This window comes from Cetorhinus maximus, chromosome 12 (genome assembly GCF_964194155.1).
Source record: "Cetorhinus maximus chromosome 12, sCetMax3.hap1.1, whole genome shotgun sequence".
Taxonomy (NCBI): Eukaryota; Metazoa; Chordata; class Chondrichthyes; order Lamniformes; family Cetorhinidae; genus Cetorhinus; species Cetorhinus maximus.
In genome coordinates this window covers 94,886,469-95,030,647 of record NC_135890.1, presented here as the reverse complement: position 1 = coordinate 95,030,647, position 144,179 = coordinate 94,886,469, and the positions used below count along the sequence as shown (strand labels likewise).

General features: G+C 43.3%; 4 protein-coding genes across 7 annotated transcripts; 3 read left to right on the top strand and 1 right to left on the bottom strand.

Moving 5' to 3' along the window:
* The first annotated feature begins 36,848 nt into the window (after positions 1–36,848).
* Positions 36,849–38,104, top strand: LOC144687121 (hydroxycarboxylic acid receptor 1-like). Its single transcript, XM_078552874.1, has one exon. The coding sequence runs from the start codon at positions 36,892–36,894 to the stop codon at positions 37,963–37,965; it is 1,074 nt and encodes a 357-aa protein (XP_078409000.1). The 5' UTR covers positions 36,849–36,891; the 3' UTR covers positions 37,966–38,104.
* A 6,158-nt stretch (positions 38,105–44,262) lies between these two features.
* LOC144688004 (hydroxycarboxylic acid receptor 3-like) lies at positions 44,263–45,327 on the top strand. Its single transcript, XM_078554658.1, has one exon. It carries the CDS (start codon positions 44,263–44,265, stop codon positions 45,325–45,327), a length of 1,065 nt encoding a protein of 354 aa, XP_078410784.1.
* Positions 45,328–65,612: 20,285 nt separating this feature from the next.
* On the bottom strand, positions 65,613–89,739 carry denr (density-regulated protein). Its single transcript, XM_078554124.1, has 8 exons — positions 89,588–89,739; positions 81,804–81,909; positions 80,433–80,452; positions 71,819–71,903; positions 69,500–69,577; positions 67,789–67,905; positions 67,332–67,471; positions 65,613–65,897 (listed from the first exon to the last, which is right to left on the bottom strand). Exons 2-8 carry the CDS (start codon positions 81,898–81,900, stop codon positions 65,853–65,855), a joined length of 582 nt encoding a protein of 193 aa, XP_078410250.1. The 5' UTR covers positions 81,901–81,909; positions 89,588–89,739; the 3' UTR covers positions 65,613–65,852.
* On the top strand, positions 89,721–136,191 carry ccdc62 (coiled-coil domain containing 62). 4 transcript variants are annotated; one of them, XM_078554123.1, is made up of 16 exons: positions 89,942–90,079; positions 100,109–100,202; positions 100,340–100,380; positions 101,596–101,754; positions 106,502–106,694; positions 109,136–109,302; positions 109,413–109,514; positions 110,017–110,188; positions 113,747–113,848; positions 114,566–114,654; positions 123,409–123,509; positions 126,116–127,033; positions 127,842–128,025; positions 128,835–128,975; positions 135,058–135,120; positions 136,073–136,191. In XM_078554123.1, the coding sequence occupies exons 1-15, from the start codon at positions 90,056–90,058 to the stop codon at positions 135,073–135,075; spliced, it is 2,505 nt and encodes an 834-aa protein (XP_078410249.1). In that variant the 5' UTR covers positions 89,942–90,055; the 3' UTR covers positions 135,076–135,120; positions 136,073–136,191. The 4 variants fall into 4 exon arrangements, with proteins under 4 accessions (XP_078410247.1, XP_078410249.1, XP_078410248.1 ...); XM_078554121.1 differs by lacking the exons at positions 89,942–90,079; positions 135,058–135,120; positions 136,073–136,191 and adding exons at positions 89,721–89,834; positions 129,736–129,911 and having other exon boundaries at positions 100,109–100,196; XM_078554122.1 differs by lacking the exon at positions 136,073–136,191 and having other exon boundaries at positions 135,058–135,563.
* Positions 136,192–144,179: the final 7,988 nt, after the last annotated feature.

Below are 144,179 nucleotides of genomic sequence, written 5' to 3'. Positions count from 1 at the left end.
CCAGGTTTCTATTATAGCAATAACATCATAATTCCATTTGTCAACCTGTGCCTGTAGTTCACCAATTTTATTAGCCACACTCTGTGATCCACATACATGCACAGTAACCCTGATTTAGGCTTTTTTACTTTCCCCCTTACTCTGACCCCATACAATGACTTACTATTGCCTACTCTACTTCTATCAAACTCTCCAAGTATTCTACTTACTGCTGAAGAAAGAGATGTACACACATTGTGCCTGTTTCAGCTAAACAAAATAAGTGGCAGCCATTCATTGGTTCATTCCTCAGGGCAATGCCTTGACCAATCAGTCAAGCTGCCTGGTTTAAAATTTCAAACAATGCTTGGCAGTTAACTGTCAGTCACCATTAACTGGTGTATTCTCCATGGCAAAGCCTCTATCAATCAGAGGCCACTTGCCAACCAATCATCACTTTCTTCTCACACAGTAGAAAACCTGACATTGGAATTCTTGTGATTGTCCTGATGAGTGCAAGATAAAAAGCTTTGACAAAATGTCCTTTTTCAGTAATACTCAAATTCGGTATTACCAAATGACTATTCTATAAACCTTGGTACTACTTTCTGATATATCCTCCTTATCAGTTAATACTTCTCTACTTCCCACTGCCAGTTATTCTCCTTTGCACTTTGAATTTCCCCTCAGGTTCCCACCCCCTGCCAATCTAGTTTAAACCTCCCTGCGAGGACATTAGTCCCAGTCCTGCTAAGGTTTAACCCATCCTTCTTGTACAGGTCCTACCTGCTCAGAACTGGTCCCAATGCCTCAGAAATCCAAAGCTCTTCCCCCTACTCCATTTCCCCAGCCACGTGTTGAATTGCTCAATCTTTCTCTTCTAATGCTCACTAGCATGTGGCACTGGGAGTAATCCTGAGATTACTGGTCTTGAGGTCTTGCTTTTTAATTCCCTTCCTAACTCCCTAAAATCTGTTCTCAGGACCTCATCTCTTTTTCTTCCTATGTCATTGGTCCCATTGTGGACTACGACCTCTGGCTATTCACCCTCCCACAAAATAATCTAGGCATAGATTTAAGATTATTGGTAGAAGGACTAGAGGAGACATGAGGAAAAACTTTTTCATGCAGAGAGTGGTGGATGTCTAGAATTCACTGCATAAATCTGTGGTTGAGGCTGAAATGCTCAACTCATTTAAAAAGTACTTGGATCTGCATCTGAAGCACTGTAACCTGCAAGGCTACAGACCAGGTGCTGGAAAATGGGATTAAAATGAATGGCTAATTTCTTTTTCATCTCTTTCTGGCTGGCACAGACATGATGGGCTGAATAGCCTCTTTCTGCTCCGTAACTTACGTATGGTTCTACGGTTCTAACTTCCTGCAGCTGCCCTGTGACATCCTGGACCCTGGCACCAGGGAGGCAACATACCATCCTGGAGTCACATCTACGGCTGCAGAAACACCTGTCTGCTCCCCTAGCTATGGAGTCCCCTACCACTATAGCACTTCACTGAGTGAAGACACTCCTGCTCATCTCAGTCCTAAATAACCTGTCCCTTATTCTGAGACTGTGTCACCCCTCCGGTTCTAGACACCCCAGCCAGGGGTAACATTCTTCTTGCATCTACCCTGTTGAGCTCTGTCAGAATTTTGTCTATTCTCTCATTCTTCTAAACTCCAGAGAATAAAGGCCCAGCCTATTTAATCATTCCTCATAGGACAATCCCTCCAACCCAGGAATTAAATTAGTGAACTTTTGTCTCACTCTCTCTACAGCATGTATGTCTTTCCTTAGGTAAGGAGACCAAAACTGCATGCAATACTCCAGGGGAGATCTCACCAAGGCTCTATATAATTGCAGTAAGGCATTTTTACTCCTATACTCAAATCTTCTTGTAATAAAGGACTACATGCAATTTGCCTTCTTAATTGCTTGCTGTATCTCCATGTTAGCTTTTAGTGACTCATGTCACTCATTCATAGGCTAGCATTTATTGCCCATCCCTAGTTGCCCCTGGGAAGGTGGTGGTGAGCTGCCTTCTTGAACCGCTGCAGTCCATGTGCTGCAGGTAAACCCACAGTGCTGTTAGGGAGGGAGTTCCAGGATTTTGACCCAGAAACAGTGAAGGAACAGCGATATATTTCCAAGTCAGGATGATGAGTGGCCTGGATGGGGAATTCCAGGTGGCGGGGTTCCCATGCATTTGCTGCCCTTGTCTTTCTAGATAGTAGTGGTTGTGGGTTTGGAAGTTGCTGTCAAAGGAGCATTGGTAAGTTAAAAGCAAAAAACTGCGGATGCTGGAAATCCAAAACAAAAACAAAAATACCTGGAAAAACTCAGCAAGTCTGGCAGCATCTGCGGAGAGGAACACAGTAAACGTTTCGAGTCCGAATGACCCTTCAACAGAACTAAGTAAAAATAGAAGAGAGGTGAAATATAAGCTGGTTTGAGGGGGGATGGGACAAGTAGAGCCAGTGATAGGTGGAGATAACCAAAAGTTGTCACAGACAAAGGGAAAAGGAGGTGTTGAAGGTGGTGATATTATCTAAAGGAATGTGCTAATTAAGGGTAGAAAGCAGGACAAGTAAGGTACAGATAGCCCTAGTGGGGGTGGGGTGGGGTGAAGTAATCAAAAAAGGCTAAAAGGTAGAGATAAAACAATGGATGGAAATACATTTAAAAATAATGGGAATAGGTGTGAAAAGAAAAATCTATATAAATTATTGGGAAAAAAAGGGGGGGATCAGAAAGTGGGTGGGGATGGAGGAGAGAGTCATGATCTAAAATTGTTGAACTCAATATTCAGTCCGGAAGGCTGTAAAGTGCCTAGTCGGAAGATGAGGTGCTGTTCCTCCAGTGTGCGTTGAACTTCACTGGAACAATGCAGCAGGCCAAGGACGGACATGTGGGCATGAGAGCAGGGTGGAGTGTTGAAATGGCAAGAGACAGGGAGGTCTGGGTAATGCTTGCGACAGACCGAAGGTGTTCTGCAAAGTGGTCACCTAGTCTGCGTTTGGTCTTTCCAATGTAGAGGAAACCTCATTGGGAGCAACGAATGCAGTAGACTAAATTGAGGGAAGTGCAAGTGAAATGCTGCTTCACTTGAAAGGAGTGTTTGGGCCCTTGGATGGTGAGGAGAGAGGAAGTGAAGGGGCAGGTGTTGCACCTTCTGCGGTTGCATGGGAAGGTGCTTTGGGAGGGGGTTGAGGTGTAGGGGGTGATGGGAGGAGTGGACCAGGGTGTCCTGGAGGGAACGATCCCTGTGGAATGCCGCCAGGGGGGGTGAAGGGAAGATGTGTTTGGTGGTGGCATCATTCTGGAAAGGAATGTTTGGGCCCTTGGACGGTGAGGAGAGGGGAAGTGAAGGGGCAGGTGTTGAACCTTCTGCGGTTGCATGGTAAGGTGCCGTGGGAGGGGGTTGAGGTGTAGGGGTAAGTTGGTAATTGGCATTGGTAAGTTGATGCAGTGCATCTTGTAGATGGTACACACTGCTGCTACTGTTTGTCGGTGGCGAAGGGAGTGGATGTTGAACGTGGTAGATGGGGTGCCAATCAAGTGGGTTATTTTGTCCTGGATGATGTCAAGCTTCTTGAGTGTTGTTTCAGCTGCACTCATCCAGACAAGTGAGTAACACCCCCAGTGTTACCATTGTGCTTTATCAGAGAACTTACAATATATTACTATACAATGTTGACAGGTGATTTCCAATGACAAAATTCATTGCTCAGCAAAGGAGCTGCATTCTTGATTTCTTGTAATGATTAGGGCAAGGAAGAAAGAGAAATGGGGGATTGGGCTAGAGGAAAGAGGTTTTCCTATTGTGGGTGGCATCAGTAGCATCTTGCTATGTGGGAATCTAACTATTTGGAAGACTTTGATAGCTCGCTTCCTCTCTGCTGTGATGTCTCCATGTGAAACGTGCCTGAACAAGGCATCCAATGACACGTGTTAAACACTGACAAGCAGCTGACTGGCTGATGTGATCTCTATCTCAGGTGACTGTGCAGATATGTTAAAGTGAAGTATCATTATCACCTTCATAACCGCAGACAAGGCAGAGTCCCTGGAGGTACCAGTCAGCCATGATCTAATTGAATAGCAGAACAGCTGATGAGCTGGATGGTCCACTCTGTTTTTAAGATCCTATTGGAAAGAGGCTGAAAGCAAGTTCCAAATGTTTCTCAGATACTTTCCAGAGGAAAAATCCAGATAGCTAGATTTGTGTGTCTGTTGATCCTGTGGTGTTGCAATGTGTGGATCAGGTGTTGGCTACATGGATGCTGAGACACTGTCCTGGCTTCCTCTATTCTTCCTTCATGCCTTCATCATTGTCCTCATCAAAGTACAGGAACAATGGAGTCCCCAGAGGGAAATTCATTGTTTCACTGTACAAAGGTCTCTTTAAATCTCAGCACCTTTCACAAGGTACCCTAAATGTTCAGTTACTGCAGCTGCAAAGCAATGGAAGTGATTACCAGCCGGAGAAGTATTATAGAATTGCATGCCTTTCAGTAGCATGGTTCCTTCTGTCTGAGAGGTACCCTGCAGACTCAACACTGACACATTTATACTCCTTTGCAGCAGCAGTGAGAAGGTGGAAACACAGGGAAATCTTGTGACTTCTGGGGACCAATCTTGGGAGCACTTGCAATCACTGAGATATGAGAGGCAGAAAGTTACGGTGGCTTTTTTTAAGGTGCGTAATTTTGGCAGAGGGCTCCTCCATTATATTTTACTTGTTGGCCTGCATTAATGGGACATTTTATTAAGTTGCAGGCACCATATAGATGCAAGTTGTTGTTATACTGTACCGTCAGGAATTGGTGAGTGTTTTAAAGGCCTCAGTGGCTACTTTTGGCTTTTTCTGTGCAGTTCTTCCAACTGATTATTTCTGGTATATCTTGGTGATTGAAACTAAACCATAATACCCAAGGACCAGTCTGACCGGGACACAGTACAGAGGTAACATGACACCAAACAATGTTTTGTATTGAACCGCCCTAGTGGTATAATAAATCATTTTGCTTGTTTTGTCTATTGCTGCTCCATATTGATTTGACATATTGGGCTGAATTTTAACCACCGAGGTAGGGGGGTCGGGGGCGGGTTTGGGTGCAGACAGGGGCGTTAAAGCTGCAAAAAATGACAGCAGGCCAGAAACCCAACAAAATCCCGATTTCCAACTTTCTGGAACTCATTCTACCACCTTGGACTTTACTCACCTTGAGCTCAATTTCTCTGTTGTCAGCCTCCACTGCAACATGAAAGGAACTCATGCAGCAATAGCATGGGCCTCTACTGAGCAGCAACAGGAGTAGCCACACCAAGAACAGCAGCAGCAGGGGCCATGCCAGCAGCTGCAGCCTTTTCCGTAGCTACATGTTGCTCCACATGACAAAGGGGATGGACACAAAATTCCAGCTCAATGGAGGTGATACCGCAGCACAGGGTATACAGCAGAGGATGAGCTACCTCAACAGGCCTGGGGCAACAGTGCCTCAGGAGGTTCAGGATTTTGCTGCAAGTCATTGCTGACACCTGCAGCCTCCTGAAACAAGACCTCCTTCCAAGTGGGCCTGATACACGTTGCCTTTGGCCATGAATGTTTTGGGTTCTAATGAACTCACGAGACGTCAGTTTATATTACTTGATTAATTGAAGTCCACATGAACTCAGTTTCGGTCACAGCATTAATAGACATGTAACAAGAGTCTATCAGGCCTATCAGATTAAGCAATTAAGCAGTGGACTGCAGATTTACATGCTTGTGACACTCAGCTGGGTGTGGACGCTGACTCACATTTTTCTGAAGTGACGAATAGGAAAAGTTTTTGAATATTCTCTTCATTGCCCATATTTGGTTATATTTTAGACCACTACAGTTCACGTCTTCAATTTTATAGCTTGTATCTCGTAGGTTATTGAGTTTAGTTTTGTTGGGAATCCTTATGGAACCTTAGATTATCGAACAGATTTTTTTTTTTTTTTGTAAAAATATACTTTATTCATAAAAATCTTCAATCACATTCAAAACCATTTCAAAAACAACATTACAAGGGTACAATCCAGGTTAAACTTTTACAAAATGTATCACCAGGTGCATCAGTACAAACAATATTACAGTCCTTTACAGCCTTTCATTTTGATCTGTACAGCCCGAGGGGCTCTAAACAGTTCCCAGTCTCTCGGTGCGCTGTGGTAGAAAGGTCTTAGACAGCGACCCTTCCCCATTGCGCCTTTGCGGCAGCTGCCCCAAGCTTTAGTGCGTCCCTCAGCACGTAGTCCTGGACTTTGGATTGTGCCAGTCCGCAACAATCGGTCGGGGACAAATCTTTGTGCTGGAAGACCAACAAGTTTCGGGCAGACCAAAGCGCGTCTTTCACCGAGTTGATGATCCTCCAGCTGCAGTTGATGTTTGTCTCGGTGTGTGTCCCTGGGAACAGCCCGTAGAGCACAGAGTCCTGTGTCACAGAACTGCTCGGGATGAACCTCGACAGCAACCACTGCATCTCTCTCCAGACTTTCTTTGCAAAGGCACAATCCACAAGGAGGTGAACAACGGTCTCTTCCCCACCACAGCCACCTCGAGGGCATCGTGCGGAGGGGGTGAGACTCCTGGCGTGTAGGAAGGATCTGACGGGGAGGGCCTTTCTCACCACCAGCCAAGCTACGTCTTGGTGCTTGTTGGAAAGTTCTGGCGATGAGGCATTCTGCCAAATGACTTTGACAGTCTGCTCGGGGAACCATCCCACAGGGTCCACCCTCTCCTTATCCCTCAGGGCCTCTAGGACGTTACGTGCTGACCACTGCCTGATGGACTTGTGGTCAAAGGTGTTTTTCTGCATAAATTTTTCCACCAGGGACAGGTGGTACGGCACGGTCCAACTACTTGGAGCGTTCCGCGGCAGCGTGGCCAGACCCATCCTTCGCAACACCGGGGACAGGTAGAACCTCAGCACGTAGTGACACTTGGTGTTTGCGTACTGAGGGTCTACGCACCGCTTGATGCAGCCGCACACAAAGGTGGCCATCAGTATGAGGGCGATGTTGGGCACGTTTTTTCCCCCTTTATCTAGAGGCTTGTACATCGCGTCCCTGCAGACACGATCCATTTTCGACCTCCAGATAAAGCGGAAGATGGCTCGAGTGATCGCCATCGCGCAGGAGTGTGGAATGGGCCAGACCTGCGCCACGTACAGCAACAGCGAGAGTACCTCACACCTGATGACCAGGTTCTTACCCGCAATGGAGAGGGAGCGTCGCTCCCACATGCCCAGTTTCCTTTTCACCATAGCCACTCGCTCCTTCCAGTTTCTAACGCATGCCCCGGTCCCTCCGAACCATATCCCCAGCACCTTCAGGCCGTCAGCCCTGACAGTGAAGGGGACAAAGGATCGGTCAGCCCAGTTCCCAAAGAACATGGCCTCGCTCTTCCCACGATTTACCTTGGCTCCCGAGGCCAGTTCGAACTGGTCGCAGACGTGCATCAGTCTGCGCACCGACAGCGGATCCGAGCAGAAGACGGCGACGTCGTCCATGTACAGGGAGGCTTTTACCTGAGTGCCTCCACTGCCTGGGATCGTCACTCCTCTTATGCCCGGATCCTTCCTGATGGACTCGGCAAAGGGTTCTATGCAGCACACAAAAAGGACAGGCGAGAGAGGGCAGCCCTGCCTGACTCCAGATTTAATCGGAAAGCTATCTGTTTCCCACCCATTGATTGAGACTGCGCTACTGATGTTAGTGTAGAGCAGTTGGATCCAATTTCGAATTCCCTCCCCAAAGCCCATTTTGGAGAGCACATCCCCCATGTAGGTGTGCGATATTCTGTCAAAGGCCTTCTCCTGATCCAAGCTGATGAGGCAGGTATCCACACCCCTGTCCTGTACATAGGCAATCGTATCCCTGAGCAGCGCCAGGCTGTCAGAGATCTTCCTGCCTGGCACAGAGCAGGTCTGGTCAGGGTGAATCACCAATTCCAGAGCGGATTTGACCCGGTTGGCGATGACCTTGGACAGAATCTTATAGTCCATATTCAACAGTGAAATGGGTCGCCAATTTCTAATTTCCTCCCTTTCCCCCTTCTGCTTGTAGATGAGGGTGATGATGCCTTTCCTCATGGATTCTGACATGCTGCCGGCCAGGAGCATACTCTCGTACACTTCTAGCAGGTCTGGGCCGATCAAGTCCCACAGAGCCGAATACAACTCCGCCGGCAGGCCGTCGCTTCCGGGGGTTTTACTCTTCTCGAAGGACTCGAGGGCCTTAGTCAGTTCGTCAGGAGTTAGCGGTTTGTCTAGGCTCTCCCGCGTACTGTGGTCTAGGACCTCCGTGATAGAGGACAGGAAGGACTGGGAGGCCGTGCTGTCCGTGGGCTTCACGTCATACAGTCCGGCATAAAAGGATTTGCTGATCCTCAGAATGTCGGACCGTGATGACTTTACTGAGCCGTCTTCTTCCTTCAGGCTGCTGATCACAGAGCGCTCTCTGTGTACCTTTTGGAAGAAGAAACGTGAGCACGTCTCATCCTGCTCCACGGAGCGGACTCTGGAACGGAAGATGATCTTGGAGGCCTCCGAGGCAAAGTGCGAGGCTTGCTGGCCCTTCACCTCTTGGAGCTCCTCCTTGACATCGACCCCCATCGACCGCAGCCGGAGCAGATTCTGCATCTTTTCCTGGAGTCGGGACATTTCCCTCTGTTCCTTTCTAGCTTTCTGGGTGCCTTTGCGGATGAAAAACCTCTTGATGCTTCCCTTGATCACTTCCCACCAGTGTGTCAGGGACTCAAAGAGGGGTTTCACGGTTCTCCAACCTTTGTACTCCCTCTTGAGCTCCTCAATGTTCTCTGGGGTCAGCAGTTGCACATTTAGCTTCCATGCCCCCCTGCCCACCCTCAGGTCTTCCTCCAAGTGGCAGTCCGCCAGTAGGAGGCAGTGGTCAGAGAAGAACACCGGCTTGACGTCGGTGGATCTGACTGTGAATGCACGGGACACAAACAGGAAGTCTATCCTGGAACGAATGGACCCGTCTGGCCGCGACCAGGTGTATCTACGCTGCGCTCCGTCTGCAGGGTTGCTGAAGACGTCGTGCAGCTTGGCATCCTTAACTGTTTCCATCAGGGATCTGGACGTAGTGTCCAATCTGCTTCCGGCCCTGCTGGATCGTCCAGCCGCATCGATGATGCAGTTGAAGTCCCCGCCCAGAATGACCGGCCTGGAGGTCGCCAGCAGCAGTGGGAGCTGCTGAAAAACCTCCAGCCGCTCAGCCCCTTGTGCCGGGCCGTACACGTTTATTAACCGGAGTGGAGCGTTCTTGTACATTACGTCTGCTACCAGGAGTCGCCCGCCCACCACCTCCTTGACCTCGGAGACGGTGAAGTTGCCTCCCCGCAGCAGAATACCCAGGCCGGAGGAACGAGAGTCGTTTCCGCCCGACCAGATCGATGGCCCGTGGGACCACCATCGTGACCATTGCCTGTAGGAGCTGAGGTGCGGTATCGCACACTCCTGCAGAAACAACAGGTCAGCTTTGACCTTGGCTAGGTAGTCCAAGGTCGCAACACATCGCGTAGTAGATTTAATGCTACGCACATTTATGGATACAATCTTTAAACCCATATTAAAGCATTTATTCTCCTACCAAACCCACTGTCTCTGAGAGTCCCAGACCTTTAGTCTGCTCCTTCATACCCGTAGTGAGCTCAAATTCCTTCACTTTGGATGGGCTGAGGTAGATCTCCTTGGCCGTGTTCTGCTCCGGTGGCATCTGGAGGTTCACGTAGTGAGCGGATTTTGAGATGACCTTTGCTGGAGAAGCTTCTCCAAAACTCACCCCCTCTGGGGGGTTGCTGTTCCCGGCTTCCTGGAGCTGGGGTGCGATGATTGCCTCACTGCTCCCAGATTCCAGGGGCTGTGGTGCACTGGCCTCCTCAGGTTGCAGGCCAAGTTGGGGTGCGCTGGTCTCCTTGTTGTCTCCAATTTTCTGGAGCTCGGGTGTCTCGTCCTCCAACGCCCTGGAGCTTTGCCGCCTCTTCTGTCGGTGCCGCTCTGGCACTTCCTCATCCGAAGAGCTGCTGCCCTTGTCATCCGTGTCGGATGGGAGACGCCTCTTGCCGCTTCTCTGGGAAACGCCTTTGCTTCTTCTTCGCTCCCTCTTACTTTTCTTGTTCTTCACCGTCCGCCACTCCCCCTGCTGCTTTTCCACTGCTGCCTCCTCCTCCATTGATTCGCTGTCCTGAGGACTGGAAGGTTCAGGGGGTAGTGCTGTTGATTGGCTCTCTGTTGCCTCAATCTCTTTCTCCACCTTGTCTCTCTCTGTGTCCTCCTTTGTCCCGTTGAGCTCCCTGGGGGCCTTGGTGGTTGGAGTGACACGGAACATTTCTTCTGCTTCCCCGTGGTCGGCTTTGGCTGCCTGTGCGTAAGTACGGCAGCGTTTGGGGCAGGTCCTGTAGAGGTGACTTGCCTCGCCACACAGGTTGCAGCACTTGGCCTGTTTGCAGTCTTTTGTCTGGTGCCCTTCCTGTTTGCAGATCTTGCAGAGGGAGGCGCTGCAGTTGGCCGCCACATGGCCAGCCTTGCCGCATGAGCGACAATGCTTGGGTTGCCCAGCGTAGACCAGGTAGCCACGGTTTCCCCCGATAGCGAAACTGGAAGGAGGGTGGAAAATGGCTCCCTTACCATCGGTCTTTAGCAGATTTAACAGATCATCATCACAACCAGAGGGGTCTTATCCTTGTTAATAATTGCTTGTATTGGCTGTCATTCATTTAGAGAGTGGTCAACTACCTTTCATTGCATATTGCTGTTGAAACACTTTCCTGATAATTAGAAAGTTATGAAACTTCTGCTTTCTGTACAGATTGCTCAAGATGTTATTGTCCCTCTTCTTATCTTCATTGCAAAAGAAGCTTATCGCTGCATTTGACGTTTGTTTCTCACACTTCTGCAATGCTGTGCTCAAATCCAGTCTGGCACCTCTATGTGTCCTTCTGAAGTGTGTTTTAGGTCAATATTTTATAAACCCATTAAACACCAACAAACTGATTCAATTTAATAACCCATGCTTATATGAGTGACGGTAGAAGCAGAGATTTTTTATTCAGCAACAGCTCCAACAGTCACCAAAGGCCCTTTTGCGAAGTGTGGGTTGTCTTTAAATCTTCGGACCTGAGTGCTGGAGATTGCCTAATAGGTCTCCATATGAGTAGTCCCCCAATGGGTAGTGCAGCAGAGCAGGCAAAGACTCTCGCTACAGAAAATTACCCTTTGGAGGGCATGGTACTATGTGTGTCTGAGTTGGGCAAACTCCCAGAGACTTTCCGGGGTTTTGTCCTTTCAGGAACAATGTCCCCATACTTGTCCCAAAATGTGAGCGAGTCCGTGGTACTACTCCAGGACACAGGGGCCACTCAGCCCTTAATGTTGGAGGGAAACTTAAACCTACCCCACCGAAGTCCTCCCTGAAGACCAAAGTGCTGATCAATGGAGTAGGGGGAGAATCTGTGTTTGTACCCTTCCCTAAGGTCCACCTAATGTGTGACTTTGCCCCAGGCCCGGTCACGGTAGCAATTGTCCCCGAACTACCAGGAGCAGGAATCGATTTCCTCCTTGGAAATGATTTGACTGGCGGCAAGGAGTTAGTCAGCGAAAGAAAAGAGGCCAACGCCAACCAGCAAAAACCTGCAGGAGAGCAGAAAGCTGGTCCAGGGGGCAAGAAAGGTAAAATAGGACCCATAAACATTGAGTGAGGTCTTCTCGAATATAGTAACGCCAGAACCAGGCCAGTAAAGCTAAAAGAGACCCAGGAAAGGCCACTAGAATCTAAAATAGATTTGCAGAGTATACAAGAATTAAATATGGATCAGGAAAATCCCAGAGCCGGGAAAGAGGTAGTGAGGGAGATGCTCCATGTAGTCGAAGAGCCTGAAGGAAGGTTATTAAAACAGGAAAGGAAAAGGCTAAGGGCTTGCCTGAAGTATGGCTAGCAGAAACCTTCTTTCTGACATTAAATAGGGACAAAGGGAGTCCCCAAACAGACAAACAGATAGGAAATGAGATGCCTCACCCAACTGAAAAGCCACAAAGGCGTGTCACTGGAGCTGCACCTCCACTTGAGGATAGTGGTGTTCCAGGGCACATGGAACAAGTTAGAAGAGTGTCCCCCCCACCTCTCCAAAGCCAAAGGCCCCAAATCAAAAACCAATGATTGGTGTAGCTGACAGCTTTATGGCAAATTTAAAGTTCCCAAATTGGCTCAGAAAGGGCGAGGGTGATGCCTCACTTAATTGAAAAGCAGCTAGGAAGTACAGCAAGAGCTGAGCACCCACCAGAGGGAAGTAGTGTCCTAAAAGATGTGGAGACTGCCACCCAACTGACCAGCAGAGGGATCCCACCAAGATTGAACTGCATACCAATTTATCTTAATGCAGAGTCACAAGGTAACCTGATAGGGTTATCCACCACATTTAAAATGATCCATAACAACCCATCAGAGGACAGCACTGTAGCCCTACCTGGTATGGATGTGGGAGAGGCCCCTTCCAGAAGGTCATCTTTCTATCACCTGGGCCCAGATAGTCTGGCCCAAGCTCAAGAGCGGATTGCCAATCCGTTGCTGTGCCAACCTAAAGCACCTAGCAACAGTAACTGGAAAGTCCAGTTGTGCAAGTGCCTGAGCCAGACACTGAACCGGAATCCCCTAAAGAGGCCAAAGTCCCATTAAAACACCCCAATCTCCTGACAACCAACCTAACCACAATCCCTGGGTTTGAACAGCTGAACCCACAGGTTACCAAGATAGATAGGGAGGAGCTAAGTAGGACAGGAGCCACTCAGCCCTATGATCAAAAGATCCGACACTCACAGAGTGAGATGTTCAGCATTCCCCTGCAGATAGCCCCAAGCAGCATGAGCATTACTCATCCTCTGAGAGCTGTAGAACTCCCAGACCCTTTAGAGGACACTTAATCAGGAGTTGGACAGGCAGAGTTCTGAAACCAATGGCTTTGATTATAGCTGATCCCCTACAGAGGGAATTCAGAAGTCTAACCCTGAATGGACATTGTCAAAAGACAGATTTTGAACCTACCCAAGTCAAACTACCCATTCCACATCCAGGGACAGGACAATGTCCTTACTAATGCACTAACCCAGGTTTAAACCTCAAAAAAAAGGAAAATGCAGCAGGGAACTGCCTTTGCCCCTGCTAGCTGAGAGTTTGATGTGCCAGGGTGAATGAGAGAATGCATGTATACTTCTTTACTTCATATTCTTCCTTCATAATATCACCTAAGAAAAATGAAATATAATTAATATTTTTCTCTGAGGCCACGAGAACTGTCGGGACTAATACTGCACGCTATATTTTTAAAAATTATATATATATCCTCATGGGTAATTTCTAAAATTTTAAAACTGGACAATGACCTTTAAAAATGGCTGAAGCTGTGACTGTCTGTGATCCTGAACAAAAGGGGCTATTTGGCAGAAAGAAATTCCCTCCCCCGTTATCTCTGAAGAGACCCTAACGAACACCCTGTCAGCTGCAGAGACCAAATTCAAAGGGAGTTATACAAAGGCCATCTACATTTCATAAATCAGGCCAACCGGAGCTGATTCGTCTGCTAGGACAAAGGACACTGCAACCTCCCTTTCAGACTTAATGGGCAGAATTTTCTGAGCCTGCTGGTGGGGGGCGTGATAGGTGGCCTGAGCACACAATATGGCGCGATCATTTTCACGATGGAGGGAAGGCAGGTCACGATTGCCCGCTCAGCCCGCCAATGGCAGGCCATGTTTCCCGCCATTGGTCGTCGGGAACCTCATTGTAACACATCAGCATATCATTATCAGGCCATCCTGCCAGGGTCTTGCACTTGGCGGCCTTCTGTTTGGGTGAACTGTGTGCACAGTAACGTTCTGCAGAGCTCGTCAGGGTCGCCTGTTACATTGCGGGCTTCAGGGGCACTGGCGGGGGTCGGGTTTAAGAGCTGCCCTACCTCGGAAGTGACTTTTGAGGGTGAGGGGGAGCAGGGGGTATGTGCTGCCCTGCCTTGGAGGCGACTTGTGAGGGTGAAGGGGAGAGGGTGGCAAGCGCAGCCTTGCCTCCGAGGCGACTGGCGGCAGAGGTTGGGGGGGGTGGTGAAAGTGCAGCCCTGCCATTGAATTTAGTGCACAAGCACTCATGGTTGGAGGGTGGAGGTAGGGTGGGCAAGTGAAATGGCCATGCATTCATGAAACCTGTGGAAAGTGCCCATTCCTCTGCAACTGAGACACTTCAGGCGCAGCCACAGTGATATGATTGGGGTTAAGCTCCTAGCTTATCTGCCCACTCAAGCAACGCAGAAGCATCTAAGTGTCACTAAGCTCTCTAGAGCTCCCCCTACACTACCCCCACCCCGCCCCCCTCCCCCTCCCCCCCCCCCCCCCCCCCTCCCCCACCCCCCCAACCCCCACTCCGCCCCAGCACAGACTACAAATTCATGAACACTTTAGTGGACTGCTGAGTAGTTGGACTGCACGCGTTGTACAATCTCCTCGCTAAAGCTGGCCACGTAGCAGTCACTGCTGGAGGTGCTCACAGCCCCTTGCAATGCCAGCATCCCAGTTTGGACCAGTCTCCCCCATGGTTCAAGCTAACAGGGCAGCCTTGCAGCACACTAATCTCTGGCCATCCAAGTGGTGGCCAGCACTCTCTGGGAAGCGTTAAGGAGCCGTAACCAGGACAGGTTCTTAATACACCCATGCTAACCATGTGTCACTCTCTTTCATCCTGCAGGAGGAGTACATCAGGATCATGGAGCCTGGTGAACTAGCTGTATGCCTGATGGCCTACAGAGAGCGAAGACGATGGTGGAGAGAGCAACTGAGGCTCCTGGCTGTGCAGAGCAGGAGCAGCAGCCTCAGGAAGTAGGGGTGTCTGGAGCTCCTGCACACGCTGCCCAAGAGCCATAGCGAGCTATCACAGGCTGGTGCCTAGCGACATCCAGGGTCTATAGACGTAGCCTTTCATTCCTGCAGATGACTGAGAACCAGTGTCGCCGAAGATTGTGAATACCTAGGGAACTAGTCGCTCACATCTGCCATTTACTGCAGGATTTGGTGCCACAGGGACATGGAGGATATCCACTGCCAGTGGCTGTGAAAGTGACTGTGGTGCTCAATTTATATGGCAGTGGCTCCTTTCAGGGTTCCACAGGTGACCTTTGTGGGATCTCTCAAGTCTCCACCCACAAATGCATCCGTGAGGTCATGGATGCCATCTTTGGGATGGCACACAACTTTGTGCATTTTGCCCGGGATCAGGACAGCCTGCGCAACAGCAATTGGATTCGCACAGATCTCGGGTTTCCCTCAGGTGCAGGGTGAGATTGACTGCACTCATGTGGTGCTCAGATCTCCATCGCAACACACAGTGGACTTCATCAACCACAAGGGTTTCCATTCACTGAATGTGCAGCTGGTGTGTGACCACCAGAAACGCATCTTGCAGGTGTGCACATGGTTTCCAGGGAGTGTGCACGACGCCTACATCCTCAGTCGGTCACAAATCCCTGGAGTCTTCCAGGGTCCACGGAGGCTGCAGGGTTGGCTCCTTGGGTTACCCGCAGAGGACGTGGCTGATGACACCCATGCAGTGGCCTCAGACTGCAGCAGAGTGACGTATAATGTGGCTCATGCTGCAACTCGCAACTTGGTGGAGCAAACCATAGGGATGCTGAAGGTGAGGTTCCGGTGCCTGGACCAATCTGGTGGAGATTATCCTTAAACTTAATCACATTTTGATTTGATGTTTGTAAGTTTTCTTTAAACTTTGTCTTTGGTTTTACAGCTAACCTAACTTAGGAGCTGGGTTTACTTTACCCCTCATTTTGTTAATTTGTTTTATTTGGTTGGCTTCAAAAGAGCTAATTATCCCTAACTGTCCTAACCCTGCCGCTACATCTTGGTGCTCCCCAGACACCCTCAGCGGAGGTGGAGGCCACCTGCTGACTGTGATGCCCTGTCTGTGGTGACTTTGGTGGGCGTCCTCTGAAGGGCCGAGACTTAGAGGGCCCTGACCTGCTTTCAGGGTCCTGCTGTACGGCAGTGGCACCCCCCTCAGTCTGTGGAGCTAGAGCTGCTGAGATCACAGGAAGAGGGGAGTCGGATGGGCCGGATTCTTTCAGAGTCACCTGGATGGATGGGCCCGGAGTGTGCAACTGCGGATCCTCCTCCCTATGGGTGCTCGGGGACCCCAGGCTGACTCCTTGAGGAGCAGGGGTAGCTGGAGTGAGATCCAGCTGCCCCGTACCCCTCTCGCCGACACACTGTTGGAGGCCAACTATGGCATCAGCGATGGAGTTGAGCTGCGCAGCTGTGCAAGAATGAAGTCCTGGACCAAGGTCTCCATGGTAGCCGCCACCTTACCAGTGTTGACCTCGGTGCATTGGCATGCTGGCACTATCACCTCAGACTGAAGGCGGATGGATTCCTCCACTGTGCCTTGCAATCTGAGGAGTGCAGCGGACATCCCTTCCTGACGTTTCCGAGCTTATCTTTGCAACTCCAGCAACTGTGACATGACTGAGTCCAGTGACCTGTCATCTGACTCGGACTCAGCAAATATCTGTCCTCCAGCAGTTCTTCAAGTGCCGTTGACCTGGGAAGTCCCTGCCGCTGCCTGCAGTGGATCAGAAAGTGTGATGTGCTCACCAGATTGTGATCCCAGGGCTATTCTAAAGCTAGTTCCCACTAAAGTGTGTCCCTCTGCATTGGCAGAGGGTGAGCGCTGTGACGGGACTTCAGGGAGGCTGCCTCCAGATTTCTCTTCAGAGGTTTCTTCGGGGATTGATTGGGGGACCTAGGTCATGGGCTCTGTCGGCTGTTTTCCAGATGTGCCTGCGAAAGCAAGGGGGAGATAATCAGTGCATGGCAATGGCCTGTGAAACAGGACACATCACTCATGCATGGTTGTCTGATGGATGTTGCACTGCTGGATCCTCACTTGGTAGAACAGCGGCGACCTCACCATCAACACAGGACCGGTCCAGATTGTGGCTGGATGGCTCTGTTTTCAAAGTTCGTAAGGACCTTGATTTCGGGCATTCCGCCACCGGTCAGCAACCTCTCCCTCTTGTTGTGTGTCAGCTCGTCCCGAATGGATAGAGATGGAGAAAGTGTAAGCAGGATGCAAGCTGGGCCAGATGATAAATGTGCCTGGCCTGTGCGGGTGGTGACCGGTCCCATGGACGAGATGAGGACAATGACGATGAGTGTGGGAGAATGAATGGTGATGCTCCTTGAACTGGCAGTGAGTGAGGACGCTATGTAGGTGTGATGGGTTGTGAGTGTGTGAGTTGAAAGTGATGAAAAGAGTGACTTAGCCTGGCGGAACAGAGGAGATCATTCACCCTCTTGCGACACTGGGTGGCTGTCTTCTTCTGAAGGGCGTTGGCGCTGACCACTGCTGCCACCTCCCAAGCCAGATTGGTCACGTTGCTGCCCATCCTGCGGCCAGAGCAGGGGTACAGGACATCATGGCGGACCTCACAGCATCCAGCAGTTGCTCGAGGGATCTGTCATTAAACCGGGGCTGCAGTCTTCTTGCCTTTGAGGGCCATGTCTCCCGGGCAACAGTGGTGAGCTGGAAGCAATGAGCGCTGTGCTTGTGGCTGGACTTTAAACCTGGCGCCTGGCGTGATGCAATGGCGGGGTGATGGGTCATTTGCCCACCCGCCATGGAAACGGCGTGTTTCCTGGGAGTGCATAAATAATGAGGCGGGCTCGGGATGATACGGCGTGAAAACCCGCCATCGCTGTTGGTGGACAGGACACCAGTTTACGTGTGCGCTACTGCACTTAGTGCAAATTTGGGAAAATTCCGCCCAATGCTTGGAACATTAACAATCTCAGGGACCCAGTCAAATGCATACACACCCTTTGTCAAAGCCAGAGTGGAGAGGTGGGAGTCATGTGACATGAAGCCCTAGCTGGGGGAGCCAGTAATATTGCCTTGTGGAATTGCAAAACTCAGTCTGCCATTCTAACCATCTACAAGCAGCAGCATGGAAAAGGGGCTCTGTCCAGGTTTGAATGCCTGACCCCATCTGCACCTTTTCGATTGAAACTTCTGTACCACTGCCTACAAGACTGGTTCATCTCTGTGTGTCAATCATGATCGTGGAAGTCAACTCTATTAGAACAGTGTATTATCCAACATCAGTTCAGCCTGCCGACCTCTGTGAAGGAATATGATTCTGGACTCTGGACTCATGTGAAATAATAATTATTTTCTCTGTGGGTTTTGTCCTGTAAATCTTTCTTTCTGTATCCACCCTTTACTGTATGAGCGCACAGGGGGCTATGTAGCGACGCCCCCTCTTGTGTTTTGAGTGTGTGCAAATAAACTAACTCTCTGAGTTCATCCTATCTTGAGTTTGCTGTGGGATTATTTACAGAAAATTGAATCACTCCAAAACTGAGGGGTTGGGAAACACATGACTGCTTATAAGGGGGAAAGCAAATCAAAAACACCTTTCTGTTTATGGACGGGTGGCGAGATGGGAAATCAGGGCTATTTAAATTAACCCACCTCCTGCCTGTAACACTCCACTTCCTGTTCTCACCTTAATACAAAGAAACCTAACATAAGGTTGTGTTTTTTGGTGGCCAATATCTCAGCCCCATTATCTTGCTGTAGATGTTTCTGAGGGCAATGTCCTAGGTTCAACCATCTTCAGCTATTTCGTTAATGACCTTCTTTCCCTCATAAGGTCAGATGTGTGGATGCTTGCTGATGATCATAAAGATTTTACTTTCATTCGGCATAATTCAATAGTGAAACATGCATGCAGCAAGATCAGGAAACCATTCATGCTTAGGTTGGTAAGTAGTAAGTAACTTTCACGCCACACAAGTGCCAAGAGAATGACTATCTCTAAGAGAGAGTCTAACCATCTTCCCATGACATTCAATGGTATTACCAAAGCTGAATCCCCCACCATCAACATCCTGGGGATCAGCATTGATCAGAAACTTAACCACACTCTCCATGTAAATACTATAGTGACAAGAGCATATCAGGTATTGTGTAGAGAGTGACTCACCTCCTGACTTCGCAAAGCGTTTCCATCACCCACAAGTCAGGAGCATGATGGAATACTTTCCCCTTGCTTAGATGAGTTCAACTCCAACAACACTCAAGAAGCTTGATACCATCCAGGACAATGCTGCCTGCTTGATGGGCACTCTATTCACTACCTCAAAAATTCACTCTGCCCCCCCACTGGCACACAGTGGCAGCAGTGGGTACCATTTACAGGATGTACAGTAGCAACTAAGCAAGGCTCCTTTGATCGATGGGACCTGCCAAACCTGTGACATCTGCCACATGGAAAGACAAAAGTAACAAGCACATGAGATCACCACCATCTCTCAAGCTCCCCTCTAAGTCACACACCATCCTGACTTGGATATATATCACCGCTCCTTCATTGATGCTGGTTTAAAATCTTGGAACTCCCCACCTAATTGCTCTGTGAGAGTACCTTCACCACACAGACTGCAGCTGTTCAAGATGGCAGCTCACCACTACCTTCTTAAGGTCAACTAAAGGGCAATAAATGTGGGCCTCACTAGTGAAGCAAATATCCATAAATGGATAGAAATAACATTTTTAAGAAGTCCCATTTCTAGAAGTACTTAAGCATTCCCACAGGAAATGTGACATAGCTTTGAAGTCATTTGCTGAAAGAATAATATATTTCAAATGACTAACATAGACCTCAATACTACAGGAAAATAGAAACAAGGAAGGCAACTAAAACAGAAAAAAAATAGAGGCAGAATAAAAAAGAGGCAGGGTGTAATGTTCCTTTGTGTGCTCTGTTGAGATAAGTGGTTGAAAAGGTGATCTAAGTCCTGTGGTATATGTGATAAAAATATGTAGTCAAAACATAAGCTATACTAGAAAACTTACAATATATTTCAATAAAATATTGATTTCTGCTTTCTGTTGACAATATCCACTTACTCATGAGGAGCGGGATTCTTGATTTGTGTAGAGGTCAGAGAAAGGAAGAAAAGCCTCCAGAGCTTTCTCCTTTAAAGGTTCAACAATCCCATTTCTCATTTGCAGTTTGTTCTACAAGAGAGATGGACTCTTTCTATGGGACCAGGTCATAAACATAAAGAGCAGAATGAATACATTGCAAATAATTTTGCTTATTTTTCTGGAACAAAGAAAAGAGAAACATAATTTTAATTATTTTTCCTGTTGGTTTGATGTCTACGTATTTTGGCAATATACTTTACCTATTTTAATAATTACTTTGTCACTTTTCCATGGGTTAGAAAAATAATGTTTTTGCTTGGCTATTAATTATTATTAATTAATTAGTTACTGTTAAGAATAAATATTAATTATTAATTAAACTTTCCAATATTTTTATTATGGAATTGCAATTGACCCGTAATTACCAAGTTCTGCTACTTGAGCCTCAATCTTGATTGCAGTCCAAAAACTGGCCCAGGAATGAAGGAAATACTGCCCTTGAGATATTGCTTGGTTACCATTAAAGGATTTGGTCAATGGTTGATGTTAGTAATACCTGCTGAATTGGGAATTGCCATTGTTGGGCTGTGAGGAGGGGGAAAGGGAAATGGGAGATTGGGTTGGAGGAAGGACAGGTGTTCATTATGGTGTTTCTGGAATAGTTATTCTTTCTGCTCTATAAGGGAGTGGGATGTGTGCAAAGAATAGTTTTGCTGCTGCATGTAATTATTTGTCAGCGGACAGTAACAGTAACCTAGTATGGCATAGTTTATTAGGATTGGCCTTGGGGAATTAAAGAGGTACAATTCAGAGTCTGAATATTTTTAAGGTCGAGGTGGATAGATTCTTGGTAAGCAAGGTTAATTGGGGTAGGTGGAATGCAGATTTCAGGTTACTATCAGATCAACTATGATGTTATTAAATTGGAGAGCAGGCTCGAGGGACTGAATGGCTTACTCCTGCTCCTTGTTCATATGTATGTTCGTAAAGGAGTACTTTTTACAGCAGTCAGCTGACGGACAGATGAACAATGTGTTTGGTATCGACAAAATAACTTTTAAAGAGGAGCAAAGGATCAGTGATGGATAGGGCTATGAGTGGTGCTTTAAAAGCAACTAATACGAGGAGATCAGATGTTCACACACACAGTCTACAGGAGTGTGCTGTTCAGAGCTGAATACAATAATCCAGATTGCACCCAAGTAAAGCTTTGTATAACAGTAGTATAACTTCTTCCCTTTGTATTCCAGTCCTAGTTTGATTCTTTTACTCTTTTAATATTCAAAAGCCTTTTTAATTACCCATGCACCAGGTCTTAATGAGATGCGTATCTAGATATTTAAATTCCTTTGCACCGCCACATTTCCTAGCCTGTCACCATTAAGAAAATATTCGGATGTCTTTCCTGGATCCAAACTTTCCACATTCAATTCCATCTTTCACGGTTTAGCCTATTCAGGTATCTCACACCTCTCAGTGGTGCTGTGAACGTAGTGTTACATCAGAGATTTTGAGATAATTGAAATAATTGGTTGATGCTTTACAGGAAAAGCCTTGTAGAATTGATTGACATTTTCTTCATTCCATGTTGAGGCCTATTTTCTCTCTAAGGGGAAAAAGAGATTTTGAAGGCACTCTGGATATCACAATGTGGAATGCAACCAGGTATCAGAAAACGTTTTTACTGGAGTGAGATCTGGTGCAGGCACCAACATACCTATCATCTGAGTCTTTGATGGGACTGGCTACATCATTTAAAGAAGGATGTTAGTGTCTAAGTGCAAGGCAAGGGATATTGAAGGCTTTTATTGTGTCAGCTAGAGAGCAATCTCTTTATGGGAAGAAGTTGGTGATAGCCTCCTGCCAGTGGGCACATGTTGCTGACAACAACATCACGGGGCCCCACTCCTCTCTCACCTGGGCATCTATATTGTAATCAGGAACTTCCTTTTTAGCTTCTATGCATGGAATAGCCAATCCTTTGTAATGGCCACATCATGGAGGACACAGCAAGATGCTGCAGTTCTGCAAAGCCTTGCTGGCCGATACTACATGATGTGGGGAAATGCGTGTATGCTGGTATAGGGATAAAGACTAGAGGGAGGAGATGTAGAGTAAAACGTTAACTCTAATAATAGCTACTGAGCATGTACATAAGAAACTATGGCACAGTGATGTCACTCGCTGAGAGGAGTTGACTCTAAAGCATCTCGGAGAGTAGTTCCAGCTACGTTCTTGGTCTTATTTAACCTTTGTAAGTAGGTAGTCTGTAAGTAAATGTTTTTGAACAGGAGACCATTGCCTCCAGCGAGATCTCTTCCAGAGTTAGAAGCTAACGAATCCTGAGATCAACCCACGTTAACAGATGGTGGCAGCAGTGAATACACCCACAGAGGAACAGTAGAAAATGGTAGGAAAAGCCTCAACTGAAGCCCAGAAACAGTGCAGCTCAGCGGGTGAAGGACTTTGAGACCAACCCAGCAGCCACACCAGAGACCACCAAATAACGACAGCAGCCCAGTGACTGGCACGGCAAACAGCATGGGAAAAGACCACCTCGAATCAGGGTGAGAAATGACTACTACCTAGCCCCTATCAGAATCCTCTCAAAATACTGACGGCCCCAGGCAGGCTGAGCAATGGCATAACTGGCAAAGATGTTTCACCTGATACCGCAATGCCTCAGGTCTAGCGACTAATGAGAACAAAGATCAAGTTAGCTCTTTGTTATATGCTGTTGGGACCATAGCAAATGACATATTGGCCAAACAGGGGATGAACAAAGAGACAACCTCGTATGAGGATGTCATCGGAGCCTTCGACTCATATTTCAGCCTTTGTAAAAATATCGTTATTGAGAAGGTGAAGTTTAATCGGCACAGGCAAAAACAGGCTGAAGCGATTGACTCATTCATCAACAATTTGTGCCGCCTGGCTGAAAGTTGTGAGTATGGAACAGTAAAAGATAGCCTGAGCATTGATAGAATAGTCTTTGGCATTTTAGATGAGAATCTCTCTGACATCTTTACAATATCGGGAAGATTTAAATTTAAGCAAAGCTGTGCAACTGACCAGACAGGCCAAAGAGTGGAGGCAGAATAAGGCTTTTGTCAGAGATGTGAGGGAAATTTCCCAAAAACAGCCCAATTAAATTGTTCAGTTTGTGGGTTGTAAGACTGAAAGTTTAGCAAGGCAGCAACCAGGGAAACATCCTGAAAAGGTGCCAACCACCATTTTCCACAGTCCCTGCTGTGGCAGGAAGAAGGTCCACAGATGGGAAGAATGCCCCGTCCGAATTGTACAGTGCCATGGGTGTGGCAAGTTAGGCCACTTTAAAGTGGTCTGCCGTTCCAGGAAATCAGTGTTTACAAGACAGAAGGAGAAATCTGTTATAGGAACACCCATTCAAGAAATTCAAGACCTTGACAACCGGGAAAGCACCTTCCTAGGAGAAATAAATGAAAATGCAAACCAGTATTGGAGTGCTGACATTGGTGTAAATGGGCATCTGACCTAATTCAAGCTAGACACAGGAGCTGGTGTCTCAGTTTATCTGACAGAGTTTCAGGCTGAATAAAGGGACACTGCAACCTTCCTCTATTCAACTCCCAGGCCTGGGGTGGGGAGGTCAAGTTAAATGTTCAAGGCCAGCTAGGTATGAACTAAAATACAAAGATATAGAAATTTCTGAAACATTAAACGTTATGGAGAATCAAGAATGCTCGTTGTTAAGCAGAAAAGCCTTCTTAGCTCTGAATCTGCTTCTATAAATTGGTGTGGTCAATGCAAAAACACAAGATAATGAATTTAGAATGGAATTCCTCACATTTTTTACAGGCTTGAGTAAACTGAGAACCATGTATCACATTACACTCAAGCCATATGCTAAGCCCCTTTGTCTATTCACACCAAGGAAGGTCCCACACCTACTTCTGAAAAGAGTGAGATTGAGGGGATGCTGTGTACCCAGTATGGTACCAGTCCAAATGCCTAATGGCTCCATTTGTATTTGTGTTGATCTAATGCAACTCAGCAATATAGTTGAAAGAGAAATACATCCAATGGCATCGATGGTTTTGAATTTGGTCAAACTTGCAAAAGGCAGCATCTTCACCGAACTTGACCACAGCTGCAGGTTTTGGCAGCTGCCATCGGACCAAGAGTCGAAACTCTTAACTCCTTTTATTACACTTTTTGGATGGCACTATCTTAACCATCTGCCACCTGGCATTAGGTCAGCCCCTGAAATATTCCAAAGGGCAATGTCCAATCTACTGCAGGGCATTGATGACATTATCTGCCACATTGATGACATCTTGATCCACGGGTCAATAAAACAGGAACATGGCAAATGGGTTAGAGCTGCAAGAGGCTGGCTTGATACAAATGTGAGTTTTCTAGGCCTATAATAAAGTTCCTAGGGCACATTATACAAACAACTTGGATTACCGCAGACACACAGGAAATGAAAGCAATAAAGAAAATCCCACCGCCTAGAAATATAACAGAGCTACAAAGGTTTAAGAACATGGTCAACTAACTAGGCAATTCCATCCTCACTTAGCCCAGATACTCTTTTTGAGTTATCAACAGTCACAGATTGCAACTCTTTTCAAGTACAATCACAGTTCTTAGTTTCTGGGAGTGGGACATGAACCAACAACCTCTCTGATTTAAAGGCAAGGGTGCTATGAACTGAGCCACAGCTGACACCTCCACTTAGCCCAGATAAATGAACCCCTCAGACATCGGTTACGACAGGATCAGGTGTGGTGCTGGACTGAGCATCAGCTGCACTCATTTGAACAAATCAAAACAATGCTAAAATCCTCAGAGGTCCTAGCCCACTATGACTGTAGCAGCCAATGCGTCTGCAATAGGATTGGGAGCAGTGCTGCTCCACGTCCAAAGTAATAGCAAAAGAAAATCTGTTTAGGTCATTAACTGAGACTGAACAGCACTATGCAGTGATCGAAAAGGATGCTCTCGCAGTGACTTGGGCATTTGATAAATTTGCTGATTATCTACTGGGACTGCACTTTAAGACTGAGGCCGATCATAAGCCATTAGTCACGCTGTTGAACTCAAAAGAAATCGCAAAGGTGCCACCCAGGATTCAGCGATTCTGATTTTGACTCATGCAATGCAATGCTATTGTGGAATACGTACAGGATAAATGTCAGAACTATGGCCAATACACTGTCCAGGAGACCTGCCACTTACAGTCTTGACTACCAGAAGTTGCATGAATTTCGTATGGTCCAAAGACAAGATGAAGAATGCATCCAGATTCACGTGTACTTCCTGACGGATGGTCACGGTACATCCCAAGCAACCCTGCCTTCAGGCAAAATTTTGAACAGCAGCACCACTTCAGCATTGTAGAAGACCTCCTGGTATATGATGCAAATGTGGTGGTACCACTAGCTCTCCGCTTGGATGTCCTCCAGAAGATCTGACAAGGACATCTTGGCATAACCAAGTGTCGAGCCAGGACACAGCGGTCTGTATGGTGGCCAGGGGTTTCACACCCAATTGAACAGATGGTCTCTAGCTGTGTCACCTGTGCCATCCACGGGCAGGAGCAGAAAGAGTCCGCTCTGCCCTCCTCTTTCCTATCAAGGACTAAGGAACAACTTGACATGGATTTGTTTGACTATAAAGGGAAAATATTTCTTATACTGGTAGACTATTATTCCTCCTGGATAGAAGTGCAACAGCTACATGGCCTCACCTCTGAAGCTGTTATTACCTCCTTGAAGAAAATGTTCTCTACACATGGCATTCCAGACCTCTGACAATGGACCACAATTTGCCAATGAGTGCTTTGAATCCTTCACAGCACCCTAAGGATTTGTGCATGGCACAAGCTCCACAAAACACCCTCAGTTTAACGGAGAAGCTGAGTGAGGAGAATGCAGTATCAAAGACCTCTTGAAAAAAAATGATCGCTTTGAGCGTGCTCTGCTTGGTTATTGCTCGACACCATTATATAATGGGTTTGTCCCATTCAAGTTTCCGATGGGCTGCAGGCTAAAGACCCAACTTCCTTTCCTACCCTACACCTCGCTACCAAATGTCACCGTGGACGATAATGATCAAGCTAGGAAGGAGGAAAAAGTGAGTCAAGCTCAAACATTTAACCAGAAACATAGGGCTCAAGGCCTTCCAATTCTTGGGTGGGAAGAGACGGTATGGCTCAGAGACCAGAACCGTGTTGATACAGTAATTCAGAAGCCATAACAACTGAATTGTATCTGGTCGGGACACAGTCAGGCACCATTCAAAGGAACAGATCTGCCCTAATTTCAATGGATAGAAAACCATTAACAGCAAGGGCAGAGTACCCTGAATCTCAAGAGAGTGTCACACCTACAGAACCACGGACAAAGGAAACTAGGAGTGGCAACTTCCACTAACTGACCGCTGAACAACAGGATTCCCACCTACCTCAGAAGGAGCTCCACACTCATTCAGGAAGACTGGTGAAACCACCAAAGAGACTTTCCCTTTTATAGAAGAGACTTGGGTGGTGGGTGTAGGGGAATGTGTGTATATTAGTATGGGGATAAAGACCGGTGGGAAGATACAGGGTGAAGGGTTAACTTTAATAATAGCACGTGTGTAAGAAGCTCTGTCACAGTGACGTCACTGAGCGGAGTTGACTGTAAAGCATCTCAGAGAGTAGCTCCAACTGTGCCTTGGTCTTATTTAACCATTGTAAATAGTTAGCCTGTAAATAAATGTTTTTGAACAAAAGACCATTGCTTCCACCAAGATCTCTTCTAGAGTTAGAAGCTAACGAATCTTGAGATCAACCCATGATAACAGACTTGAATTCCTGTGATCTGGAAATTGGATTTGAGAATTCAATGGTCTAGTTTACAATGATCCTGATAGTGCCCAAGCCCTGTCCTCAGATGGTAATAATACGGCATTAACCTAGGCTGAGTCGGATACCTCAGTCTCCTATGACCAAACCTGTCACAATGCTGTATTTGAGCTATACTGGATTGACTGAGAGTAAATGGAATATGTCTATGCCTCAGGTCAAATGAATTGCATGCATAACGGGGTGGCTAATGTCACTTACTAATTGCACATTGTGAGAATGAGATTCCTTCCTGTTAATGGAAGGAGTATACAATAAATGGGAGGATACTATGAGGTGTAGAAGGAGTGAGGAACCTTGGAGTGCATTACCACAGATCCCTGAGGTAGCAAGGCAGGTCAATAAGGTGGTTAAGAAGCCATATGGAATACTTTCCTTTATTAGTTGAGGCATTGAATATAAGTGCAGAAGGTTATGTTGCAGTTTCATAAAACACGAGTCAGGCCACAACTTGAGTATTGCATGAGGTTCCGGTCACCTCATTACAGAAAGGATATAATTGCACCAGAGAAAATACAGAGGAAACTTATGAGGATGTTGCCAGGACTGGAAAATTGCAGCTATCAGGAAAGATTGGATAGGTTGGGGTAGTTCTCCTTGGAACAGAGGAGACTGGGGATAGATTTAATTGAGGCATACAAGGTTGTGAGGGGCCTGGATAGAATGGATGGGAAGGGCCTATTTACTTTAGCAGAGAGGTTAGTGACTAGGGGGTATAGATTTAAAGTGATTGGTAGAAGGATTAGCGGGGAGATAAGGAAAACAAAAATCACCCAGAGTGTAGTAGGTGTCTGGAACCCACTGCCTGAAAGGGTAGTAGAGGCAGACACCTCAACTCATTTAAAAGATGTCTGGATATGCACCTGAAGTCCCATAACCTCCAGGGCTGTGGACCAAGTGTTGGAAAACGGGATTAGGTAGGGTGGCTTGTGTTTTGGCAGGCACAGACACGATGGGCAGAGTGGCCACCTTCTTTGTCGTAAATTTTTTTTACATTTTCTGAATTTTCCAAATATCTGAAAAGGAGGAATGTGCAGGGATATGCGGAGAGGGCAAGGGAGTGGCCGTAGATGAACTGCTCCTGAGGAGAGACAGCACTGACACAACGGGCTGAATGGCCATCATCTGTGCTGTAACGATTCAATGATTCTCTGATTCTAATGAGGTGGTTAGGATTTCAGACAGGATGTTTATTTTAGTGATTTTAGTGGCACCCAGGAATCTGTGGGAATCTAGCCGCTAGGAAGAAGTTGATGGTTCACTTCCTCTCTGCTATGCTGGCTCCATAAATCTCACAAAGCACCTTTAAAAGAAAAGAATGGTTGTAGAGGAAGCCGGCTCACAACAGAAGGGAGAGGTCCTAGACTGGGAGTGGAGTGGCCCACATTAAACCCGTCACTCATTTCGAGGAGCATGCAATCGCGCTGACTGGTGAGGATGTGGACTGTGCCTGCCGTGACAAACACCGACATGAAGACCCTGTGGCACATCATCCCTCTCGCAACGCAACTGTGAATGTTCTCTCTCCTGCTTTTGACTCTGCTGACATGCACTAATGATCTCTATGTTGATTCACAGGAAGCTCTGCCAAGCGACTGACACCCTCAGCTAGCCAATCCCTCAGCTCCATCCACATCCTCACCTCCAGCCAAGAAGACACCTCCTCCATTGAAGAGCTGGAAATAAGCAGCCTAGAAGACCCACCACAGCGCTTACCCACACCCTCCACCAGCGCAGAGACACGCACCTCGGTGGGACCTAGATCTAGAATAGGCCCAGGTTCACAATCTGGTGGTCACCGCACGGACACACGTCCACAGCAGGAGGAGGCAGGTTCAGCCGAGCTCCTCGGCACTCGGAGGACTGCTGGGGAAGTGGCATCTGTAAGGTCCGAGTCAGATGGTGAACCTCTGGATTTGGCCTTCCAACTCATCCTGGGGAGTCAGCAGAAGGCGTGGGAACATCAAGCAGAGCTGTTGGAAGCCCTCAACAGTGTGGCATATGAGTCAGAGAAGTGCGTCTGCCTGCTCTCCGATGAAGTGCTGCCCACATGTGCGTGTATGGAGGTCTCCATGAGGAGGATGGTAGACACCATACAGACCCTAGTCCAGAAGAATGTGGAGATGTGTGCAGACCTGCACTCCCATCGTGAGTTCCTGCAGTGGCAGCGCAAGAGGGAAATGGGGCGCCTCAATGTCCCTCCAGTGCTCCTTCCCCTCAAGGAGTCAGGCCAGGGCCCTCGTGCACCTGAAGGGAGGAGGATTGGCAGCTGGACACCACTGGGTCATCCACTCAGGAATCTCAGAAGCTATCCACTCCCTCTGAATACCCTTTGCCTGTGAGCCCCTCAACCTCATCCTCTGTCACTGGAGAGGGAGCAGGTGACCCACAGGAGGACAACCAAAGCAAGCTAGGACACTCAAGCCCTTGGCTCTCCAGAGGACCCATGCCAAAGGCATCAGAAGCAATAGGGCCAACTATTGCACAGGCTGTGTCCACCCCTGCTGAGGATGTCAGGGCAGCACCTAGAAGTTTAAGGTGTTTAAAAGTTAAGAAATTCTGATAACCGTTGGTTGCATGGGTGAACGCAACTTGTCACTTTACAATCTGGAAATATATTCACTTTCACTGACTAATGTGTAATGGTGTCTTTCAGCTTCAGTGACAGGCTTTGCGAGTCTTCCCACTGCATCCCCCCTGTCACCAACCACCAACCCACCCCCACATCCCCCGCTCCCCCCAACTAGCATTTCAGCTACATGCAGCCGGCCCAAGAGTGATTCAGGAGCGAGAGGTTTGTGTGTGGCAGGGCCTTTTGGAACCTTGTGCGATCTCTCTCCCACACATGCGGATCCTTCAGATATCATACCCACCTCAATGTCCTGAGCATTTTCAATGCTGGGGTTCGCTTTCAGATGTCCATCTGAGCTGACCCACATCTCCGTCCACCCAATTATCACACATCCATGCAGCACCTGATCTCGCCCAAAACGACTCTTGTATCACTTTTGATTTAGCCAGCATGGTAGTGCTACAGTTTTTCTTTTGCTCCCCCATCCTTACCCCTCCCCCAGTCAGCCATTTCCTTTCTCCCACCACTGTCGACCCCCTGCCATCACTTCCACCTCCTCTCTGTGACCTACCAGCCACAACCCTTTTCTTTTTGGGACATCTAGGTCAACATGCACATTCCCTTCCTTCTTGATAATTCCACATTCACCTTCCCTACTTCTTCCTTCCCACCCCCAGGGTCTGCATCAAGCCCTCATCCTCCCACCCTACTACCTCACTCTGCCCTCAGTCATTCTCACCATTCCCTTGTACCACGCCCACCCTCAGTTCACTCCCACAAGGCAGTCACGGACTCAACGGATGTTCACCCTTACATGTTCACCTGGACATACCCCCTTAGAACAACTTCCCCCTTCCAGACTCCTTCCCCCCGGAACTCCTTACCTCCCGCAGACACTGCCTCTTAGTCCTTCGCACCCCCCACCCCGGACGACCCCAGCTGCTTAGTCCTTCCCCCTTCCCGACTCCTTCAGACACCCTTACTTCTTCCTCCAGCCTTATGTTTACCTCCACCCTTACTCCCTACCCGCACTGCACTCCTTCGTTCCCGTGGACTCCTTTCACCCCCTGGATTCCCTCCCCTCTCTGCACTCCTTCCTCCCTCCAAACTCCTTCCCTTCCACCCCCCCATACACCAACCACCCCAGTTGCTGTCTTCTCCCACGTTACCCTCTCCTCTGCCCATAGACCCACCCCCACCTCCCAACCTCAACCCCCAACACCTTCATCCCACCACCCCCAACCTCACCCCCTGACACCTTCATTCCCCCCTCCCAACCTGACTCCTCCAACACCTTTGTTCTCTCTCTCCCAACCTCATCCCCCCAACATCTCTCCCTCCCCCAGTCGATCCTAGATCTTCCTCTCCACCCTCTTGACCATCATCTGTTGTGAGCAGACCCTCAATGGTGACTTTCCACCTTCCGTGAGCTGCTTTGCAGCAGAACCATGTCCATGAGAATCCACCCAGCATGCCATGGATGTTCCTACAGGGTCCTGTTGCTGTTGGGCTCCAGATCTTCTGCTCCTCGGACATTCGCGATGTGAGCAAGGCCCTGACAGTAAGTTCTGACTTCTGCACATCACACTTGTCCAGACGCGTTCTACATTGGCATGTTTTCCTGCTGAGGTGGGCGGATGATCCAGCATTGTGGGGCGGGGGGAGGAGGGTTGATTCCAACGGGCTGGCCATATAATGATAAGCAGGTGTATTATAATGAGATAAAAACAAAAAACTACTGCGGATGCTGGAAATCCAAAACAATTGTATTATAATGAGGTTCCAGACATCCAACGGCAGGAAACGCGCCCGCCATTGACAGGCAAAGCAGACGATTGCAAGCTGGTTTCACTATGTCGTGAAATTGACTTTTGGTCTTCTCGCCACATGGTCCACTCACGCTGCCAAACACGCCCAATGCCAACGGGCACGGAAAATTCTGCCCGATGACTCTGTGGGAATTTCCTGGGAAACTTGAACTTGCAATTGGCAATAACCCTGCTCCCTGGGACCCTCCAATAAAGTCTCTGACTCTGAGTTATAATTGGAGACTTTGCACAATTCCAAGTTACTTACCCAGGAAATGTTAGGCAGAAAAATCCTAGTCTAACTATTGGGTAACTATACAACTGACACCCCAACTCCCTCCTCAACCTCCCAACTACTCTCCTCACCCTCCCTGATACCCCCTAACCCCTTGACACCCTGAACCTCCAACTATACCCCTGACCAGCAACTCCCCCACCGACCAGACTCCCCTCAATCCATCCTGACTAAACCCCACCACCCAACTACCCCCACAACCAGACCTGAACTAGCCGGCCAGACCTGACACCCTCCCTTACCCAACCCAACTAACCCCCAACCCCCCCTAGCCACTCACCCACCTTACCTTCCTCACCCACCTCAGCCTACCCTGCTGCCACACTACCCACCTGCTACCCTACCCAGCTGCCACTTACCCGCCTACCAGCCTACCATCCTACCACCACTCAGCTGCCTCCCTACCCAGCTGGAACCCTATCCACTTACCAACTTACCACACCCACCGACTTACTTAACACTCACCCGTTCACGCACCCATTCATTCACACACTCATTCACTAACACGCTGAGAAGCTTGGGGACATTTAGATGCTTACCAGAATATGGCGGCTAGTGCCATAATGAAGGATGCATGGCTTCTGTGCAGATTCTCTTCGATGCTCCTTGCAAGGATTCCTGCGCTGGGAGAGTTCTGTAGGACCCTCCAGCCTTTTCAACGCTAAGTAAGTAAGTAAGTGGGTAGTTTTCTGTCTGATCAGAGTCGTACACAGGGGGCAGAATTTTTCAGTCGGCATGTGGGGGCAGGCCCAACACGCTGATGTGTAAATTGATGCGCGATGACGTTGAGCATGCGTCCCGAGGTCACCGCATGCCATCGCGATATTTCATTCGGTGGGCACGCGCAGGAGTCAGCCCATCGAGTCTGCACTGACCTGTGAGAAACACCTGACTTACCTACCTAATCCCATTTATCAGCACTTGGCCCATAATCTTGAATGTTATGACGTGCCAAGTGCTCATCCAGGTACTTTTTAAAGGATGTGAAGAAACCCGCCTCCACCACCCTCCCAGGCAGTGCATTCCAGACCGTCACCACCCTTTGGGTAAAAACGTTTTTCCTCACATCCCCCCTAAACCTCCCATCCTTCACCTTGAACTTATGTCCCCTTGTGACTGACCCTTCAACTAAGGGGAACAGCTGCTCCCTATCCATCCTGTCCATGCCCCTCATAATCTTGTACATCTCGATCAGGTCATCCCTCAGTCTTCTCTACTCCAGCAAAAACAACCCAAGTCTATCCAACCTCTCTTCATAACTTAAATGTTTCATACCAGGCAACATCCTGGTGAATCTCCTCTGCACCCCCTCCAGTGCAATCACATCCTTCCTATAATGTGGCGACCAGAGCTGCACACAGTACTCCAGCTGTGGCCTCACCAAGGTTCTATACAACTCCAACGTGACCTTCCTACTTTTGTAATCTATGCCTCAATTGATAAAAGCAAGTGTTCCATATGCCTTTTTCACCACCCCACTAACATGCCCCTCTGCCTTCAGAGATCTATGGACACACATGCCAAGGTCCCTTTGTTTCTCAGAACTTCCTAGTGTCATGCCGTTTATTGAATACTTCCTTGTCAAATTACTTCCTCCAAAGTGTATCACCTCACACTTTTCAGGGTTAAATTCCATCTGCCACTTATCTGCCCATTTGACCATCCCGTCTCTATCTTCCTGTAGCCCAAGACACTCAACCTCTCTGTTAACTACCCGGCCAATCTTTGTGTCATCCGCAAACTTATTAATCCTACCCCCCACATAGTCATCTATGTCGTTTATATAAATGACGAATAATAGGGGACCCAGCACAGATCCCTGTGGTACGCCACTGGACACTGGCTTCCAGTCACTAAAGCATCCTTCTGTCATCACCCTCTGTCTCCTACAACTAGGCCAGTTTTGAATCCACCTTAAAAAATTACCCTGTATCCCATGTGCATTTGCCTTCTTTATAAGTCTCCCATGTGGGACCTTGAAAAGGCTTTGCTGAAATCCATATAAACTACATCAACTGCACTACCCTAATCTACACACCTGGTCAACTCCTCAAAAAATTCAATCAAATTTGTTAGGCATGACCTCCCTCTGGGAGGTTAAGGCCATTAAGAAATTAATTGAAGCATTTGTGAATGCTGCCCTCCCAACCTTAAGGTTGACCGGCAGACGAAAAGCCCAAGCGGCCTTCACGTTTTTTTGGAAACCTCATCCATGAGCGGGATGAGGTTCCCTGAAGCTTTTATTAAATAAATAATTTTCATAAATATAAAAACATGTCTCAACTCATGTGACACAGTCACATGAAAGGACATGTTTAAATACATTTTTACACCTTTTATTTAATCGTTTTAATATCGATTCAATCTCCTTGAGGCAGCTCCGTGTCTCAGAGATTAAAGCACTCTTTCGCGCGCATGTGCAAAAGAGCGCTGGCCCCGACTCTCCCCCCTCCCCCCCGCCTGCACAGGTAGCGCTGAGCGCTACCGGTCGCGTCTTACTTTGGGCAGGCCTTAATTGGCCCACCCGCTTAAAATGGTGGCGAGGAGCCGATTGTGGGCAGCAATCGGCTCTGCACCCGCACCCGCCCGCATTCAATGAGCTTGCCCGTCATATGAAAAATTCTGACCAGGGTTTCCAACTCTGATCAGAGGTTTTGGGCCATGATCTTGGTTAAGAAGACCAAGATGTAACATTGATTTTGGTGGAAACAATAAACAGCAAAGGAAAGATGTCACTGGTGGGAGCACTTTACAGGCTCTCTGTTAAGAAGATATAATAATTCTCATAATGTTATTGGAATTTATTGTAAAATAGAGTAATAGTGGGATGTGTCTATGTTTATTTGTTTATCTGTGTGAGATTTAATTGAATTAGAGGCAGCTAGTCTGGCTGCTTTGATCTAAGAAGAGCGATTACGTTTGAAATGTTACTTAGATAAACATGGGGAAGTTTAGAAACATGGATGTCAAAGGAACATTTGTATTTTGAAATAAACCAGAATAGATTGCTTTCAAAGGAGGGGGTGAAATATGTCACCTAGCCAGGTGAAGTCTAGAAACAATGGGCGGGATTTTTCGCACCCGCCTGCCTCCAGGATTTTCCAGTCCCACTGGAATGGACTCCTGGACAGGGCGCTGCCCGCGACAGGGCCGGAAAATCCCGGCCAATGTGTTTATTTGTCCTGAAGATTACTGATAAAACTTAGTGCTATGAGAGTACAGGAAGCTGTACAAAGCAGGTTCAGTAGGTTGATCCCCTTGTCTTATGGGGAAAGGTTGCGCAGGTTAAGCATATACTCATTGGAGTTAATAAGAATGAGAAGTGATCTTATTGAAACATATAAGATTCTGAGGGGCCTTAACAGATGATGAGAGGATGTTTCCCCTCAAGGGGGAATCTAGAACTGGGGGTGCCATTTCAAAATAAGGAATCATTTACCATTTACCTTGAATACATTCTAGACATAAGACTATCATTCTGAACATACGAACATTCGAATTAGGAGCAGTCGGTCATTTGAGCCTACTCCACCATTCAATAAGATTGTGGCTGATCTGATTGTGGTCTCAACTCCACGCTCCGCCTATCGCCGATAACCTTTGACTCCCTTGTTAGTCAAGAATCTATCTACCTCTGCCTCCATGGCTCACTGGGGAAGAGAGTTCCAAAGGTTCACGACCCTCTGAGAGAAAAAAATTCTTCTCATCTCTGTCTTAAATGGGAGGAGCCTTATTTTTAAACTGTGTCCCTTAGTTCTAGTCTCTTCCACAAGCGTGGTCAAGTCCCCTCAGGATCTTATGTGGTTCAATAAGATCACCTGTCATTCTGCCTTCCTGCTCTGCCGCCTATTGAGGCCCTTAAGTGGGCAATTAATGTCTAGTTAAGGGCCTCATTCTACCGTTGCTGGCATTAACTCAGTGGCGGGGGCGGGGGCGTGGGGGTGCTCACCATAGGGGAGCACAATAAGCAAACCGTGTCGGGATTGGTTGTGGGATCCCGGGCAAGTCCCTCATTCAAAGACACTCAGTATCTGATCGAGGGTCCGGCGTTGGGAAGGACAGGCCTACTGAAATCCAACCCCTGCCCTTGCTGCCATCCCCAGCAGCCCCCCCCCACCCCGCCTCCTCCTCCAACCTGTGATCCCTCCTCTCTCCATCACTCACTTGTGGCCTGGGATCCAATAACAATACTAGGCTTCGATGTAGTGGCAGCAGCAGCCAGCACCTCCCTGGGGGTACTGCCGTTCAATAAAAGTCCGGCAGTTCTCCAGTTGGGAGGACTTCCACACCCTTTGATCCTAGGGGAAGGCATGTTGCTGGCTGGTCAAGTGCCTGATTGCAGCAAGATACAAACGGCCTTCCCTAAAAGAGGTGTCACGGGGGCTGTCACCAGCTCTCCAGCCGTCGACCCAGGCCCCTGTCGCCTCCACAAGATTCCTCCCCGTTCCTCCCACCCAACCCCATGTTAAAGGCACTATGTTAATGCAAGTTGTTGTTGCTGAAGCTCACGTGGCTCAGCTCTCAAACACATTGTGCAGCTGAGGTAACAGGTCTTTCTTCACCTCTTTCAGAAGAGTTAAACCACGTGAAATTATCTTGTTGCTGTAATACGAGTTTGGAAGGGGAAAAAATTAACAGAAGTTCTTGCGGTGGGGATGGTGTATATGCAGTAGTGGCAGAAAGTTACTAACGCTTTTGCTTTGAAGGCTTCAGAGCTGTTCCTAATTCAGACATGCATCCAGCGAAACAAAAAAAAACAGCTTCCTCAGCAGGTTATATAGATATAAAACAACTTAGCTGAATAGTTTTTTGATATAGGAGATTGAAATGCAGCAGTGAGCAAAATATCTATGAAAGCAGACCAGAAGACCATTACACCATTTCCTCTTTTTTAGGAAAATGGATGAATCCAGGATTGTAAAATTCCTAGAGTTTTATACTGCAAACATTTCTAGCCAAATGTATTTTACTAGTTCTGTTGAAGAGTCATACAGACTCGAAACGTTAATTGTGTTCCTCTCCGCAGATGTTGCCAGATCTGCTGAGTTTTTCCAGGTATTTTTGTTTTTGTTTTGTATTTTACTAGGTTCGCATGGTTTGAAAAAATTAGCTGTAAGTGCATATTTAAGGTATTCTAAGAATATTTCTTGTAGGTTTATTACACAGTTTCTCTGTTATTCTGGTTTCAATACAGTCCCACCCACAATCCATGATGTAGTGTGGAAGAACTGTATATAAGGTTGTGCCTCATTGACTTAGTTAACTCATTTCTGTGGCTGTGTGACTGAGTTTACTGCAATACTGCCTACAATGGTCAACGGAAACCAGACGTGTGTTTTTGAGAAATATGTTAATTCATCCTACAATCCACCCATAATTATTATAAGTTGTATCCTTGGATTCATTGGAAATGCGATTGCTTTATGGACCTTTAGTTTTCATGTTAAATGCTGGAAACCAAACACAGTTTATTCACTGAATCTGGCGATTGCAGACACCCTGTTAATCAGCTGTTTACCATTTCGAGCAGATTACTTTGTACGGGGGCAGAACTGGATCTTTGGTGATGTTCCTTGTCGCCTGAAGGTTTTTTTGATCTCCTTAAACCGGGTTGGGAGCATCGTGTTTCTGACAGTTATGGCGATTGATCGCTATTTTAAAGTGGTCCAGCCTCACCACCGAGTGAACAAGATACGTACAAGCAGTGCAGTGAAGTTAGCAGGCATCTTGTGGATTCTGACAATGATAGCTTGTTGCCACCTTTTAGCAGAGTCTCACAGCTTCCCGCACAACAATCTGACATACTGTGAGCCCTTTGACATGTTCCAGCCTCTAATTCCTACAGCAATTTGGACCCATGTTCTTTTTATCTTTTTCATGTTTGCTTTTCCAGCTTCAGTTATCCTTTTCTCCACGACGAGCATCATCTGGAAGTTAAAGCGGATGGAAACTGAATCGAAGGGTAAATATAAGCGAGCGGTAAAGCTTGTGGTAGCTGTGGCAGCAGTTTTTGTACTTTGTTTCTTGCCCACAAACATTGCTATAATCGCTGTTTTAATTACAAAGCTAAAAGTCGCTGAAGACTGCAAGTCATATGAAATAGCTGTTCAGGCATTTTATAATACACTGTTTATGACATATCTGAACACTGTGCTGGATCCAGTTATTTACTACTTTTCAAGCTCGACATTTAAAGCTTCTTTGATGAAAGCACTTGCACCTCTTAATTTAAACTGTTTCGGATCGGCAAGTCGTCGTTCGACGCAACAAAGAGAACACAAGAGAGAAATGGTTGTGGGTCAAATTCCAGAAAAGATACCGGACCGTAATGCCTGTGATCAATCCCAATCTGACATTACATTGGCTGCAACATCTAACTGTTAATTGTCAGCTTGTGTAATTAAAGTATAGCCTGTGCATAAGTGCAAACCGTTAAAAATAAGTTGATTCTGTGACATTTTAAAATCAGTTAATCTGTTTCTAACAAATATGTGCTAAAATAAACTGCAATTATAAAAATCAAGTTATCCACATGCCAAATAGTTATTCCATTACTCTATAGAATTAAAATGATTACACAAGGTTTTCAGGTCATGCAAAGTAGTGGTCAATGTAAGGTCAGACAGCACTTGTAAGGAGACAGTTTTGTAAAACTGAGTAAGGCTCCTACAAGGTTGGGGATGTTGTCCAAGGTGACAGGAATCAGTGGGGAAAGAGAAAAGGCTTGACTTTAGTGGCGTATGGGAGGCTGGTGTTGATTTAGAAATGTCCGACTCCGCCTGGGGCCTTGCCTAACATGATGACTGCAGGTCTACGGTGATAGAGCAGGAGGGTGGGACTACTGGGCATCTCTTCCAAGGAGTCAACACAGGCAAAATGGGCCAAACAATCTCCTTTTCTGCTGCATGATTCTATGAAATTGAAGTTTCCTGCTTACGTGCTCAACTTAGGGCAACTTGGACTGAGAATCATAATATGCAGCTGCTGCCAGGGTCAGCGGAAACAAATGGAAGTGAGGGTCCGGCCTTGGAGTGTTTGAAGAATTTTGTGAGCAACGTTTTCTGCAGCAACTTTGTTTTGCCATTCTGCCTGTACCTGGGAGTGGTTTCTGACCCAATCATACCAGCAGCAGATTTTCACCCTCCACCCCCTTATCCTATCCACAAGAAGGGCTTTCCAGCTATTGATATGGCATTCCTTCTGGCTGGGTCCTTGTGTCTCATTATAATGGATTAGGAGAAGCAGCACAAGATGAAGCAAAGTGGAGTCAGGCAGTACTTAAGGATGATTTACCCCAAATATTACTCTCTTCTCATAGAACCAGCACCACGCATCTTAAGAGGGTCTTACAGAGGAGATATAAGAAGAGTGCATTTCACTTAAGAGGCGATAAAGCATCTCAGTCACTTACAGCCCATCTGACAATACAGTTCTCTTTGTAAAGTGACCTTCACAGTGTCACTGGCCCATTTCAGGTGAACCCAGTAATATCAGCTAGGCTGAGTATGGGTGAACATATGTCCATCAAGTGATTGATGACCCTGACAGGACAAATGGGGAATTCATCACCATTGGCATCTTAGCAAAGCAGCAGAGAGATAGAGCTTCTCCAGGGGCTAGGGTGCACTTGAAAACATTAGCTGCAATAATACGTTTTTTGGTCTCAGCAACATTTGAATAAGGTACGAAGTTAAGAAAAAGCAGGACGACAGAGGTAAATGGCTAGTTTCTTGGTATGATTAGTTATCTGTTACTGGTGGCCACTGTACTATTTTTGAAAACAACGTTCTTAATCGAGACGTGAGAATGATGCTATCAGTCAGAGATAATGTGCTTTCGCCTGTCAAACACATTTTAAACAATTTTCAGATGCTAGAATGTTGAAATAATTTGTTGTATTTGCTAATTTTTTCAATTACATGAAGTCCTCAGCTCCTGCTTATCTCAACTCCTGTCACGTCCATAGTGCCTTACCCAAGCTACCATTCTATACATGTGAGGTTTGACTGTGCTTGACTGCAGAGGGCACTACAGTTAAGCTGAATCCTACTCACACCTAAGAGTAACACACATGCACTCCCCATTGCAAGGGCAATGACCCAATTTCCATTTATTTTGCAAGAAACTAGACGGGGATTTTCCTCAACCAATTTGCTTGTAAAAGGCATCATAGCCAACCTTAATCTGTATAGGAACAGGATAGGCCATTCAGCCCCTCAAGCCTGTTCTGTCATTCAATTAGATCATGACTGATTTTCACTTCAACTCCATTAACTGCTTTTGATCCATATCCTTTAATATTTTTAGCTATGAAAAATCTATCACTTTCAATCCTGAAAGCTTCAAGTGATCAGCCTTTTGAAGAGAGTTCCAGGTTTCTACCATCCTTTGAGTGAAAGATGCTTCCCAACTTCACTCCTGAATGATCTGGCTCTACTTTTTAGATTATGGCCTTGATTTTCACCAAATCGGGATTACTTGGGAGCCTTTTAAAATGGTGGCTGGGGCCCCATTCTGCGATTCCAGACCCCACTCCTGGGGTTTCTGATTTTCAGGAGTGATTTTTAAGGGTGTGGGCTGGTTCAAATAAAGAGCCTGCACCCTGCACTCCCGATCTGGTCGGCTCCATTATGGAGACTGGCATGACCTAGTCCTCCACAATTTTCATGAAGTCAGGTCAGATTTTCAATGAGTCATGGTTCATGGCACCTCAGAAGTGTTGTGAACAATCATCTGCATGAGGGGTCACTTTAAAAGGTAAGCTCAAAAGATCCTCCTCATGCACTCTCATGCCAATCTCTGCCTCTCTGAACAACTCCTATGGCCCCTCATGCAACCCATGCCAAGGTATGCCCTCCAAACAACCCCTATGGTGCCTCATGCTATCCTTGCGTAGGGATGCCCTTCCTCCTAATCCCATGGCCCCTCATGCCCCCGATGCCAAGCTATGCCCCTTTGCTAATTTTTTCAATTACATGAAGTCCTCAGCTCCTGCTTTTCTCAACTCCTGTCACTTCCACAGTTGTCCATCTGAGCTGACCCACATCTCCGTCCACCCAATGATCACACATCCATGCAGCACCTGATCTCGCCCAAAACAACTCTTGTATCACTTTTGATTTAGCCAACATGGTAGTGCTACAGTTTTTCTTTTGCTCCCCCATCTTTACCCCTCCCCCAGTCACCCATTTCCTTTCTCCCACCACTGTCGACCCCCTGCCATCACTTCCACCTCCCCTCTGTGACCTACCAGCCACAACCCTTTTCTTTTTGGGATGTCTAGGTCAACATGCACATTCCCTTCCTTCTTGATAATTCCACATTCACCTCCCCTACTTCTTCCTTCCCACCCCCAGGGTCTGTGTCTGCCTCCAAGTCTCCGCCAACCACCCTCGCTGTCCCTTCTACTGATACCATCGAGCCCTCACCCTCCCACCCTACCACCTCACTCTGCCCTCAGTCATTCTCACCATTCCCTTGTACCACGCCCACCCTCAGTTCACTCCCCACAAGGCAGTCAGGGACTCAACGGATGTTCACCCTTACATGTTCACCTGGACATACCCCCTTAGAACAACTTCCCCCTTCCAGACTCCTTCCCCCCTGGAACTCCTTACCTCCCACAGACACTGCCTCTTAGTCCTTCGCCCCCCCCCACCCCGGACGACCCCAGCCACTTAGTCCTTCCCCCTTCCTGACTCCTTGAGACACCCTTACTTCTTCCTCCAGCCTTATGTTTTCCTCCACCCTTACTCCCTACCCTCACTGCACTCCTTCATTACCCTGGACTCCTTCCACCCCCTGGATGCCCTCCCTTCTCTGCACTGCTTCCCCCTCCAAACTCCTTCCCTTCCACCCCCCCATACACCAACCACCCCAGTTGCCGTCTTCTCCCACGTTACCCTCTCCTCTGCCCATAGACCCACCCCTCCTCCCAACCTCACCTCCCCAACACCTTCATTCCCCCCCCACAACCTCACCCCCTGACACCTTCATTCCCCCCTCCCAACCTGACTCCTCCAACACCTTTGTTCGCCTACTATCTCAGCAGCCACTTCTTAACTCTAGGATAAAGTCCATCAGGACCTGGAAACTTGTCAGCTTTTAGTTCTAATAAATTTCTTTGTATCCTTTCCCTGGTGATTGTAATTATTTTAAGTTCCTCCCTCCTTTCACCTCCTGACTCATAATTATTTATTACCTGTTATTTGTATCTTCTACAGTGAAGACAGATGCAAAATATCTGTTCAATTCATCCACCATTTCCTTATCTTCCATTATTAACTCCCCATTCTCATTCTCTAGAGGACCAATGTTCACTTTACCTACTCTTTTCATTTTTAAATACCTGTAGAAACCCTTACTTTCCAATTTTATATATCTAGCTAGCTTTCTCTTATTCTCTAACTTCTTTCTCCTTATTAATCTTTTAGTCATTCTTTGCTGTTCTTTATATTCTGTCCAATCTTCTGACCTGCCACTTGTCTTTGTGGAATTATTCGAACATACATACGAACATACAAACATATGAAATAGGAGCAGAAGTAGGCCATTCGGCCCCTTGAGCCTGCTCTGCCATTCATTAAGATCATTTTTATTTCAATTTGATACTATCTTTAACTTCCTTAGTTAGCCACAGGTGGTGCTTCCTTCCCTTAAGAGTCTATCTTTCTCACTGAAATGCATCTTTCCTGAGTATTCTGAAAGATCTCCTTAAATGTCTTCCAATGCATCTTTAGTGACCTATCCATTAACCTAATTTCCCAGTTCACTTTAGCCAGCTCTGTCTTCATACCCTCATAATTGCCCTTATTCAAGTTTAAAACACAAGTCTTAGATCCACTCCTCTCTCCCTCAAACTGAAGGTGAAATTCAATCATATTATGATTACAGCTAGCTAGTGAGGTCATTAATTAATCCTGTCTCATTGCACATTACCAGATCTAGTATAGTCTTCCCTCTGGTTGATGCTAGAATGTGCTGCTCCAAGACAGAAAACACTCTATGAACTCAACACACTACCTTCTTTCTGGCAAGAGATCACGTACAACTGCAATTAGAATGCTGGCACTCTGCCTGCACACCTTGGGTGGAATCTTGTGCACTTCCTCATGGCGAGTTCCCATGGTGGTGGGAACATTGACTCAGATGGGAGGGTGGCAGGTGGGGATCCCACTATCTTCCTCCCTCCACTCTGATTAATGCGTGGTGAGAAGGCCTGTGGACAGCCTTCCTGCCCTGCCGCCTATTGAGTGGGCAATTAATGTCTAGTTAAGGGCCTCATTCTACCGTTGCTGGCATTAACTCAGTGGTGGGGGCGGGGGCGGGGGGGGTGCTCACCATCGGGGAGCACAATAAGCAAACCGTGTCGGGATTGGTTGTGGGATCCTGGGCAAGTCCCTCATTCAAAGACACTCAGTATCTGATCAAGGGTCCGGCGGGAAAGAGAGGCCTACTGAAAACCAACCCCTGCTCTTGCTGCCAACTCCCTCCCCCCCGCCTCCTCCTCCAACCTGTGATCCCTCCTCCCTCCATCACTCACTTGTGGCCTGGGATCCAATGACAATACTAGGCTTCGATGTAGTGGCAGCAGCAGCCAGTACCTCCCTGAGGGTGCTGTCGTTCAATAAAAGTCTGGCAGTTCCCCAGCTGGGAGGACTTCCACACCCTAGGGGAAGGCATGTTGCTGGCTGGTCAAGTGCCTGATTGCAGCAAGATACAAACGACCTTCCCTAAAAGAGGTGTCACGGGGGCTGTCACCAGCTCTCCAGCCGGCGACGCAGGCCCCTGTCGCCTCCACAAGATTCCTCCCCGTTCCTCCCACCCAACCCCATGTTAAAGGCACTATGTTAATGCAAGTTGTTGTTGCTGAAGCTCACGTGGCTCAGCTCTCAAACACATTGTGCAGCTGAGGTAACAGGTCTTTCTTCACCTCTTTCAGAAGAGTTAAACCACGTGAAATTATCTTGTTGCTGTAATACGAGTTTGGAAGGGGAAAAAATTAACAGAAGTTCTTGCGGTGGGGATGGTGTATATGCAGTAGTGGCAGAAAGTTACTAACGCTTTTGCTTTGAAGGCTTCAGAGCTGTTCCTAATTCAGACATGCATCCAGCGAAACAAAAAAAAACAGCTTCCTCAGCAGGTTATATAGATATAAAACAACTTAGCTGAATAGTTTTTTTGATGTAGGAGATTGAAATGCAGCAGTGAGCAAAATATCTATGAAAGCAGACCAGAAGACCATTACACCATTTCCTCTTTCTTAGGAAAATGGATGAATCCAGGAATGTAAAATTCCTAGAGTTTTATACTGCAAACATTTCTAGCCAAATGTATTTTACTAGTTCTGTTGAAGAGTCATACGGACTCGAAACGTTAACTGTGTTCCTCTCCGCAGATGTTGCCAGACCTGCTGAGTTTTTCCAGGTATTTTTGTTTTTGTTTTGTATTTTACTAGGTTCGCATGGTTTGAAAAAATTAGCTGTAAGTGCATATTTAAGGTATTCTAAGAATATTTCTTGTAGGTTTATTACACAGTTTCTCTGTTATTCTGGTTTCAATACAGTCCCACCCACAATCCATGATGTAGTGTGGGAGAACTGTATATAAGGTTGTGCATCATTGACTTAGTTAACTCATTTCTGTGGCTGTGTGACTGAGTTTATTGCAATACTGCCTACAATGGTCAACGGAAACCAGACGTGTGTTTTTGAGAAAGATCTTAATTCATCCTACAATCCACCCATAATTATTGTAAGTTGTATCCTCGGATTCATTGGAAATGCGATTGCTCTATGGATCTTCAGTTTTCATATAAAATCATGGACGCCAAACACAGTTTATTCATTGAACCTGGCGATTGCAGACACCCTGTTAATCTGCTGTTTACCATTTCGAGCAGATTACTTCGTACGGGAGAAGGACTGGATCTTTGGTGATGTACCTTGTCGTCTGAAGATATTCATGATATTTCTAAACCGGACAGGGAGTGTTGCTTTCCTAACAGTTCTGGCGATCAATCGTTATTTTAAAGTGGTCCAGCCCCACCATAGATTGAACAAGATATCTACCTGCTGTACAATAAAGGTAGCAGGCATCTTGTGGATTCTGGCAGTGGCAATGTCTTTCCATTTTTTAACAAAACCTTGCACCTTCCAGTACAAGAATTCAACGTACTGTGAACTCTTCCACAAAGACGGACCATTTAGTGCTAGTGCAATTTGGACCGATATTGCTTTTACTTTTTTCAACTTTGTTTTGCCAGCTTCAATTATCCTGTTTTCCACATCCTGCGTCATCTGGAAGTTAAAGCAGATGAAAACTGATAAAAGGCGTAAATATAAACGAGCTGTAAAGCTCGTGGTAGCTGTGGCAGCAGTTTTTATAGTTTGTTTCTTTCCCACAAACATTGCTGTAGTCGCTGTTTTAATTACAAAGCATTTGAGCGCCTGCGAGTCATATGAAATTGCTGTTCAGATATTTTATAATACTCTGTGCATAACCTACCTGAACAGTGTGCTCGATCCCATTATTTACTACTTTTCAAGTTCAATCTTTAAAGATGCTTTGGAGAAAGCTCTTGTTCCTTTTCATTTAAGGTGTTTCAAGTTGGGAACAAGCCATGCAACCCCAGTAGAGGCAGAAGGCAAACGACGTGTTGAACCTCTGAGGTTGTCATCAGTCGGCAATACGTGTGATCAATTACAAACTGAGTCGACAGACATTAATGAACTTGGTACCAATTAACAGCTTGATTATGTTTGATCTGGGAAAAAAATGAATTATGTACAGCACGAAATATTTTTAAATCGAGTAGTCTGCTTTCCGCTGAACGTGCACTGAAAGAATTGATAGGCTTCATATGATAAGGCTTAAGTCAACTTCCTCCAAAGTTCCGCCTTTCTTTAAAGCATGTAAATACAGGAAAGGCTTCTCCAGGTTTTGAAGAATACATTGAGCCGTAGTGTACATAAAGCTATACAGCATTCGTCGATGTATACAAAAGAGTATGGAGACAGTTTTGTAGAACTGAGTAGGACTTGATGAGGATGGAAACATCCATTTCATTAACAAATGAAATTGGTTCTTACTATTCACTTTGTGAGAGCGATTGGTGAGGGAGAATGGAGACTGCCAGATATTACTATCCTCACAGGTTATACGAAGTCCTTGCTGAGCAACCCTGCATAAGCGTTCGATTCGCCAAAGGTACAACTGGCCATACCTGTGAGCTGCTGCAAGGAGAGCTGAAGTTACGTTCATCTGCCTGGACAGTGGCTTTGGAGATCATCACTTTCGCATAGCCACAGTGGGGGGAGGAGCATCTGCAACATCAGCCAGGAAACAGACCAGGCGTTCACTAAGTGAATGGCCCCCTTTACAGCAAAGCAGATCATTTCAAGTTTTGGAAATAGCTGAGAGGTGGTGGTTCAGTTTATCAGCCTGCTGGCTTCCCCAAGGTCCTGAGTGCAACTGATGACACCAATGTTGCATTGAGGGTGCCCAGAGAACAATGAGTCAATAAACGGGCGGGAATTCCACTCTTCAGTGTTTGACAGCAATTAGAGAATCCTCTGTGTCATGTTCCAATTGCTGAAACTCACCATGTTGGCTTCATTCTTTACTATTCAGCCCTCCATTCCTTCATCGGGGAAGAGAATCAGATCCATGGATGGCTCCTGGATGACAAAGCAAACCTTTTGTTCCCATAGCTGATGACATCAATCTGAATACTTCAACCAGCAGTTGAGGAGTGCTACAGCGAGGCACAATAGCTATAAGGCTGGTAATCAAGAGGGCCTTTAGGGGGTTGAATGTGAGCTTTTACTGCCTGGACATGTCACTAAAGGATTTGCACACCTGCTCCTCCTAATGCCGGAGCAATGTTTTTGGAAAATACTTATTTAAGTGAAAAACAAACCTTTTAGGCCACACCAACTGCCAAAGAATCCAGAACAGAGATAAGACTGAGCGGCTTCACTAGCATTGAAGAGCCACTTGTATAAGTGTGCCTAAAATATTAGGCTCTTCATTTACAAAAATAAGGACCTAATAGCTGTTCAGGTGAACACCAGGTTCATTAGGCGTTGCCATCGCTGAATTCTCTACCATCAACATCCTGGAGACACCATTTACCAGAAACATAACTGGACTAGCGACATATATACTGTGGCTACAATAATAGGTCAGAGTCTGGGAATTGTGTGTTGTGTAACTCACCAACTGACCACTCAAAGCCTTTCCACCATCTGCAAAGTCAGAAGTGTGATGGAATACTTCCCTCTTGCCTAGATGAGTGCAGCTCCAACAGTCCTCAGGGAACTCAACATTACCCTGGTTAAAGCAGCCTGCTTCATTGGCATCCCATCATCACCTTAAACATTCACTCTGTCATTACTAAAGCACAGTGACAGCAATGTGTACCACTACAAGATGCACGACAGAAACTCACCAAGGCTCCTTCGACAGCACCTTCCAAACCAGCGACTTCTACCACCTAGAAGAAAAAGGGCAGTGGATGCATGGAAACACCACTACCTGCAAGTTAAATTCCAAGTGACACACCATTTTAACTTGGAAAGATATCACTGCTCCTTCATCATCAATGAGTCAAAAGCCTGAAACTTCTTTTACCTACAACACATAGACTGCAGCAGTTCAAAAAGGTGGCTCACTACCACCTTCTCAAGGGTAATTATCGATGGGCAATAAATACTGGTTTTGCCAGCAATGCCCAGAACCCATGAATGAAAAAAAAAATCAAAATTTCGAGTTGGGAAGCATGAAGTTGTTTCCTGGAAACAGAGGCAAGGAGATCTCATTTCTACCCTCGTAACTCGTGGATAGTTGCTATTCAAGCATTTTACAATGCACAATTCATAATGTACCTAATAGTGCACTTTGCCCATTGACTTATTGCTTTTTAAGCTCAGTGTTTAAAGAGACTTTGAGAAAAACTTGTATTCTGTTCAACTGAATACATACAGATCAACAGAATGTTCAGGAACACAGCCAGAGGGAGGAGAAGCAGTCAGAAATGCAGGTCCAACAAGCTTCCAATCCATCTAACACACAGTCATAATGGCTGGAACTTTATGCTTTTGGTGGGTGTCTTACCCGCTGCCTGAAAAAGCAGCAAGACACTCACGCTGATTCTGAGGAGAAAGGCCCACTGTACCTTCTGCCCATCAGGCAGTTCAGTGAACAGTAGCGGGCTTTCCTCCAGACTGAGGATCCTGGAAGACAACCTCCCACCCGTCAAGAGCTGCTAGCCGATAGAGGCCGGCAGCTCTTGCGCTTGGCAACGCATTGGAGGAGGCTGCGGGTGCTGCTGGAACAACACCTCCACTGGAGTCCCTGGATTGAGGAGTGATCCAAGAGAAAGATAAGTTCTGTCAGTGGAGGGTGTGTGGGGCAGTGGGCGGGAATCTCGCAGAGTAGGGAGAGAAGGGTCATGGAGGTCAGCAGCAAAGGCAGGGGGCTGGCTGTCATTGGTGACCCCTCCACCCCACCCATGTTCATGCCCTCGATCATGCACAGATTAGTGCAGATCGAGGCCACCAACTCCCACCAGCTGACATGCAGGGCACCCCTCCTCCCCGCTCCACCTGACATGCAGCCAACACAGTTTTACCTGTCGCGCAGGTTGCATTTCAGAAGGCCCGTCTGAAACTCTTTCGAGTTATCAACAGTCACAGATTGCAACTCTTTTCGAGTACAATCACAGTTCTTGGTTTCGGGAGTGGGACATGAACCCACAACCCTCTGATTCAAAGGTGAGGGTGCTATGAACTGAGCCACAGCTGACACCTCAAGGCCTGTCTGAAGCTGGGCAGATTGTAGTGGAGGCAGGAAGAGGTCCTTAAGTGGTTGTTAATTGGTCACTTAAGGGACTCAAGTGGAAGTGGGGCGGGAAGTCAACTGTGGGTCTTGTTGCCCAGAACTACTTCCAATGGAGGCAGGAAGGTATCAGGAATCGGTCACCCACCTCCTTTCTCGCCTCCTGTGGGGGAAGAAAATTCTGACCTCAGAGCCTGTGGTTAAGTTGGAAAGAACCAGCAACCTACCAGCTTCCTAAATTTAAATATAACCTTCTAGAAAATGGAAATAGCACTGTGGCAGAGAATCTGACATTTCCTTTAGATTGTTTTCCTGTTTAGTAAGAATTTAGTAAGTGTATCTACAGATTTTAAAATAGCAAAACCATGGCCAGAATATAAAGCTTGTGGGGAGGGCATGTGCCTGACCCGACCAAGTGTAAAATGAGGCGCAACGACGTCAGGTGTGCGATATTTTGGTTGGTGGGTGCACGCCGACCATTGAAAGGCCAATTAAGGCCGTTAAAAAGGTAATTCAATGAAATTTTTTGCTGCCCATCCAACCTTTCGGTTGGTGGGCCGGGCAGGCGAAAAGGCCAAGCGGCCTTTGCACTTTTTAGGAAACCTCATCCATGGGCAGGACAAGATTTCCAACAGCTATTAAAAATTAAATAAAAATTAAAACATTTCGTTAATAACATCTCCCTACTCATGTGACAGAGCCACACAAGGGGACATGTTTTATAACATTTTAGAAATCTTTATTTTTAATGTTCTAAACTCTTCATCTCCCTGAGGTAGCTCTGTGACTCATGGAGCTTTTCCAGCGCACACCCACGCGCATGCACGAAGCTGTGCTATCGCCCTCCTCCCCACCACCCCCACCCCCCAGCCCCCACACACAGGCAGCGCTGATTGTTTCAGCCCGCATTTCATGCTGGGTGGGTTTTAATTGGCTTGCCAGCTTGAAATCGCGGCCTGGCCCCGATCGCAGGCGGCAGTCAGCTTCCCGACCGCCCCCGCCGGCCCCCGCCGAGCCTGCCCGACGAGGAAAAATTCCCCCCCCCAATATTCTAATTTCAGCCGTGGGCTGCTGCTCCAAAAAAATGCAGGCCGATTGCAGAGTGCTGGTTTATCAAAATAGTTTGCATTTCACAGATAGTGAGATGATAGGAAAACAGAGAGATAATCATTTAAAAGACAGAATAAATAAAAAGCTAAACAGGATGTCCTTATTTTTAAATTTCTATTGAAACAAAGGTACAACCTTGAAATCTAGCTTGTTTGAGAAAAGCAGTACTGTAACTGTTAATGAATGTATTGTGAGGGACAATACTGTTCCATTTTTAACCCTTTTTTTGTGATGCATATGATTTTTTCATAAGCTGTATAATTACATGCAGAATTGAACATACTGGTTTGTTAGTTTCTTCGTTAATACTTTTGTTCTCTCTCTGTCGACAAAGTGCAACATGTATATATATATATATATAATGATCTCAGGTCATCCTTTTTCTTCATAATTTTATATTGTTGCAAACTATAATAACGTGAATTTTCAGTATTGATTTGAAGCTTTGGACGATAGAAGTATTTTAACCTTTCTGTTTGTCACTGCTACACTCAGTTTCATAGAATATTACAATACAATTCATCCCATTGCACCTGTGAAAGGGCTGTCCAATTAACCCCACACTCCTGCTCTTTCACCAGAGCCCTCCATATTTTTCCTTTTCAAGTATACATCCAATTCCCTTTTGAGAATTACTATTGAACGTTATTCTTTGAAAAAAATATTTTCCTTAATTATGGAATAAAGCATGGGGAGCAGAATCTGCTGCAAAATCCATGTACTGTTTGCACAGGTACAGAATTTGGATTACTGGCTTTAATGACTTGAATCGGACCAAAGTCTGTTCAGACTGGGGTAAAAGTTGCACTTTGAGAATTGGAAGAACTAGAAGATGGTTCTATGGGGAATACATTAAATTTTACATTAAGGGATAATTCACTGCATTTGTTCAGCAAGTGCCACTGAAGAACAATATTACTTGCAGAATGTGACAACAGAAAACAACAGGTAGCAAAAGAATTTTGTTTCGATTTAAAAAGAAATGTTTTGTAGAATGACATAAATGTAAATTGTTATATTTGGTTTGACTTTGCTTGATGCATCCAATAATGAGTGATTATCATACACCTGCCAGATTCTAGTCAAAATTAATTTCATCTGGACTTTGTATCTTGACATGCTTACCGGCTGCAATTATTTTGTATTAATATGCAATCAATAAAAACTTAAAATATAATTGAATCTGACTCCATCTGGGTATTTTTAACTATTTCCCTTTCTGTCTATACTTATCAAGAAAAGTGCTTTCTTCCCATCGACTGCCTCGAGCACTACGGCACCACAGATGATTTATGTCGGTATGTGAGAACTATACTGCCCAACTTGAAACTGAGCAACACAGAACGGGTGATCTCAGTCAATCTTCAGCCAAGTCTCCAGTGCCACAATTACATATATAACATGATGACTGCAGGTCTACGGTGATAGAGCAGGAGGGTGGGACTACTGGGCATCTCTTCCAAGGAGTCAACACAGGCAAAATGGGCCAAACAATCTCCTTTTCTGCTGCATGATTCTATGAAATTGAAGTTTCCTGCTTACGTGCTCAACTTAGGGCAACTTGGACTGAGAATCATAATATGCAGCTGCTGCCAGGGTCAGCGGAAACAAATGGAAGTGAGGGTCCGGCCTTGGAGTGTTTGAAGAATTTTGTGAGCAACGTTTTCTGCAGCAACTTTGTTTTGCCATTCTGCCTGTACCTGGGAGTGGTTTCTGACCCAATCAGACCAGCAGCAGATTTTCACCCTCCACCCCCTTATCCTATCCACAAGAAGGGCTTTCCAGCTATTGATATGGCATTCCTTCTGGCTGGGTCCTTGTGTCTCATTATAATGGATTAGGAGAAGCAGCACAAGATGAAGCAAAGTGGAGTCAGGCAGTACTTAAGGATGATTTACCCCAAATATTACTCTCTTCTCATAGAACCAGCACCACGCATCTTAAGAGGGTCTTACAGAGGAGATATAAGAAGAGTGCATTTTACTTAAGAGGCGATAAAGCATCTCAGTCACTTACAGCCCATCTGACAATACAGTTCTCTTTGTAAAGTGACCTTCACAGTGTCACTGGCCCATTTCAGGTGAACCCAGTAATATCAGCTAGGCTGAGTACGGGTGAACATATGTCCATCAAGTGATTGATGACCCTGACAGGACAAATGGGGAATTCATCACCATTGGCATCTTAGCAAAGCAGCAGAGAGATAGAGCTTCTCCAGGGGCTAGGGTGCACTTGAAAACATTAGCTGCAATAATACGTTTTTTGGTCTCAGCAACATTTGAATAAGGTACGAAGTTAAGAAAAAGCAGGACGACAGAGGTAAATGGCTAGTTTCTTGGTATGATTAGTCATCTGTTACTGGTGGCCACTGTACTATTTTTGAAAACAACGTTCTTAATCGAGACGTGAGAATGATGCTATCAGTCAGAGATAATGTGCTTTCGCCTGTCAAACACATTTTAAACAATTTTCAGATGCTAGAATGTTGAAATAATTTGTTGTATTTGCTAATTTTTTCAATTACATGAAGTCCTCAGCTCCTGCTTATCTCAACTCCTGTCACGTCCATAGTGCCTTACCCAAGCTACCATTCTATACATGTGAGGTTTGACTGTGCTTGACTGCAGAGGGCACTACAGTTAAGCTGAATCCTACTCACACCTAAGAGTAACACACATGCACTCCCCATTGCAAGGGCAATGACCCAATTTCCATTTATTTTGCAAGAAACTAGACGGGGATTTTCCTCAACCAATTTGCTTGTAAAAGGCATCATAGCCAACCTTAATCTGTATAGGAACAGGATAGGCCATTCAGCCCCTCAAGCCTGTTCTGTCATTCAATTAGATCATGACTGATTTTCACTTCAACTCCATTAACTGCTTTTGATCCATATCCTTTAATATTTTTAGCTATGAAAAATCTATCACTTTCAATCTTGTAAGCTTCAAGTGATCAGCCTTTTGAAGAGAGTTCCAGATTTCTACCATCCTTGAGTGAAAGATGCTTCCCAACTTCATTCCTGAATGATCTGGCTCTACTTTTTAGATTATGGCCTTGATTTTCACCAAATCGGGATTACTTGGGAGCCTTTTAAAATGGTGGCTGGGGCCCCATTCTGCGATTCCAGACCCCACTCCTGGGGTTTCTGATTTTCAGGAGTGATTTTTAAGGGTGTGGGCTGGTTCAAATAAAGAGCCTGCACCCTGCACTCCCGATCTGGTCGGCTCCATTATGGAGACTGGCATGACCTAGTCCTCCACAATTTTCATGAAGTCAGGTCAGATTTTCAATGAGTCATGGTTCATGGCACCTCAGAAGTGTTGTGAACAATCATCTGCATGAGGGGTCACTTTAAAAGGTAAGCTCAAAAGATCCTCCTCATGCACCCTCATGCCAATCTCTGCCTCTCTGAACAACTCCTATGGCCCCTCATGCAACCCATGCCAAGGTATGCCCTCCAATCAAGCCCTATGGCCCCTCATGCAACCCCTGCCAAGGTATGCCCTCCAAACAACCCCTATGGCCCCTCATGCTATCCTCGCGTAGGGATGCCCTTCCACCTAATCCCACGGCCCCTCATGCCCCCGATGCCAAGCGATGCTCCTCGAACCACCCCATGACTCCCCATTCCCCCTATGTCAAGCTGTAGCACTTCCATGCCCACTGACTCACTGTATGGAACCAGCGAACCTTATAGTGACAATAGCATGTATAAAAAAGCTTTAAAAAAGTCAGTAATTCATAACTTTCCACTATGTTAAAAAAAAGTCCTTTTATTACAGGGCAATAAAAGTGTCAATCATCCAGACCCTTTAAAGTTTCGGTAGCTGAAAATGCAATCAATTGAAACTTCATAACCTTGGGCTAATGAACAATGTGCAATTGACAGCAGAGGTCAGTGAGCCAGGGCTGTCAATCAAGCAATGTTTCTCTGGGGCTCAGGTGTTTTAACAGACTAATGGATGTCTGGGCTCTCAGCCGAGAATACATAATGAAGCTTGGCTATGCCAAGCTATGCCCCTCCGCCCACACCCATGGCACCTCATGCCCCCATACATGAGGAGCCTTAGTGACTGTTCTAGGGCATAACTTGGCATGGGGGCATGAGGGGCCATAGGGGGTGGATGTGGGCACTTGATGTGGCATGGATAGGGCATAGGAGTGTATGGGGTGTGAGGGGTGAGGGCCGGAGGGCCTTTCTGTTTTTAGTTCAACTGGGGTGAAGTTGCACTGCACTGAGGCAGGCCTTTTAAAGAGCCGCTTGGCACCTGGCAGCCCCTGTGGCTGCTTCCAACCTATTTCTGGGTCGACTGGCCCAACTCCAGCCCGCATCCATCCCCCCAATAATGAAAATCCCATCCTTGCTGGTCTTTTCTCCTGAGGCAGGCGGTCAAGCTGGGAATTTGTGCGACTCCTACCCACCTCAACGATAAATACCTAGGCCTACGTCTCTGAGGTGTGGTGCCCAGATCTGAATGCAATCCTTCAGATTGAATCTGACCTAGGCTGTATACAACTGAAGTTTAACTTCATCTCCTTTGGATTCAGCTCCCTTAACATAAGGGGCCAAAATTCCTCTAACATTTTTGATTCCTTTCTGTAACTGCCCACAATCTTTTTCCGGCATTTGCAGTATTTTGTTTCCATCTTGTACAAGCTTTTAGTCATTTCTTCATGTGGGTACCTAAACTGCTTCCTCGTCTACAGTTCCTAGTTCCTCATTACTTAGAATTTATCTTTCTTGGATCTAAAGTGAACTACCTTCCTGATTCCAGCTAATTTTGCCCACAAAGTTATTCCATACATGTCCTTTAGTAACCTCCTGTTTTTCTTTGCAGTACTTAGTGTCTTCCGACTTAGTGTCTCTGGAAACTTGAATACCAAACTCTACTTCTTCCTCCAAGTCATTATTTGACCAAGGTTGCTTAATAACACAAGTAGAGCATTTGCCTTTTAGGATTAAGTGCTGCTCTTTAATTGTGTCAAATATTTCTTTGAATATCTCCCACTAATTTACTCATGCGCTTTCCAACTGGGGATACTGGAATAGGAAATCTGATTGATTTTATTGCTCAGTCGTGCGAGCAATTCTGCATGTGCTTTGGCAATATGTGCTTGCTCATTGTTTAAAAATAAGGGGTGGCCCATTTAACACAGAGCTGAGGTGAATTTTTTTCCCTCAGAGGGTCGTGAGTCTTTGGAACTCTCTCCCTGAGAAGGTGGTGGAAGCAGAGTCTTTGAATATTTTTAAGTCAGAGATTCTTGGTTAGCAAGGGGGTCATGGGTTATCAGCAGTAGATGGGATGCAGATTTCACTTTACTGTCAGATCAGCCATGATCTTATTAAATGACGGAGCAGGCTCGAGGGGCTGAATGGCCTATTCCTGCTCCTTGGTCACCACAGAGGGAGCAGCTGGCCAACAGGAGGGTAGCCAAAGCAAGCTGGGGCCCTCATTGCCTCAGATCTCCAAAGGACCCACGCCGGGATCATTGCACAGGCTGTCTCCACCCCTGCTGCGGATGTCAGGGCAGCACCTAGAAGAAGTGGTAGGCCTAGAAAAGTTAAGAATTTCTTATTACAAGTGGTTACACAGAAAGACATATTTTGTCTCTTTATAATCTGATAATATATTCACTTGCACTGAATAATGTGTAATGATGTCTTTCAGCTTCATTTACAGGCTTCGCGAGGCCTCCCTTGGAATTCCCCCCCCACAACTAGCAGGTCAGCTGCACTCAGTGTGTGTGTGTCAGACCCTTTCGGAGCCTCATGCAAGCACTCTTCCTGCATGTGGATCCTTCCTCTATCACACTCACCTCAATGTCCTGAGCATTTTCAATGCTGCCTGCCTGGGTTCTCTTTCAGTTGTCCATCTGAGCTGACCTGCATCTCCGCCCACCCACTGGTCACACTCTCATGCAGCACCTGTTCCTGCCCAACACAAGGCTCCGCTCACTTTTGAATTTGCAAGATGGTTGTAGTGAAGTATGTCTTCAGCTCCCCCCATCCTTTCCCCTCCCCCAGTCACCCATGTCCTTTCCCCCATCACTGTTGACCCCCCGGCATCACTTTCCACCTCTCCATCGTCACCCACCAACCAGAACCCTTTTCTTTTCAGGATGTCCAGATGAATGTGCATGTTCCCTATCTTCCTGAGAATCCCACCCCCATCCACAGCGACCTCCCCAACCTCCTCCTTCCCACCCTGAGGGCCTGTGTCTGCCTCTGAGTCCCCAGCAACCACCCTTGCCGTCACTTTCACCGCTACTGTCGCACCCTCAAACTTCCACCCTACCGGCTCACTCAGCCCTCTCTCATTCTCACCATTCCCTCCTAACACGCCCATCCTCATTCTGCTCCCCAGGAGGCAGTCATCAACTCCACTGACCCCTCTCTTGCACGTTCACCTGGACATTTGCCCCTTACTCCTCCCTCCACCCTTACACCTTCCTCCATCCTTACTGCTTCCTCCCTCTGGACTCTTTCCTCCCACTGGACTCCTTCCTTCCTGCGAACTCCTTCCTCCCCCACAGAATCCTGCCTCCTCTGAACTCCTTTCTCCACCCGAAGTCCTTTCCCCCTCTGAATTACTTCCCCCCTCCGAGCTCCTTCCTTTACACCCTCCTCCCTCCTTACACCTACCTCCTCAGTTTCTGCATTTTCCCCCATTGCACCCTCTCTCCCCCTCCCAATCTCACAACCCCTGATAGCATTGTTACCTTCTTTCAACCTCACCCCTCCGACACAATTGTTTCCCGCCCCCACCTCCCAACCTTTCAACCTCACCCCGCCGACCCTGGTACACCTTCCTCTCTCAGTCACAGCTGGACCTTCGTCCCCGCCCTCTCAATGATCATCTAGAGCAGACCACGGCCAAGACACTGATGTCCTGAAGCAGACACACAACGGCGACCTTCTACATTCTGTGAGCTGCTTCGTGGCAGAGCCATGTCCATCAGAATCCACCCAGCATGTGATGCACGTGTTGCTCCAGGGTCCGGTAGCTGTCGGGCTCCAGCATCTTCTGTTCCTCGGATGTCTGCGATGTGAGCAAGGCCCTGGCAGTAAGTCCCAACTCCTGCACATCACATTTGTCAAGATGTGTTCTGCACCGGTGAGTTTTCCCACCGACATGGGCGGTAAATTTGACACGGGAGGGTGATTCCCGCAAGCAGGGCTTATAATGATATGCAGATGTATTAAAATAATGTTCCAGACGTGTGGGGGTGGGAAACGGGGCCCGCCATTGACGGGCAGAGCAGATGATCGCAAACTGGTTTCATGACGGTGTGAAACCGGTTTTCGACCTTCCCTCCATGTTGTCCGCTCGCGCCCGCCGTGAAGCCTGACGCCAAAGGGCACGGAAAATTCTGCCCCAAGACTAATTAGAGGCGAATGCAAAAGCGAAATGTTGAAAATTTGAAATAAAAACAGAAAATGCCGGAAACACTCAACAGATCGTCAGCATCTGTGGCAAGAGGAAAAGAGATAATATTTCAGGTCAATGACCTTTTCTGGTTCTGATGGAAGGTCGGTCACTGACCTGAAGTGTTAACTCTGTCCTTCTTTCCAACAATGCTGCTGAAACTGCTGACTGTTTTCAGCATTTTCTGTTTTAATTAATTAGAAGCCAATTCCTGGATGTTGGTTTGGGTTGTTAGCTGCTTGTGGGGATTGCTGGTAGCTCCATAGGGAAGACACCAATTTAGCATGGTCAGAAAATGATTAGAAATGATGGGCTTTTAAAAAATACATCTTTTAAACAAGATTTTTGAGTTGAAGTGTTACTTCTGAAGTGTGGCTAGATAAATGCAAAATGTTCTTCCTGGATGCTCTAGATTGTGGCATTTGGTTGTAATGTTCAGCTACTATCTAACCCATCTGTTTTAAGGTCATCCTAAACTACTGCTCTATGTGTAAATGCAGCTAATTATAGTTGCTTGTAAATTATCGAGGGCATTTAGAAGTTAATAAATTGTTGTAGATTTTGGGTTCCAGATCACAAGGATCCAGGATAAATGAGGCTTTTTATTTCCTTTTTAATTATTTTGTATCTGTAATAATCATGGTATTTGCAGTGTGGCGAATGTGTGCTACATGCAGGTCTTTTTACATAGCACATCGTATAATAACAATGATGATGTATTATTCTGCTGTAAGGTGAAGCAGTGTTAAACCTGTAAGGTAGACAGTCTCTTTAAACCTGGCCTGAAGTCAGTCATGGGGGACGGTAAAGCACTCATAGTTCAGCAGAGCTGTTGTTGACCACGTGTATCGAGCAGAGAGCTAAGCTTGCACTGCAGTGAGAAACTTCAGAGGTATAGGTATACAGCGCATGGGGTGATGGGAGCACACCCAAGTCAAGGGGAGGGTAATCATGCACAAGCGACTCTTCAAAAGATATTGGTTGTCCATGAAGCTGTCCTGCTCATGGAGAGTGTGAGAAATGACTGCAGCCTGTATATAGTAAATTAGTCCATTTTCTCTATGGAATTATGCATGAAATTACCCCTGGTTGGAAAATAAAGCATTTATCACTTGCATGATGCACCTGTGCACTGGAAGTTAGGAGATTGAGCACAATTTTTTTGCTTAACTGGAAGGTTCCAGTTCCATGAACATTTAAAGTCACAGTTGTTGGGGAGCCAGTGACAAATCTAACCCTGTCCTAAAAGGTGTTTCCAAGCCCAGCTGCAGGATTGTGCAAAAATTCTGCCTCAGTTTCTTTGAAAAGCATAGGGCTGAATTTTACATGCCCCTGGCATGTGTGTTTCACATGGAAGGGCGGGGGGAGGGGGGGGGGGGGGGGGGGGGGTGGGTTCATGAGGGCTTGGGGGCATGTAAAATGGTGTGGGTGCATATTCCACCACCTTCCTGCCCACCCCCAAACTCTTCTCCATAATCCAAGGTGGGGTGAGGGGTGGGGGCTGTAGTAAAGGACGAGGTCACCATTGAATCATCCACCTTCAGTTCACGGATTGTAAGGTCTTGTTTGCAAGTGGAAATATAGAGACAGCGTTATGGAGTCTAGTCATAAATAATGTTTTCTGAAGTCTTAATGGGTTAATGAGTGCAAGGTCTCAGTCAATGCTAAAGGCATGTGTCACGCTATGGTTTACCATATGTATTCAGTATATACTGGACCTCAGCTCCCTGTGGTTAGCTGTAACACAGGGTGCTAACAACTTGATTCACAGCTGAACCAGAGACTTTGAAGATTATTTGTTATTTGAATAGGGGGATTTGAAGATTAGAATGTGCTTATCAGCTTCAAGTTGCAGCGGAGAAGCATCCAGCATTATAAGATCTGTAACAAAGTCTAGAGAATTCTTATGGTGTGGTGAGTAGCATCCATGCCTCTGGGCCAGAAGGTCAGAGTTCAAGTTCCAACTCAGGAATTGATGGCTGAGGAAGGTGCGTTCATAACATAGCCAAACAGGTTGAGTATCAATCTGCAAATACTTCCAATACCTGTCATTGACAAGTGGTAAGAGTGGGAGAGATTCTTGGTCAATCATGTGATGGAAAGGATGTTTCACCATCACCGTTCTTAGCTCCAGACTACAACATGGATAGCCTGTAGTCACAGCAACTTGGACTTCGTCAGTGGACTGTAACACACCACCAACAAAGTTTAGGCCATAACATCTGTGAGCACAGATGTACCTATTTTAATATATTACTAGTGGATTTCACTTGGCACTGCCCATAGTAATTCAGAGGATACATTGTTAAAGATCAGAACATCATACCATTTAATGCATCATTCTGTGTCTAAAGTGCAGCTATTTCCTTGAAAGTAATAATTGAGTCCAATATGCGTCAGGGGGGCTTTATTCCCTTTTTTAATGTACTTATTTAATGTCTCATAGTCTAATTAAATTAACAGAGACTAAAGTGAATCAGAATTTAATTGTAATTTTGCATGTTTGGTCAGGTAATCAGACAGACTTGGGAAACTATAGGCCCATTAAGTTAACATCAATAATAGAAAACATGCATCAATAAATTATTGTCATCTGACAACTTAGATAGAGGTATATTAGGAGCACTCAACAAGGCTTCAAAAAGGTCATGTCATTCTCTTATTCTTTCATAGCATGTGACTTGCTGGCTAGGCCAGCATTTGTTGCTCATTTTAATTGTCTTTGAGGTGGTGGTGGTAAGCCGGCTTCTTGAACCACTGCAGTCCATGCAGTATAGAGCGCTGTTAGGAAGGAAATTCTAGCAGTTTGACCCAGTGATAGTGAAGGAATGACGTGATATAGTTTAAAGTTAGGATGATGTGTGGCTTGGAGGGGTACGTGTAGGTGGTGGTGTTGCCATGCATCTGCTGCCTTGTCTTTCTAGGTAATAGAGTTTGTGGGTTTCAAAGATGCTGTCGAAGGAGGCTTGGTGAGTTGCTGCAGTGCATCTTGTTTATGTTACATACAAACAATAGAAATAGAAGCAGAAGTAGGCCATTCAGCTTCTTGAGCCTGCTCCGCCATTCAATAAGATTATGACTGATCTGTTTGTGTTTCGATTTCACATTCCCATCTACCCCGATAACCTTTGATTTCCTTGCCTGACAAGAGTCTATCTACCTCCGCCTTAAATATATTCAATGACCCCGCCTCCACCACCTTCTGAGGCAGAGTTCTAAAGTTGCACAACCATCTGAATGAAAAAAATTTCTCCTCATCTCTGTCCTAAAAGGTTGACCTCTAATTTTAAAACAGTGTCCCCTAGTTCTGGACTCACCCACAAGAGGAAACATCCTTTCCATGTTCCACATTGTCAAGACCATTCAGGATCTTACATATTTCAATAAAGTGAACCCCCTGCGGCGAAGAGGAGGATTGGGAAGCCTACAAAGACCAACAGAGGACAACTAAAAAAGAAATAAGGAGGGAGAAAATTAAATACGAGGGTAAACTAGCCAGTAATATAAAAGAAGATTGCTAGAGTTTTTTAGATATATAAAGGGTAAGAGAGAGGCAAAAGTGGACATTGGGCCGCTGGAAAATGACACTGGAGAAGTAGTAGTGGGGAACAAAGAAATGGCGGAGGAACTGAATAGGTACTTTGCGTCAATCTTCGCAGTGGAAGACACGAGTAACATCCCCAAAGTTCAAGAGAGTCGGGGGGCACAGGTGAGCATGGTGGCCATTACCAAAGAGAAGGTGCTAGGAATACTGGAAGGTCTGAAGGTGGATAAATCACCTGGACCAGATGGATTACACCCCAGAGTTCTGAAGGAGATAGCTGAAGAGATAGTGGAGGCATTAGTGGTGATCTTTCAGGAATCACTGGAGTCAGGGAGGTTCCCAGAGGACTGGAAAATCGCTAATGTAACCCCCCTGTTTAAGAAGGGAGTGAGGCAAAAGACAGGAAATTACAGGCCGATTAGCTTGACCTCAGTCGTTGGTAAGATTTTAGAGTCCATTTTTAAGGGTGAGATTTCAGAATACTTGAAAGTGCATGGTAAAATAGGGCAAAGTCAGCATGGTTTCATCAAGGGGAGGTCATGCCTGACAAATCAGTTAGAATTCTTTGAGGAGGTAACGAGTAGGTTAGACAAAGGAGAGCCAGTGGATGTTATCTACTTGGATTTCCAGAAGGCCTTTGACAAGGTGCCGCACAGAAGGCTGCTCAGTAAGATAAGAGTCCATGGTGTTAGAGACAAGATACTAGCATGGATAGAAGATTGGCAGTCTGGCACGAGGCAGAGAGTGGGGATAAGGGTGTCCTTCTCAGGATGGCGGCCAGTGACTAGTGGAGTTCCGCAGGGGTCAGTGTTGGGACCACAACTTTTCACTTTATACATTAATGATATAGATGAAGGAACTGAGGGCATTCTGGCTAAGTTTGCAGATGATACAAAGATAGGTGGAGGGACAGGTAGTATTGAGGAGGCGGGGAGGTTGCAGAAGGATTTGGACAGTTTAGGAGAATGGGCAAAGAAGTGGCAGATGGAATACAACGTGGGGAAGTGTGAGGTCATGCACTTTGGTGGGAAGAATAGAGGCATAGACTATACTCCTGTTTTTGAATGATGCCACTTTCAAAAACAGTTCCTCTGACATGTCTTCCTTCTTCCTTAACTGAAGTTTTCCACCCACGGTGGTTGACAGGGCCCTCAGCCGTGTCCGGCCCATCTCCCGCGCATCCGCCTTCACACCTTCTTCTCCCTCCCAGATACATGATAGGGTTCCCCTTGTCCTCACTTATCACCCCACCAGCCTTCGCATTCAAAGGATCATCCTCCGCCAACTCCAGCATGATGCTACCACCAAACACATCTTCCCTTCACCCACCCTGGTGGCATTCCATAGGGATCGTTCCCTCCGTGACACCCTGGTCCACTCCTCCATCACCCCCTGCACCTCAACCCCCTCCCACGGCACCTTCCCATGCAACCGCAGAAGATGCAACACCTGCCCCTTCACTTCCCCTCTCCTCACCATCCAAGGGCCCAAACACTCCTTTCAAGTGAAGCAGCATTTCACTTGCACTTCCCTCAGCTTAGTCTACTGCATTCATTGCTCCCAATGCGGTTTCCTCTACATTGGAGAGACCAAACGCAGACTGGGTGACCGCTTTGCAGAACACCTTCGGTCTGTCCGCAAGCATTACCCAGACCTCCCTGTCGCTTGCCATTTCAACACTCCACCCTGCTCTCATGCCCACATGTCTGCCCTTGGCTTGCTGCATTGTTCCAGTGAAGCTCAACGCAAACTGGAGGAACAGCACCTCATCTTCCGACTAGGCACTTTACAGCCTTCCGGACTGAATATTGAGTTCAACAATTTTAGATCATGAACTCTATCCTCCATCCCCAACCCCTTTCCGATTTTCCCCCTTTTTGTTTTTTCCAATAATTTATATAGATTTTTCTTTTCCCACCTATTTCCATTATTTTTAAATGTATTTCCATCCATTGTTTTATCTCTACCTTTTAGCCTTTTTCGATTCCTTCACCCCACCCCACCCCCACTAGGGCTATCTGTACCTTGCTCGTCCTTTCTACCCTTAATTAGCACATTCATTTAGATAATATCACCACCTTCAACACCTCTTTGTTCTTTTGTCTATGACATCTTTTGGTTATCTCCACCTATCACTGGCCCTCTATCCAGCTCTACAACCACCACCACCCCCCCTCCCCCCCACCTTAAACCAGCTTATATTTCACCCCTTTTCTATTTTTCCTTAGTTCTGTTGAATAGTCGTGTGGACTCAAAACGTTAACTGTGTTCCTCTCCACAGATGCGGCCAGACCTGCTGAGTTTTTCCAGGTATTTTTGTTCTTATTTCTAAATAAGGACTTGTGTCTCATCACATTTCCTTTGTCTTTGCCAATTCAAACTGGTTCCAGCCGGCTCAGGCCAATGACTGAGTTCAGGTTTCAAAAGTTGCTCAGGAGTTTCTCTGCAGCCCCTGGCCAACAAAGACCTTTCCTGCCTTTGCCTCCACCTGACATCACACCCGGAGATAAAATCTTGAGTGCTGTTGGAGCTGCACTCGTCCAGGCAAGTGGAGAGTATTTCAGCATGCCTTACAAATTTGATTGCATTTTTTAAGATGGTGGATGAGGATAGTCCACTATTGCATGTTTTTGTGACCCTTAGATTGTTGGACAAGAAGGGGTCTCATAACCTGTCGCATCATGCTGTCAGGTCCTATTCTGGTTTTTCCTGAGCCATTCTTTGTTATACAAACCACTGAGGGACTCAATGAAAACATTCTGATGGAAGGTCATTTCTCCTCTCTCCAGATACTGCCTAACCTGCTGAGAGTTTCCAGTATTTTTATTTCTTTTGTAAAATGAACCTTAATTATACTGGAGTAGTTGATTGCTCTCACACTTTCACCTGCTGTCAACAAACGCCTGTGTTTTAAAAGTCTATATGTGTTTTAACCTAAGAACCTCTTTAACACCATATTATCCAACTAGCTTACTTATTTAATAATCTACCTCTGCCTATCCTCACAGAACAGTGTCTTCTTTCCTGGAATTATTCTCTCCAATATTATTGACTCCATTCTGGGGGAAAGATAGGATTTATTAGCACATAGTTCAATCCAATTCAGTCTAAAATAGCTGTTCTGTATTTTTTGTATTAATGTTAAAACATATTTATATTCTTATCGTAGGTGTTGGGAGCACAATGTGCAAGTTTTCAGATGATACTGTCAGGACTATAGACAATGCTTAACTGCTTCAGACTGATCATGACATGCTGGGGGATTAGGTTTATGACTGGCAAATGATGTTTAACTTGGAGAAGTGTTATGCATATGGTCAGGGTGAATGCTGAATGTACATGCATCCTTCAGGGAAAAGTATTATAGTAGGTGGAAAAAGCAAGAGATCTGGGCGTTCTAGTGCATAATTTTCTTCTTTTTTCGCCTTTGCCCATTTTACTTGGCGTTGCAGTGCTGATTGGTCAGCCTTCTCCATCTCCTCGTCATTCACCCGTCTCTTCCAATCGCAAAGTCCCTCACCGCCACATCCTTTCCTCTGGTCCTAGGCCTTCCTCTTCTATTCCCGATCGTCCATTCTCCATCACTCATTTCATCTCTCTCTCTGGACCACTTTTTTGGCCGGAGCAGAAATCTTATATAAAAGGTAGGTACTGCGACGCTTTACCAGAACTAGAGTGATCTCCTGGACTATTTTTGATCACCTCAGAGTCAGAAATGATCAGATTTTCTTCCCCCCAAATTGGCCTGTGCTTTCACCTGGCTTTTTGCCTCTGACATAGTGCGAAACCTTGTCCAGCAATTGAGTACAGGATACAAGCTGAAAACTGATCATGGTGTCTTATTCTGAAAACTCCACTAATCAGCTTCTCCCCGGGTTGCTATTTATACAGCTGAAAAGTTAGCACTAAGGAGGCATGGTCAATACACGTCACTCCAAAAGGGAAAGTTAATTTGAATGTTGCAATTTCTGCTGGGTGCTGATGATAGCCAATATTTGAGCAATTACGTAAGGACAGTGAATAAAGAAAAAACACTAATGCCACAGTGTATTATCTTTGCTGCTCTTGGGAGATTTTTTTTTTTGCTATGCTACAACAGAGTCCTGCCTGTTATAATATTTCAGGACCTGCCAGTGGGAACAGTGTAGCCAATCACCTTTCCAGGCAGGGAGGAGGTGGCCGTGGGGACGGTTGACGCCGGCTAGCGAGCAGCTGGTTCACCACCGAGGACCTGAGGTAGGCTGGGCTTCAGCCAGTGAGCACAACTTGGCCTGGCTTTCCAGGGCTTTGCCCTTCCACCAACCTTGAGCTGAGCACGACCATGCTGCATGACTCACATGACAGTTACTTCAATAACTGCAACCATTTTTTGGGCTGCAGGGTGGCCTACAGCAGTCCCACCTATAGCATGATGAACTTGTCCAGGACCAACAACAAGGGATCCAGTGGGGCCACCATCACGGAAAGCAGCAGCCACACTATATGCTGATCTGGTTTCTCGACTACAGCAAACCCGATGCTTCACAGGCCTCTCTCAAAGGGAAATAATCCAAAACATATAGCAGCTAAAAAGAATGGCCAGCTTTCCGCTGCACAGAAACACCAGGGGAGACTGAAGAATTGTGATGAAACTCATCATTATAGATCTTCCAGAACAGCAGAATATTTATGTCAGACTCTCAGAAATTGAAGGTTCTTTTTGGCCCCTGTGCCATTGCTTCTAATGTGAAATGTATTTCTTCTTCCAGAAATGCCATAACCTTACAGGCAGGCACCCAATACAGAAACTGGCCATTTTCTGCCTTTCCCTAAATATCAATCTTTAGCTCCTTAGGTGACATTTTAAGGTTATTCATTGCGTTAGTGAATTTAATTGACCGTACCAATGTAATTCTAATTACTAGAGCCACTCATAAAAGAATGAACTAAGTGAAAGAGCAATTAAACTCCCACAGGACAAGAATTCTACTTAAAGAATTAATGCGTCCTTATGGCAATTGCATGTATAGACAAAATTCACATCCTTGTGCTGTCTGGTAGGTGTTACAGAACCACAATGTGGTGAATATAAAAACTCAGGTGAAAAACAAATCACAAATATAATGATCCACAAGAGATCAAAACAGATATTTTATTAAACTAGGGATCTCTTTAGTGCACACAATGTTTTTCTTAAAACATAATCCAGAAATTTCACAGGAGCTTTGGCAACCAAAGTACAAGAAAATAGCCTCAAATCCATTGAGGACATTTCACTAGAGAGGATGTCTGTAATAAAAAGCCTTTTTATTGTTTGGCCAAATTTATCTTGCCAGTTGAATTGAACAATAAAAGTGCAGACTACTAGGTCACTTCTTCACTTCCCCGAGATCTTCAATGGAGTCATCATCCACCTGCAAGAATAATCTACAGTAGTAAGTTGAAGCTATTTAAAGTACAAGAAAATTGACAAAGTAATAGTTCTATAGTTAGTATTGCTTCATGTAGGGAGGCCATATAACCAAGAAAAAAATGTTCTGCAAGTTTTAATGTTATTGGGTGTTAATTACTGCTATACTCTCAGTTGATGAAGGAGCTATGATGGCTGAGAACAAGTTTGATGACCCAAGACAGCAAATCACGTTCAAACCTTACACCAGCAGATTTTCTGTGGTGCTGCTTACGTTTTAATAAAACTCAGCTTCATCCCCTTACAGCCTAACCTCAATGAAGTTTAAATCTTGCTTCCAATTTCCATTCTTCCCTCACCTTCACATAGCCTGTCTCCTACTATTCTCTTCCATTCCTCCACTTCTATCGCTGGAGATTGACTGTTAACTTATAACAACTATAAGTCCAATGACCCAACAGCTACTTTATTCCACCCTGCTCCTTGTGAGGACACTATTTCATTCTCCCAGTTTCTTTGTCTCCTATAGATTTCCAGCATCCGCAGTAGTTTGCTTTTCATCAACATATTATTTCTACTGCTGAAGGACAGCTATATAGACTTCAATATAGAAATGTTGAAAATACTCAGCAGATTTAAAAAAAAAATCCTTTCACAGGATGTGAGCTTGACTGGCTAGGCCAGCATTTATTGCCCACCCCTAATTGCTCTAAAGATGGTCTAATTTTTCTCACCTAACTTTTCTCAGTTCTGATGAAAGGTCACAGACCTGAAATATTAACTCTGTTTCTCTCTCACAGAAGCTGCTGGACCTCAGTATTTCTTGTTTTTATTTCAGATTTCCAGCATCTGCAGTATTTTGCTTTTATTTGGTTAAATATGTCACTTTAAGGACACAAAGTATAATTGCTTGGCCTTCCTGGGTCAATTACTTAAGCCACTCTTCAGGTCTTTGAAGATTGTGTCTTTCTCAGAGCTAGATCCTCTGAACTAAAAAACGAGTTGAAAATAGTTTCCTCAAAATAACATTCATTTTCCAGTTTTTCATTTGGAAAAACAAATTCAATAATTTGTACCTACAAAAATCAATACATTTTCTGTAAATAATTAACAATTACTTAGCATAAACCAAAAGTAGTATAATTACCTACTTTATCCTCTTGGTCTCCGAGGGAGGTTATATTCTCTCATGTAAAATCATGTAGCCAATCGTTATTTTAATTTGAAATTCTCTCTCCTACATTTGAAATACCAGCTTAGAGTCATTTGGAAAAACAAGCACCAAAATCCTGAAGATAGTCTTCCAAGTTGTACCCGGAGTAATGCATGCTAAGAAATTCTTCAGAGCTTCACACATGCACATTGTGCTATCATGGGAACTGCAGGCATTAACTGAGATAGTCAAAAGACACAAACTTGCGAAGGTATGTCATCTTACCTCAGGCCATTTCTCTTGAATAACATCCATAATATCATCTGTAACATCACCCTGAATTGTGATTTCATCTTCTCCTGTAACTGATGCTCCACAGGAGAACTTCTGAGCAAAGAATCTCTGTGCTTCTTTTAGCTCTATCTCTGTTTACACAAAAGAGATCCATCAGCAATGATGTCAACCAAATCTATATTCCAGTTTTAGAACAATGTTGCCAGGAATTAAGGGCATCCATTTTATTGGGCATTTAATTCAGTGCTGAGTCAGCTTGTCCTCTCCATATTAAATTTTTACAAGATGCCTCGGTTCAATGGCTATGTATTTTAGACTGGGGAAAACAAACTATAGTAACTGGAAAAGAATTCTACCCATGGAATATCCCAATTCAAATTTTTCATGCTCTCCATACTGCAAGAAAAAAATAAAGTGACACTAAAACAAAGCAATTGTAAATACTTACCAAAAGTTGCAAGGCCACATACTCTTGTTACATATTTCTTTTTTGCTCTTGGAATTTTGGCTATTGTAACCTTTTGGGGTGCTGTCTTCTTTTTTTGTTTAATTATACCTCTGCCACCTAAAAAAAAAAGTAAATATGTACTTAGAATATGTTTGCCAAAATAAGAGACAATTCCTAGGGCTTCTCTTGCTTTATATGGATGGATCGTACATAGTAATTTAACAAGCATACAAAGAAAGTCTGACATATTCTTCAGATTATCACAAACACTTATGGAATTATGTTCTACATCTTCATGTCACATTTAAAAGGTTATAGATCTTGTCACTATTTTCTTGTGTCAATCACATTGTGCACATCATATGTTAAATAGAAGCATGACATCTAAGTAATGCTGTAAAAATAACATTGTGCATTCACATTTGTTGTGCAATCCCAAATGTGTTACAAAGAGAAATGTCTATAGGTTTGTGCTGGGGCTTGCACTGATCACAAGTAGGCGGCCTTGCTTGCAGGCCTCCCTTATGCCTCAATGAGTTTATCCAATAGACAGTGAGTCCATGCAAGACCAGGAAGGTCAGGATCAATTCAGAGTCTGTGGTAAGTTTGCTGATTGTAACTCAGGAAATGGTAGCGGAACTACAATGGACTCAGTGCCTTGGAATGAGAGAGTGAAATTGGTGCGGGTTCCCCATTTGTAGTTATGATCCTATGGAAGTGCTTAAGTATGGTTGTTAAGTGACAGCAGGATTGGGTTGACCTTGTTGCCTGTCTCTGTACTCAAACAGCCAATATTCACTATTTAGGCTTCCACTTGAATAACGGTCACCTGGGCAATGTGGTGGAGATAGCCTATTTATAGAAACATATCTCAGAGGCGTCAACACCTTCAGGGGAAAAAAATATAAGGGGTAGGAAATAATTGTGCGGAAACCTAGAACATCCGATTCTAAATTGGTCCCTTTTGAGTTCTTTGCAGAGATGTTGCGGCAGACTTCAAAGGGCTAACACATTAGCACTGGTATTTAACAGGAAACCAAAGTAGCTGTAGAAATAGGCAGTTTTGACATTAAGGCAGCAATGTTTAATTTGGAAATAATTAGCTGGTTACTAATATTTGCACCAGTGAGTAGATGGTTTTCTGGTCACCAAAATTCCCAGGACCTCTCTGGAACCTAGAGTTGCTCAGTTAGATCAGTACTACCAAAGGAGAAGAAGAAATGAAAAAAGAATGGAATGCAGGGAGTAGAGCCTGAGAGCACTTGGAAAGTGCAAAGAAGGTTTAATGGAATGTGTTAGTTGATCTACAGACATGGACGGATATATTAAAAAACGTCTAAATAGTTCTGGGTGGACAATTACAATTAAATTCAGTAAATGTTTCAAATTACTAAAAAGGCAGGATAGTGATCTTCTCCACCAGGAAGCACGTCACATGTCTGAAAATGTCCATAACACCCAGAAGCTATAATATGATTCCTATTCCCAATACTTAACGTCACAAGCTTTGCAAAAATCCAAGCTAATGAGACAGGTACTTAGTTAATTTAGACTGGCAGATATGCTTGAAAGGCAAGTACTTCAAAGTACTTTTTATCTAAAAATCTTCTCCTATGACTAATGAAGATGGTGGAGTGTTAGTTCCAGTTTGGTTCCCAGAAATCGAGCTTCTTTTAAAATTATGAGAATTTAAAAGAAAAGACACAGTAACCTCGTCTTTGTTTCTTCTTTTCTTCTTCCTCGCCCACTGGCGGCTCCCCCCCTCCTGCATCTTGTTGTGGGCATTGATCTGTTGTTTTAAATAAAAGAAAGATTGAAGTAACCTTTTGAATTCCCATTGAGAATTAGAAATGACAGCTAACCACAAAGAAAGCAGATGCAATACAAAAATCATTTCAGGTATAGGTCCTGATTTTTTTTTGTCCTACACCTTGAGGCATGGTCTTGTTGGCCAAGACTGCTCATGCAATCAGCTGTAAATAAAAATGATTATTTTCATCAGAGAAAGGTGAAAGTACAACTGGAGGAGTTTCTAAAGATTAGAAAAAGCAACTATTGAAGTTAAAGATTCAAAAATAGAGTCTTACAAAAGCTACTGTACCAAAAATGGAAGGCACCAGGCCTAGGTGGTATGCATCCCAGAATACTGAATGAGACTGGGGGCGATGTGTTTGTTGTAAGTGGGAACTATGCCAGTGAACCAGAGGTTGCAAATGTTACACTCTGATTCAAGAAAGGGAAAGGGATAAACCAGGAAATGCCAGGCTAATTAATCTTGGCTCTGTTGTTAGTAAACTTCTAGAGTCATAATATGGGATAAATTAGTGCACACCGAAACGTGAGTTAAGCCAGAACAATCAACATAGATTGGAAAAGGTCAAGTTGGCCTTGACTAGATGTAATGAATTTTTTGAGAAAATCATTGGATCTAAAAATAAGGGAATCAGATGGATGTTGTCTACAAGTTCGCAGGGTACAATATAAAAAATAAACATGCAGGCACTTATTATTAAGGGCATAAAGGGTTTGAAGTGGTCAGAAAACCAAGAGAATTAATTTTTTTTTTCCTGAGTGGTAGGATGTGACTATTGGTGCTACCCAGGAATCTGTTCACGATCTTTTGTTTTTTCTTATATATGATTGCTTTGGCCATAGACACAAGGGCAATCATTTTGAAGTCTCCTGATCCATATGGAGAGTCATACGGACTCAAAAGGATAAAGAAAAAAAGCTGAGCTTCACAATATGGAGAGAATGTTCTTTCAACATGCATGAACTGGTTGGGACAAACATCCTGTTTGTGTTCCAATTTCCATGTAATCTATATTGTTGATCTGTGATAAACATCCTGTATATATGCACATATTTTGGACACGAGTATTCATCAATTTGAAGATTCAGATAAAACAGATGAATAAAATCAAAAACAGGTGAGGTTTGTTATCATGGAATTAGATATTATTTATAAGGCTAGATATTATACATTGTAGCTACTAAACATGCACCAGCAGGGCCCCCATCTCATAGACATGTTGGTGGATTGGGCAGACAAGTGGCAGATGAAGTTCAATGCAAAGAAGTCTGAGGTGATTCACTTTGGCACGAAGAATCTGGAGAAACAGTATAAAATAAAGGGAGAAACTCCAAAGGAGGTGCAGGAACAGAGGGACCTCGGTGGATATGTGCATAAGTCATTGAAGATGGCAGGGCATGTTCAGAGAGCAGTTAATAAAGCATATAGTATCTTGGACTTTATTAATAGGGACATTGAGTACAAGAGTAAGGAGGTCATGTTGAACTTGTATAAGACACTAGTTAGGTCTCTTCTGGAGTACTGCATCCAGTTCTGGGTGCCATATTTGAGGAAGGATGTGAAGGCATTGGAGAGTGTGCAGAGGAGATTCACAAGAATGAATCCAGGGGTAAAGAACTGTGATGCTATGATGATAGAATGGAGAGGTTGGGATTGTGTTCCTTGGAGAAACGAAGGCTGAGAGGACACTTGATAGAGGTATTCAAGATCCTGAGGGGTATGGACAAGGTGAGAAACTGTTCCCTCTCAAGAGAAAAATCAAGAACTAGAGGGCACAGATTCAAAATAATTGTCAAAAGGAGTAAGTGTGATGTGAGGAAAAATTTTTTCACCCAGAGGGTGGTTGGAGTCTGCAACAAACTTCCTGAAAGGATGGTGGAGGCAGGTTCAATCAAGGTATTCAAAAGGGAATCGGATTGCTACCTGAAAAGGGAGAATGTGCAAAGTTATGGGGATAAGGCAGGGGGGTGGGACTAAGTGGAATGCTCTTTCAGAGAGCCAGTGTAGACCCGATGGGCTGAATGGCCTCCTTCTGCACTGTAGAGATACTGTGATTAGCAGATACTATATGTATCATATGGACCATTATTAAGAAATGATGTTGTACAAATTACAGTATAAACTTAATTCTGCATCTTCCCAGGAAACTCAGCAATTGCATCCTAAATCATTGATCCTATATACTGAAAAATATTAGAAATGTTATTTTTTTGTTACCTATACTGAGTTTTGCAAATTCCTCTGGACAATTCTTTTCCAGCCATTGTCTACACTTGGTATACTGCGGCATGTATTCACAATACTGTAAGAAAACACATGTATGAAATCATTCAAGGAACATAATTGAGTTAATGAATGTTTCCCTTTCAGAGAGTCCTTCCTTCTGCCTGCCATTGCAAGTCCTGAAGAAAGAATTGTATCAAAGTTGACTAAATGACAGAAAATATACTAACAAATGTTTGTCTGCCATCAGTGTGATACATTAGGCTGAGTGTTATATAACTTTAGGAAGATGCAATGGATGCTGCAATTCATCATGAAGATCAGAGTATCAAATTATGCCAACACTCAAATATATCACAAATGAGGTCCTTGGGCTAATACCTTCCTCCAGTCTCAACTGTTTAGTTCAAAAGTGTGTAAAGGGAGGCAGAATGTATTGCACTTAGCACCCGAGTACCATTTAATCTCAGCTGATTTTCATTTTTGATTATCTTTAATTTTGTATAGGACTTAACGGAACATTTGTTACTAACTTTCCCATTAAGCCACAGCAGAAGTTGTGATGTAAAAAGCAGAGCAGCAAACAGTTAAGTAAACTATCATCTGGTAGAAAGGAATGAAAAATCGTCATCTAATTGGGAACGCTGCTATAATTTATTTTATGGCTATCAGAAGTTTAAATAAACAGGTGGGGAGGGGAAAGAGGGATACTTACAATTTTTCCAAATTTTGGAAATCTTCATGGCCTGAATCTTCTGGTCGGCGTGTGGGGGCAGGCCCCGCTCGCCGACGCGTAAAATGACACGCGGTGATGTCAGGCGTGCGTCCTGATGTCACCACGCATCATTCCGATCATCAGTTCGGTGGGTGTGTGCCGGTGTCGGCTGCGTGCCCGCTGAACTGTCAAAGGCCTGTTAAGGCCATTTAAAAACTAATTGAAATAATTAACAGGGCTGCCCGTCCAACCTTAAGGTTGGGCATTTTTCATGGAACCTCATCCATAGGCGGATGAGGTTTCATGAAGGGTTTATAAATTCAATAAAAATTTTTAGTGAAATTTATTGAAATGTTCCAGCTTATGTGACATTGTCACATGAGGGGACATGTCTGAATAATTTTTTAAAATCTTTTTTTCAGTTTTCCACGATGAAATTAAACTCCCTGAGGCACGGAGCTGCCTCAGGGAGATTTCTGCGCTCTTTCGCGCGCATGTGCGAAAGAGCGCAGGGCCGACTCTCCCTCCTCCCCCCATTTGCACAGGTAGCGTGGAGCGCTTCCAGGCGCGCATCATGCTGGGCAGGCCTTAATTGGCCTGCCCATGTAAAATGGCAGCACGCTGCACCTGCCCAGCCCGCACAATGGGCAGAAAATTCTCCCCCATGTTTTAAACAAATATCTGCCATTTCAGGTTTCCATGTTCTAAGCAGTTACTAAGATCCCACATCACCTGTTTATTACTCGAATAGTGCAAGATTTGAAAAGACATATTGCTGACCTCTAGTGGCATAGGCAACCTAGCTATTTGAAGAAGTGGTCATAAGAAATAAAATGTGTCAATGTAAATTAACTTGGTGACAATATGTCGTAAATTCATAAAAATATAATTGGAAAATACAATAGCTGTAATTCATGTTTGCTATATGAATACATAAACTTGTCCTAACTAAATAGGTAACAAAACAAATGGTGGAAGAAATGAACAAATATTTTGCTTCTGTGGGTCACTATAGAGAATACAAAAAACATTCCAGTATTAGCTGTAAATCAGGATGTGAATGGGAGAAAGGGACTTGGTAAAATTGAAATCACTAGGGAAATGGTACTGAGCAAATTGATGGAGGTGCAGGCTGTCAAGTCTCTGGGTCCCGATGGACTACATCCTAGGGTCTTAAAAGAGGTGGCTAATGAGGTAGTTGATGCACTGTTCATTTTCCAAAACTCACTAGATTCTGGAAAGATTCCATCAGATTGAAAATAGCAAATATAATCCCTCTATTCAAGAAGTGAGGGAGGCAGAAAACAGGAAAATATAGGCCAATTAGCTTGATGTCTGTCAAGTTATTAGATTCGATCATTATGGAGGTTATAGCTGGTCACTTAGAAGAGCTCAAGGCAATAGGGAAGAGTCAGCATGGTTTTGTGAAAGGAAAACCACGTTTGACCAATTTATTGGAGATTTTTGAAGGAGTAACACGCACAGTGGATAAAGGGGAGCCTGTAGACGTACAGTACTTGGATTTCCAGAAGGCATTTGATAAGGTGCCACATTAAAAATGATTACGGAAAAAAAAGTGCATGGTGTAGTGGGTAACATATTAGCATGGATAGAAGACTAGCCGACTGGCAGAAAGCAGAGTATGCATGAATGGGTCTTTTTCTGATTGGCAGGATGTGACGAGTGGAGTCCCATAGGGGTCTGTACTGGGGCCTCAACTTTTTATGATTTATATCAATGACTTAGATGAGTGGAATGAAGACATGGTAGCCATATTTGCAGATGACACAAATATAGGTAGGAAAGTATGCTGTGAAGAGGACATGGGGAGGTTGCAGATGGATATAGATAGGTTGAGTGAGTGAGCAAAGATCTGGCAAATGGAGTTTAATGTGGGAAAATGTGAGCTCTGAAGAAGGGTCATATATGGATTCGAAACGTTAACTTTGTTTTTCTCTCTCCCCAGATGCTGTCAGACCTGCTGAGTTTTACCAGCATTTTCTGTTTTTGTTTCAGAATTCCAGTATCCGCAGTATTTTGCTTTTATAAAAGTAAGGATGTTATACTTCAGTTATACAGGGCATTGGTGACACTGCACTTTGAATAGTGTGTGCAGTTTTGGTCTCCTTATTTAAGGAAGGATGTAAATGCATTGGAGGTGGTTCAAAGGAGGTTTACTGGATTGATACCTGGAATGAGTGGGTTCTTATGAGGAAAGGTTGGACAGACTAGACTTGTTTCCACTGGAGTTTAGAAGAGTGAGGGGTGATTTGATTGAAATATACAAGATCCCGAACAGCCTTGATAAGGTGGATGTTGAAAGGATGTTTCCTCTTGTGGGCGAGTTCAGAACTAGGGGGCACTGTTTTAAAATTAGGTGTCGCCCTTTTAGCTCAGAGATGAGGAGAAATTTTTTTCTCTCAAAGGGTTGTGCAACCTTGGAATTCTGCCTCAGAAGGTGGTGGAGGCGGGGTCATTGAATATTTTTAAAGGCAGAGGTAGGTTGATTCTTGTTAGGCAAGGGAATCTAAGTTATCGGCGTTAGATGGAAATGTGGAAATCGAAACACAAGAAGAAGCCATGATCTTACTGAATGGCAGAGCAGGCTCGAGGGGCCAAATGGTCTACTCCTGTTCCTATTTCTTATGTAAAACAGAAGGAAAAAGCAAAATCAAGAAAGTAAAGTACTCTGAATGACTGAGAAGTTGACAGACATTCCCCATGAGTGAAAAGCAAATTAAGTAAATATGAATGTATAGCTAATGAATGGTTTTATCTAAAACCAAAGAAATTTCATACAACAGTAATAAAATCACTTTTTATATATAACAGTGAAAAACCACTAAGCCCTACAAACCTATCCCTTTTAAGAGGTCAAGGCCAGCTGCTCCTCTTCTCACCATATTCATCAATTTCTTTTGTCCAGAAACACATCCAGTTGCCTTTTTGACCAATATTTTCTGCATTTCGTCAATGGCCTTCCCTGGTATTTTACTGCACAAACCTACTGGCTTTTTGGTCAAAAAGCTCTTACTTCTGACTTCCTATAGATATTTTTAAAACTTTTATTCCTAGAAATCATCTAGCTAGTCACAGAATGGAGTGATGTAAGTACTGGGATTCAACACTACTACAGTTACATAAATAAAGTAGAATAGGAATGAATGAATAATCCATCACTCTGCAACCTGCTCTTTTGGGGTACTCATCATATGCTTTACTACGTAGCTTCGAATAAACTGACCACATGTGGAAATTTTAAAGCCAAGAGACATAAACAGCATGTTAATGAGAAAGCACAAGCAATTTGTTAATTTTACATATACTGGTGCTTCATTGAAGCAAGCATCTCACAATAGCAATTTCTAGTTTTCTCTGAAAATTAGGACAGAATGAGGCCTGAAGCAGGACACCAGGAAAGGTACTGGTTTACTTACACCTTTACAGGTACGATTGGTACTGGTAACTCAAGAAAGCTTTGAGAATCTGAATTGCATCAATGACTTAGATGAGGGGAATGAAGACATGGTAGCTATATTTGCAGATGACACAAAGATAGGTAGGAAAGTATGTTGTGAAGAGGACATGAGGAGGTTGCAGATGGCCAAAGTCTGTTTTTGTAAACAAGGCTGGATGTTAGTGGAAGAGGTGGAGGGAGACCAAAAAAGAGCACCCATATATCAAGAAAAATTATGTTTTAATATTTCACCAACAGGAAACCATATTCTAATTACTGCAGCTACTTAGTCCTATATAATTTTAAAGATAATACTCAAGGTACATTCAGGAGAGGCAATGGCATAGTGGTACTGTCACTGGACTGGTAATCCAGAGACCCAGGGTAATGCTCTGGGGACCTGGCTTCAAATCCCATCATTACAGATGGTGGAATTTGAATTCAATAAAAATCTGGAATGAAAAGTCTAACGATGACCATGAAACCATTGATAAAAGCAAACTGCTGCAGATATTGAAATAAAAACAGAAAATGCTGGAAAAACTCAGCAGCATCTGTGGAGAGAGAAACAGAATTAATGTTGCGAGTCCATACGACTCCTCTTAAGAGATAAAGAGAAGTGGAAATGTGATGGATTTTATACTGTTGAAGAGAGGTAGAACAGGCATAGGTGACAGCTAAGGAGAGATTGACAAAGATGTCATGGACACAAGACAAAGAGACTGTTAATAGTAGTGGTAAAGAGTAAAGAATATGCTGTCATTATGTCATATGGACTCGAAATGTTAACTCATTTTCTCTCTCCACAGATGCTGCCAGACCTGCTGGGCTTTCCCAGCGTTTCCTGTTTTTATACCATGAAACCATGTTGATTATTGTAAAAAACCCATTCGGTTCACTTATGCCATCGCACCTGGTCTGGGAGTCCTCATCATCGACTCTGGACCCCATGAAGTCTCCTGGCATCAGGCCAAACATGGACAAGGAAACATCCTGCTGATTACCATCTACCGCACCCCAGCCCCCTCAGCTGATGAATCAGTACTCTCCATGTTGAACACCATTTGGAGGGAGCACTGAGGATAGCAAGGGTGCAGAATGTACTCTGGGTGGGGGACTTCAACAATGGCTCGAAAGCACCTACACAGACTGAGCTGGCCGAGTCCTCAAGGACATAGCTGCTAGACTGGGTCTGCAGCAGGTGGTGAGGGAACCAATAAGAGGGAAAAACATACTCAAAGTCATCCTCAACCTGCCTGCTGCAGGCGCATCATGTTGTGTGGCACTACCACCGTGCTAAATGGGATAGATTTCGAACAGATACAGCAACTCAAGACCGGGCATCCAAGATGCTCTGTGGGCCATCAGCAGCAACAGAACTGTACTCAACCACAATCTGTAACCTCACGGCCCGACATATCCTCCACTCTACCATTACCACCAAGCCAGGGATCAACCCTGGTTCAATGAAGACTGCAGATGGACATGCCAGAAGCAGCTCCAGGGATACCTAAAATGTGGTGTCAACCTGGTGAAGCTACAACACAGGACTACTTGTGCGCCAAACAGCATAAGCAGCAAGTGATAGACATTGCTAAGAGATTCCACAACCAACAGGTCAGATCTAAGCTCTGCAGTCCTGCCACATCCAGTCGTGAATGGTGGTGGACAACTAACAATTCACTGGAGGAGGCGGCTCCACAAATATCCCCATTCTCAATGATGGAGGAGCCCAGCACATTGGTGCAAAGGATAAGGCTGAAGCATTCACAACAATCCATCTTGGCCTCTTCCAGAGGTCCCCAGCATCACAGATGCCAGTCTTTAGCCAATTCGATTCACTTCACGTGATATCAAGAAATGGCTGAAGACACTGGATAATGCAAAGGCTGTGGGCCCTGACAATATTCTAGCAATAGTACTTGTGCTCCTGAACTTGCCGCACCCCTAGCCAAGCTGTTCCAGTACAGCTACAACACTGGCATCTACTCGACAATGTAGAAAAATGCCCAGGTATGTCCTGTACACAAACAGCAGGACAAATCCAACTGGGCCAATTACCTATCAGTCTATTCTCGATCATCAGTAAAGTGATGGAAGAGTGGAAGGGGTCATCAACAGTGCTATCAAGTGGTACTTGCTTAGCAATAACCGGCTCACTGACGCTCAGTTTGGGTTCTGCCAGGGCCACTCAGCTCCTGACCTAATTACAGTATTGGTTCAAACATGGACAAAAGAGCTGAACTCCCGAGGTGAGGTGAGAGTGACTGCCCTTGACATCAAGACAGTATTGACAGAGTGAGGCATCAAGGGGCCCTAGCAAAACTGAAGTCAATGGGAATCAAGTGGAAACTTCTCCGCTGGGTGGAGTCATACCTAGCACAACGGAAGATGGTTATGGTTGTTGGAGGTCAATCATCTCAATTCCAGGATATTACTGCAGGAGTTTCTCAGGGTAGTGTCCTTGGCCCAACCATCTTCAGCTGCTTCATCAATGACCTTCCTTCCATCATAAGGTCAGAAGTAGGGATGTTCACAGATGATGCCACAATATTCAGCACCATTCACGACTCCTCAGATACTGAAGCAGTCCATGTTCAAATGCGAGGTCTGGACAATTTCCAGGCTTGTGCTAACAAGTGGCAAGCAACATTAGCGCCACACAAGTGCCAGGCAATGATCATCTCCAACAAAAAAGAATCCAACCATCGCCCCTTGACAGTCAATGACATTACCATCGCTGAACCCCCTAATATCAACATCCTGGGGGGTTACCATTGACCAGAAACCGAATTGGATGAGCCATATAAATACAGTGGTCACAAGAGCAAGACAGAGGCTAAGAACCCTGCAGCGAGCAACTCACCTCCTGACTTCTCAAAGCCTGTCCACCATCAACAAGGTATAAGTCAGGAGTGTGATGGAATACTCTTCATTTGCCTCGACGAGTGCAGCTCTAACAACACTCAAGAAGCTTGACACCATCCAGAACAAATTGGCATTCCATCCACAAACATTCACTCTCTCCACCACTGACAAACAGTAGCAGCAGTGTGTACCATCTACGAGACACACTGCAGAAACTCACCAAGCCTCCTTAGACAGCACCTTCCATGATCACTACCATCAAGAAGGACAAGGGCAGTAGACACTTGGGAACCCCAGCACCTGGAAGTTCCCCTCCAAGCCCACTCACCAATCTGACTTGGAAATATATCACCGTTCCTTCACTGTCGCTGGGTCAAAATCCTGGAATTCCCTTCCTAACAGCACTGTGGGTGTACCTACACCACTTGGACCGCAGCGGTTCAAGAAGGCAGCTCACACCACCTTCTCAAGGGCAATTAAGGACGGGCAATAAATGAATGCCTAGCCAGCAATAACCACATCCTGTAGATGAATTTTAAAAACTGACCTTTTATATCCTTACTTTTAAGATATGGTATAAACAGAATCTTTGATGCATATCCTATCCATGGCAGCATGAAGTCATGAATAATTTATCGCATAAGTCTTCATGATTGGGATATAAATCATACCTACTGGGATGTCTTAAAGTACAGTTTACATATACACTGAGTCTTAAGTTTATTAAGACTGAACATTTGTAAAACATAAAAAAGGAGCAAAATGTAGATAAGAGCAATCTGAATAATAAGCACCCTCTCCCCAAAATCTTAGCAAATAAAAACAGAAATATTTGAAATACAGTGCATTCTTCCTTCTGCTGAGAGTCAATGTTTCAAATTCCCTACACACAGCATGAAGTTGATAAGTATATATTGAATGTGCGATCTGACTCACACAGTTGTAACATCAATGAGTGTTTTTTTTCCCCTGATCTTGAATGCTGGACTCTAAATTTCCCAGCTTGCAAATTCTTGAGTACACTTTAGTACTCAGCTGGCATCAGATCTTTGTGGCAGGGACACCTTCAGACCTATATTCAAGGCTGAGTTATTAACTATTGGATTATTCACTCATAGGTCTTGTAAAGCTCTAGCTGTATGATTTCCTAGTGAGCACAAAGCTGAAAGTAAATAATTTCTATAAAGAAAGAAAATAATTCCTACAAGAAACTAAGCATTAAATATCCCAAAGGTAATAATGTTTGCTTTAAAATGAGATTTGTTAAGATGGGAGCGAAGTACTCCTTCTAATACCTCCATTCCCCACTCCCAACCATCTCTACCAACCAACATTGCGCCCCCCCCCGCCCCCCACAACCAAGTACTACAGTTGTACAGTACATAAACTGTAGAGTCCCACAGACACCATTTAAATTGCTCAAAAATGTTTCTGTAAAAGCTAAGTAATATTGTTTTTAAATCAAAATAGAAAGAAAGAGAAATGGGTAAAATTAAAAGGGGAACAACAAAAAGAAGAGAAAGTAACCAGAAGATATAAGTACATTTGATGGAATTAATTCCACTTACCTCTGTTGGCAATGAACAGACTAGAAAGAGGAAAAAATACAATAGTAACTATTCACAACAATTCACAAAAATAAGCATACTTTTCATGACATTTCAGAACAAGTAAAATACAAAGAGTTAAAAGTCCTTGCATCCGATTGAAGCGATTAACTGAAAAACTGATTTAAAAATATTGAAGAGCTGTGTAAAATAAATAAAACTGTATAATGCTGTAAATACACAGAAGCTCTATCAGTAAATGCAGTTTAAAAAGGAAAAAGCCCTGAACTCAAGATTTACTTCAGACATGCAACTAAGTGATTTAGTAAGTCATATTCCTGGATATCTAAATTTTCATAAAATGATAGCTTTTAAATCTGTTTTCAGAACCGGTGCAAAGTGAAGCTGCGAAAAGAGCTCATGTCTAACAGTGAAAACAGTCAATTTTGTGATCACAATGGGTGAGATTTTTTTTACCTCTTGACAGAGAGGTCAAGATAATCTAACTCATTATATTGTTAAGTTAATGTAACTTCACTGATCAACTTTGAATGCACGTTTTTTGGCTCTAGTATTAAGCCGTTGGCATTAACTACTTCTTAAAAAATTACATAAAAAACATTAACTTCCTACTTGACAGCATCATCACATTCAATTCAACTTTTGGTATTTGATTCCATTCAGAGTTAAACTGTTGCCTATAATGTGTTACTTCTGTAACTTTGCTTTAAGCTTTGGACTTTAAAGGCATTGAATATCTTTTCCATTTTGCTCCCCATCCCAGATCTATGTATCTAACTCCAGCCAATAAGGCAAATAGTTTGAGCTATAACTCTACTATGAATCTTGCTGTGAGTGAATACAGCGATGCAAGTTAGACAGTAAGTGATGTAATTGGAACTAGGTCACATTCTCATCTTCTGCCCTCTGAAATCCATTTGCACTTCCCATATTGTCCAACAAACTGGCTAAATTCACTGACAAAAACTTTCACAGCAAATTGAAATCACCCGTCCATCTGCAATGTAGGACTATCTTTTATATCTTCATCCATCTATTCAGCCAAACTTCTTCCTAAATAGGAGGTGGATGCCTGGGATGTTCCTTTTGGCATGTGGAGTAATAGGGAAATTTAAGGCATAAGCCCACAATCTTGGAGGTCGCTGACAGGCTATTGAATCATTTCGGACACTATTCCCCATCAGATATAAAGAATAAGGAGTGTAACATATTACCAGAAATGCAATTATTTAAAAATGTCACTGATAATATCGATGAAATCTAGAATGTTTTATCCATATTAACTTATTCCATCAAAATAACAAGGTTTCTCTAACTACATTTGTACTAAAGAGCATGCAGGACAAGTTATTTTTTTTCTGCCAAACTTACTTCCACAGTAAAGTACTTTTAATGGACATTGTGTCTTATTGCTGGTTGGTTTTGCTTCTCCTTTGTTTTCTGAGTCTGCATTTTCAGTAGTGGCCATCTCATAAACCTAAATACCAGTAGCAAGCAAAGAACAGGATTAACAGTATTTCTTGGCCTTAATCAAATATATTTTTAAGTGCAAGATTCATTAATAGAAGACCCACAAAAATGTAATTTGTGAATCGCACCAGTTTCCAGTTTCCGACATTAAACACTGCCCCTGCAAAAGGCTGTGGATGCTGGGTCAATTGAAATTTTCAAATAGATTCATAAAGGATCAAGGGATACAGAAAAGGTGGAGTTGAGGTACAGGTCAGCTGTAATCTGACTGAATGGCGGAATAGGCTCGAGGAACTGAATGGCCTATTCTTATTCCCAGAACTGGAAACCTGTTGGCAGGTTCATAAAACGTGGGCATCAAATATTGTTGCCCATTAGACCTCTCGAAGTTAGCAACTTTAAGTGTTATTGGCAGCACTCCTTAAATACTACAGGATCCAAAAGCTAAAGGATAATGCAAAAGGGGACAACAGAAGAGAACATTGCAGCTAAAAATGAAGAATTTACGTTGCTTAATTAACCAGACACACAACAAATTAATACAAAAGCAAAATACTGCAGATGTTTGGAGTCTGAAATAGAAACAGAAAATGCTGGAATACTTAAGCCAGGGCACATCCATGAAGAGAGTTAACATTTAAGGGTGATGACAAAAGGTTATCAACGTGAACTCTGTTTCTCTCTGCAAAGATGCTGCCTGACCTGCTGAGTATTTCCAGCACTTTGTTTTTATTTTACAACAAATTACATTTATCACTGAAAAAGTACTATTATTCAAGTCAAAAGAATGTGGAACACAGACATGCAATGACTGGAATTGAACTAGCACAGTGAGACTTGGAAAAGGACTTGGGAGTACAGTAACAATAGATACATCACTTATAATGCCCAAACAATATAGCAAATCAATTATACAAGCTAAATGAATGCTAGGATATATAGGCAGACCAGGATAGCCAGGTTACACTTAGAATACTGAGTTCAACTTTGGTTGCTGCAAAATCTATTTATATTAGAAATAATGCGTAAAAGATAAATTAGACTAATTCCCAGGGGTAGAGCGAATAAGTTATGAGAAAAGATTAGCTAAATTTCAGGTATATAACAAGGAAAGATGTTCAGTTCCACCCTGTTTGCAGCAGCAAGACTGCCCTGGTTAAAGTTACAAAGGCCATGTGCTGTGATGGTGACTATGATGCATTATTCTCTCTTATCCTCTCTGCATTGTTTGGTATAGTTGACAATTTTCTTCCATTATCCAGATCTGTGGCACTTCCCTGGTATCACTCTCATTTGCAGCCAGCACATCTCCAACACCCTCAAATTAGTTCCTCAAGATTCTATCCTCAGCTCCCTCCTCTTCCCTATCTAACATGCCACTATACAGTGACATCATCTACAGGGACAAAATCAACTTTCATATGCTGTTGGCATCCAGCTCTGGCCACCTGCTCAGGTTGAAGCAAACAGGGTGAATCCCGGCATCCAGTTAGACCAGATCATTGTTTCAAACACCGCATCACATCTATCACCAATACTGCTCACTACCAGTTCCACAATGTTGCCCATCTCTGACACTATCATACCCCACAGCTGGAGAAACTCTTATCCACATGGTCGTCATCTCTAGACTTCATTTCTTGAATGGTCTAATTGCCCTCTCATTTTCCACCCTCCATACATTCCCAACTTTTCAAAACATCATGCCTGTATACTGTAACAAAAACAAAAATTGCTGGAAACAATCAGCAAGTCTGACAGCATTTGTGAAGAGAAAGACAGAGTTAATGTTTTGAGTCTGTATGACTCTTCTTCAGAACTAAAGAAAAGTAAAAATGTGGTGGAATATATACTGTTTAAGGGGGTGGAGCAGGTGAAGCTGGATAGAAGGCCAGTGATAGGTGGAGGCAAAGGAGAGATTGCAAAAGATGTCATAAACAAAAGGTCGAAGGGGTGTTGATGGTGGTGATACTGGCTAAAGGAGGTGCTAATGGAGACGTTAAGAGTATAAAGCAGAATGAGCAAGTGGCAGGTGGCCCTAGTGGGGGTGGGATGGGGGGAGGGGACAGTGTGGGAAAAAAAGATCGAAATAGGCTAAAATGTGGGGATAAAAAAAATGAATGGAAATAAATTTTTAAAAATAATAAAAATAGGTGGGAGTTTTTTTAATAAAAAAAAAATATTTGAAAAAAATGGATCTTAAAGGGTGGAGGATGGAGGACAGAGTTCATGATCTGAAGTTGTTGGGCTTAAATGTTAAGTCCGGAAGGCTGTAAAGTGCCAGATCGGAAGATGAGGTGCTGTTCCTCCAGTTTGCGTTGAGCTTCACTGGAACATTGCAGCAGGCCAAGGACAGACATGTGGGCATGAAAGCAGGGTGGTGTGTCAAAATGACAAACGACAGGAAGGTCTGGGTCATGCTTGCGGACAGACCGAAGGTGTTCCGCAAAGTGGTCACCCAGTCTGTGTTTGGTCAGTCTGCATTTGGTCTCTCCAATGTAGAGGAGACCGGTTTGGGAACAGCGAATGCCTGTATACAGTACTCATTTTGTCCTATTTGTCGGTCATAATGTCCTAATTGGCCTATGTTGGCTACATGTTCAATGCATTCACTTAATCTTGGTTCTCTTCAACTTCTTCCATGGCACTGTAATCTTCTTCAACCTTATACTCTCACCTGTACCCTTCAGCCCTCCAACTCTGGCTTTTTGCTTGCTCCCTCTCCTGCCGCATCCCCACCCCTCAACTGTCCTTTGTCAAGGCATTGGTGGTGAGCCTCCAGGTGCTTCTGCCCTCCTCTAGAACTTCCTGCCTAACCCTTTTGCTTCTCCACTAGTATTTCTACTATTACAAACCTTCTCAAAACTAATCTCTTCAAATGAAGCTTCTGATCAACTCTCATTCTATGATTCATCATCCACTCTTTTATTCCTTTTATTTTTTCTTCCCCCCTCCTGCCCTACATTAGCATCTTAGAATGTACCCCTATATCTCTAATCTCCTCTAGCCCAACCCTTTGGGATTTTTGTGCTCCTCTAATCCGGCCTCTTGAGCATCTCCCCAGTTTTCATTGCTCCACCATTGGTGGTTGTGCCTTCAGCTGCCAAGACCCCAAGCTCTGGACTGTTCCTGCTAAAACTGTTCACCTCGCTTTCCTCCTTTGAGACACTCCTTAAAACCAACTTCCTTGCCAATGGTCATCTGTTCTAATGTCTCGTTGCCTAGCCCTGTTCTAAATTTTGTTTGATAACACTCCTGTGAAGTGTCCAGGGATGTTTTACTACTTTAAATACAATTAGTTGTTCTTTTCTACATTAAAAGTACTATATAAACGTAAGCTCTTGTTGCAAAAAAGTGATTTCAAATATCAAAGAGTATAAAGTAAACCAGATTATCACATCAAAACCAGGAAAGTAGGATAGGAAAAAAGGATTGAAAGCTAATTTAGAACAGACATTGGGAAGATATTGTTTAAATGGCGATAAATTTTAAAATAATAACATGAAATAATAATAAAATCATTAGAATATTCAAAATGCAATTAGATATGACAATGAGTAGTTTATATACTAGAGGAAGGAGCTGACTAGCTATCTCATTCCTGACTTTTCCTCAGTTCTAACTTTGAGGGATCAATTAAAAATATGTTCCTTCGATCAGTCTGTGGTTTCGAAGACTATTAAAAGTCTGCATTGAAGGGGTTTCTTGTTATCAATATGCTCCACAAAACAAAATCATAGACTTACAGTTGGTATTGCTTTTAATTAATTTTTTAAATAGATGTGTTCACAGTGAATCACGTCAATAGCGAATCTCACTTCAATAAAAAGACTTGCATTTATTTTGTGCCCTTTACATCCTCATGGCATCAGAAAGTACTTTACAGCCAAGTAAGCACTTAGTGCTATTGCCATTATAATGTAGGAAACTGGCAGCCAATTTGCATATGAGGTTCCACGATCAGCAATGTGATAATGACCAGTCACGGTCTGATGTTTCATTCATAAGATCGCATCTCCCAACAGTGCAGCATCTCTCAGTACTGCACTGAAGTGTTGGCTTGGATTTTAGGTTCAAGTCGCTGCAGTGGGACGTGAACCCATGATCAACTGAAAAGTTGGCTCATTGTCCAATCTGACATTAAAGAAATTCTATGTACATGAAAACATGTGGCAAACTATTTTGTTTGAAGAAGCACTGCATGTCATAGCATAGCGACATCATCTGCAAGTGATATAATTGGGTATTGTTGCAACAATGGTGGCACAGTAAATAATGTGGACAGGAGCAGAAAAGTTACTAAGGGATATGGATAGATTAAGTGAGAGTGCAAAACTGTCACAGATGGAGTTCAATGTGGAAAAGTGTGAGGTGAATTCAAGAAAAATAGATCAGAGTATTATTCAAATGATGAGAGGCTTGGAACTAAGGGTGAATATTTGAAAAAAAAGGGTGAACATATGGCAGAAAGTACAGAATTCACTAAAAGCTAGTGGACAGGTTAAAAAAGTTAAAAGGTGAATGTAATGTTGGCTTTTATCTTGAGGGGATGCAATACAAAGGGGTGAAAGTCATGTTACAAGAGAACAAAGCTCTAGTTAGACCTCATCTCGTGTATTCCATTTAGTTCTGGGCGCTACATACATCAGGAAGCAGTGTACTGCAGATTTCCCAAAATGGTACTGAGGCCGAAAGGGTTAAACTACGAGGAGAGGTGGCATAGACTAGGAATTGAATATGAAGGGGTGATTTACTTGAGGTGCTTCAGGTTATTAAAAGATTTGGTAGATGAGTGGAAAGAAACAATTTCCTCTAATGGGGAGTGCAGAACAAAGGGCCATAACCTGAAAATTAGAGCCATTCAGGGATGGCGTTAGAAAACATTTTTCCCCCACAAAGACTAGTGTGAATCTACAACTCTTCCCCAAAAACCTTTTGAGGGTAGGTCAATGGAAAATTTCAAAACTAAAATTTTTATTAGGCAAGGTTATTGAACATTATGGGATCAATTAGGTTAAATGGAGATAAGACACAGATTGGCCATAACAAAACTGAAAGGTAGAACAGGCTTAAGGGGCTGAATGGCTGACACTTATTCCTATATTCCAATATGCATCATTGTTGTATCTTCAAATTATTGCCAAATACCTTCCATTGGAATAGAATAGTTTGAATCCTGCATCCTAAATTAAGATTTACATCACTAACATTTATGAGAGAGAGAGAGACTTAATTTATATAGCACCTTTCAATCCTCAGGATATTCCAAAGCACATCACAGCCAATGGAGTACTTTTGAAAGGTAGTGACTGTTATGTGGCAGCCAAACCTTGTACAGGAAGGACTCACAAGCAGCAACTGAGATAATCGGCCAGTTAAACTGGTTCTGATTAGGAGGGTTGCTTGCTCAGGACATCAGTAGAATTGGCCCTAATCAATAGAGTCCCTGGCCCTAACCGTCTCTTCTTCATTGAAAACTGTCGGTGTGAAATCGGCCGTCTCAATTTCTCTGTTCCTCTCACCCACTAACCTGTCTCCTTCTGAACTTGCTGCACTCTGTTATCTTAGGTCCAAACCTGATTTTGTTATCAAATCTGCAATCAAGGGTGGTGCTGTTGTTGTCTGGCGTACTGACCTCTACCTCGCAGAGACTGGGCGCCAACTCTCAGGCACTTCCTCCTACCTACCCCTGGACCACGACCCAACCACCGAACATCAAGCCATTGTTTCCAGTACTGTCACTGACCTCATCTCCTCTGGACATCTTCCCTCCACAGCTTCCAACCTCAGCCTCCCTGTCCTAGACAACCCGCTTCTACCTCCTTCCCAGAATCCACAAACAGGACTGTCCCGGTAGACCGATCGTGTCAGCCTGTTCCTGCCCCAAAGAGCTCATTTCTTCCTTTCTTTACTCCATTGTCTCTCCCCTTGTCCAGTCTCTTCCCACCTACATCCAAGATTCCTCTGATGCCCTATCATATCAACAATTTCCAGTTCCCTAGCCCTAACTGCCTCCTCTTCACCATGGGCATCCAATCCCTCTACACCTCCATCCCCCACCAAGATGGTCTAAGGGCTCTCTGCTTCTTCCTTGAACAGAGGCCCGAACACTCCCCATCCACCACCACTCTCCTCCATCCGGCTGAACTAGTTCTCTCACTGAAAATTTCTCCTTTAACTTCTCACTTCCTCCAAATAAAAGGTGTGGCTATGGGATCCACATGAGCCCCAGTTATGTCTGTCTCTTTACAGGGTATGTGGAACATTCCTTGTTCCAGCCCTACTCAGGCTCCCTCCCACAACTCTTTTTTCAGTACATCAATGACGGTTTCGGTGCTGCTTCATGCTCTTGTCTGGACCTGGAAAAATTTAACAATTTTGCTTCCAATTTCCACCCCTCTATCACCTTTACATGGTCCATCTCCAACACTTCCCTCCCCTTCCTTGACCTCTCTGTCCCCACTTCTGGTGATAGACTGTCCAACAATATTCATTACAAGCCCATCGACTCCCACGGCTACCTCGACTACAGCTTCTCACATGCTGCTTCCTATAAGGACTCCATCCCACTCTCTCAATTCCTTTGCCTTCATCACATCTGTTCCATGATGCCACTTTCCAAAACGGCGCTTCTGACATGTCTTCCTTCTTCCTTAACCGAGGTTTCCCCCCCCCCACTGTGGTTGACAGGGCCCTCAACTGTGTCCGACCCATCTCCTGCATCTCTGCCCTCACACCTTCCTCTCCCTCCCAGAACTATGATAGGATCCCCCTTGTCCTCACTTTCACCCCACCAGCCTCCGCATTCAAAGGATCATCCTCTGCCATTTCCACCAGCTCCAGCATGACGCCACCAGCAAGCACATCTTCCCCTCACCCACCCTGTCAGCATTCTGTAGGGACCGTTTCCTCCAGGACACCCTGGTCCACTTCTCCATCACCCCCAACACCCCATCCCCTTCCCATGCAATTGCAGAAGGTGTAACACCTGCCGCTTTACATCCTCACCGTCTAAGGGCCCAAACGCTCCTTTCAGACGAAGCAGGGCTTCACTTACGCCTCCTTCAATTTGGTCTACTGCATTTGGGTCTACTGGTTCTGCACAGACCAGGTGTCAAACATGGGATCTCCTGGTCTGTCTCACATAATGCAGCAATCATTAAGATTTCAAATAAAGTTATCAGGTGAAACATCAGAACTCCAGCCATGATCTTCAACCTCTGCACTATTCTGTCCAGCTTTGCACTTAACAAAAGGTGACAAAACTAATCGACTTACAGTTAAATTAGGGTGAAGTTTGCCGACATAGCTACAAGTCAGGATGCATCTCACCTCATGGGTTTTAGACTAATTTTGCATATAGGAAAGGTTTATTTAAAATTTGATTGCTGCACATTCCAACCTGTCTTGTATTATATACAAAAAAAAATTGACCTGTACACAGAATTGTGTTATAGGGTCAGTATACCTCCAATAGGAGCAAGCAAAACCTAAAGTGAACGATGCCCAACAACACATTAACAAAGTCCAGGTTCTTCAGGTGAAGAGAGGAGAAATAAAAAAAGATTATTCCAGGAATTTATGGCCTGATTAGCACCTGGGAACCACCTTTATCCCCCAGAGTGTTTGAATTTACCACTGGACAGTCCTTCCCTTCTTCATAGGAAACTACACAAACTCCAAACCTTATCGACTGTCGCCAGTTTCCAGTGTAATCATCTACCGCCAATAATAAAATTACTCATAAAGAGAAGCGAATCGCCTGAATGAAGCTCACGGCCAGAGCGAAGCCTGCGCACGTCTTTAGGGCTTCCTGTCCCGCTGTCGCTCGGATAACACCGAGTGGGCAGCCCAGTGTGGTGCCGGTCTAGTTTCTAACACGCCGAAGCAAACCCTGGTCATCCGCGAGGCTGTATTTTTTTATGCCATCGGGTAAGGCTTGGGGATAAATGGTGAATAATCGGCAGGATTCCCGGCGGCATTTCTGTCGCGATTATTGTGCAGGCAGCTGCGGCGGGTCCTTCCGTGCCCGGTCGCTTTGACCATGGCGGCCGTAGAGAGAGCGAGAGACGGCTGAACCGAGCCGGAGGAGCGGGGCCGGAAGGGCGGCTGATCCGGGCCGGAGGAGCGGGGCCGGTGACGGCGAGAAACCAATGAAGCCGAGCCGGCGATGTAGGGTGTGCGTTCTTTCTGGTTTTGTCACTGATGCCGAGCTGACCAAACTTTACGTTGGATTGCACATGATTATAACCAAAGAGTAATGATAATGAGACTCTTTAATTATCCCACCATAAACTGGGATGGCAATAGCGTAAAGGGCAAAGACCGGGGAAGAGTTTTGTACGTTCAGAGGCATTTTCTAGATCAGTACGTTTCTGTCCCATTGAGGAAAGGGGGTGGGTCAAGTAGATGATGTGTAGGTCGGGGAGCACAGTGTTCATAGTATCATACAGTTTAGGGTAGCTATGGAAAAGGATAAGGAGCAACCAAGAGTAAAAATACTTGATTGGAGCTGGGCCAATTTCAGTGACCCAGGTGAATTGGAATTAAAGGTTATTGGCAGGCAGAACTGCAGTGGAACAGAGGCCTATCTTTAAAAATATGGGAGTTCAGGTATAGTCGAGGTGCATTCCCAGCAACTCACCGAGGATCCTTCGACAGCACCTTTGAAACCCAAGGCCTCAACCAAGAAGGACAAGGGCAACAGATGCATGGGGACACCACCGCATGCAAGTTCCCCTCCAAGTCACATACCATCCAGACTTGGGTATCGCTGTTCCTTCACTGTCGCTGGGTCAAAATCCCAGAACTGCCTTCCTGACAGCACTGTGGATGTACCTACAGCACGTGGACTGTCACGGTTCAGGAAGGTGGCTCACCACCACCTTCTCAAGGGCAACTAGAGATGGGTAATAAATATTGGCCTAGCCAGCGATGCCCACACCCCATGAAAGAGTTAAAAAGAAGACAGGCGTCAGACTGATAATACATTGAGAACTAGACTGAGTACAGAAGGTTCAGAAGGGAAGTGAAAAGAGGAATAAGAGTGATGAAGAGAGTGAGAAAAGACTGGCTCTAACATAAAAGAGAGTTCAAAAGAATCCTATAAACATTTTTAATAGTAACAAGGTAGAAAGAGGAGGGATAGGGCCAATTATTGACCAAAAAAAGTGTTCCACACATGGAGGCAGAGAGCGTAGCTCAGGTGACAAATGAGTACTTTGCATCTGTCTTTACCAAGGAGGAAGATGCAGCCAAAGCTATGATGAAAGAGGAGGCAGTTGAGATACTGCATGAGTTAAAAATTGATAAAGAAGTATTAAAAAGATTAGCTATAAAGTTAGTAAGTCATTAGGACCAGATGGGATATGTCCAAGGATATTGATGGAAGTAAGGATAGAAATTGCAGAGATTCTGGCTATAATCATCTACATCTCCTTGGATGCAGGGGTGGTGCCAGAGGACTGGAGAATTGCAAATTTTATGCCTTTGTTCAAGAAGGGGTGTAAGGATAAACCTAGCAACTACAGGGCAGTCAGTTTAACCTCAGTGGTGGGAAAAGTTTTAGAAATGATAATCTAGGACAAAAGTAACAATCACTTGCCAGAACAAATTTGTTAAAGGCCAATCGTGTTTAACTAACTTGATTGAAGATAATGTGGCTGATGCCGTGTATATTTGGACTTCCAAAAGTAATTTGATAAAGTGCCACATTATAGACTTGCCAGCAAAGTAGAAGCCAAAGGAATAACAGGGACAGTAGCAGCACGGATACAAAGTTGGCTGAGTGACAGGAAACAGAGTGTAGTGGTGAACGATTGTTCTTCAGATTGGAGGAAGATACACTGAGGGGTGCTCCAGGGATCGGCTCTAGGACTTCTGCTTTTCTTGATCTATATTAATATCAAAATTTGCTGATGAGACAAAACTTGGAAGTATTGTATACTGTGAGGAGGACAGTGATGGACTTCAAGAACACAGAGACAGGCTGGTGGAAGGGTGAACAAGTGGCAGATGTAATTTAATGCAGTGAAATGTGTAGTGATACATTTTGGTACGAAGAATGAGGAGAGACAATCTAAACTAAAGGGCATAATTCTAAAGGAAGTGCAGAAGCAGAGGGAGCTGGGTGTATGCAGTTTTAAATCCAAAATAAATTAACAAATTAACAGCCCCTTAAAGGGACACTGTTAACACAAAAACAAAACTTTAAAGGAAACTTAACAAACCGTTCCCAGGGCTGTTGTTGCACCCCAGCTTCTGCGTTGCCCACTGGTCATGGAAGGTCTTAACCGTACCAGTGGACACTGCATGTTCCTTCTCCATGGACACCTGGCTGTGAATGTAGCCACGGAAGAGGGGCAGACAGTCAGGCCAAACAACCCTATCCTCAGTCCACTGCCTCAATCTGTTAATGGCAGCCTTGGCTAGGCTCAGGAGCAGACCCGCGAGGTGGTCCTCTGATTTGCCTGCACCACCCCCCCGGCACTGGGTGCCCAAAGATCTGGAGCATGGGGCTGAAGTGCAACCAAAATTTGAGGAGCAGCCCCTTCAAATAGTTGAAAAGGGGCTGCAACCTCTCACGATCTATATACACATGAAACACGAACTCCTCAAGGGGAGCTGGGTGTATACTATTTTGAGTAAATCAGGTTAACTAATTAACAAATTAAACAACACAAACAAGGGGATAAAAGCAAAAAACTGTGGATGCTGGAAATCCAAAACAAAAACAAAAATACCTGGAAAAACTCAACAGGTCTAACAGCATCTGTGGAGAGGAACACAGTTAACGTTTCGAGTCTGAATGAATCTTCATCAGAACTAAGAAAAAATAGAAGAGAGGTGAAATATAAGCTGATTTAAGTGGGGGTGGGACAAGTAGAGCTGGATAGAGGGCCAGTGATAGGTGGAGATAGCCAAAAGATTTCATACACAAAGGACAAAGAGGTGTTGACGGTGGGGATATTAGCTAAGATATGTGCTAATGGTGACATTAAGGGTAGAAAGCAGGACGAGCAAGGTACAGATAGCTCTAGTCAGGGTGGGGTGGGGGGGAAGGGATCGAAATAGGCTAAAAGGTAGAGATAAAACAATGGATGGAAATACATTTAAAAATAATGGAAATAGGTGGGAAAAGAAAAATCTATATAAATTATTGGAAAAAGGGGGTGGGGATGGAGGAGAGAGTTCATGATCTAAAGTTGTTGAACTCAATATTCAGTCCAGAAGGCTGTAAAGTGCGTAGTCGAAAGATGAGGTGCTGTTCCTCCAGTTTGCGTTGAGCTTCACTGGAACATTGCAGCAAGCCAAGGACGGACATGCGGGCGTGAGAGCATGGTGGTGTGTTGAAATGGCAAGCGACAGGGAGGTCTGGGTCATGCTTGCGGACAGACTAAAGGTGTTCCGCAAAGCGGTCACCCAGTCTGCGTTTGGTGTCTCCAGAGTAGAGGAGACTGCATTGGGAGCAGCGAATGCAGTAGACTAAATTGAGGGAAGTGCAAGTGAAGCGCTGCTTCACTTGAAATGAGTGTTTGGGCCCTTGGACAGTGAGGAGGGGGGAAGTAAAGGGGCAGGTGTTACACCTTCTGCGGTTGCATGGGAAGGTGCCGTGGGAGGGGGTTGAGGTGTAGGGGGTGATGGAGGAGTGGATCAGGGTGTCCCAGAGGGAACGATCAAGGGGATACTGTAACTAAAAACAAAATCACAAAGGAAACTTACCTAACTCAAATCAAAATGTGGTTCTGGGGGTCAGCGATGCACCTCACCCCTGCAGTGCCCACTGGTCATGGAAGGCCTCAAGTGTGCTGGCGGACACTGCTCCCTCTGCGCAGACACTGTGTGCTCCCTCTCCAGGGACACCCGGCCGCAAACATTGCCGCAGAAGAGGGGCAAAGAGTCGGGTCAGACGACCCCCTCGACTGCCTGCTGCCTGGACCTGTTAATGGCCAACATGGCCAGGCCCAGGAGCAGGCTTACAAGGAGGTCCTCCTCCCTTCTTACCCCCCTCTGCACCGGGTGCCCAAAAATCAGGGACATGGGGCTGAAGTGCAACCAAAATTTGAGGAGCAGCCCCTCAAATAGCCAAAAAGGGGCTGCAACCTCACACAATCTATATACACATAAAACATGGACTCCTCAAGGGTAGCTGGATGTATATGTGCACAAATCACTGAAGGTGGTAGAGCAGATTGAGAAAGTAGTTTAAAAAAAAATAGGATCCTGAGTTTAATAAATAGAGGCATAGAGTACAAAAGTCAGGAAGTTATGATGAACCTTTAGAAAACTCTGGTTCAACCTCTGCTGGAGTATGGCGTCCAATTCTGGGCACCAAACATCAGGAAGGATGTGAAAGCTTCAGTGAGGGTGCAGAAACCATTTACGAAAATAGTTCCAGATATGAGAGACTTCAGTTACATGGATAGTTTGGAGAAGAGAAGGTCGAGAGGAGATTTCATTGAGCTGTTCAGATTTATAAGGGGTCTAGGTAGAGTAGATGGAGAGAAACCGTTCTTGTTGGCAGAAAGGTTGAGAACCAGAAGGCTTTGATGTAAACTGGCTGGTGAAAGAAGCAACAGCAACACGAGGGAAAACTTTTTTTACACAGTGAGCAATTAGGAAGGCAAATGGCATGTCGGTCTTTATTGCAAGGGGATTGGAGTACAAGAATAATGAATAATTGCTGCAATTGTACAGGGCTTTGGTGATACCACAGCTGGAATACCGTGTGTAGTTTTGGATTCCATATTTAAGGGATTTGCATTGGAGGTAGTACAGAAAAGGTTCACGAGATTGGTCCCTGGGGTGAGAGGTTTGTCCTAGGGTTGTGAATCTTTGCAATTCTGAACCCCCGTGGGCTGTTGACGTGCCATCATTGAATTTATTTAACTGAGATAAACAGAATTTTGGTCTCTTGGATATGGGGAGTGGGCGGGCCAGTGGAGTTGAAGCACAAGATCAGCCATGATCATATTGAATGGGTTCAAGGGGCCATAGGGTCTACTCCTACTTCTGTTTCTTACGTTCTTGTTCTTATGAGTGGTTCAGATCTGGATTGCACTGCTTTATAGTAACCTTGTGATGGGCCTTGGGACGTTTTATTGCATTAAAGGTGCGATTATAAATATTCGCTGTTTGTCCCATGTTTCACTTGTTTTCTTTTTCTCCCCTTCACATGAAACATTGCCTAAAAATAAGAAGTAGTATTAATTATTTGTGTCTTGACTGAATTTTATGACAAACCTTGTGCACAGTGGGAAGGCAGTTAGCAGGCCGAGAACTTGTTTGTTCTGTCAGTGGGTTTTTCTGTTGCTTGTAAATTCAGCCAAAGTATTAGCATCCCGTTTCCGGGTTTCCCAACCAATTCAAGAGTTGCGGGAATGATGACGCCCCACACCCTGTGAATGAAGGCTCTATATTTAGAAGGACTCTGTTAGAGGTCGGAATGGCTGCAGGAAGCATTACTTTGAAGCCCACAGGAGGCAAAGGCATAGCAGGAAGACATGGGAAGGCTGCCCACCCACCCCGCCAGATTTCCAACTCTTCGCCCGAGGTAATGCTGGAGGCAGTGAGAGCTAGAAGGGATGAGCTGCGCACTCTGAATGAGAGGAAGAGCTCACCCACCCACATGAAGCAGGCGTTGCTGGAAGTTGTGGAGGCTGTGAGCAGCAGGTATCTGGTGCCTAGAATCTGGATGCGGTATTGCGAAAGGTTTAATGACCTTGTTGCGTCAGGAAAAGTGAGTGGCATACCACTTACAGGTGTAAGCCATCACTCTTGACTTCGCAAGCATTCTCTTAGAAAGCACTCATCTGACCAACACACCTTGCAGTTCCATACATTCCTTTCTCTCCACGCACCTCCTCATCTCACACCCATGTCCCACAGTCACCCTCCACAAATGTTCTTATTCGATCCTCAGTACACGTTCCACTTCTCACACTCATAACTCCTTGCAGGGGTAGAGAACGCACAACTCCAGGGAGAGGCGGAGAACTAGAGGATGTGGCGGGGTGGTGGACCTGCAGCCATTGCCACCCTGAGTGGATTTCATTGGGGCTTTCAAAAGAGGATTGGATAAGCATCTGAAGAGAAAGCAATTGCAGGACTATAAGGAAAGAGCAGGGGAGCAGGATTAGTTGAGTTGCTCTTGCAGAGAGGCAGCACCATTCAATGGACTGAATGGCCTCCTTCTGTGCTGTACCCATTCTATGATTCTGGAATGGCTTCTCTCAGCAAACTCTGATTTAAAGGCAGGAGAAGGGTCACAACAACACACCCCACTGGGTGGGGAAGGCCATTTGTCTCATCTTAATTAACCCATCCAGGATATCCCTGCACTTTCCCATTGCTGCACATTGTTGTTTCTTAAACAGTTCCAAGGTTTTCACCTCCACCACTCTGCCTGGAAATTCCATTCCAAATATTGACCATTCTCTACATGAAGAGCCACCTGATATCAGCCCTAATGCTATCATTTATGAATTTGAACCTGGGTTCCAATGTTCTATTATTTAAAGTAGCATTCTGGATCAATCTTTCCCATTTCATTTCCTATCTATGTCCTTCTAAGATCAGCTCCCAGACTCCTTGGCCCTAGGTTTTTCAGGACTCCTGTCACTGGAAAACAGTATTTATTTTCCAATATTTATTATACTTTTCTATTCTGACTAAACTTTACATTTTTCTGTTCCCTGGATAATTCCTCTGACATACTACTACCATGTGATACTTCAAATTTTTTGTGCTGTTTAAATGAAGGTCCTGTTGCATGTTCTGAAAGTGTACCCAGCACTGTACTTATGGCTCTTAATATAAAAATAGTGGCTATTCTCTTGCTCCTGTATGTTCTGATAGACCAGCCAAAGCTTTAAATTCAACATTTTGGTAGTAATGGTTAGCCAGAATTAGAATAAAGTCAAAACAAAAACAGAATTACCTGGAAAAACTCAGCAGGTCTGGCAGCATCGGCGGAGAAGAAATCAGTTAACGTTTCGAGCCTTCATGGCCCTTCGGCAGAACTGAAGCATAGTTAGAAGAAGGGAGAAATATAAATTGTATATTTATATTTATATTTATATTTATATTTCTCCCTTCTTCTAACTATGCTTCAGTTCTGCCGAAGGGCCATGAACGCTCGAAACGTTAACTGATTTCTTCTCCGCCGATGCTGCCAGACCTGCTGAGTTTTTCCAGGTAATTCTGTTTTTGTTTTGGATTTCCAGCATCCGCAGTAGCTTTTAGCTATTTGTTTTTAGAATAAAGTCAATTATTTATAAACCCATTATTATACAGGTGATGTATAAATAAGTGATCTAATTTAGGTGTTGCAGTCAGCTAGTGACACATTGAGAACTAATGTCGGGCAGATAAAACTGAGCCTTGAGTTGGGTATTTAAGGTTTGGGAGCATGCTATGTAACTTTCATGACATGCAGTTCCACTTCAGATTTACCAGAGCATGTTTATCTTGCTGATACGGTGGTGTAAGTAGTTAAGTCTATCAGAAATGTTAGTGGTTGCTGTTCAATGGCAGCCTGAGCCTAACATGATAGCTGTGAGCTGATTGGTTGGCTGGTACTACTGTGGCATCATAACTGAATTCATAATACATCACTTTATCATTATTTGTAAAATGTCATCGGGTCAAATAAACTCCTCACTGCTGTTCAAACTATATTGCATGCTTACAGGAAAATTTGTTGGATAAGTCTGCCCACTTTTTCACTTTTGGGAATTTATTTTAAATTCCACAGCCTTCAACTTATGTACAATGGTGAGTATATATTGATTATCTTTTCTGTTTATGGACAAAAATATATTTCTGGACACTGAAACTGGTCATCACCAGGATCCATCAAAGGTGGTGGTGAGCCACCTTCTTGAACCGCTGCAGTCCCTGTGTTGTAGGAACGCCCACAGTGCTGTTAGGAAGGGAGTTTCAGGATTTTGACCCAGCGACGATGAAGGAACGGCAATATATTTCCAAGTCAGGATGGTGAGTGGCTTGGAGGAGAACTTGAAGGTGGTGGTGTTCCCATGCATCTGCTGCCCTTTTAGGTGGTAGAGGTCACCGGTTTGGAAAGTCCTGTCAAAGGAGCCTTGGTGAGATGCTACAGTGCAGTAGATGGTGCACATTGCTGCCACTGTGCATCGGTGGTGGAGGGAGTGAAAGCTTAAGGTGATGGATGGGATTTCAGTCAAGTGGGCTGCTTTGTCATGGAAGATGTCCAGCTTCTAGAGCGTTGTTGGAGCTGCACTCAACCAGGCAAGTGGAGAGTATTCCCTCACACTCCTGACTTGTGCCTTGTAGAAGGTGGGCAGGCTTCGGGGAGTCTGGAGGTGAGTTACTCACTGCAGGATTCCTAACCTCTGACCTGCTTTTGTAACCACAGTATTTATATGGCTAGTCCAGTTTAGTTTCTGGTCAATGGTAACCCCCCAGGATGTTGATAGTGGGGGATTCAGCGATGGTAATGCCATTGAATGTTGAGGGGAGATGGTTAGAATTCTTTCTTGTTGGTGATAGTCATTGCCTGGCATTTGTGTGGCACAAATGTTACTTGCCACTTATCCGCCCAAGCCTGATATTGTCCAGGTCTTGCTGCATTTGGACATGGACTACTTCAGTATCTGAGGAGTCATCAATGATGCTGAATATTGTGGAATCATCAGTGAACATCCCCACTTCTGACCTTATGATGGAAGGAAGGTCATTGATGAAGCAGTTGAAGATGGTTAGGCCTAGGACACTCCCCTGAGGAACTTCTGCAGCGACATTCTGGGGCTGAGATGATTAACCTCCAACAACCGCAACCATCTTCCTTTGTGCTAGGTATGACTCCAACCAATGGAGAGTTTCTCCCCTTATTCCCATTGACGGCAGTTTTGCTAGGGCTCCTTGATGCCACACTCGGTCAAATGATGCCTTGATGTCAAGGGCAGTCACTATCACTTCGCCTCTTGAGTTCAGCTCTTGTCCATGTTTGGACCAAGGCACTAATGAGGTCAGGCCCTGGCAGAACCCAAAATGAGGATCAGTGGGCAGGTTATTGCTGTGTAAGTACTGCTTGATAGCACTGTCGCCGACACCTTCCATCACTTTGGTGATGATCGAGAGTAGAATGATGGGCTGCTAATTGGACAGGTTGGATTTTGGTCCTGCCTTTTGTGCACAGGACATACCTGGGCAATTTTCCACATTGTTGGTTAGATGCCAGTGTTGCAGCTGTACTGAAACTGTTTGGCTGGGGGTGTGGCTTGTCCTGGAACAGAAGTCTTCAGTGCTATTGCCAGAATGTTTTCAGGGCCCATAGCCTTTGCAGTATTCAGTGTCCTCAGTCGTTTCTTGATATCATGTGAAGTAAATTGAATTGGCTGAAGACTGGCATCTGTGATGCTGGGGACCTCTGGAGGAGGCTGAGATGGATCATCCACCCAGCATTTCTGGCTAAAGATGGCTGAAAATGCTTCAGCCTTGTCTTTTGCAGTGATGTGCTAGGCCCCCCATCATTGAGGATGATGGAGCATCTTCTCCTGTTGTTTAATTGTCCATCGCCATTCACCACTGGATGTGGTAGGGCTGCAGAGCTTAGATCTGATACATTGGTTGTGGGTTGTGCTTTGCTTTGTCTATTGCATGCTGCTTCCGCGGCGTAGCATGCAAGTAGTCCTGTGTCATAGCTTCACCAGGTTGGCACCTTATTTTTAGGTATGCCTGGTGCTGCTCCTGGCATGTGCTCCTGCACTCTTCATTGAACCAGGGTTGATACCCTGGCTTGATGTGATCATATTGGGTTTCTGAGCCTATGCCAGTTTTTTTGGGGCTTTAAACCCTGCCTGCACCCGAACATATTTCCACGTGGCAGATATTCTACCAATTATTTCTGTTTTGTTGTTTCTTAAATTCAGCTGTTCCTATCCATCACAGCTTGCTAGTTTTCCTTTTGAATTTAAGTTTCTGTTTTGTTTTATAAGAATACTCTTTTACAACGTTACATTGAGAACTTGGGAATGAAAATGGTGCACATATGAAAACCATGGTACTATGTGAGGTCTTAATACATTGCTCTGGACTTCGGTTTTGAATTGCATACTTATACAAGGGAAATAAGAACTGATGCTTGATTGTCAATCACCATAACATTGCTGCTGTATTTAAAGAAAAATGCATGTGTTTTAAATTTTTTTTGTTTCATTAAAATGTAGGTACCGGGGGTTGAAATGGAAGGGAGCCAACCTTCTGGAGACTCGCCTCTTATTAACCCCAGGAATCCAGTAAATGCATCAAGTTCTGCTTCGGGTATTGTGCATGCATTTTATAATGGATTCTTAACCTGAAACGTCATGTATACTTGTTTCCATAGCATTGAGTGGATTTTACTGAACATTGATTGATTCCTGCAGGTATTAATGGATTGTGTTTATACTCTACTTTAGAAAGCCACCTTGAACAATGGCATAGCACTCCAAAATCTAAGGTAAGGAAGAAAATTCATAGAAACTTAAAAGTGTTATTAGTGTACTATTTACTTGTTTAAACTTTTGTGCTAGGCCTTTCCTTTTTGAGGATTTGTCTACAGATAAGATTGAAAAGCCAACTGACCAGCACTGGGATTCTCTGAAAGAGCTGGCGGCCCAAGGTGACTTTACCTGTACTTTCTCTGCATCCCTAAGTGGTTTCCACTCAGTGGCCTTGATATAACCCCCATTTCTCAGCTGAGTGGGGGAGGTCAAGATTAGGCCAAGTCAACTTATTGACCTGCAGCCACTCCGTTCCTTTCTAACACCATTCATCATCGCTGACCTCCTAGGTACCTAAGGTTCCCTCTATAGGCAGGCGTGAGCCTACTTCAAATTCAAAAGTCATGACCCGATGATGTTATCCATGCCCTGACGTAATTTAAGTGTATCAGGGGAGTAATGCACTGTGTGGAACCTCACCCGGAGCATGGCTGAATGGCTAAAATAGCCAAGGTGCATGTTGAAAAACGATGTATGTGAAGCACAGGAACCCTCTCCTCAGCCCAAACTCTCTTGGATCACAGTGGAACCCACCCGCCCAATTCTTGTTGAGTCTACAAGACCCATATGCTGCCCAACCACCCCCCCCACCCCCCCCCTCCTCCACGCCTCCATTTTTGTCTGACACCTCCCCTGTGGTGGAAGCCCACCCACCCATCAGCTTCAAACCTTTACCCACTAATTTCTAAGTACCGCCCCCACAAGCTGCCAGCTCTGACATTCTGCTGCCAAATTCCCACACCTGCCTGGGTTCAGGCTGGACTTCGGGAACGTTTTTGCGAATGAGGCCAGACTTAACATTGGTTGAGCCTCTGCATCCCTGGGCTTTTTCTGGCTGCCTGCTTTGGGATTTGTCCCTGTATCTCCAATCAGCAGCATAACAGAGATTGGGAGTTGGTTGCGTTCAAGTTTTAGATATGATGTGTATTTAAGTGCGGGATTTTTTTTGTGTCTGTTTTAATGCTTCATTTACATTAATACCATAGATCTATTAAATACCTGTTATAATTATTTTTTCTTGTCCTGTCTCCCATTAATTCCTCGCTGACTTCTACCATTGACTTGTAGAGTACATAATAATGCTATATTATTTTGATTTTAATTAGAAGGGAATTTTGGTGCTAATTGTAAATTTTGTAAAAGTAACATTCGATTTTTGATTATCTTCTCAGCCTTCCTTAGAGAATGTTAGCTGTTCAAAATCTATAGGGGATTCAAAGATGAACTTTGGAAAAATGCAAGATTTTGCTGCAACAAATGCAGGAAAATTTAAAAGCTGTCCTACAAAAGCTATTCAGCCAGTTCCTATAATGAATGGCTCCACAAAAAACGTGAGTAATATCTATGGGCTTTGAGCCAAGTCAACCTTGGCTGACATATATTTATCTATCTCTTCTGTTCCAGGTGGGCACATGAGGAAACCAATTTTTCCACTGCTTTTTGTCTAACAGATCATGTGCTGGATTGTGAGCAGGCCATTAGCCTGACTTACTGCTCCCTACCAGGAAAATAGGCTAGGTGAAATTTCAGAGTTGCCACTCTCTTCTCATCAGATGTTAGTACCTCGCTAGATGTCAACCCAGTATTTAGAGCAGGGCTTTCCAAACTGACAAAATTTTGGGGTCGTGAGCGCCGAGGTAAGAGTGGCTGCAGTGGAGCTCGGATCGGGGGTTAACTGTTGTGTGGCCCCTTTAAATCCTCACATTTTTCGTAATGGTGGGCATGGCCTATCTGACTGATCTCTGAGGCCTGATTCCTGTTCCAAAAATGTCAGTAAAAAGGAAGGCGCTTTTTATTTAAAACCCCTGCAGTTTAAACATCCCCCTGCTCACTCAGCTCTCCATTCCGCCCCTCCCCCTCCTACACAGCATTTCCCTCGCACCCCCTTCCAGCTCATGCTCTGGGGTCACGGCAACATTCAAGCCTCAAAATGGGGTCACAGCGGGGAAAAGGTTGGGAAATAATGATTTAGAGGCCAGAGCTCTGCTCCTCTGGACACTGGATACTAGTGAGTGAAAATGGACCCAAATACTGAAATGGTAAACTACCAAAAACCACCTTTATCCGCTTCTAGAACTTGTCCTTAATATTTTCTATTGTAATGTAAGTTTAATTCTACTGAAAATATGAATAGACAGTAAAGTTGTTTGAATACTTCTTCCTCTTCATGTTGTCATTTTGGTCTTTAACTGGCTATGATTCAGATGACCTGACCGTAACCTACAGGTTGTTAGGTAGCACACAAGAGGAGCCCCTAGTGATCATTTTCTAATAGCTGATCTTTTCTCCACCCCTCTTTGTAGAGAGTTTCTAGCATGATATTTGAGGTATCCCTGTGCAGCCCTTCTCAGTTGGGATCTCATTCTGTGAGAAATTTGTGGTCAATTTCTTGTTGCTTAGACTGTAAGGCAGCACAGCATGTTAATGTACATAGTTCCACACTATTCCATTCTAAATTGACATTACAATAAAAAGGAATTACTGCAAATGCAGGAAGCCATATTAAAATTCAAAATGCCAGAAATAAGCTCCAGGGCCCAGTATGCAAAGAGAATTGGAAGTATTTAACATTTTAGGTGTGTACCTTTCATCAACCATGTCTACCAAAAGCATGAGAAAGGAAGAAAAAATTGCAAAGTTGCAGATGTAGTAGAAGTGAAATGAAAATACAAGCAGAATATGGTCAATCCTTCAGACATGAGGAGAGAAAATGTAATAGCCCAATACCAAGGACACTGCCCTTCAGCATTGCTGTGGTTTGACCCAGAGTTTCCAAACCAAACATTGGCCTGTCTCCCCATCTCTCAGACATTGACAGACACTCCCTACGTTGCAAGCATCCACTACTGTCAAGGCAGTGGAGCTAAGGGAACAGAGGGCTGCAGTGTGCTCTGCAGAAAGATGAGATGCTGCTCTTGAAACCTTGTTTAACTTTATTAGAACGATGTAATTTAGTACCCAATATGTATGTGAAAAGACAAAGGGATTAAATCATGTTTAGGATATTGCCCAGTCTAAACAATCAAATAGGCAAAAAAGGGCTTAGGGCTTAAAATTCTGCCTTTTTTTGTTTTATCTATCTTCATATATTGGAAAGAGAGTCATATTGGACTTGGCTTTAAGTTTATTATCATTATGTTGGCTCTGTTGGGGGTCTAAAGGGTGGTAGGAACTTGGAGATAGGCTGGGTTTCTGGGAGTTTACCCCTAATACTTGGACTTCAGAATAGAATATAATCTGTCACCACCATTTAGAATTATCAGCAGGTAAATCCAGATGTCACCTTTTCATAGAACAAGTCCCAGCAGCCATTATTGAACTGTGTTGCCCATCCACCCCCTTGTACTTACCAAAATAGCCTACAAGTGAGACCCAGCAGTAGCAAGAATTTGTTAGAGAAAAAAATGCTCATCTGAGCTCTGTTTTTCACTATGCAATAATTTTGTGTATATGAAACAAAGAAACTTTCAAAATACTAAGCCATATATTTCAGTCAGAATAAAAGAGTCTGAATGACACACTTTGTTATGAATGCACAAATTAGCCATCAACTTTTGGCGCAGAAGAGAGACCCTGTGAATTGCAAATTGTTATGTGCTGATGGCTAATTTGCACCGTAACTCTGTTAGCTTGGTGAAAATGGCATTTCGCACTTAACCTGACTGTGATTTTCATTTCTGCATTAATTGTTCGTTAAAATTGCCACAGAAAGTTAAGTCTAACAGCATTGAAGGGTACTCTTTCAATGATGTGATTGATGATTGTTAGTGACTGCCAATCAACCTCTCTTGTCTAGAAAATAAAAAATTGTGGCGAGTCTCATTCCTTCAGGTTATTAATTGTTTTAAATTCTAAAAATGTCAAATTTACCTTGGTCTTTTTTTTTCTTTCATTCCTATTTTCCTTTCCCTCTCTTTATTTCTACTCCTGAACCTGATTTGAGATTGATTTTGCCCACTCTAATTTACTTGTCCTTCTCCATGCTACCTCTGTATGTCTCTCAATCCGTAAATCTCACTGGTTAAAGTGATACACTCCGTCTTGTTGTTCAGCAAAGTCCCAGATGATGTGTTGCTTTTACTGTGTCATTATCAGCTCTCGATTCCAGCAGCTTTGTGAGGAAATAATGTTATAATCTAAACATCCGCAAACAAGCCGTGTAACTGGCAGCATGCTTGCAAATTTTGGCATGTTAAATAAAAATAATAGCGAGTTGATAGAAATAATTCAATAAACAAAAAATACTTAAGCCATATTTTTAAACAGATAAATAGGTATTAAAGTAAAAGCAAAATGTTGGAAATTGAAATAAAGCTGGAAACGCTCAGGTCATGCTGCATCTGCGGAGAGAGAAACAGAGTTAACATTTCAGGCTGGATGACCTTTTGTCAAAACCAGAAGAAGTTAAAGATATGACAGGTTATATGCAAGTAGAGAGGTGGGGGAAGAGGTGGAGGAAAGAACAAAAAAGATCTGTGATAGGATAGAAGGCAGGACTAATTAAATGGCCAAAAGTGACTCTAACCTTTGGGAGGGAGAGAGTTTTCTGGAGCAGATGTTGGTCACCCAACAGGATTAGAGAAGTTGGTAGGGGAGGCTGGGTGACCATCAGCAGCCAGGGCAGGAACTGACAGGTATATGTAGAAAGTGGTTCATCGGTAGAACTTGATTTGGCTACTAGCTATTTAGACACCAGGGATGTGGCCAGAAATGTGATGTAGAGGAGGATAATCATGAATGACATACCACAAGGCACTAGATAGGTAATTGTTACCTTGGTGGAAATAGTACATGTGGTATAAATAGGTGAGCGGTGATTTTGGGTGATTCTATAGTCAAGGGTAGACAGACTTGTTGCACACTGAACCACATGAAGAGTTAGACGTGTAAATTCAGCTCGAGGGGTATAATATCGTATCCATTACAGACACCTGGCTATAACCTGAGCATGACTGGAAACTAAGCATTCCAGGCATAGGGTCATTAGATAGGACGGGAGATTAGAAAAGAAGGTTGAGCAACAATATTGATAAAAATACACAGTTACTGCAGTAGAAAGAAAGGATTTTAGAAAGGGTTATTGGGTAATGGAAACACTATGGGTAGATGGAAGAATCAGCAAAGCGTGCATTAATCAGATGGGAGCTGCCTGCAGATCTCTGGATTGTGATGTTGTGAGATCAGGGCAACAAGAAGCTAAAACAATACAGGGATAGGGTATATACAGAACTATTTCCTCTGGTGGGGAATCCAGAATCAGGGGACATTATCTTAAAATTAAAGGAAAGCTATTTAAGAGTGAAATTGGGAAGCAATTTGTCATACAAAGGGCAGTAATAATCTGGAATTTGACATATTCTAGACTGAGATTGACAGATCTTTTATTAGGTAAGCATATGAAGGGATATGGATCAAAGACAAATAAATGGAGTTGAGGTGCAAATTAGCCAGGCTGTAAACAAATGACAGAATTGGCTCGAATGTCTGATTAACCTACTTGGTTAATGGAAATAAAGCTGGATATTAAATGAAAGATGAGCATTTGGGGACAGCTCCATTTCACCTTATCCAGTTAGAATGAAGACCTGTGTGAGAAGGCTGTGTTTTGAAACAATGCGAATCAGACTCCCTCTCCTTTCCAGCCTTTACTGCTAGTTTACTAATGGATTAATTTTAAATGAAAACTGGTTCAGAAATAATAGGAGGAAAACTGAATTGAGTTTTAGAAGCAAACTTACCTTGTGGTTGGACATTATCAACAATTTTGTAAATTCAATTAACAGTTTACTCTTTAGAGCCATGTAACGATATATACAATATTTTATATTTATCAGAATAATAATTTTTGAACCAGGACTGATAAAATAAATGATTCACATTTCTTATATTCATTGTAGATTGGTGACTAGAGCTGTCCTGATTGGTGGTAGAAATTATGTATACTGTTGCCGTTATTATAACTCAGCATTTTATCAAATTATAGGATTACAGTTGGTGATATCCTGTTTGTAAAGCAGGATAATCAAACAGTACTGTTCCAAATAAAAAATTTCTTATGACATTACCATTTTATCCCAGAATACAAACGTAGACCTGGAGAATGCCACCATTCAGAAACAACGCAATGAGTTACAGCTGCTTGTTGCAGAACTGAAAGATCGGGACAAAGAGTTAAATGAAATGGTGGCAGCACACCAAAAACAGCTTCTGGCATGGGAGGAGGATCGCCTGCGCATACTCAGCCTGGAAGAGAGATGTGCTAAAGTGGAACGTTAGTATTGTTTCGAAAGAATTATAACAGATGCAGGTGGCTTAACCAGAAAAGCTAAGTGTAGTTTATCATCTCGCTCTTGAGATATAATACTGCCTTGGAGCACCCTATGTGACTGTGTGCACTTCTGGGTAAATTAGCAAAATCCTTTTCTTGGAATCACTCATTTTTTGCCAGTGGGAATGTAAGTCACGCTTTTATTTCATAAACCATATCAGGATTTATGGCAGAGCAACAACAACTTGTACCTACGTAGTGCTTTTAATTTAGTAAACCATCGCAAGGCGCTTCACAAGAGCAGTATCGAACAGAATTTGACACTGATCCTCATAAGGAGACGTTAGGACAACTTGATCAATGAGGTAGGTTTTAAGGAGCATATTAAAGGAGGAAAGAGAAGTCGAGGACCGAGAAGTTTAGGAAGGCAATTCCAGCGTTTAGGGCCTACGCAGCTGACGGCACATCTGCCAGTGGTGGAGCAATTAAAATTGAGAACATGCAAGAGACCAGAATTAAAGGAGCACAAAGTTTTTGCGGGTTGTAGGACTGGAGGAGGTTACAGAGATGGGGAGATGCCATGGAGGAATTTGAAAATAAGGACGAGAAGTTTAAGATCAGGGTATGATGGACCTGGAGGCAATGTAGGCCAGTGAGCAGAGGGGTGATGGGTGAATGGTACTTGGTACAAGATGGGATACAGACACCATAGATTTGGATGAGCTTAAATTTATGGAAAGTGGGAGGCTAGCCAGGAGAGCATTGAAGCAATCGAGTCCAGAGGGAACAAACATGGTTAAGGTTTTCAGCAGCAAATACGACCTGAAAGGGGTGGAGACAGGCAGTTTTTTTTTAAATTCATTCAGGGGATGTGGGTTTTGCTGGCTGGGCCAGCATTTATTGCCTATCCCTAGTTGCCCCTGAGAAAGTGGTGGTGAGCTGCCTTCTTGAACCATTGTAGTCCATGTGTAGGTACACCTATAATGCTGTTAGGGAGGGAGTTCCAGGATTTTGACCCAGTGACAGTGAAGGAGCGGCGATATACTTCGAAGTCAGGATGGTGAGCGACTTGGAGAGGAACTTCCAGGTGGTGGTGTTCCCATCTAACTGCTGCCCTTGCCCTTCCTGCAGTGCACCTTGTAGATGGTACACACTGCTGCTACTGTGTGCCAGTGGTGGGGGGAGTGCATATTTGTGGATGTGGTGCCAATCAAGCGGGCTGCTTTGTTTTGGACGGCATTGAGCTTCTTGAGTGTTGTGGGATCTTCACTCATCCAGTCAAGTGAGGAGTATTCCATCACATCCTGACTGGTGCCTTGTAGATGGTGGACAGGCTTTGGGGGAGTCAGGAGGTGAGTTACTTTTCGCGGGATTCCTAGACTCCGGCCTGCTCTTGTAGCCACAGTGTGAACATTGTGCAATCATCAGCGAACATCCCCACTTCTGGCCTTATAATGGAAGGAAGGTCATTGATGAAGCAGCTGAAGATGGTTGGGCCTAGGAGACTACCCTGAGGAACTCCTGCAGTGATGTCCTGGAGCTGAGATGACTGACCTCCAATAACCGCAACCATCTTCCTTTGTGCTAGGTATGACCCCAACCAGTGGGGAGTTTTCCCCGATTCCCATTGACTCCAGTTTTGCTCGGGCCCCTTGATGCCTCACTAGGTCAAATGTGGCCGTGATGTCAAGGGCAGTCAATCTCACCTCATCTCGAGAGTTCCGCTCTTTTGTCCATGTTTGACCCAAGGCTGTAATTAAGTCAGGAGCTGAGTGGCCCTGGTGGAACCCAAACTGGGCGTCAATGAGCAGGTTATTGCTAAGCAAGTGTTAAAGAGGTGGGATAAGCAGTCTTGGTAATGTCATTAGAAGCTCAACTCAAGGTCAGTTGTGAATGGTCTGGGTCTGCCTCAGACAGTGTCAGGGAGGGGGATAGAGTTGGTGGTTGGGGAACAGAGTTTGTGGTGAGCACTGAAGTCAATGGCTTTGGTATTTCCAATATTTCCAGAGTCACTGATGTACAAGCGGATATGAATGGCACCTATGGAATTATGATCCACATTATTTTGTGCTTTCATGAATGATGAGTCAAAGAAAGAAATTCCCATAATTAGACCTTGCAGGGGCCATAACCTTAAGTTTTTGCCTGAAAGAAGACTGCCTTATGTATAATTTATTCTGATTAACTAATCTCAGTTTGCTAGGCCATTTTTCAGGTGAGGTGCATTGTTTATCACCATCCCAGTGTAGGTTGTTGCTTTTAAGAGAAAAAGGGGTGGGGATGCATAATGTACTCATTATAAATTATTTTCTTTAAAATGCATCTGGATAAAATTTTTTTTGCTGGATTAATACGAAACATTTTCTACTGATCAGAAATGTGCAAAGGGAGAACGGATGAACATAGTTGCTATATAATCAGTTAGCAACATTGTGTTTTAATAGATGAACTGCGAAACAGGAATGAGATCATCAGATCATTAGGTGCGCAACAAAAGATTTTGGAATCTCAGCAAGCTGATTGTCTAAAAACACTCGCCAGCACCCAGCAACGGCTGAAGGAAATGTCTGAAAAAGCAGCAGAGGCTGCTAGTAACTGTGAAGAGTTAGAGGTAGGACTGCCAATAATAAAACCATAGTTCATATTAACATTTCTGCCTCATCAATGTCCTTTTTGTTGGATTTTTTTGGATTATTGTTGGATTCTGCTTGTCTCAACCAGGACAGGAACAAAAGCCTGAATTCCTCCATGTTGGAACTTTCTGCCCAGGTTGGACAGTTACAGGCACGTGAACAGGAGCTCACTACAATGCTGGAATTAAAGGTATTAAAATTATGGTGCAGAAGATGCTTAGTGAATACTTGGCAAATATTCTCTGAACTCCAGCTATAAGTGGATCTTAACTTTCTATTTATGACACAATTCAGGTATATATGGAATAGTTGGTATGTCATGGTTATGTACTATTGAAGCCAGTAGTTTTTGAAGGAAAAATATTGAAGTTTATTATGTCTGATGATATATGTTTGATAATTAGCCTCACATTTCAGATAACTTAAGCAAATACCGTACTGTCCACCCCTTGTTTCTAATCTTATTTAATGAAGCATCTTGGTACAGTTTTTATGTTAAAGGAACTATAAATGTATGCTGTTGTTATCCACCCAGATATGGCTTGTGACTTTGGCCCTGGTTAAATCTAAATTAGCGCCCCTGTATTAGAGGATAGAAAAGTCTGTGTGAAGAATATCCATTTCTTTGTTTTGATATCTGCGAGTCACTTTGTATGCCACAATAACCATGGGTTTTATTACCTAATGTCTAGGACAAAGATATGGTTGAAGCTACCAATCATATCATGGATCTTACAGCTAGGTTTAAAACCTTAGAGGGTGCACTACGAGAAGCCAGGCTAAATGAAACAAACACCAGAAAAGAGGTGCATGACTGCAAGCAGCATTCAAAGAAACTAAGACATGAAATCTGCAAGCTTAAAGGTAGGCTGTGGGTTGCCATTGTTGAAATATTGAGTGTCAAAAAAATCTATCTGTTGTGGACGATAACAATTTAGTTATAGTTACTTAAATGATAAATTATGTAATCATAAGCCAGTCACAATTCAGTAATGATACCATTGTACATCATTGCTCAGTCATGACCCAGTGTGTAATAGACCTACATGGTACTGCCATGAAATCATTGGGGCAAATTTTTGTGTTTCTGTGCCTGGGAAAATTGAATGATCTAGATGTAGCAGTTGCATGTAAATTAGGGGGAAGAGGAGCATTCACCCATAATAACCTAAATGAATTTTCTAAAAGCCAAATACTGTGAATGCTGGAAATCTGAAATAAGGGAGTATAACCTTTTGAATGAGATTCCATGTGGACTGGCAAAAAGGAAAATTTGGAGAGGAATAGAGAGTGTAAACTGTCTGGTAATTGAGCATAATTGTTAGAAAGAAAGCAAGAATTTGCATTTACGAAGTTCCTTTCATGAGCTCAGAACGTCCCAAAGAGTTTTAAAGCTGATTAAACATTTTAGAGCTATTTGCACTGTTGCAGAGTAGGAAAGGCACCAGCTAAATTGTGCACTGCGAGGTCCCAGAAACAGATAATCTGCCTTTCTATTCAAATGATGCGGATTCAGGGATAAATATTGCCCTGGACACAGTAGAGTAGAACTCTATTCTTTGAAGTAGTGTCAGGGGATCTTTTACGTTCACCAAAAGGTGGCATCTCTGATAGTGCAGCACTCCCTCAGCACTGCTCTGAAGTGTTAACCTAGATTATGTGCTCAAATCTCTGGAGTGGACTTGAATCCGCAGGTTCAAGGTAAGAGTGCTTACAACTGAATCATTGCTAATGCCTTTGATTGGATTCTCAATGGGTTAGTTCTTTGGGTGGGGAAAGCAGACATGCATCCTGATTAATGTGGGAGAAAGAGAGGGTATCTTAAGCCCTGTTGATGGGAAAGATGCAATGGCTAGAAATGGGAGCATTACCCTTTGGGCTTAATGGAATATAAAATTAGGAGGCCCAATGAAATTACAATAGCAATTCAGTACTTAATTTTTAAATTTGCAACTATAATTCTGAGTTTAAAAAAATCCATATAGTAATTTTTTAATGGTGACTAGTAATTGGCATAGTCTCAAAGAGACTCCCAGTGGTCATAAAAAACACTACATCATAAAATGAGCACAGGTGAAGGTGGTTTTAAAGAATTAAATTGGTTTAAGTAATTTTGTTTATATGTTGTTCTCAATTCTAAACACACTTTCCATCCGGTTTCTGTATCTACCCTTTATATAGTTGCGTGTGGTTCGTACAAGTTTTTCTGTAGTTTATCCAAGAGAATAAGCATAAAGCACAGGTAAAATATGCAACACAAAAATCTTCAAAGTACATAACAATTCAATAGTAAATAACATTTTCAGAGATTGAACTAACTTCCCTATCCAACATCCAGTATCCCAGCAGTCTTTCTTTATACTCTTTTGAAAAACCAGTAGGAAATAAACAAATTATCAGCCCTTTTAAAGGGATACTTTAACATTATTGAAATAAAAACAAGGGGCTTATCAAATTAAAATGTCATTTCTGGCTGTGATAATGCACTCAGGTCATGGAAGGCCTCAAGAGTACTGTTGGACACCACGTGCTTCTTCTCCAGGGACACGTGGGAAGGACGTAACCACGTACAGTCTTTCTTTGTATTCTTTTTGTGTGCAACAGTGAAACAAATAAACTAACTCGCTAATGAACTAATTTAACAGCCCCTTACAGGGGCACAGTCTTTATAAAAAATTCTTTCGAGTTATCAACAGTCACAGATTGCAACTCTTTCGAGTACAATCACAGTTCTTGGTTTCCGGGAGTGGGACATGAACCCACAACCCTCTGATTCAAAGGCGAGGGTGCTATGAACTGAGCCACAGCTGACACCTCGCACAGTCTTTATATGCGCTCAAGTTACTTAATCAATCAGTGCCTTTCACCTGCATATCCTTAGCCTTGATAATAAAACTAACATAGGGCAGAATTTTACATTCCCTGCAAGTGGCTTTGTAGGTGGGGCGGTATAAGCGTAAAATTTCTTGGACGGCCTTCCTGCTGGGTTCCCGCCTGCCCTGACCTTTCTGCAATTTTATGCTTGGACGGACGAGGCCTATGCCAGCCTGTCTTGTTTTGCCCCAGTTGAGGCCCTTAAGTGGTCAGTTATTGACCACTTAGGGCCGTTTCCCACCCAGCCTCAGTTTTCAGGCTGGTGGGAGGAGTTCAGGGCAGGGAGGGGGAAGTCCAGAAATAAATAAGTCACGTTCAGGCGGTAAGCGGCGGGGGGGAGGGGGGCTCGCTTCCATTAGCAGCCTCATTTAAACATTGGGGGCCACCCCCTCCCCACCTTCCCCAGAAGGTCCGGAGGTCTGGTGCTGCAGGTCCTCCCTCCCCCACCCCACTGTCCACGGCCTCTCCATCAACACCCCGCCCCCCCCACCTCTCACAAGGACTGACCTACCCTCCCTGCCTTGAGACCCCCAGAATTTAGCTGGTCCTGGATCCCAAGGACTTGGGCGAAACCAGATACAGTGATGCCAGGAAAAGAGGGACAAAATGGAAGAAATTGGAAATAGGTTATTTTTTAGACAGAGCATGCTCTCAGGCCAGTGGTCCAAAGTGTTGTAAAACACAAAAAATGCCCAGAATTCAATGCTGATTGGCAATCTCTTGAGTGAGCTGAAAATGTTGTAAATATGTTTATCTCTGATCATGCGCAGCATTGAGAAATCCAATATATTTTTTATAAATAAAATTTATAAAGCTTTATAAGGCTCTGGTCAGACCACATTTAGAATATTGTGAGCAATTTTGGGCCCTGTATCTCAGTAAGGATGTGCTGGCCCTGGAGAGGGTCCAGAGGAGGTTCACGAGAACGATCCCAGGAATGAAAGGCTTAACAGTTTGAGGACTCTGGGTCTATACTCGATGGAGTTTAGAAGGATGAGGGGGGATCTGATTGAAACTTACAGAATACTGAAAGGCCTGGATAGAGTGAACATGGGGAAGATGTTTCCATTAGTAGGAGAGACTAGGATCTGAGGGCACAGCCTCAGAGTAAAGGGAAGACCTTTTAGAACAGAGATGAAGAGAAACTTCTTTAGCCAGAGAGTGGTGAATCTATGGAATTCATTGCCACAGAAGGCTGTGGAGGCCAGGTCATTGAGTGTATTTAAGACCGAGATAGTTAGGTTCTTGATTGGTAAGGGGATCAAAGGTTACGGGGAGAAGGCGGGAGAATGGGGTTGAGAAACTTATCAGCCATGATTGAATGGCAGAGCAGACTCGATGGGCTGAATGGCTTAATTTCTGTTCCTATGTCTTATGGTCTTATATTAAAAGTTGAATTACGTTACAAACATCACATTTGACGATTCTTTATCACTCTGAAATTGCGAAAACTTCTTTCTGCATGGAGAAGAATCATGTTTTCTAGTTGTCTCAGCAGTGAGGAGCCATCAAAATCCGCCAACTGAGGTTTTTCCCTTTTTTATTTAGATGAATTAGATGAAAAGACAGTGGAAAATAATGAACAAAGGGAAGAAATTATTCGCCTTAAACAAGAGAGGCACTATCTAGGAAATGAGCTCACTTTAGCAGGTAAGTGAAAAAGCCTGAAGGAATACTGTGGGTGCTGTGTGAAACAGCAAGGATTCCAGGTCAGTCACTGGTCTCTCCTAAGGTAGCTGACCCTTTTCGGAGTGGAAGTAATCCAGTACAAATGGCCTTGTATTCTGGGACTATGGAAGAGAAAAATGCAGTGATTCTGTGATTTCTTATCCAGTGACTATAGAACTAAACTATGATATCCCCTCCCTACATTCACAACTGGCAGATATTGCAAAAGCTTATACATGAAGAATGAGATTTTACTGGAGGTATTGAAGGGCTCTCGTTTCCGTGGAACTGTGCTCCACTGTATGTCAGTGGTTTTAGGATCAGAAGTTAAGGGGAAAAAAAAACGTAGTCAAGTTGCTTTTAAAGTAGTTGCTTCCCTGCTGCTGAATGACCTTGAAGTATTTTCCATTTAACCCTCATTAATCTTTGTAATGTCATGTGATTTGTCCTTTTTTTTTAAAAGACTGCTTCAGATTCTCTAGTAAATTTGTCTTCTGAAGTACTTAAGTGTACTTAAGTATTCATGTGTTTTTGCTTTATTTTCCTGTTTTGTTTTTCTGTCCAACCTACTATTTATATAAAATCCAAAAAATAATTTTGTGATTTTTACAGCTATAAGAAGTCCTAGTTCTGCTGTGTACAAAATGGCGGCTTTGGGTAAAAGAGAATTCAGTGTTTTGTTTTGTGATTCCGCTTCAGTTGAACGGGAGAAGAGGAAAGATCAGATACTGGAACTGGCAAGATCAAAACAGGAACGAGCAGACACTGAATTGCATGGTCTTCGCCAGGTCAGACCACTTGATATTTGTTAATGTAATCATTAATTAAATATTGAAGGACAAAGCTGCTTTGAAGCAATCAGGTGTACACGATAAGAAAGTTGTATTCGGTCACTGTATATGTAAGGATAAATGATTCCCAAGGTCAGTGGAATATTCAGTAATCTGATTTAATATGCAGTGTAAATTAATAGATCACTGATCTTCACGTTTGGTGAGTGAAGGTTGAACCAAATAAACTTGGACGCTCCCAAAATAAATTACCGATATATGATAACATCGCAAAAAGAGTAGGCCATTCAGCCCCTCAAGCCCATACCAACCCTCAATCAGATTATGGCTGATTTGTATCTCCGATCTATTCACACGCCTTTGACCCATATCCCTTGAAATCGTTGCCCAATAAAAAAAAATCTGTTGAACTGTCTTGAAACTTTCAATTAACCCAGTATCCAGTTTTTTTGGGGAAGAAATTGTAGATTTCCACTATCCTTTGTGTAAAACATTGTTTTATGATTTCACTCTTAAATGACCTATCTCTATAATTTCAAGATTGTGTCCCCACCAAAGGTAAGTTTCTCTATATGCACCTTTTTAGATATTTCAGTTAGATCACCCCCTCAATGCAACATGTCCTCAGAACCCCCAGCATCATTTTGACATGGTTGCACAAGCCTGGTTTAACTTTTTGCGTGGGGGATGCTGGGCAAGGGGGGGGTCCACATTTCCATTTTTTTCTCACTCAAGGGGCCAATGAGCAGATTTCGGTAAGGTACGTGAATTTCAAAAACAGGTTGAATATGAAGAAATATTCTGAGCAGATATAAAGCAATGTCAAAGCAATAAATTGATGTTTAAATGAGAGTAATTAATAAAAATGATTATTAGAGTGCAAGAGGGTGTGTGTCTCAGGGTGTTTGCTCATTCACCTTTGCTCACTATGGGAGTGGGTGAGGGGATCAGGATGATTGAGAATCTTGATACTGGAGTGAGCCAGATACACACACACACACACACACACTCCCCCTCTCATTCTCTCCCTCTCACTCTCAACCTCGCACACTCTCTCTCTCTCTCTTTCTCTCTCCCTCTCTGTCTCTGACTCTATCGCTGTCTCCACCTCCCCCTCCCGGGCCCCGCAGCCCCTTCTCTCTCTCCCTCCCCCCACCAGCACACTTGCCACCGTTGATCCCTCCCACTTAGGCTCACTGCAGCAAATCAGCAGCAAATGCGGAAGAGTGATTGGAGGAGCAGCCCCTTGCAGAATCTTCAACTACACTTAGCGGCATTTTGTAGAATGGCTCAGGGACTACAATCCGGTCTGCGGGCCGCGGGGGTTGGACAAGCCTGCGTTAAACTGTTTTCTTCCTCCCCCCTTTGTTAAATAATGGAGTGATATTTGTAATAATAAAACAGCTGATCTCATCAGGGGTGTCACTTTGTGTAATACAGTTGGCCTCAATGCCCTTCTTGACTTCTATGTAGGGACCTTCCTAGAAGAGCATGCGTGTGTGTTCACGCACGTTCAGCAATGTTGCGAACAGCTGTTTGCTCAAATGTTGTACTGGCACTTCCTGCTAAGGCTCATATGGATAATGGCCGCTTGAGGGAGAACATGTTGTTGTGCAACCATGCCTCTGTGAGGGAAAAGCAACTACAGGAAAAGGGCTAGCAATGGGAGAGAAACTTATATATAGTAATAGATTGCTGAAATTGTGTAGAAACTTCATTATGACTATCTATAGCATTCATAATTGCACTCCATAATTTACATGATGTAACATTGGTTTGCTTTAGGATAGACCTTACTGTTAAATACTTTGAACTACATAATTTCATACTTTTTTTCATTGATATGTAGTATTAGTTGATTTTAATACCATGCTATGTAATTTTGTTTTGTGGATATATATTGCATGTAGCCAGTTACTTCTGCCCAGATTTGATAGCTAGTATGTGAGCAAGGGTCTAATCATGATACTATTTGCTATTTCCCCTTAATTCAGTCAGTACCTTCCTGCAAGCACTGTGGCTGAGATTGGGAACTTATTAGAGGGGGAGGAATCATGCCACTGCTTCATGCTACTGTCCATTCAATATTTTAAGATATAGGATGAGAAAGAAAACAGCATTTGTTTACAAATTGGGCTAATTATAAAATACCTCTTACATCAAAATGTGGAAAAATACAATTTGATTGCATGTGCTTATTGTGCAAGATGGTACCAGTTATTTTTTCATGGTTCACTTAAATATGGAAATATGTTTTGTTGCACAAGAGCAAATTATCATGACATTTCCGTTCAAAGTAAATCAGATATGATATGTTCATAGTAATACATATAAATGCAAGTGTAAGTTTCCAGAGACATTGCCAAATCTCCCAGCTGAAGCTATGGCATGACCTCGTTTGTGCGCAAGTGTTGTTGTTTGGCATACAAGCATTGGCATCAGTTTCCAAAAGAGCTGCAAACGTGGTGTCCTTAATGTCTCCTTTAGGAAAGGAAATCCCTGAATATAGGACCATTAGAGGCTATTCTTTTTCTTCTGCCCTACAACCGATGCTTAACCATATGACCATAAGACATGGGAGCAGAAGTAGGCTATTCGGCCCATTGAGTCTGTTCCATTCAATGAGATTATGGCTGATCTGATAATCCTCAACTCCACTTTCCTGCCTTTTCCCCATAACCCATTTCTCACCCTCAAACTGAATGCTAAGTTCTACCATGTTATGGTCGCTGTTTTCTAAGGGATCTTTTACTCTGAGATAATTTCTTAAACCTGCCTCATTACACATTACCAGATCCAAAATAGCCTGACCCCTGATTGGATCCACAACATAGTGTTCGAGGTAACTGTCTCAAATACATTCTATGAATTCTTGCTCTTGGCTACCTCTGCCAATTTGATTTTCCCAATCTACATGAAGATTAAAGTCACCCATGATTAATGTACTGTCTTTTTTACGTGACCTCATTATCTCCTGATTTATTCTCTGTCCTACAGCATGGCTACTGTTAGGGGGCCTATAGACTATTCCCACCAGTATCTTCTCCCCCTTGTTATTTCTTACCTCCATCCATATGGATTCTACATCTTCTGGTCCAAGATAATTTCTTGCTATTGTACTTATTCCATCTCGTACTAATAAGGGTACCCCACCACCCTTTCCTTCCTGCCTGTCCTTTCGAAAAGTCACATACCCCTGAATATTTAGTTCTCAGCTTTGATCTCCTTGTGACCATGTCTCTGTAATGGTTATAAGATCATACCCATTAACTTCTATTTGTGCCCTTAATTCATTTATTTTGTTCTGAATACTACATGCATTTAAGTAAAGAGCCAATAATTTTGCCTTTTTATATTTTTTTCCCCCTTTGACCCTATTTGCTGCTGTTTTTTTCATGTTTGGACACTCTGTCCCTTTCTGGCACACTCTGGGTATCATTATCTAAATAGCTGCCCTGCAATTCTGCCATATCCTTTTGCTTTGTAAGCCTACATCTCCCCTCTCCAGAATCCTTCCCCCCCCCCGCCCCCATTTAGTTTAAAGCCCTCTCTACAGCCCTAGTTATCAGATTTGCCAGGACACTGGTCCCAGCACGGTTCAAGTGAAGCCCGTCCCACCGGAACAGCTCCCTTCTACCCCAGTACTGGTGCCAGTGCCCCATGAACTGAAACCCATTCCTTCCACACAAATCTTTGCGCCACGCATTTAACTCCTTGACTTTATTTACTCTATGCCAGTTTGCCCGTGGCTCAGGTAGTAATCCTGAGATTATTACCTTGGAGGTTCTGCTTTTTAATTTAGCTCCTAACTGTTCAAATTCATCCAGCAGAACCGTCTTTCTAGCCCTAACAATGTCTTTGGTACCAATGTGGATGACAACAACTGGACCCCTCCCCCCGCCCCACTCCAAGCTCCTCTCCAGCCCTGAGGAGATGTCCTTAACCTTGGCACCCGGCAAACAACTCAGCCTTCGGAACTCGCTCACAGCTGCAGAGAACAGTATCTATCACCCTAATTATATTGTCCCCTACCATTACTACGTTCCTATTTCCTTCCCCCACTTGAATGGCTCCCTGTACCACGGGTGCCGTGGTCAGTTTGCTCATCCTCCCTGCAGTCCCTGTCCTCGTCCACACAGCTTGCAAGAACCTCGTAACTGTTGGACAATTGCAGGGCTGAGGCTCCTTGAACTCTGCCACCTGGGTCCTCATACCTGCTTCACCTGCAGTCACACCCTCCTGTCCCTGATCACAGACCAAATTTGAATGACCTAATCTGAGGGGTGTGACCGCCTCCTGGAACAAAGCGTCTAGGTGACTTTCCCCTTCCCTGATGTGACGCAATGGCTGCAGCTCAGACTCCAGCTCCTCAACTTGGATCCGAAGTTCCCCAAGCTGCAAACATTTACTACGGATGTGTTCTTTCTGGATCACCTTGGTGTCCAGCAGTTCCCACATGCTGCAGCAGCAACACATCACCCGTCCTGCCATCGCTAACTTATTGATTAATTACTCTAGTATCCCCGTTCTTTACACTTTATTGTAATTTTTTTTACACCAGTTTTGATCTTTTATTTAACAAGCTATTTTTAAGAAAGGGAAAATAAAGACTAGAGACCTAAACACAAACTATAGACCTTAATTTTACTTTAAAGATTCAAAATACTCACCAATCCAACTCACCAATCAGCTGCTCTCCCTGCTCTTTTTAAATGAAATCTTCCTGCTCTTTGTTTAAAATGAAGTCTCCACACTCTCCCCGCTCGGTTTTTAAATGAATTCTCCACACTCACTATGCTCGGTTTTTAAATGAATTCTCCACACTCACTATGCTCAGTTTTTAAATGAATTCTCCACACTCTCCCTGCTCGGTTTTTAAATGAATTCTCTACACTCACTATGCTCGGTTTTTAAATTAATTCTCCACACTCACTGTGCTCGGTTTTTAAATGAATTCTCCACACTCTCCCTGCTCGGTTTTTAAATGAATTCTCTACACTCACTATGCTCGGTTTTTAAATGAATTCTCCACACTCTCCCCGCTCAGCTTTTAAGTGAATTCTCCACGCTCACCATGCTCGGTTTTTAAATGAATTCTCCATACCCACCCCGCTCAGTTTTTAAGTGAATTCTCCATACTCACTATGCTCGGTTTTTAATTGAACTCTCCACACTCTCTCCCCACTCGGTTTTTAAATGAATTCTCCACACTCTCCCCACTCGGTTTTACAGGCTTTGGGGAGTCAGGAAGTGTGTCGCCTGCCGCAGAATAACTAACCTCTGACTGTTCTTAAGCTGACGAAAGTGCTTGCAGTAATAAACTGTGTAGATTCTCAAGAACTAGTACCGAAAACTTTGAAGGAAAAGGCAAACAGCCTGTTATATTGCGTAAGTTGTTCATAATCTTAGATGCAAATATCATACAGTACAAATAACTGCATACTGACCTGCATCATAAAGAAATTGTTGTAGTTAGCTCCTGCACAAATTTTAGTATGGATTTTTGGAGTTTAGCAAGACTGAACATCTGACTGATATACCAATGTAGTATATTACAAACTCAGATTTGTGCCCCAGAAGTGGTTATGTGACTGGCTATGGGGTGGAGAGACCAAGTTGGAAAGAGGCAGTATTTTCCACTTTTAGCCCCAGCTCTTTGGTGCTATTTTTTTGCTGCAGCCAATTTAAGAGTGATTTGAATAGACCTGAAGAGCAGGTTATCTGTATTGCCATTACATTTTTACAAATAGTTTTGGGCCAGAAATTGCTGGGAAGTCATGTCATTAGAATGATGCACTAATTAACTGTGCTTGCCACTATTAATTTATCAAAAAAACCCCATCACTTTGCGAGTAAAAGAAATGAGGCATGAGTTCCAATTCTCCGCAAATTGCCAGCGATTTGCACTGCCCTGTTGTTAGCCTTGCCAAGCCTATCAAAGTCTGTTCTCGCTGGGAGGCTCCCTATTGAACTTATCGTGACATTGCAGGATTTATAACGTTATTATGAATTATTCTCACCACAGCTTTTTGGGCAAGTAATTAATATGGTGGAGGATTTATAAATTGTGATTTCTGATCTTCATATGGTACTCAATCTTGGAGGCCCAAAAAGAGACTTGTGAAGCTTTAGAAGCTCACTTCAGCAGGTAGCAAAGTGCTCTTAGAGGCTTTTAAATTATTTTTTTCTCTGTCTTGGCAGCCTTTGCCAGTTTTGCCGTCCACACTCCTATTAATATCAGAGGACAGTAATTTTCAGGTCACAAAGCAGTTTTGCCACTTAGAAGTGGGTCACTCATCCTAATACAAATTAGGTAGCTTTCTTTCAGAAAATAACATTTTGGGATACAGAATATATGGGTAATTTGAGAGATGATGTAAGTGTAACATATTTGGGAGGAAAATTGACTTTGGGCCTATAATTTCCAAAGCTTTCCACCACTAGGGTTCTTCTCTTGTTATTTCTGGGTCTGTTTTACACAGACTGATAGAGATTAATTGCTGTGATTGGTCAACAATTCTATTTTCATTGTTTCAGGGCACTACCAGGATGGTAGAAGGCGAACTAGATGGATCTTTTTTCTAGCAGTGCTGTGTTTCCATGAAAGCACTGCCGTGGTGTACTCACTGGGATTTCATTGGTCCCGATTATGATGGATAGGACTGCTAGCTTTAGGGTTGATGGATCAGGAATGTTTGTATATTTTGCACACCTACGCTCCCATATACTCATTAATTTCTCAAGGATCAATTCAATTTCCAAACCCAACTGGATTATAATGCCCACTTGTTTTTTTAATTTTCATGTTATTTTCATTTCTGCCTGTTTCCTCTCTTTCTTAATTCTCTCTCTCTCTTACCCTATATTTTGTTTGAATCTAAATTGAACTATTTCCTTCTCAGTCTTTCATTCTTTTTCTTTCTCTTTCCTTTCATTGATTAAGGAGATATTTTATTGGTAAAAGCCCCAGATACAACATTACATCGCTGCGCCATTATCGGATTAACATTCCATCAGTTTGCAGCACCAATATGGCGAGGCAGTGGCATAGTGGTATTGTCACTGGACTAGTATTCCAGAGACCCAGGGTAATGCTCAGGGGACTCTGGTTCGAATCCCATCACAACAGATGGTGAAATTTGAATGCAGTAAAAAAAATGACCATGAAACCATTGCCGATTGTCATCTGGTTCACTAAGAAATCTGCCAACCTTACCTTGTCTGGCCTACATGTGACTCCAGAATCACAGCAAGGACCTGAACAAGGGCAGTTAAGAATGGGCAATAAATGCTGAACATGAAAGAATAAAAACGAACAAAGAATTCCAATTAATGCTCACTGCCAAACCTGCCATTACAACAATTTGCTGCCCATTGTATTTTTGACAGACTGATTTGGAATTCTAATGCACCATATTGTGTAGCATGAGAGAGTAGGTGACCATGAAGTTCCAGTGTAGTTTAAGGTTGCGGCCCACGAAGTTTCCCCCCACGGTTTCGAACTTGCAAACATGTTATCTGTGATGATAATAGCCAAGCTGTCCAGTGGATTTGTGGTGAGAAGGAAAAGCGACCTTAATCGCTGCCTTTTTGTCAAAAACCCTCTAATAAGGACAACTTAAATTGATTATGATGAATAAGACTGGTACGTGGCATTGAACTTGGTAGTCTATAATATTAAATTGTCCTGCCTGGGTCCTTTCACCATACTGAAGGCAGATTTCCTTCTTTTAGGTGAAATGATATTCTGAGGCTTGCAAAGCTGCTAGTAGGTATTACCCAAAGGCCAATTATGAGAACAGGCACTTTATTCAGGTGTACCATGATTGTGATATTGGCATTTAAACAACCACTGTTGAAGCTCTGCACATCAAATTAATGATTTTTTTGGGTATGGTGTGTTTTGATGCTCTGATCAAGAGGATGGCAGCAATATAATTGCACATTTTGGGACATGTGCTGCTGGTGATGCCTTAAAACTGTGCTTGTTATTTGTCAACCAACCAGTGATTCTATTCTTATGGAGGGAAGGGAGAGAGATAAGCTAGGTCTCTTTGGGATTTATTGGGTTCTGAGATGACAGGCTGTTTGACGACTGGGTAAGCAGGCAGTTCTGCAGAATTCCATGCTGCTGTTAATGGATTGACTAGCCAGGCCGGCTCACTAGTTCAACTTGGAGGAGCAGACCAGTTACTGGGAGCTGGGATTCTTCCAACTTAGTCCGGAAAAACCATGCAAGCCAGTGCAATAACAGGTAGGTTGTACAATCTGAGCAAGTAACAAGAATCTTAGAAGTACTTTGTTGCACAGTTTTAACTGTTTAATGTCCAGCAGTGCCTACGTGTACAGTTTAAGATCCCCAAACTTTGGCTTTACCAACCTGTATCTAAGATTTCTTAGCTTTGATAAAGAGTGTCTCCCTATGGGGAAAGAAGATGCACTCTGTGTTGGGCATATTAAGATTGAGTTATTTCTAATGTACTGTATAAAACACAATCTTGCAATTATTCTAGGTTACCATGTAGTCATACATTATTGGCATAGTGTATAGAAAGTGTGGTTCAGTATGTAAATCCATAATTTTGTAGAGTAAACTATTAATCGTTATTGAGATGAAATTGGCCATTGTTACTTTCTTAATTCATTCTAGCATGTACTGTCTTCCCAGTCTTCACAGATATTTGTTTGGAAAGTAAAGTCATTGTATCTATCTAATCCTTATTATGTATCTCTTCTACATCTTGTGATCAGGTAAATGAAAAGCAACAACATGACTTGCAGCTTCTGCATCTGAATCTTGAAAGTTCTCAGGAGTTGATCCAAAAGCAGGAGGAGAAAATCCTTGAAATTAGGTAGGCAGGAAGATGTGATTATGGTGTTTTAAAAGTTGCTCTCCTTTCACACACCCCTTCCAATTTTTTTGGCATAGTGCAATAAATCGACACATCATAGCTGTGCCTTGGTTGAAAGTTGCGCAAGGTAGGAATTGAAAATGGACTGTGCAAACTGTGTGTCATTTCATGTGATGTATTCATTTACTCATTGAGGTATAAATATAACTTGAAACTTCACAAGCAGGAATTATGTTATCAATACATAAATAAATATTAATTATAAAATGTTTAACTAGCATATATCAGTAAGGCAGCCATCTTAGGTGGTGAAACCTGATATTAGGCTTATGCTGGGAGGTTTATGAAAGTGGACTAGTATGACTAATATTTCCCTTCCACTCTGGGAAAAGCATGTGTCTTCCTCTCTGCCTAAGGAGGAAGCTCATATTATGGGCGTCTTAGATGACAACCAATGTCCTGGCACTCCGGCACAGTGTTTGTGTATAAGTGGGGATGCTTCCCCACCAGTCTCTGTGGTGTACCATTCATATGGTGATATTGACTAGATTTTGAGAGTTACCACCATTTAGTTGTGATAATTCCATCCTTGTAAACAATTTTTGTTGGTCATTGATGTTCAATGGTTCTTAATGCCACAGTAGAGCAGAAGTGAAATATGAGTTTCAATTAGTTCCAGATTGGCTCCAGTGTTGTGGCTTGGAGGGGAGATTGAAGCCACAAGCCAATTGCTCTTTATGCATCCGTAAAAGTATTTGCTAGTTCCAGAATGGCATAATCCCAATTAGCTGAGCCACATTAGCCAGGGATATTGCAGATAGGGCCAGCACTAGGATAGTACAATTTGACATTGCTCACAAAATAGAGAGCAGAGAAATGCCAGAATTTTTTTGGCGTGGTCTTTATATCTGAGCCTGAACAATGATTGATAGCATTATAATTGCCCTGCTGGACACCACAACCCAGTGGACTGGCTACATGGGAATCAGGAGATTTTCTGCTTGCTCCTATGTATGGCTTCATGTTCAAAAAGCTGAAAGGTGATCCAATCAAGGTGTTTAAAATGACACAGGATATGGGTCTTGGTACAGACAGCCTATTTAATCTGACGTGGGAATTCAGAACAAAGGGACATAACCTTAAAATTAGTGCTGGGCCAGTTAGGAGTAAAATTAGGAAGCATTTTCTCATACAAAATGGAAGTGGAAATCTGGAACTCTCTCTAAAAGGCTGTGGTTGATGATGAGTTAATTGAGATTTTTAAGACCAAGATCAATAGATTTTTGTTCGGTAAGGATAGAGGAATATGGAGAAAAAGTATAAATGGAGTTGAGGCACAGATCAGCATAATAGTGATGGAACAGGCTCCTGGGGCCTACTGGCCTACTCTTGCTCCTATTTCTATGGTGTGCTACATTAACAACATTCCCCTCTCTTTTTGATGGAGCCAGTCTGTCTCTGTTCATAGGAACATAGGACTTGGGAGCAGGATTAGGCCATTTGGCCCTTTGAGTCTGCTCCGCCACTTAATATGATCAATATAGTCTCAGTTCCACTTCCTGTCTGCCCCCCATAACCCTTGACTCCCTTGTTTATCAAAAATCTATCTAACTCAGTCTTGAATAAATTTAAAGACCAGCCTTCACTACTTTCTGGGGAAGAGAATTCCATAGACTAACATCCCTCTGAGAGAAAAAAATTTTCCGCATCTCTGTCTTATTCTTAAACTGTATCCCCTAGATTTAGTCTCCCCCAGAAGAGGAAACATTCTCCAGGTATCCACCCTATTAAGTCCCCTCAAGCCCTTACATGTTTCATAAGATCACCTCTCATTCTTCCAAACTCCAATAGGTATAGCCCAACCTGTTCAACCTTCCTTCATAAGATAATGCAAAGGCACAATTCTGAACTCAACTGCTATCCAAACTTTCACTTTCTAGTAGTGTTCTCTGGACAGCAATTGGGAATGGGAGCCCGATTTGATATTTTTGTTCTTGGGTGCTGGGATTCTGAAGCCAATTGTCCATTAAATGTTTGTCAATTATGGTTAAGGGTTAACTAGCTTTTGTAATTTAAACTATTAATGTAAGGTAGTAGAAAATGTCTTCCAGAAAAGAAATGGGGAATGATTCTGGTTTACCTATTTACGATGTATATTTGGAATGTCCTTTCATACAAGTGGAAAACTGGTTTAATGTTGACATGTGGTAGACACTGAATATTGGAGCAAAAAGAGCAAATTGAAAGCTTGAGATGAAGACACTGCAAAATTTGTGCTTATATCCTGATTCGACAATTCCATTTTGTATGTTCTGGTGTGTAATGTTCCTGAAGCATATATTTTTGACATGTTGAATATAAAGCTGAAAACCTGCCCAGAATTGACAGCATAATCAAAATACAGATGTTCTAATTATGGTGACATTTTCATACTTATCTATCTAGTTCTTTCAGCACCAATTGACATTTGAAATTTTTATGCAGTCCTTTGAAGAGTTGTGCAATATTAACATTTGAAAAATTCAATAAAAGGGCTATGAAAACTTAATCACAAGCTCTTGCCATTGATTCAGTTTGAAGTACTTTTTTTTTCTTTCTTATCTAAGTTCAAGTAGACTTCTCTCAGATTCCAACTCTGTGACACAGAATGAGACAGATGGACAAGAACGGAAAAATGATGTGGTCATTAGAAAATGGAAAAAGGAGGCAAGCAAAGATTGCATGACCAATAGCCACAAAGAAGAAACAATCAAAGCAATGCAGAATTTCAATGGTGAATTAACTTCAAATAATACCAAAGAACAGGGCCATTTATTGGTCACAGAAGTGGGCAACACTCTCAGAAATTATACCTCGTCTGAATGCGTAAATGCTCAAACTTTCTTCCCCACCGACTTTGATCAGACTGCTAATGGAAATCTGGCATTCAAGAGCTATACTCTACAGACTAATGTTAATGATTCTAATAAAAAACCTACAAAATATGTTATACCAAAGCAAAGCTCCAAATATACAGCTTCAAACAATTGCATCTCACCTCAGGTAAGAGATGACAATTTACAGCAAGTGCCAAGGACGCAGAAATGGAGATTTGAAGGGTCTTCTGATGTCAATACCACAGAATGTATGGAACCGTATAATAATATAGGTTATACAAACATTGATCATCACAGTCCTACCTGCAAAGGCAACTTAACCGCCATTTCAGTGGACAGTCATTACACTGTTTGCTCAAAGACAAGTGCAACTTCTATTGTGTCACCCAAAGAAGTAGCAAAGACTTCGGAGAGTCATAAAATAGAGGATAAATACAGCAATGAACTAACTGACTGCAGAATTGGTGAAGAAATGATTCAGCCTCGTACAAGGAATGAAACCGACCAGGAGCCACCAAATTCGGAACAAGAGTGGATGAAGATTTATCAGCCAGCTGTAGATGTAAAGGACTTGTGGTGGCTGTACCTAAATGATGGCTCAGGATCCTCACGTGGGATAGACAGTCCTGCTAGTGTGGGAAAAAAGAGGTGCGGGAATGTCAGTTTTAAAAAAAACGTCTTAAGGATTAAAAGGGCAACCATCGATAGCAGAGCAATGTGGGATGAGTTTCATTTTAAATCTTGGGAAAACCCCAGTAGGATTCTGATCTGCACCAGAGGCAGGAATTTCCAGACCAAAAGTTGTAAATGTATATGGATTCTGTTCAATATGTACCACTTTTTTTAGAAGTACCTGTATTTGCTGATGCAATGCTTCATTCTCTATACGTTAATTGGGTGGGAGAATGTTATATTGTAGGGGTTTTTTGACTGCTTACTTTTTTTAAGTGTCAAACTAAGCTCATTAATAGCACTCCTGTAGAAGGTTGTGAGTCTAAGCTGTACTGTAGAGATTAAGCACATAATGTCTTTTGCTAAGTACATTTGGGAAGCATTGGGTGAAGAAAAGATTGGATTTGAAAGTAATTCGCTCTATGTCTGAATGCCTGACGGTGCCTAGGCTCATACATCAAGAATGAGCATTAGATATTCAAGTGCTACCTGGGGTTCCTATGTGGATTTATACTCTATAATTTGTCACCACAATTCACTAATAATAAGCGAAAATGGGAGAGAGAAAAATTGAAGTCAGTGCTTCTTTAGTTAGGGGAAATTAGTTAGGGGACCTGACAAAGCACAATTTTGCTGTTATGAACTTTTCTAGCTGGTTTTCACCTTGCATTATTTCTCATTTCATAATTTGTGAGTCAAACAGGTAGAATTCAGTAGCTTTGAAACACAAACTTAAAGATATCAGGGTTTCCTTTTCATGTTATTCTTCCTATGCCATCAACAGTGAGGAAAGGCTGGAATTGAACACTTTTAGTCTGGAGTCACCACTACGTTCCATGAATTCCTCACCAGTGAGAGAAAGATCGAGGGGAAAGAGCAACCTCCACAGTGACCTTTCCATGAATAACTCTGTTTCACCTGTGAGGCTGAGCACTAATGAGGACAGCGAAAGGGTGTCTGCTGCTAATGTAAGTTTTTACAGCCTACTAAAGATTTATCCCTAGAGGAGGAAACAATTATAATCAGTAAGAACTTTTGCCAGCATTGGTATCCTTTAACTGTGCTAATACATCTTTATAAAAAGTACACCATTGGTTTGAAAAGCTCAGTAATCTTAAAAGGTCTATATGGATTTCTGCAAAACAGTACTTCCTGAATTATTCATTATTATACAACAATGAATCCAACCAAGAAGGATCAGTTAATAAGTGAAAAAAAGGCATCTGCTAAAAATCTGAAATGGAAAATGCTGGAACTGTTCAAGTCAGTCAGGCAGAAGCTGTGGACTGAACAGATGAGGTAACATTTCAAGTATAGTCCCTTTGCCAGAATATATAAGGCAGTGAATATCCTACTTTGTGTATTTGAAAAGGCCTTGCACTCTGTTGAGTTTGACCTTCATGTATACATACTACGTGCTAATACAGTAACTGCTGATGAATGGCTTTTGGGGGCACGTTTTAAACTTTGTTAAATAGGTGGGTGAGGTGAGATCCCAGATTCTTATTTTTGTTTAATCAAACCTTTCAGTGATAATTTAGAATAGCTGAGTTTCTTTTGGAATCTTTGAATTTCAGAAGCATGACTGTTATACTTGCCAAGCTAGCAAGCTATTTATCCTTGCGTGTTGTGCAATTTTTTGTTAGAGCAAACCGTATCGATTATCGTGAATTTTAATTTACATTCATTATGCACAATACCTTTTGTGAACAAGAATTACTAGATAACATGCCTTCGTGTTAATGCAAACTAATGAGACTTGCCAAATTCTCTAAAGACTTATAGAGACGGTTGTTCACCAACGACTAAACTGCAACGTCTGCTGGCTGAATCTCGACAGATGGTTGCGAGTCTGGAGCGCAGCACTCAGCTTCCTCTTGGCTTATCATCCTGTGCTAGCAGCAATAGCAACGTAAGGGTAAGTGAGGTTGCACAAAATTATTTCTGCACGTAGAAGGTAAAGAATGTAAATGGTGGAACCTACCCCATAAGCTGTACCTTTCAACCAAAAAAAGCCATCACATATAAACTGCAGAAATGATAAAAACTTCCCACAATTTAATTTCTCTTCAATCTGTCCTCCAGCTTTTTATAATGATTCAGGATTTGAAGTATAAAAATTAACGTGTGTTGTATGGTGTGCGTGTATTTTGCTCCTGTGGAATTGCAACATCAATCAGGTGTCACAGTATGTGCAGATAGTGCTGAGTCACTTTACATCAGGCTGTCGCCACTTCGCTTTCCCTCGTCAGGGATCAGACCTCTTCCAGAGAGAGTGCAGATTTGCAAGGCATCTTTTCTCAGATTAGCCACCAAGCCATGTGTTAAATCATGGAGAAAGTGGTTGCTGGTGAACATTTAAATTTACTGCCTTGCTTTCAGTCACCAGTTTGAAAAGGAAACACAATCTGGCAGTGAGTATTTAAACCGTCAGCCGCCTGACATGCTTGGAAGAACCTCAGCCCCATCACTGCCACAGTAATTTATACAAATATAACTGTACATGGACCTCAAATGTCTCAACCTGCATGTTTTATACACTCTGTAACATAGAAATACCTTTGGATCATAGCATGCCCAGAAAGATTGTCAAAGTCCCTTGCATAAAAAAAGGAAATTTGAGGGAAGGTAAAATGTTAAGCGCTCGATAACCTGCACATTTTTTTTCATTTTCAAAGATGAGGAAGGCAGCAGTGCTTGTGAGAATATTGACTAAATGGTGCAGCCTTGAGAATTCAACTGTTTTGTCAATCCTGACCCAAAGAGAACACCTACTTAAGAGTGCACCTACTTAAGGCTTGCACCAATTTTTCAGGGGCCCTTTCTGAACACAACATGGATGCTATCACCACCCCTGTACTCAACTCCCAGTTTCCTCACAATTCCTGAGAATTTCTCAATGCCGCACCGTTATTAGCCCAATGCTGCACAATCACTAGCCCAAACAACTTCACAGAAATTGAGATGTCTCTTCTCTTCCATCCTCCCTGACTTAGGATGAGGTTTAGATGTTAGTATTGACTGACATTTACAGTTGGATTTTCCCCTAAGAATCAAACATAAAAAACTAATGGTAGAAGAAGGATTCTTTGCACAATCAGCTGAGGGGGAAAGAAAAATCACAGTGTCTCTGGAGATATTCATAGGTTGGACAATCCTGAGCCCTTGACAAATGAAAATATGATGACTCCAGGAGTTTATTTTGAAGGGGAAATTGCAGACACGATGATGGACTAGATACCTAAACTGCACAAATATGAACAATTTACTAAACAGCTCCAAGTTTTATTTGAACCTTGCTGAAAAGAGAGACGTGTAGGCCATATGTCCCAGCAATTGGCTGATCGAATCAAACAACATGTTCCTTTGTCTGTTCATAATAGGTAGAGAACAGGCCGTACTCAACCAGCCTGCACTTGCAAAACCCCAAACAAAACTTTTGCTGTTTGATGTAATTCCCTTTATTGGGTAGCACTTGAACAATCCTGAGTGAACTAATAACTAAACTAACAAACAATTTAAGATAATCAGGCCAGCTCACAAGGCAGCTCATTTATGCTTGCTGGAAGTGATATACATTCATGTACAGGGACTTACTTGTTCGCTGCAAACAAAAGGGATATGTTCAAGCCTTGTGCCTTTTATAAATTACTCGGGAGCTTGGGGAGCCTGTAGTTCCCCGGTGATTTCTCCATGGCAATGCCTCAGCCACTTAGAGCTGACTTGCCAACCTATCAGTACCCTTTTCTCCTGTAATATAAATTGTTGTGATCATTTGAAATTTGGCATTCTTGCATTTGTAAGCTGTGTAAGATGAAAAGCTTTGTCATCATGTCTCTCTCTTCAGCAATATTTCAAGTTCTGTACCACTAATTGACTGTTTTATTTATACAATATAATTGTAATTACAATAGACTGTTTGAAGGAAGGAAATGCCACCCTTAAACCACATTGACCTAGTTTTCTTACTGTCTCCCCTCTCGTCACTACCTAAACAAAATCTGTTGGATAAATCTTTGTAAGCTGCTTTTAGTGTGTCTTCTTTTAATCTACTTTTAGGAAGATTGCAGCTGATAAATAAAAATGATTTTGTCTTTTTGCTCCTTTGTCTATTGATATTGAGCATGCAAAGTTGGCTTCTTTTACCCATGCGATTTATAATAACATATGGTTTGTGTGGTTTAAAATTTCTTGATTCTAAAGCTTTAGCTGGATGAGGACTTGTAGGAGTGGTAAACTGTTTTGTAATGGTTGAAGAGCTAACCAGTTAAAGCACAATTATACTAATTAATAGAACCTGAAATCAGTAACTTTATTTATAAATTAATGAATCAAACAGTATTACCGACCTCTAAACCCTATAATTCTTTGGTGTGAACTCGGAGGGGAAAAGAATCGTAAATTTATACCAAGATCAATGTGATATCCATTTTCCATCTGCTATCAGAAGGAAAGGATTGAGGCTATATTCTGAAGAATAATAAGTAATTTAGGGAGCCGTTCAATGTTCAAATTCCACTGAAACTTCAGATTTTATGGTTTCTAACAATTACAAATTGCTTGACAAAAATCCTTTGTTCTCAGGAAATAGGTAACACTATGCAGGTGGCATTTATTGTCCATTCTTAGTCTCCTTAGCAACTGAATGGCTTGCTAGGTGACTCCAGAAAGCATTCCGAGTCCACCACATACTGTTGAGCTAGAACTACGTTGTGGCCAGACTGGATGGCAGATTCTCTTCTCTGAGCCAACTGAACTTTATGATAAACTGACAGCTTCTATTGTCATTCTGGTGCTAGCTCACAAATTACTCAATTGAATTTTTAATCCTAATTCACTACACGACAACTATTATCAACTAGGAGCATTTATTTTTTCTCAAAGTGTGAGGGATGGATTTCATTTGTGCTGTGTGGACATTAATTTGTTGCCTCAATAACTTAGAAATGTATGCTAAAAGTTATGCATACATAAGTTTTCATTGGATTAAAATGGTCTTTATTTTAAACATGGCTGTACTCAGAAGCACCCACCTTTCCTACTTATGTGCCTATCAGAAACTATCTATTATTTAATTAACTTAAAAAATACTGCATTGCCTTCCCTGGAGGGCAGGGTCTAATTACAGCCTGGTAAATTTTACATGCACAGCTTCCATTATAAGCGCAGGCATAGGAATTTATGATGGAAAATGTTGACAGGATCCGTGGGCACACCTAAGATTTTAAATATAGATTTGATCAGTAGAGGTTCTGCTTTATTTTATTAGATTTTGGTAGTAGCTTATGGTTGATATCTTGGTGCTTTGCTTGTTTTCCACAAAGTTCTGATCTGGTAAGAAATTCAAGCCATGATGTGACTCAGAAAATGTCTGCTATGTTATATTTTTATTGGTAGTAAAGAAATTTCCTAAAGCTGGTTTAATGCAATCATGTATACATTAATTTTGTAGAAGTTCAGGTTTTGAATTGTAAGGGCGTGCCTTTTTTCTAGTTAAACTAATTATTTCTCATTAAGGCTGAAATTACTTTGGGTGGAGTTAATGAAAGCAAAATGAACTCCTTTGAGTCAGACAAGAGTGTTTCTCATATTTTCATTGCTGGTGTGTTATTGTCACTATGTACAGGACAGAATGGATTAGAAAGGAATAGTTATAAAAGTAATTTCCAAACAAAGTCCTTGAATAATATCCTTGGGATGTGAAATATGAATCACATTTTTCAACAATGGTTTCAGTTCCGAAGCTGTTCTTTTAAAGATCCTTTCACAGCCTTTTCTTTCCTGGTCTCTCTTTAATATATTTCCCAATATGGGAAGCAAGGAAATGCGCAATAAGACTGAACTGTTTACAACAGCATCTTAATTATCAGATACTGCTGTTTCTTTCTTGGCACTAAATAGGTACAAAATGATCACATTTCCTGCTAAATTTACTCCACGTCTTTCACATACTGTAGCATTGTAGATAAGTTTTAACGTCTCTAGTATTGGAAGTTGAATTTTCAATAAATGTAACCAATACAATTTATGCTTATTTTTGAAGAAAACATCACCATCCCATTTAAAATTGTTTAGCACAAATTTAATATAAAATCATGATCAGCAGCTGTTGGTATGTTTTTGCTAATTGATAAATGGCAGTGACTTTTTCGTGTTAGTGGAGCAGCTAGTTCGGGGGACTTTATCATTGCTGATTTAATGAGCACAGATTCCACAGCAGTGATCAGTATTGATTTAGAAGTCACCTGTCATACTTCACAAACAAAATAGAACTCTTTGAGTTAACAATATTGGTAGATAAGCAATCTAGTGGCTTAGCCCTGAATTCTGAAAAAGCATTTGACAAGTTGCTTATGTGAGGCTTGTAAAGAAGAATGAAGGCCATCTCGGTTCACTCCAACCTTCACTCCACACTTATGTAGCACAATAGTTTGAGATAGGAAACTTAGTTGAATGGAGAGTCAAACCTGTTTTTTTTATTCATTCACTGTTGGTTTCGCTGGCTGGGCCAGCATTTATTGCCCATCCTTAGTTGCCCTTGAAAAGGTGGTGGTGAGCTGCTTTCTTGAACTGCTGTAGTCCATGTGGTGTAGGTACGCCCACAATGCTGTTAGAGAGGGAGTTCTGGGATTTTGACTCAGCGACAGTGAAGGAACGGCGATATATTTCCAAGTCAGGATGCTGAGTGACTAGGAGGGGAACTTGAGAGTGGTGGTGTTCCCATCTGTCTGCTGCCCTTGTCCTTCTAGTTGGGAGTGGTCATGGGTTTGGAGGTGCTGTCTAATTCTTGGTGAATCCCTGCAGTGCATCTTGTAGATGGTACACATTGCTACCACTGTGCATCGGTGCTGGAGGGAGTGAATGTTTGTGGATGTGGTGCCAATCAACCGGGGTGCTTTGTCCCGGACGGTGACGAGCTTCTTGAGTGTTATGGGAGCTGCACTCATCCAGGCAAGTGGGGAGTATTCCATCACACTCCTGACTTGTGCCTTGTAGATGGTGGACAGGCTTTGGGGAGTCAGGAGCTGAGTTACTCATGTTGCAGGATTCCTAGTCTCTGACCTACTCTTGTAGCCACAGTATTTATATGGTTAGTCCAGTTCAGTTTCTGTTCAATGATAACCACCAGGATGTTGATAGTGGGACATTCAGATATGGTAATGCCATTGAACGTCAAGGGGCAATGGTTAGATTCTCTCTTGTTGGAGATGGCCATTGCCTGACACTTGTGTGGCGTGAATGTTACTTGCCACTTGTCAGCCCAAGCCTGGATATTATCCAGGTCTTGCCTCATTTGGACATGGACTGGTCCAGTATCTGAGGAGTCATGAATGGTGCTGAACATTGTGCAATCATCAGTGAACATCCCCACTTCTGACCTTATGATGGAAGGAAGGTCATTGATGAAACAGCTGAAGATAGTTGGGCTGAGGACACTACCCTGAGGAACACCTGCAGTGAAGTCCCGGAGCTGAGATGACTGACCTCCAACAACCACAACCATCTTCCTTTGTACTGGGTATGACTCCAACCAGTGGAGAGTTTTCCCCCTGATTCCTATTGACTCCAGTTTTGCAAGGGCTCCTTGATGCCACACTTGGTCTTGATGTCAAGGGCAGTCACTCTCACCTCACATCAGGAGATATGCTCTTTTGTCCATGTTTGAACCAAGGCTGTAATGAGGTCATGAGCTGAGTGTCCCTGGCGGAACTCAAAATGGTTGTCAGTGAGCAGGTTATTGCTAAGCAAGTACCGCTTGATAGCACTGTTGATGACCCCTTCCATCACTTTACTGATGTTACCCACCATTTGGGATGATTATTTCATTACATTTATTTTTTAAACAAACACAGCAGAGGTGTCAGAATCAGAAGATTATTTATGAGAAAATAGCATGACCTAGTTAAGGACTTTGGCATATTTTAGGTCAGGTTGTATTATTCAGTGTAAATTTGGATTTTTCTGAATAAATAATTATAATACAATCATGTTTTTTGCAGGATGGTTGTTCGCTGTAATCTGGGGGAAAATCAATTCAGTAAATTATACTCCTGCGTGACAAGGTAAAATGACAAAATTGCAAAGTGGAGTGAATGCTGTGACAAGATCCTTAGTGTGCAACGGAAGGAACATTATGCTGCCAGTATCCGTGACAATTACGCTTAATATTTACCAATGGACTAGATTCTGATGTGTTTTATGATGCAGATATGAAAATTGCAAATAAATACATGGAAACAATTGTTATTTGTGTTTAGTGATGACTATAGTGATGGCATTTGTAGACGTTTAATTTTTATGAATATCCCAGTACTGATCAGATTAACAGTAGCATTTATACAAACTAAACATGGGAAAAAAATCATGTTTAAATTGGTGTTTTAGAGCAGAATCACATTATTTTTACAAACTGAGGTTGCTGTTTACAATCTGGCAAATACATGTTTTGTTATTGATGGTGCAATCTATTTCAATAAATACTTGATTGTAGGAAGATTGGGGTACCAAAAAAAAATCCAAATGAAGAATTGACAATGTTAAACGTATGAACTTATTACGTGAGGAAGCTCCCTGTTTTTAAAATGATTGAATCCATATTCCTTTGACAGTGCATGTTCAATCAGAAGCCAGTATGAAGTTGTTAGAGCCATTTTAGTCAGCTACAGTTCCTACTAGTGACTGAATATAAAGGAAAATAAAAGTGAATAAATTATGGCTTGAAATTAAGTCTGAATGACGGCTAATTCTACAGGATCAATTTGTGGCAAATGCTCCCATTCCAGTCCAATTTACCAGACTCCCAAGTATATTGATTTACATTTACTCTATCATTCCATTTCCTGTTAAGTTGTTCAACGATTTGCAATTTTAAGTATGGCGAATGAGAATACAGTCCAATAGTTGGGCCGACATATTGTAACATTCAGAGTGATGAATGGGAGAGGAAGTACTATCGCTTTCCTTCATCATAGATCTTTGGTTTTACATGCTTCTGACCAGGACTTCTAATCGCAGGAACAATTCTGATAAACTTAAAGGCTGAAATCCACTGGGAGAAAATCTATCTTCATCATTGGCCTAAACAAATCAGCTGGTTAAACTGGTCTGCCCTTTCAAAATTTTCAGTTCCAACCTTCGTTATGAAGCGTGTGTGATAGCAATGGCTGAAAAGAAAAATTCCACTACGTCAACATGTAGGAGTCCTGTTCTTTTTATGTTGCTGCTACTGTCCCAGTAGATGAGTCTCTGTGCAGTGTGGGTGATTCATTTGAAAAACTGCTGTTCCTGATGTTCTAGATCTGTTGCTTTTGAACGCTGTAGTTAATCTATAATCCTGGGTAGAATGCGAATTTGTGTTTCTAGACGTCAGCAGCAGACTTGTTCCCTGAACAGCTTTCTTATACTTTTTAAGTTCTCTTAACCTATAGATCAAAAAGGCTCTGTCCTGAACATTACCCTTTTAAGCCTCTGGCTTTTATTATTGAAATATTAACGTCGCAAAGTGAATCCTTTTCTGATGTATAAATTATTGAAAGGAAGGACTGATTCAGAAAGACAGTATATTTGAGCCATTAATCATGTCAGATAATCATTATGCATAGTACTATAAACATATTTGTATGCAAAACCTATATTGGATGTTCACCATTAACATTCTATTGAAAATGTGAATGATCCATAGGTAAATTTTACTCCATGTTGTAATTACATCCTCAACCTTCCCTTTTTCTTTTTACCATTCCTGAAAGTGATTACTCAAGGAGGACGAGCAATAAATACTAGTGTTGCCAGGGATGCCCACATCTCACGAGCAAATTAAAAAAAGACATACTGAGGTATAGTTTTACATGAGAAAACTAAACTTATTATCCCTCAAGCCTGCTCTGCCATTCAATAAGATCATAGCTGATCTACCTGAATTCCATTTTTCCACCCTATCCCCATATCCCTGTATTCTCTTAGTGTCCAAAAATCTGTCGCTCAGTCTTGAAAATACTCAATAATTGAGCATCCACAGCTCTCCTAAGGAAATCCAAAGGTTCACAACACTCAGAAGTTATTTCTCTCTATCTCAGTCCTAAATGGCCATTTCCTTAGCCTGAGGCTCTGACCCCTCATTCTAGCTCCCCAGCCAAAGCAAACAGACACTGATAGGCTCCTAGTACCTGTGAAAATGAGTAGGCTATTTTACAATTGGGAGATGGTCAGAGAGGCTGGAGCACGATGGACATGCCTGGTTCTCTCCCCACACAATGTTCATATATGTGCATTCCAGCAGGACTCCTGGCTAGTGATCAGGAGTGGAGTTCCAGCTTGTTGCTTTATTTCTTTTTTCCCTCACTCTCGCCTGGAGGCCAATTGTAGTGATTGGATCCTATCATTGTTCTGGCTGAGATCAGAAATTGAGCATGTGCTAGGGATTGATGGGCTTAATTCCTGGTCCGCATATCTCAGTACCAAACTGAATTACTAAGAGCTTTAATTAGTCTTTCTCTGATTTTTTAAAGGGGTGCTTCAAATATGTATGCTATGTTTTTGATTTCCCCTTGTAAAAGTATTTGTATTTATTTTTGATACAAAGATAGTTCTGTGGTCCCATAATTGAGTAACATGACTACATAGATAAATTGCTTCTATTTGCTATTGTTAATGATTTATGCAAATCTGTTGAAAAACACAGTTGTGTATATTTTAAGCTGGAAAGGTTTCTTACCTCCTGCAATCATGATGTGATGGACCATTTAATTCAGAGATAGTAGTGTCATTAACAAATGCAGTAAGTTGACATTCTTTTAAGGGACCAGTAGCCATGGTGATGGAATATTCCGTTTTGAGTTTGCAGCATAGTTCAAATCCCAGCCTCAGCTAACATTAATACTCTGCATCCATTGTATAGACAAGTGCTATTGATTCTCTGCGAAAATTATATCTGGACTGCCTTGAGATGATGGAGCACTTCACAATGAGAGGGGCAAAATGTAAGGAGATCTGTTGCACCGCAACCAAGCTCACTAGACCATTTGTGCCTTCTTTCAGATTGACACTAAGAACTGTAACTTGGACCACCCGGAAGGCACTGGAAGTGAGAGGGTAATAGTGGGGATGTAATTATTATGAAGCCATTTACATGTGTAGAACAACAGAAAAAGTATTATCAATAGCTCTTAATATTTATTAACATAAACTCAGATTTTGTAATTTTTTACCTTTTATGTTTTTATTGGGATTTAACCATTAATGCTAGTGAAAATGTAAATACAAGTCAAATAAATTGATATTTATTTGTAGTTTTATTATAAAGCTCACTATGTTTTTCTACTGTCATATACAACACTTGTTCAACCAGTTGAATTAAAGATTTCTGAAATCTGTATGTATATTAAACTGGCTTGTTTGGAGCATTGTATTAAATTAATAGTAATTTTGTACTTTTTTTTATATTAAAATTTATTTAAGTACCAAAAAGATGTGTTGGTCATTTTGTTGTTCATGTCAACTGATTATTCTAGATCCATATTAGGATGCTAATATAAATGAGGCTGTATGATGTATTTGCCTACTTAGAACTGCTGCTGTTCAAATCTGTTAGTAATGGAGTTAAGATAAAAAGGGCTGATCAAGGTTCCCAGTGTGATAGTGGATTAATTTAATAGCCTTGTAACAATAAAACTTGATTTCCAAATTTCCTTTAATCAATAGCTTTTAAGAAGCTGAATGTGTATTCATAAGTCTTGACATCATTGTTTCCAAGCTTCTGATATCATTTGCTGTAATCAGATTTGTGAAATTAGCTGCCTTTAACACTTGACCTTCACTCTTTCCAGGAACTTTAAATGTTATGGACTAATCATATGTGGAATCAAGTCCACCAACAATCTAACCAAGTAAATGTAAAGGAGTTCCAAAGTAACTAGGTATCTAGTATGCAATTCTTCATCTCTCTTAACCTCCATATCCATCCTAGCAGTCCGATATTCAATTTGGGGGCTGTGGAAGAACAAAATCATGGGGACAACATCCTTTGATTTTGTTTATGTTATTGTAATCATCTTTCATGTCTGAATAAGTGCCCAAGCCAGACTCTCTCTTTCTTCCTCTATTGGATGTAATGTGTCTTTTACTCTCCTAGTAGAAAATTGTTCACACATATTTCCTGTTCAGCATTGTCCTTAGTAGTCAGCCGTGACCTTTTGATACCAATGTGACTATCAGTTTCTGTTTATTTCCATGTTGCTGTGATAGTTTCAAATTTTACCATGGGGTTAAAATACTTCATGTTATGTGACGGAGCTTTTCCATAAACTAATGGGCAAACTTCCCTTTATTTTTCCACTGGGCATCTTGCCCTCTCCTAAAGAGCATGCAGATCTAAAGCCTCAGAACTCTGTTTCTCCAATTCTGGCCTCTTGTACAACCTTGATTTCCATTGGCTGCCGTGACTTCTGCTGTCATGGCATGACGCTCTGCAATTCCCTCCTAAATCTCTCCACCTCTTCTTCAAAATTCTCCTTAAAATCTACTACTTTGACCAAATTTTGGGTCACCTATGTGACTGGATGCTACTTTTTTTCAGAATGCTTTGAATCACTTTGAAACATTTTACTTCACTGTATTTTAAATGCAAGTTGTTAATATGACATCATTTTAGGTACAAGTACTAGATTTGTCGACCAAATTATTCAGCTGAAATATGTAATGGAATTAAGCCCTTCTATGACTTGGCAGCTCTTTTTCCAGCTGTTGTCCCAAGGCTGTGTTAACTGCAAGTGGCTCTGGCACCATGCCATATTCGAAGAAGCAGCCTCAATGGCATCCAAAGGCCCTTTCTTGCATTGACCTGCACCTTAGGTTTCAGACAGCACCTTTGTGAGGATTCATCTGTTGGTTATGACAAGCCAGTTCTGTTGTTTCTGATGGACTGACTACAAGATCTTATACACACCTACCCAAAATGTCCAATTAACGAAAGGGCGTTTTAGAGATATTAGTTGGCTGGTAAGGGACTTCAGGACAATACCTGCAGCATTCTGCAAACCTTCCACTTCAGAGACATGTAATACAAAGTGGAATTGATTTGTTTTATTGTCTAGATAATCGATTTTACTCCTTAATCTGTGAAATCCCAGGATCTTTATACTCTTCATTCTTTAAACCATGCTCCTTTAGAGTTGATTTGGTGGCTATTTCAGCCTACTACATCTCAGTGGATGCAAAGGGTTTGTTTGATCCCTAGTACCAGCAATTAGATATCTAGTTGGGTCTTTAAAATAATTATGCTTCTTTAGAGTCAGAAATGCAGCCTCAGGTTTGTTACTTCCAAAACAGACTTACAGCTGTATCTTAATGCATTGCTTCCAGCTCTTGCAAATGTACAATAGAATGAGGGAAGAACATCAGGTCTAACAATGCTTAGACTGTCCACTAGATGGTGCAATCTCATGCACTATTGCCCCTAATTGCAGGTAATTTAGGTTACTAAGGAAGGCAAAAAAGCAACAAAAATCTTAAAGAAAAATTGGAAAATTCTTTCCTGGTCACCTACTGTTATTTAGCAAATTCCAGGAATTCATGGTTACCCATAATGCACCATCCCTATGCATTCAATAGGGTATAGCACTCAGCCTAACTTGTTAGGGTAATAGATCAGCAACCCAGAGTTAGTGAGTCTGTGCCCATATGCAGCAAGACCCAGACAACATTTAGGCTTGGACTGATAAGTGGCAAGTAACATTCATGCCACACAAGTGCCAGGCAATGAACATGTACAACAAGGGAGAATCCAACCATCTCCACTTGACATTCAATGGCATTACCATCATTGAATCCCCCACTATCAACATCCTGAGGGTTACCTTTGACCAGATACTGAACTGGACTAGCCATATAAATACTGTGGCTACAAGACCAGGTCAGAGACTGGGGATTCTGAGGGGAGTAACTCACCTGAATCCCCAAAGCGGGTCCACTGTCTATAAGGCACAAGTCAGGTGTGATGGAGTACTCTCCACTTGCCTGGATGAGTGCAGCTCCAAAAACAACCAAGAAGCTTGATGCCATCATCAAGGACAAAACAGCCCATTTGATTAGCACCACCACACCTTAAACATTCATTGCCTCCACCACTGAACCATAGTGGCAGCAGTGTGTACCATCTACAAGATGCACTGCAGCAACTCACCAAGGCACCTTTGACAGCACCTTCCAAACCCATAACCTCTACAATCTAAAAGGGCAAGATGCATGGGCACACCACCACCTGCAAGTTCCCCTCCAAACCACACACCATCCTGACTTGGAACTATATCACCATTCCTTCGCTGTCGCTGGGTCAAAATCCTGGAACTCTGTCCCTAACAGCACTGTGGGTGTACCTACACCACATGGATTGCAGCGGTTCAAGAAGGTGGCTCACCACATTTTCAAGGGCAATTAGGGATGGGCAATAAAAATGCTGGCCTAGCCAGTGAAACTCCCCAGTTGTGGAGTTGTAAGATTAAACTGAATACATTTGGTAATCAGAAAAAAAATTAATCTTCAAAGCTGCTATAAAAACCAAACTTTATTAATGTGCTTCAGGAAAGGTAACCTGCCACATTTACATGTAACCAGTCCTATAATGTTGTTGGCTGGTTTCTTTCTGAAGCAGCTTAGAAAACCATTCAGTGTTCTGCAGTGCCAGCATATTCAGTCAAAATGTTAACGGATAATCAAATAGCTAATGAGAGAAGGCGGCTACATGAACATTTCCATTATCAACTGTGACAGTGCCCACATGTGAGTGGCAGAGTCAAAGCTGAAATATTTGTGTTTAGGTGCCTAATAGCCAATCCCAGCTAGCCACTTTCCAAGGTCCCCACCATCATAAAGGACAGTGTGTTTAGTCAATTTTGTTTACTTCACATGACATTAAGAAAAGTGTTGTGTGCAGTGGATATGCCAGTTCACCTGTGCATAAAACTAGCAGGTCTCCTAGCCAAACTATCCCAATGCAACTTTGATACTGGCATCTATCCAATAATGTGGAACATTGCCTAGGGGTGTCCTGTCGACAAAAAGCAGAACAGACTTAAACCGGCCAATTACTGCTATCAGTTTTCTACAAATCTTCAGCATTATTGATGGAAGAAGTCCATAGTGAGGCTATCAAGTGAGCCCCACTGGAAATAACCTGCTCACTGACATCCAGTTTGAGTTCCACCAGAACCTCTGGCTTGAAACTTTATTACAGCCTCAATTCAGGCAGGGACATAAGGGCTGAGTGCCAGAGGAAAGGTGAAAGTAATGATTGCTGAGTATCCCACCATCAACATCTTTGGGGTCACCACTGAGTACATGCTTAACTGGACCCGCCATATTAATAATGTGACTATGAGTAGGATAGGGGCTAGCACTCTGTGATGAAGGTCACCTTTTGACTTCTTAAAGCCTCTCCATAATTTACAATGTTAAAGTAAAGAATGCAATGAAATACTCATTACACAATTGGATATCATCCAGAACAAAGTAGTCTGCTTGATCAGCACTCTGCCATTGACTCAATATCCACTCTTTCCATAATTGGCACACTGTGGTGCAGTGTACTATCTATAAGATGCACTGCAGCAACTCACCATTTCAACAACAACTCTCAGCAATATAACCTCTAATACCAAGTAGGGCCAGATCAACAATATCTTGGGGACATATCAGGTTTCCCTCCAATGCGCACTGCATCTCAACTTGGATACATACCGCTATTCATTCATTGCCACTGGGTCAAAATTCTGGAACTCCCTGTGGAACCATCATGGGAGTACTGTCAGCACAAGACTTAGTAGCACCTTCTCAGGCCAAATAGGTTTGGGCAATAAATATGACCTTGATAGGGTTCCATCATAAGAACAAATTAAAAGAACTGTCCTTTGGAACAAAGGACAATAAAGATATTTACTATCAGCCAGTACCTAAAGATCACAGAGTTCATACACTAATTTAAATTGTAACCTGCTGTAGTCTTATTTACCAAAAATACTTACATTACTTACTTTGTTCTACAGGGTAGGCTATTCCATGTAGTAACAACACTTTGCTTGAATTGTCGGAGTATAGCTGCGTTTGATAGGTTGAGCGAAACTACTTGCTAAGTATATACATAAAATGAGCTGTTATGATTTGCAGATAAACAGTGCTGTACGTCCCGCCCCCATGCTGTACCAAACTTCAAGCTTTGTACCAATGTGCCAGTTCTCTTTCCTAGCTGAAGATTCATTGTTTTTTGTGTCAGTCCTATAATGACAAAAGTCACCAGCATTGCTATAGCAGTAAGTTAAATTGGTCAGACATTTGAACAGAAAATCGTATCTCAACCTCAACCCTAAGCAGCAGCACCATTTTAAAACTGTGCTGAGAAACCTATCAGCAGAAAGTGGCTGTCTATAGTTGGGGAGTGAAGCACATGGCAGGCCTACAGGCTCTCACAAGCGCGCAGTGTGCTGCCACCAACCTCTCACTGGCAGCAACACCGCTCTTTTCCAGTCCAAACCCACATTATTGTCAATTCCTGAGCCAACAGCTCTGTCTTTCCCAGTCAGGCAGTGCCACGTATTTACTGGCATTGTCTATCTCCAGTGCCATCGCGTTTTAATGTGCTTGGCTCCAAATGTGTGGGGGATACATGCTATTTGAAAGTTGAAGGCCTTACCAGATGGGAAACCAATCTTCTGCAGTTGTGATCAGTGGATTGCGATCATGAAATGGTAACTTAACTGATCTTACCCAGCCCGGACAATGATTTCTAAGGCCTATTATAATGACCTGGGTAATGCCATGGATTTAATCAGCTAACTCAAAACAACCTGGGTAAATCTCGTTCTTTAGGATTTTTGTGACTGAGTGCAACATCATTCTTCACTCCCTAGGTCAATCTTTCCTGTACCAGGAACTTCAACTAGTTTTCACGTCATTTACAAAGAAAGAAGTTATATTTGATAATTTATAGGTTTGTTTGTACTCTTGCACATTTTTCTTGATTCTGCTATTGTGCTGTCTGAAATCAGTAAAATCATAAATTTTCAATCTTTATTCTTTGTGGCGAAAGCACAGGGCCTTCCCTTCCTTTCAGAAGGTTGCCTTGTCAAGCAGA

Bases quoted from the DNA above. Each gene is read 5' to 3' on its own strand.
- ccdc62 (XM_078554120.1), top strand. From the start codon at position 90,056: ATGAAGCCGAGCCGGCGATGTAGG. The intron at 109,303-109,412 runs GTAGGACTGCCA...TGTCTCAACCAG, and splicing joins GTAACTGTGAAGAGTTAGAG to GACAGGAACAAAAGCCTGAA. The intron at 128,976-129,735 runs GTAAGTGAGGTT...TCATTTTCAAAG, and splicing joins GCAGCAATAGCAACGTAAGG to ATGAGGAAGGCAGCAGTGCT.
- denr (XM_078554124.1), bottom strand. From the start codon at position 81,900: ATGGCCACTACTGAAAATGCAGACTCAGAAAACAAAGGAGAAGCAAAA. The intron at 71,904-80,432 runs GTAAGTGGAATT...GTTTTCTTACAG, and splicing joins TCTGTTCATTGCCAACAGAG to TATTGTGAATACATGCCGCA. The intron at 69,578-71,818 runs GTAACAAAAAAA...TTAAAACAACAG, and splicing joins ATTTGCAAAACTCAGTATAG to ATCAATGCCCACAACAAGAT.
- LOC144688004 (XM_078554658.1), top strand. From the start codon at position 44,263: ATGGTCAACGGAAACCAGACGTGTGTTTTTGAGAAAGATCTTAATTCA.
- LOC144687121 (XM_078552874.1), top strand. From the start codon at position 36,892: ATGGTCAACGGAAACCAGACGTGTGTTTTTGAGAAATATGTTAATTCA.